This window comes from Halichoerus grypus, chromosome 4 (genome assembly GCF_964656455.1).
Source record: "Halichoerus grypus chromosome 4, mHalGry1.hap1.1, whole genome shotgun sequence".
Lineage (NCBI taxonomy): Eukaryota > Metazoa > Chordata > Mammalia > Carnivora > Phocidae > Halichoerus > Halichoerus grypus.
This window is the reverse complement of record NC_135715.1, coordinates 151766643-151910821: the sequence shown is the minus strand read 5'-3', so window position 1 is coordinate 151910821 and position 144179 is coordinate 151766643. Positions and strand designations below refer to the sequence as shown.

Below are 144179 nucleotides of genomic sequence, written 5' to 3'. Positions count from 1 at the left end.
CACCAAGGAAATAGAAACAATTATTAGAAATTATTATCAACAACTATATGCCAATAAACTGAGCAATCTGGATGAAATGGAGGCCTTCCTGGAAACCTATAAGCTGCCAAGACTGAAACAGAAAGAAATTGACAACCTGAATAGGCCAATAACCAGTAACAAGATTGAAGCAATGATCAAAAACCTCCCAAAAAACAAGAGTCCAGGGCCTGATGGATTCCCTGGGGAATTCTACCAAACATTCAAAGAAGAAATAATACCTATTCTACTGAAGCTGTTTCAAAAAATAGAAACAGAAGGAAAACTTCCAAACTCATTCTATGAGGCCAGCATTACCTTAATCCCCAAAACAGGCAAAGACCCCATCAAAAAGGAGAATTTCAGACCGATATCCCTGATGAATATGGATTTCAAAATCCTCAACAAAATCCTAGCTAATAGGATCCAACAATACATTAAAAGGATCATCCACCACAACCAAGTGGGATTTATCCCCGGGGTGCAAGGGTGGTTCAACATTCGCAAATCAATGAATGTGATCGAACACATTAATAAGAGGAGGGAGAAGAGCCATATGGTCCTCTCAGTTGATGCAGAAAAAGCATTTGACAAAATACAACAGCCTTTCCTGATTAAAACTCTTCAGAGTAGAGGGATAGAGGGAACATTCCTCAAGTTCATAAAATCTATTTATGAAAAACCCACAGTGAATATCATCCTCCATGGGGAAAAGCTGAGAGCCTTTCCCTTAAGATCAGGAACACGTCAAGGGTGCCCACTCTCGCCACTGTTGTACAACATAGTATTAGAAGTCCTAGCAACAGCAATCAGACAACAAAAAGAAATAAAAGGTATTCAAATTGGCAAAGAAGAAGTCAAACTCTCTCTTTTCACAGACGACATGATACTTAATGTGGAAAACCCAAAAGACTCCACCCCCAAATTACTAGAAATCATCCAGCAATTCAGTAATGTGGCAGGATACAAAATCAATGCACAGAAATCAGTTGCTTTCTTATACACTAACAACGCAACTGTAGAAAGAGAAATTGGAGAAATGATTCCATTTACAATAGCACCAAAAACCATAAGACACCTCGGAATAAACCTAACCAAAGAGGTAAAGGATCTATACTCTAGGAACTACAAAACACTCATGAAAGAAATTGAAGAAGACACAAAAAGATGGAAAAATATTCCATGCTCATGGATCGGAAGAATAAACATTGTTAAAATGTCTATGCTACCCACAGCAATCTATACCTTCAATGCCATCCCGATCAAAATTCCAATGACATTTTTCAAAGTGCTGGAACAAACAATCCTAAAATTTGTATGGAATCAGAAAAGACCCCAAATCGCCAAGGAAATGTTGAAAAAGATAAACAAAGCTGGGGGCATCACGTTGCCCAATTTCAAGCTATATTACAAAGCAGTGATCACCAAGACAGCATGGTACTGGCACAAAAACAGACATATAGACCAATGGAACAGAATAGAGAGCACAGATATGGACCCTCAACTCTATGGTCAAATAATCTTTGACAAAGCAGGAAAAAACATGCAATGGAAAAAAGACAGTCTCCTCAATAAATGGTGCTGGGAAAATTGGACAGCCACATGCAGAAGAATGAAACTTGACCATTCTCTAACGCCATTCACAAAGATAAACTCAAAGTGGATGAAAGACCTCAATGTGAGACAGGAATCCATCAAAATCCTAGAGGAGAACATAGGCAGTAACCTCTTTGACATCGCCCACAGCAACTACTTTCAAGATACATCTCCAAAAGCTAGTGAAACAAAAGCAAAAATGAACTTTTGGGACTTCATCAAGATAAAAAGCTTCTGTACAGCAAAGGAAACAGTCAACAAAACAAAGAGGCATCCCACAGAATGGGAGAAAATATTTGCAAATGACACTACAGATAAAGGGCTGGTATCCAAGATCTATAAAGCACTTCTCAAACTCAACACCCAAAAAACAAATAATCAAGTCAAAAAGTGGGCAGAAGATATGAAAAGACACTTCTCTGAAGAAGACATACAAATGGCTAACAGACACATGGAAAAATGTTCATCATCATTAGCCATCAGGGAAATCCAAATCAAAACCACATTGAGATACCACCTTACACCAGTTAGAATGGCAAAAATGGACAGGGAAAGAAACAACAAATGTTGGAGAGGTTGTGGAGAAAGGGGAACCCTCTTACACTCTTGGTGGGAATGCAAGTTGGTACAGCTACTTTGGAAAACAGTGTGGAGTTTCCTCAAAAATTTAAAAATAGAGCTACCCTATGACCCAACAATTGCACTCCTGGGTATTTACCCCAAAGACACAGATGTAGTGAAAAGAAGGGCCATATGCACCCCAATGTTCATAGCAGCAATGTCCGCAATAGCCAAACTGTGGAAAGAGCCGAGATGCCCTTCAACAGATGAATGGATAAAGAAGACGTGGTCCATATATACAATGGAATATTACTCAGCCATCAGAAAGGATGAATACCCAACTTTTACATCAACATGGATGGGACTGGAGGAGATTATGCTAAGTGAAATAAGTCAAGCAGAGAAAGTCAATTATCATATGGTTTCACTTATTTGTGGGACATAAGGAATAGCATGGAGGACATTAGGAGAAGGAAGGGAAAAATGGGGGGTGGGAATTGGAGGGAGAGATGAACCATGAGAGACTATGGACTCTGAAAAACAAACAGCGTTTTAGAGGGGAGGGGGGAGGGGGATTGGTTAGCCCGGTGATGGGTATTAAGGAGGGCACGTACTGCATGGAGCACTGGGTGTTATACGAAAACAGTGGATCGTGGATTACCACATCAAAAACCAATGATGTATTGTATGGTGACTAACATAACATAATAAAATTAAAAAAAAAAAAACACTGAAAATAAAGGCATAGAGTGGCTAAATGTATAAAAAACAAGACTATGTGCTGCCTACAAGAGACTTACTCATCTTTGAGGATACACATAAACTCAAAGTGAAAGGATGGAAAAGATATTTTATGCAAATAAAAATCAAAAGAGCAAGACTAGCTATACCTATATCACATAAAACAGACTTTCAATTAAAAACTTTAACAAGAGAAAAACAGTCATTATATAATGATAGAAAGGTTAATTTATAATGATTGGGAGTTAATTTATCAAAAATGTATAATAATAAATTGTATAAATATATATGCAACCAACATTGGATAACCTAAATATATTAAGCAAATACTAAAAGATCTTAAGGGAGTAATAGAAAACAATACAATAATAGTAGAGACTTCAATATCTCATGTTCAACAATGGATACATTATCTAGACAGAAAATCAATAAAAAAAATTAGACCTGAGCTATACTTTAAGCCAAATGGGCCTAACAGACATATATAGAACATTCTATCCAACAGCAGCAGAATACACATTCTTCTCAAATGCATACTGAACATTCTCCAGCATAGAGCAAATGTTAGGTCACAAACCAAGTCTTCACAAACTTAAAAAGACTGAAATCATACCAAGTACATTTTTTGACCATAATGGTATGAAACTAGAAATCAGTAACAAGAGGAAAACTGGAAATTTCACAAACGTGGAAATTACACAACACACTCCTGAAGAACCAATGAGTCAAAGAAGTAATCAAAAGGGAAATAAAAATATATCTTAAACAAAAATGGAAACACAACATACCAAAATTTATAGGATATAGCAAAAGCAGTTCTAGGTGGGAAGTTTATAGCAGTAAGTGCTTATATTTAAAAAAAGAAAGAAAGAAAGAAAGAAGAAAGAAAGAAAGAAAGAAAGAAAGAAAGAAAGAAAGAAAGAAAGAAAGAAAGAGAGAAAGAAAGAAAGAAAGAAAGAAAGAAAAAGAAAGAAAGAAAGAAAGAAAGAAAGAAAGAAAGAAAGAAAGAAAGAAAGATCTGAAATAAATGACCTAACTTTAAATCTCAAAGAACTAGAAAAAGAAGAGCAAGCTAAGCCCAAAATTATCAGAAGGAAGGAGATAATAAAGATCAGAGCAGAAATAAACAAAATACAGAATAAAAATAATAGAAAAAATCAACAAAACTAAGAGTTGGTTTTTTGAAAAGATAAATAAAATTGACAAACCTTTAGCTAGACTAACCAAGAAAAAAAGAGAGAGCACTCAAATAAAGTTATAAATGAAAGAAGAGACATTAAAACTGATAGCACTGATAGAAATACACTAAAACTGATAGAAATACAAATGATTGTGAGTGTACTATGAATAATTACATAACAAAAATTGGACAAACTAAGAGAAACAGATAAATTTCTAGAAACATACAACCTACTAAGACTGAATCATGAAGAAATAGAAAATCTGAACAGACCAATAAGGAGTAAGGAGATTGAATCAGAAATCAAAAATCTTCCAACAAAGAAAAGCCCAGGACCAGATGGCTTCACAGGTGAATTCTACCAAACATTTTAAAAAAAACTAATACCAATTCTTCTCAAAATTCTTCTCAAAAATTGAAGATAAGGAAACACTTTCAAAATCACTTTATAAGGCCAGCATTTCTCTGATATCGGTGCCAGATAAGGATACTACAAGAAAAATATAGGCCAATTTCCCTGATGAAAATAGATGCCAAAATTCTCAACAAAATATTAGCAAACCAAATTCAACAGCATATTAAAAAGTTCATACAACATAACCAAGTGGGATTCATCCCTGGGAGGCAAAGACGGTTCTACATACCCAAATTAATAAATGTGATGATGTATCACATTAATAGAATGAAAGATACAAATTATGATCATCTCAATAGATACAAAAAAGTATTTGACAAAATTCAACATCCTTTAATGATAAAAACTCCCAACAAAGTGATTATAAAAGGAACATACTTCACAATATAAAAGCCGTATATGACAAGCCCACAGCTGACATCATACTCAACAGTGAAAGTTTGAAAGTTTATCCTCTAAGATCAGGAACAAGACTATTATTCCCACTATCACCACTCCTATTCAACAGAGTGCGGGAAATCTTAGCCAGAGCAATTAGGAAAGAAAAAAATAAAAGGATCCAAAACTGTAATGAAAAAGTAAAATTGTCTCTGTCTGCTGGTGACATATCTTTGTATATAGAAAATCCTAAAGACTGCGCCTAAAAACTGTTAGAACTAATAAATTCAATAAAGTTTCAGGTTACAAAATCAACATACAAAAATCAGTTGTGTTTCTATACACTAATAATGAACTATCTGAAAGAGAAATAAAGAAAACAATCCCATTCACAATAGCATCAAAAAGAATAAAATACTTAGAAATAAATTTAACCAAGGAAGTGAAAGATCTATACATCAAAAACTATGACATTGAGGAAAAAAATTGAAAAAAACATAAATAAAATAGAAAGATATCCATATTCATGGATTGGAAGAGTCAATTTTGTTAAAATGTCTATGCTATCCAAAGCAATCTACAAATTCAAAGCAATCCTATTAGAATTCCAATTTTTTTTACAGAAATAGAAAAAATAATCTTTTGCACAGCAAAAGAAACAATCAACATAAGGGCGCCTGGGTGGCTCAGTTGGCTAAATGTCTGCCTTCAGGTCAGGTTATGATCCCAGGGTCATGGGATGGAGTCCAGCATCAAGCTCCCCACTCAGCGGGGAGCCTGCTTCTCCCTCTCCCCTTGCTCCTCCTCCCCCCCCCCACTCATGCTCTCTCTCTCTCAAATAACTAAAATCTTAAAGAAAAAAAAAAGAAACAATCAACATAATGAAAAGGCAACCTATGGAAGGGGAGAAAATATTTACAAAACATATATCTAATAAAGGGTTAATATGCAAAATATATATGAAACTCATACAATAGCAAAAAATAATAATAATAATAATAAATAATCCAATTTGGAAATTGGCAAAGGAATGAATAAACATTTTTTAAAAAATCCAAATGCCAGGCGCCTGGGTGGCTCAGTTGGTTAAGTGACTGCCTTCGGCTCAGGTCATGATCCTGGAGTCCCAGAATCGAGTCCCACATCGGGCTCCCTGCTCAATGGGGAGTCTGCTTCACCCTCTGACCGTCTCCCTTCTCATGCTCTTTCTCACCCTCTCTCTCTAAAATAAATAAATAAAATCTTTAAAAAAAAAAAAATCCAAAGCTAACAGATACACGAAAAGATGTTCAACATCGCTAATCACCAGAGAAATGCAAATCAAAACCACAGTGAGGTACCACCTCACACCTGTTAGAATGGCTATTATCAAAAACAAAATAAACAAACAAAAAGCAAGAGATAACGAATGTTGGTGAGGACTTAGTCAAAAGAGAACACTTGTGCACTACTGGTGGAAATGTAAATTGTATAGCCACTATGGAAAACAGTATGGAAGTCCTTCAGAAAATTAAAAGTAGATCTACCATATGATCCAGCAATCCCATTTCCAGATATATATCCAGAGGAAATGAAATCACTATCTCAAAGAGTTAACTTCATTCCCATGTCCATTATGGCATTATTTGCAATAGCCAAGACATGGAAACAAACAAAATGTCCATCAATGGAAGAATGGATAAAGAAAATGTGATATATACACGACAGAGTATTATTCAGCCATAAAAAAAAAGGAAATCCTACCATTTGCAACAATATGGATGAATCTTAAGAAAATAACGCTAAGTAAAATATGTCAGACAAAGACAAATACTATATGAGCTCATTTGTATGTGTAATCTTAAGAAGCTGAAATAGAGGGTACAACAGTAGTTTCCAGGGATGGGTGGGGGATGAGAGAAATGAAGAGATGTTGGTCAAAGGGTGCAAACTTCCAGTTATAAGAGGAATTCGTTCTGGAGCTCTAATGTACAGTGTGGTAACTATAGTTAACAATATATTTCAAGTATTGTATACTTGAAAATGGCGACAAGAGTAGATTTTAAATGTTCTCACAATAACAACAACAACAAAATGGTAGTTATATGAGATGAAGGATGTGTTAACTAACATTACTGAGGTAAACATTCCACAACATATATGTCTATCAATCATCACGTTAGACACCTTAAACTTACACAATGTTATATGTCAGTTATATCGCAGTAAAGCCGGGTGGTGGAAAGAATGAGAAATGCTAAAACAGACAGAGGTTTAGAAGAGTAGAGTGGTTGACATTGAAGCCATCAGCCTTGGCAGCATCAGAAGACGGCACTCTCAGTACATATTATGCATTCTCTCTCAGCCCTAGCTGCCCTGAGCCCAGATTTAGGGACAGACTCTCAGCTGCCTCACTACCACAGCTAGCAGTCTCTAGTACTGGGCAGTACTCGGTACTAAGGCAGTGGGGCCAGCAACAAGAAAGTACTAGGGCAGTGAAGTCATCAACTCGTAAAACTGACCATCATTGATGGGTATCAGTGGACATGACCAGAGGCATTGGTGTTTCACACTCCGGCAGCAACAGGAAATGTCATCACACCCAGGGTCTAGAGGGAACTGTCTCCCAAGACTCATCCTCAGAAGCTGAGATGGGCAAAACTGTGCCTGTATTTCTAATCATTATTATGCCAGCATCTAACACAGTACCTGATAGTAGATGTACATTGAATATTTATGGTATGAATGAGTGAATAATGGATGAATGAATGAATGCATGAATGAATGAACTAGAAAATATCTACATCACTGGATACATGTTTTCATATATAGGAATAAACTCCAAAGGTTGTCTTTAAAAATGTATGAAGGGAATGTTTGTGAACACTTAAAATTCCAATCAAGGCGACTGAGAACAGTCTTAAGGAGGCAGAATTGGCATTTGATTGTAAGTAGAATCCTAATCAAGTATATTGGACTCACGTTTGAAAGAAAAACCACATGAGATGATCAGCCACATAAGTAGGGGAAGAAGGAGGATCCCAGAGGACGAAAATGTTTACAAATAACTGTGCAAGTGTTATCTACAGAAAAAGAAATTCTGACTGAACACTAACATTTTGAATTTCTTGGCAACATTATCCCTAGAGTACCTCAATCTGTCCCAGCTGGGGGACACTTCTTGAATCAAATCACTCCTAATATTTGGATTCCTTGCTCACCAATCTTCTACCAATCCAGGCATTTTCATCTCTTGACAGTTATAATGCTCTCTAAAATTTGACAAATTTGTCCATAGGAGACAAGTCTTTGAGAGCCTGGTTAATGTTGGGCCCCCTGAAGAGGTGGTTTGATCTCAGTATGCTGGCAAAATAAGATTTCTGAGCCCCAGGGCTGAAGACTAGCCTGTCCTGATGGTGGTGGAACTCCCAGGGTGAATGCTAAGAGGGACTGGCCAGTCTCTTAGTCTTCTCTCCATTGCCCTGTGCCTTTGCCAACATAACCTGTCTCCCAGAGAGCCAGAAGAGGAGAAGACACCACTCGTTAACTAGTTTCTAATCAAACCAAGAAACATCCTGGAATCCTCCAGAAGTATGTAAGGAATTTTTAAATCTCTGAATTTTTCTACGGAGAAAATAGAAGCAGAACCAGAGAAAGTCCATTCTGTGTCTGTCACTATGACTCTGTACTTTGTTGGGCCAGTGTCCGCGGTAAACTTTGTTTACCATTTATCCCAAATCTAATAAAATTCAAAGTCACTTACTATTTGTTTCTGGGCATCTCATCAAATCACCAATTACCCCCTAAATTACCAAGTTCATAGTTCACTGATTATCTTGGTGTCTCTGAAACATTTGACATTGTACATCACCAGGTCTTCAGGTAAATTTCTTTCTCATCAGACACAGTGATACGAGAGCCTGCTGCCTCTCTCCCTTTCTCTTCAGAGGCTCCTTCACTATTTCTAATTTCTCTTCCTCGTGCTAACTGGAGTTTTGGTCTTCCGACCTCTACTCTCTGTCCTTTCTCCTAGGGAGTCCTGACCCATTTTGACTACTCCAAAAACACTCAACCACTATTTATTTATTGAGGACCTCCTGTGTGATATACTACCATCTGCTTACTTGTGGCTCAAGTCCAGCCCTGACTGGTGTCCTGAACTTTAGATCCATGCCCATAACAAGACTTGTGGACATTTATAGGTTGATGGCCTAATTTTACCTCCAACAAAGCACGAGAAAAACATTATTTATATATTGTATCACAAGTAAGAGGATACACAAATCAAAGTAGCCTAAACATACATGAAAATTATTGACTTAAGCCCAAGTATAAAATAAATTTCAGGATTCTGGCTTCTCTCTCTCTCTCTCTCTCAGGCTCTTGGCCTTCGTACCATCTTAGAAACCTCCTCACCATGACAGCCAAGTGGAGGAAAAAGCAAATGCACAGACTGGAGCACAAAAGAAGAAAGACGAGGTGGAGATCTAAATAAACCACTAGCTTTTTTCCCATAAAGTTCATGGAATCAAAAAATGGAAAGGTGGAGGCCAGAGACACTGGTACAAGTTGTTGACTGCATGCTACCCTCTAAAACTTGTTTCAGTGGATCTAGGACGTCCATCACTATCAAGTCACCACGATCACCACTAAAAAATCCACCTTGCTTATACCAAACAAGTCCCTTTTGATATTTTGCCCTGGATCTGTAACATTCTGGACTAGTTGTGCTCTCAGTTGTGGCCAAGTATAACACATATAAAATAAATCATCTCTTCTGCCTTAAAAAAAAAAAAATTCCTCAGATGAGCTTCTTCATGGTAACAAAATGGTTGCAGCAGTTCCAGGATTCAAACACACATCTCAGATTATGGAAAAAGAGAGCCTGCCTTCCATAGCCATTGTACAGAAGTTTAAGGGCTATATTCTGACTAATTAATTGGGGTCAGCACCTACCTCTGTATGGTCCCTGTGGCCAGAAAAATGCTTTGAGCCATTAATTTAAGCCACAGCTCCAGGCTTATTCCTGAATCAGTTACCGGGGCAAGGGGATGTGATCATCATGATTAGCTTAGGCTGTGCAGAGCCCTTCTCTGAAGCAAGAGGTGAGGCCAGTCCCACCAAGAACATGGCTGCTACATAATGGGACAGGATGGAATGGATGCCAGAAAGGCAACCAATAGTTTTAGCTATGTCTTGTCTAGGTATTTGGAACCCAGGGAAAAGGAAGAATTCTGTATAGTTAAGTTTGTAAATAGTTAAGGGTTCACTTCACTCCATATGTGTATTAACCAGTTTAAATGATATAGTTCAAAAGTGGATTCTTGATATCTCCAACTTTTAGCAGAAGTATACCAAACATAATTGAAGCATTTAAGGATGATTTGAGGTCATCGTGATGCAAATTTATTATGGTACCAATTACAATACAGTGACTGACCCCAGTAGTTACCGAGCTGTGCATGGCCGTGGCCCATTAAATGGCTCCAGAGTGCTATGCACTTTAACAAATTTTATCTACTTTTTATGACTTTTCTTTCTCGGCCCTTTCTCTAAATTGCTATTTCTAATCTACAGTGGAATTAGGAACCACATAATGAAGCTTTCAAAATTGAGTATAAATTAAAAGTAAAAATTAAAGGAGGAAATATGCCAAAATGCAAACTGGTTGCCTTTGAGGAGGGGCATTAACTTGTTTTTATTTATGTCTGGCTTCTCATTATTTTTTTTTTCTATAATGATTAAGAAACTTTTATGATCTCTCTTACACACACACCAACACACATGGAAAACTAACAAAGTAAATTGGATTTGGATGGTGACTTCACATTCCCCAAGTGGAAAACTACCCCAGTCATTACTTCTTACAGTCTCTGACAGTTCCTCTAGCAGATTCCTCTAGTCTTGTTGATTGCCTATGCCTGGTGTGTCCTGAGTCAGGAAGAATACACACTTGAGGAGAAGAGATCATGGAAAGACAGAAACTATCAGGGGGAAGGTCCACTGCCTACCTACCATGAGGCCTTGACCTGGTAGGTCACAACCAGAGACTGGCTTTCAGCCTTACAGATGAGGAAACCCAGTTTTGCCTGTGCCTTGGGGTTGGACAGATCATGAGGATGGTGACTCAACACTGTGGAAACTCGTAAGTGACATGTGTGCTTCTTACCCAGAATACCAATTTAATGACAGATAATGAAAAGAAATATGCTACTCACAAGGAATTTTTCTTCCAGCATAGAAGCCATATGGGGAGTCAAATTATAATTAGAAGATTGATTTGGTAAGCATAAAATTAGAATAAACTACAAAGTGGAAAGAAGTTAAAATAGCCTGGTCCCTCCACTCATCATCACACTGGGTCATACCTGCCAAGCACACCAGCCGTGTAGGAAGGCCCTAGGCCACTCCAAACACTATGTTTTGGGCACTTTCCAACCTTGTTTCCATGACTCACCATTTTGTTTAGTTCATTACCAACAACACCCTTACTAATGAGCCATCTTTTATTTAAATAACTTCATACATTCACAGGTTATGGATAAAGATTATTGCTCTTACAATTACTTTACATACTTCTCTTTATAAGTATAGCTCTGGGAGAGCCATTTTCAAGTTCTAGGGCCACCTCATGGTTAGCTCCCATTCTACATACTACATTCAACTTCTAAAAGAGACGAAATCCAAACAAAAAAGTGTTCAAATAAGTATAAAACCAAAATCTCTTCTCCTCCCTGCAGCTCTTCCACCAAGCCAACTAGTTCCCCAAATTAACATTTTTTTGAAAAATTAATAATATGCTCACCCTACACTTTTCTCCCTCTGCTGCCCCTTATTCTTGGGGTGACCAACTCTTGTTTGTTCCTCCTTCTCAATGCCTTTCTCATCCACTCTTTTCTTTCCACTCCCATTGCCCCACTTTTTTTTTATATCAACCTGATCCACTGCAATAGTCCAGTCATTTCTTCCCTTGTCTCCTGTCTCTTCCCTTCTACTCATCTGCATATTATTACCCTATTAATCTTCTAGAAACTTTCTCATTCAGGATATTTAAGGGCTCCTTATTACACAAAGAATGAAGGGCAAAGCCTTGGACCAATGCTCAGAGCCCTCCCTACTTTGGCTTTTCTGTTCTCTTTTGTCTTTACTTTCTGTGACTTCTCAACATGAGCCCTCGGTTTCAGGCTTCGTATACTGGCTGTGGATAAAGGAAAAAGTAAAATACAAACAATGCTTATGTTTTGTAATGCAAATCTATAGAGAAGTCTTAGAGATTAACACCAGCAGATACAGTTTGCAAATTTTCATTTTAACAGCTCGTTCAGCTTTTCTTTTCTAATTCCCTGTATTTACCTTCACAGACACATACATACACTCATAGAACCATGGCTACCTATAGGTAATCAAAAGGTATCCATGGTTTCAATCATGCTTTTGAAGGAGACCTAAACCTATTTAAAGTATGTCGTAAACCCATGACACAGACATTGCATAACTCATATTGACTTGTAATATACCATCATTCAGAAATACCCTGAAACAAAAATGTTCTTGACATTTAATGTGATGGAGATTCTACTTATTTCTTATGTAGGATATGACTTTGAGGAATATAATATGAACTGTCAATTTGGTCAGCTTTCAATAAGAGCCCAACAGAAAGTGATTTGAGCAATAAAGGGAATATATTGACTCGTGGAACTCCAAAGTCCAGACATGGCTACTGCAAGTGTTCAAACATGATCACTGGGACCCATCTCCATATCTCAACTCTGCATTTCTCCATGTGGCTTCTTTCTACATAGGAGAAAAGATAATCACCCAGAGCTTCAGGCTTGGTGAGCCCAGCAAAAAGATGGCATCATTTTCCTGATAATATCAATAAACATCCTAGAGTGGGTTCTTATTGGCCCAGCTCAAGTCATGTGCCCATTACTGAAACAATCACCGTGGCAGGGGAATAAGTTGTTGACTACCCAGGATTATCCCTGCTCCTCACTGAGGCCAGAGGATGCAGTCAACTCCGTTGAACTACATGAATGGAGAAAATGTGATTTTTCTAAAGGAAAATCAGGATGCTGTCATCAGAAGAAAGGAGAACAGCTAGGAAAAAACCCGGTGACTGCTAGGGCAGGTTCTTACACTTACGAACGTGCCTATTTTCACTTATTTCAATATGCTCAATAATGAGTCCCACAACTTTATAATCAAAATTTAAGATGAAGTTGGCAATTTGTGTCAATTTTTTTAAATATACATATCTTTAACCCAGCAATTCCATTTCTAGGAATAATAGCTATGCTAGTAAGTGCTTTCTTGTGTGGCCATCACTGGCCTAAGCACATTGCATGTAACCACACTCTAGGATGAAGTGGTATTGTATCCATTTTTGCCCTCTAGAAGTTGAGCTTAGAAAGGTTAAGTGATTTAAACAAGGTTGCACAGCTAATAAGAAGGAAAGCCAGAATTCAGCCTTCAAAGTCTTCAAAACTATTAGTTACTTCCCTCTTAAGTTTCTGTGGCATATAGTCTCATGAATTTATTCTAAGAAAAAATATGACAGGTGAGAAAAGATGTACGGCCCAGGATGGTATTTATATGTATTTGTCCACAGAACTCAAGTGTGAAATAAAGAATCAATAAATTATGTCAACCTGCATGTCCCTTCATTATCAGTAAATATATACTAAGTTCCTATTTATAAAATGATAAAAGATTAATGGTTTGTTTTGTTTTGTTTTGTTGGTAAGGCTGTGAAATTACAAGTTTGTTTAAACCAGCTGCCTGAGCTACGAAAGCATCCACAGTCAAGGTTAATCAAACACAATAAGGCCTTGTGCATTGTTTTATATCTATCACTATGTCAATTTATCATTTAGGAAAAAATTGAGTACTTAATCTGTACAACCACTCAGAATATATCTTTATATGTTGTAGCTGTCTGCTGTCTGGCCAAGGGGAGCTTTAGGCTAAATTATTTAACATTGATGATGCTCAACACTGGAACATTCCATCAGATGGGGAAGTGAGTGGCCTGGGAGCCCACAAGCTGCTGGGTTTAACCACTGAACCCCAGACTGAGAAGCTTCCTTTAACAGTTAGAAACCTTCACTCTGCCCCAGTCCCCAAATCAGGGCAAAAGATGGGGCAGGACAGCAATAACCCTGAAGCTATTAAAGAGTTTAGACTACTAGTGAGGAAGGCTGGAAAAGTAGATATGCTGGTCTAGGTTTCTGTCATGCTGCCCGGCTGGGTGGAAGCAGGGGGAGCTCAAAGGATGTATGTCACGAATGCACTCTTGCTATTTATTTATTTATTTATTTGAGAAAGAGAGAGAGTGGCGGGGGGGGGGGCGGGGGGTGGAGGGACAAGCTGTCACTGTGCTGAGCGTGGAGCACCACACAGGACTGGATCCCAGGACCCTGAGATCATGATCTGAGCTGCAACCACGAGTCTGATGCTTAACCGACTGAGCCACCCAAGTGCCCCTGTTGTTACTTTTATATTTTTTATTTATTTTGGTTTTTTTTAAAGATTTTATCTATTTTTATGAGAGAGAGAGAAAACACATGAGCAGAGGGAGAGGGAGAAGCAAACTCCCTGCTGAGCCCAGAGCCTTGCCCAAGGCTCCATCCCAGGACCCTGAGATCATGACTTGAGCTGAAGTCAGATGCTTAACCAACTGAGTCAAGGTTTACGGACCTCAGATTCTGCTATTTTTTTTTTTAACCTCTTGTAATACCTAGAGAGATCAATTAGTTTATAATCAGTCTCTTTTTCACCATGCCTCCGTTTCTCATTATTCCCAAGACTGTATCCTCAGCAAATATAACCCTAAAACACTCCTGAAAAGCACATGAAGGAGAAACTCATTTGCAGGAGAGTAATGATTTAGTCCTGTGAACTTTTAATTTGCATAATCCCCTTGCCTTTCCCCACTTTCTTAAAGTCTTTGATATTTTTTTTTCTCCAAATGACGCGGGTTGGGAGAAAGAATTAAGTAAGCATCAAAGTTCTAGCTCTTGTGTTCTCAGCTATTACATTAATCTTTAAGATTTTCTCTCCCATTTATTAAAAATCAGTGACTCACCCAACTTTACACAGAAATCCACATCAAAGTTAATTAGAATCTTGGGAGTCTAGTGTTTGTCTCTTCCTTTATTAATTCCTAGAAGCTTGAAGCAAGCCTCTGTGTGTGATTGCGGAATAAAGAAAAAGAGAAGCTAGTAGACATGACCGGCCAGTGGCAGGATTCAGAACTGGACTGAAGCTCGCTTAGCGCAAAGAAGGACCAGCCCTCTAGGCAGCCCACTTGCTGGTCTGGGTCAACCTCCTGTGGAACTGAGGCGAGCCCTGACCCCAGTCTGAAAGATGGAGGATGGAGGTAAGAATTAAGCAATGGAGAATAGAGCCCTGCTTGCTAATTTCTTTTTCTCTCCCTCCTCTATAATCAGGAAAAGCAGCCAATTATTCTTATGAATTAACTTTCTCTTCTTCCTTCCTGTAAAGTTTAAAAAAACAAAAATACTGTGCAGCTTTGCAAAACTTCTACTGGAAGCGGGGGTTGGGGGTGGGGCAGAGAGCAGGAGACAAGATAGGAGCAAGAGGGAAATGATCGCGCAGCAAGACATTTTTACATTTGGTTTCCTGAAGTGTACCTGGACACAAAATGCAGGGAAAGGACATGAGTAGAACAGGGGATTCGATCTCATACACTTATTAGTGAGTAACTCACAGCAACGGCTGCAGGACTTCACTGCATAATGATTTTGCTTTAGGAGGTTTGTGCGGAAATCACATAAAACAAACTGAGAAAACTAGTTTTCTTCCCAAACTGTTCTTGACAAGTGTAGAGGAACCTTTCAATGTATTTTCTTATTTTAAAAAACTCGTTGCATTAACATTCTAAAGTCTAAAGAAAATACAACAGGAAAGCCAAGAAACTCACGCTCAGGGCTTAGGCCCTACAAGAGACTTGAATCACCCACAAATGAGACCAGGTACAGTTTTAAAGCATAATTAATGTATTTCATATTAGGACTTTTTATAAAGTCATATACTTCCATGCTATATGTAAGAAGATAATTCGAAATTGACCAAAAAGTCAATATTGAGTGTAACCTACCCTGGAGGGCTTTTGCAGACACTCAGCTCCCTGAGAAGTGCTCCTGAGCAGGAGAGCCCTAGAAGCCCCCCACAACCCAGGGGCCACCACCTCTCTGCACGTGCACATACTCGCCCACTGTGCCCCGAAACCTGGCAGGGAACGCTCTGCCAGTTAGCAAGCCCCTGAATCGGTAGGTGAGTCCTGAGATGCAGGTAGGTTAAAAAAAAACCACCTCCCTGTGCTTTGGCCTGAGCAGTGTTTGACCCTAGAGGACTCGGGGCAACGTGCTGGTGCTTCAGAGCAGTCAGCTGTTTACTGCATCAGCACTTTCCCTTTATCCCCGGGATCCAGCCAGCCCCGCAGGACCAAGGACACATTCCCAGAACAGTTGTTGCTCTGTATTCCGGACTTCCTCCCACCCAGATGACTAAGGCTTTGTTCTGGGTCCAGTTCCGCACGCTCAGATCCTTTCCTCCCAGGACACTTCTCACCCTTTCCCACCACCTTCCTCTCCCCCTCAAAACACAAGCGTCAGGCGATCGCACCAGCTTGATGCTCCCCAGCCACCAGCCAGCTCTAGGTCATTTCCCAGGGGGCTCTTCTGCCTCCAGTCCATAAGAAATACAGTCGAGCAGAAACCCCAGAAGTATTGATACTTCCAAGGAAGAGACCAGGGAAAAAAACACACAGAGAAGGTAATGGGACTTTCAGTCCTACTGACGAGTGGCCACAGGATTGCTTTGGATCAATGTGTGCTTCAAGTCATTACACAGAATGGCTAAAATGTAGAGGCAGGAATGGGCACAAAAGGCTCAAACGTGATACACAATTTATAATATTCACATTTTCACCTAAGACCAGAAGAGACCAAACTAATGCTTCAAAACTTACTTAGCCAAGTTTGTGTTCTTATGGCAGCTTCATCACATCTCTACGCCTTACTGTCTAGTCCCTTTGAGATATGAAAAGGGTTGCTTTCCAGCATCCCTTTCCTTCCCCCGGATGCCACATTTAAACTTCACTTTTCAATGCTCAAACCACCCCTGCTTTTAAGGAGCTATTGTTGTTTTGTATGAAACAAAATGATAAACATTGAATTGTGATACACCCTCTGTGCAACACTGATCCAACACATTCAAATGAGACATTTGTTTGGGTTCAATATGTATAACAGAAATCATACAGAGGAGTCCTGTTTCATGCAGGGATAGGGTCTAAAGTCAGCATATAAAATAAAACCATATAGCGCCTAAGTTTACTGAAAATTCCCTTAAGCTAATTTAGAAAGCATAGTTTTGCAGGTACAGTCCCATGCAGTAATATACAGTTGACCCTTAACAACAGGGGGTTGGGTGCTGACTTGCCTGTGCAGTTGAAAATCCACATATAACTTGATTCCCCAAAACTTAACTACTAATATCCTGTGGTTGACCAGAAGCCTTGCCAACAACATAAGCAGTCAATTAACACATATTTTGTATGTTATATGTATTATATACTATATTCTTATAATAAAGTAAACAAGAGAAAAGGAAATAATAGGGAAAAGAAAATGCATTTACAGTATCATACTGTTTTTATTGAAAAAAATCCACATAAGTGGACCCAAAGTTCAAATCTGTATTGTTCAGGGGTCAACTGTGTATCACTTACAAATGATTCCACTTATTTTTAATTCCACAAGAAAAGAGAGTGAGAAGTTGGTATTCTTCACTGAGTTCTAGATGAGGTCGTGGGTTTGCTTTTAGAGTGTGTGTTCTATTAAAAAAAACAAACAAAAAACCAAAACTTGTGTCTTTAAGAGCTAGAATCCCACAAAGCAGCACTCTGAGAATCACACAAGAACTGAGACAAACCCAGGGGAGCACCAGTTGTTGGTGTCATGGTGGATGCACCCTTACAATGAATATTTGTGTCTTTCTCTCACTTCTATCTTGTTTTTATTGTTTTGTAGGCTGTGTGTTTGCTAAGCCAAGCACTTTTAGTTGAATTCTCATAAATTAAATGTGTATGAAATGCAACTCCACTATAGAAGGAAAAAATAGATATCAGGTTGATTACCCAGCAATGCTTGCTTATTTATCTATTTAACCTACATTTGAAGTCCGACTCCTTTTTGCCAGGGGATTGAATCCTCCTGTTGCCACTGCTGCACACAAACAGATGTGCATACACACATGCATACATGCCCGCTTGTGCCACACACACATGCACACACACAAACACACTGCTACCACCAAAGGGACGGTCAATAGTAGGAAGTGCTTACACATTAATACACACATATATGCATATGCATTTATATGTTTATCTCATATATAAACATATATATCTCATAAACCTCTCATGTATAAACACATAGCTCTCTCATATATCTCTATTTATATATATTTTTATATATATATAAACATATACATGACATATGTATATATGAATTAAACATATATAAAAATAGAAGAGTATAATGAACCCTTATATAACTAGTCCTATCTTCAACAGTTATCAACATGTGAATAATTTTGTTTCATCTAGACCCCCACCCACAGAATATTTTGAAGCAAATCACAGACATCCTATTATTTCACCCATAAATACTTCAGTATGTGTGCCAGTTATCAGTTTAATACTCTTCAGCTCCGAATCCACATTCTTTGCTCCAATGTGTGATACCGGAGCTGGACCCCATAAACATTTCTCTTTCGCCCACAGACAAGCTGTTAAGCCTGGTCTGTAGAGGGCACCAGAGGGACATTGGAAGAGAAGAGGCCCTCTCTTCCAGGTTCCACTGTCCCTGCTTGGCCCATCCTTGAAAGCAGCTGCAGCTCCTGGGAGGCACAGTGGACAGTGGCGCTCAGTGAGTTCTGCTGGCATTGTAGCCAGCTTCCCAGGGGGTCTCACGGTGTCCAGCTGGCATCTTCCCATGGAGTTGGGTGGCCATCCCTAGCCTGAGGCCCCCCAGTGAACTGTTCTGCTATCAGAAGTCCATGAACTCAACCTCTTCAAGGAGATCTGGATCTTATCATTGGAGGGGGTATGAGAGAGGGAGCCTGGTTCCTCCCTTAGATGTTCGGTCTCTTCTCTAGAAGTAGAGGCTGCTCCTTAGATCTCTTCTTGCTCTATTCTTTAGTGTTTTCTTTACCCCTTTGCAGTTCATCTCCTGTTACCAATATTTCTTTATATTAAACTCTCTCCATTCAAACTACTGTGTGGTTTCTATCTGACTACATCAACTAATACAGAATGTAACTCCAAAAAATAAGGACTCCTATAACACACCCACAAAACCATGTCACACTTAATCAATATCTAATTACTGTTCAGATTTCCCCAACTGTTTAATAAATACTTTTTATTTGGTTGTTTCTTTTCCAATCAGAATTCAAATAATTCATTTGATTGATATTTCTCTTAAGTGCCTTTTCCACAACCACCTGCCCTCCCACCTTGTTTTCCTTATAATTGGTTTGTTGAAGAATCAGGGCTGTTGGTCTTGGAATTTCCCATTGTTCAACTCCATCCTCTGTACCCTGTACATCCTATAAACTAGTAATTAGATCTAGAGACTTGAATAGATTCAGGGTCAGTTTTTTTAAAGAATACTGGTGATAGTACTTCTTATTGCTTCAAACGAGGACGTACATGATGTCTGGCTGTCTATTTCTTTGTGATTGATCAGGGAGGTCCTGAATTGTCAACTAGATGCATCAAGAAATTTCTCATCATATCAGGGGGCAGAGCAAGATGGTGGAGGAGTAGGAGACCTGGATTTCGTCTGGTCCCAGGAATTCAGCTGGATAGGGATCAAGCCATTCTGAACACCTACTAACTCAAAAGGAGATCGAAGAAAAGAATAGCAACAACTCTCTGAACAGAAAAGTGACCACTTTCTGGAAGGGCATGGTGTCGTTTTCTTTTGGGGAGAACTTTCCAAAAGATGAATAATGCACAGACAGCAGACTACAAGGACCTCAGGCTGAAGTCAATCTAAGGCAAATACATGGGGAGCCCTTATGAGAAGAGATTAAGACATGGATACACAAAATGAAAGTTGATGAAAACACCCAGTAAGAAGATGGGCACATACGAGCCAAAGAGAGAGGCCTCAGAAGAAATCAACCCTGCAGACAGCTTCATCTCAGATTTCTACCTTTCAGATTTGTGAGAAAATAAACACCTGTGGTTTAAAAATAACTAAATAAATAAGTAAATTTAAAAAAAAAGAAATTTCTCATCAATTATTCCAAAACTATTTTAGAAGATGTTGCTTGTTTTAAGGAAATGCCTTTGACTTCATAGCATTATTTCCCATTCAAATTTGTAATTATGTTTAGAATTTATAATTTCACTTAGCATCTTTGATTTTAAATATCTTTTCATGATTCCTGACACCATTAACAAAATTGTGTATTTTATTTATCTTGAATATATATACACATATATATAATAAATTTGAGTAACAATATCACTAAGAATATTTCTTCCTAATTCATTTTTAATTTAGGATATATCCACTAAGAATGCATAGACAAAGGACTGTCTTTTTACAATACTTGAGATAATTCTTCTCTGTTGTGGTTATATATAAATGAATAAATGTCATTGATTTCATTTTGCTTTTGCTTTAGATGTGCATTTTATTATGATTTTATATATATGGGTGTGTTTTATGCATCCATATGCAATCCATTTCCATGATTCTCAAGTTATATCTACAAAACAAGAAGTATTTAGTGAAGTTCAGTTTCCATCCATGTCCCCTTCCTCTTAATAATTTTTATTTGCCAGTTCTTTCATTTTTAAAATTTGAAGTAAAAATAGTCATTCCCTTTTTTTAAAAAAGGTAACACACTCTCTGCACTGTTTTATACCTGCTTTTTTCACTTAATGTATTCTAAAAATCACTTCATGAAAGTATGGAGAGAGATTTCTATTGCAGCTGCTTAGTATTCCACTGAGTGAATACACAGTAATGTATTCAGCCATTCCTGAATTGGTGGACATGAGACGTTTCCACTCTTTTGCTATTATAGGCAATGCTTCAATAAATATGTCTTTTTACATTTTTGTCAATGTGTCTTTAGTATGGTATCAGTTAGCTTTTGCTACATACAGCACACCACCTCAAAACTTAGTGGCATAGAGCAACATCATTATTAGTTCAAGATTCTGTAGGTCAGCAATTTTGGCAGGGTCAGCTATGTCCTTCCTTCTGCTGCTCTCACTCATGTGACTGAAGTCAGCAGTCAGCTCTGCCAGAGCTGGATAGTCCAAGATAGACACATTCACCTGTCGGAGGTTGGCAGGCAATCAGCCAAGTTGCCTCAGGTGGCCTCCCACCCTCCAGTAGGTGAGCTAGCATTCATTTATGTTCTCGTGGCATGCTCCGGGGTCCCAGCACATCAGGAGAGAGCAAGCCCCAAAGCTCATGTACTTTTCAATTTTCTCCTTGCATTAAGTTTGCTCCTGTCCTACAGCACCGGACAAGCCCATTGTCACTGGGAAGAGGAGACGACCCAAAGATGTGCAGACAGACAGGGGTATTCCAGCAGCCATTGCAAACAGTTGACCACAGGGATAGATGCCCCCAGAGGCAGGATGGTTGGGTCACAGGGCATAGTCAAAATGTAAAATTGCCAAATCCCACCCCAGACCCTAGAGATTAAACATATTTGCATTCCATCCAACTATAAATGAAAATGTCTGTTTCTCATAGTGTCACCAAGAGTAGGTTTTCAAACTCTTATATTTTTGCCAATAGAAAAAATAAAATGGCATTTTAATTTGCATCTCTCATTATGAGGTTGAACATTCCATTCCTTTCATATGCTTAGGAGCCATTTGAATGTTGTGTGTGTGTGAACTGCTTATATGTTTTGTCCATTTTTCCAGAGTGAGTGGTTGTCTCTACTTTCACAAGTTTTTTTATATATCAGGAATATTAGCCCTTTTTTCAGGATATAAATTACAAATATTTTTCGCAATTTGTCTTCATACTTTATTTTTTAACTATGCAAAGGTAGTCAAATTTACCAGTCTTTAGTGTTTCTGGATTTTGAGCCATTGTTAGAAAACTTTTTTCTATTACCAAATAATGGGGGAATTCACCCATGGTTTCCAGTATTTGTGGGTATCGGGGGCAGGTATCCAATTATCCCATTTTCCCCTGTAAAGATTGGGCCTATATCGTAGACTAAATTTCTTTAAGTGGGTCTGTATTCAGTTGACTTTTTTTTTTTAAGATTTTTATTTATTCATTTGACAGAAAGAGACACAGCGAGAGAGGGAACACAAGCAGGGGGAGTGGGAGAGGGAGAAGCAGGCTTCCTGCGGAGCAGGGAGCCCGATTCGGGGCTGGATCCCAGGACCCTGGGATCATGACCTGAGCTGAAGGCAGACGCTTAATGAGTGAGCCACCCAGGCGCCCCTCAGTTGACATTTAAAGTATGATTAAACCTAGGTAACAATGTGAATTAGTCAAATTCTGTATTTCTATTCTCCGTCTTCTCCTTTGCTATAGCATAGCTGAATCTATACTCCCTTCTAAAACCAAAGTAAACTCCATCTCCTGCCCAGCACTGTCCAGTGAGTCAGCAGCAGCCTCCAAGCTTCCACATCAATAAGTAGTTAAAAGTACAGGCTTTGGGGTGTGCGACTCTGTCATTTCCTGGTAGTGTGATACCAGGCAAATTACTCAATCCTTCTAAATCTTAGTCTCTATCTGTAACATGAAGATAGCAAAACCTCCCCCACAGGTTCACTTAATGAGAAAATCTAGGTAACTCACTAGCATAGTACTGAAACATAGTAACTACTCAATAAATTACAGGTAGCCAATGAAAGCAGAGGAGAGGATCCTTAAGCACCAAGTGATGAAAAAAGGAAAATATCTAAGATTGGAAAATATGGAACTTAATGCAGAAATAGCTTTGTTGGCAGTGATTAATCTATGTCATGTATGGGCACCCATGCATGAATACACAAATAAACTGGGGAAAAAAAACACAGTTGTATGTTTCATTCAGGGACGCTTTTCTGTAGACTGAGTAGTAGGTCTTTGCTTGGCAAGGAATTGGTGCACTCATGAGTATGCCAACTCTGAATCCCTAACTATGAAAAGGCAAACCCTAAGGAGCAGAAGGCACTTTCGGACAGCTCATACCTTAAGTAAACTAGAGGTTTTAGAATCAAAACCTGAATACCTGAGCACCTGACCTGAAAACACTGAAGTTCCAGTGTTTCCCTTCTACTCCTGGCACTCAGTGTACCTTCTACACCTGCTACTTCTTATCATGTCCGGCCAGAGGCTCCTCACCTCCACAAGAGCTGCTCAGGACGAAGTGCTGTGCCCCAGGTAGCCAACTCCTTCCAGCCCCAGTCCTAGCGCTGCAAGTCCTCCTGTTCAGCTGGTCTCGTTCCAGCAGTTTCTGCCTCAAGAGTCTAGGATGCTAAGTGTAAATCTTGAGGGGAAAAAAAATAGATATTAAGGGCAGAGCTAGAGCTAAATTGAAATGAGACAGGATAAAAAAAATACCAAGGTCTTAGGATTACATGTTTGAGATGTGTGAGGCTGGGTTTGGCAGTATTCTGGCATAGTTGGGAGTTACTTAACTAGAGCTGACCTTGGTGCGTATGAAACTTTCCCCTTTAGTTAAGAATGGTTTTTTAAATATCAGAAGAGTTTACCGCCCCTGGGCCCACGAGGAGGCGGGGTTGACTTGGGAAAGGGCGTGAGAAAAGTCTCTGCAGTGATGGCAATGTTCTGTATATCTCAAGAGCGGTTTGAGTTACATAGGCATGGGCATTCATTAAAACTCACAAATGTACACCTAAGATTTGTGCATTTCTTTGTATGTAATTTCTACACTAAAAACTGCAAAATACTGAACTCTAGTGAATAAGCATGCTGAAATAAATATTTATATGTCTATTTACTTGAAATGTATTAAAAACAGATGAATGAATGTGACAGATAGATGTAATGAAACTAGTCAGATGTTAATGATAAAAGCTAAGTGGTGAATGCACAAATGTTTACTCTAAAACTCATTCAACATCACTGTATGTCTGAAATTTTTCATAATAAAATGTTGGGAAGTTATCCAGTGCTATATCAGAAGCAAACACTGAGTGCACAGCAATTCTGAGGACTGTCACTGGGAGTGTGGAATTCCTTCCAGTGCACCCTCTGCCCTCCCCTTGGCCATTGACCTCCCCTCTGGCACAAACCCTGGCCCACATGTCCTCCCTCTTCCTCTGCGTTTTCATAACCATGCCCTCACCCTCTGGGCAAAGGTGAAAGGAGAAACAAAACAGGGTACTCAGCTAACAAGCAGATCTTCGTGAAGACTCAACCTTACAATGCTGTCATGGCAAACTGTCAGGATACGTACTTTTCTGCACCTTGAGCAAAAGCTTGACTGTTTAAACACACACACACCAAAAGAAACCCAACCTAATTGCAGTAACTAATATAAGTTGCTTAATATTTCAGATTTAAAATTATAGATCATCTTCTCAAGGCATGAAAAAAAATGATCAGTATTTGCCTCTTATTTCCATTGCTCATGGAGAAAGAGCTTAATATTGATTGAGCCCTCGGTATGGGTTTTGCATACATTGGCTCACAGAGTCCTCACAGCCCCATTATTCTCTATTTATAACAATGCTCATAGTCATGGAGCCAGTAAACAGTAGATCTAGGACTCAAACCAAGATGATCTCAGCTCAAAACTATTTTTCACCAAAGCACACTGTCATGGACATTTAAAATGGGCTATGTCCTGCAATGCTAACATCACTACAAGAACAGCAGTGGTCATTTGGCTAGGATTCTACAAATAAAGGCAGTTTCATGTTCTACTTCCAACTGTTTTTACCCAAACACCACCCACCAAAAGGTATTTTTAAGTTTACACCCCCCACCAGTGTTGTTGACAAAAGTAGTAAGAACACAAAATTTCGCAAACTTTTCCATAGCTTTGGGGGAAGTTCAGGGTTTTAATAAATCCGCTTAACGGAAGGGAATTTACTTTTGATGTCACAGTGTTGCTAGTTCATAAATTAGAATTAGATGGCTCAATTACTCCCTAATGATCTTCTACATCATGCTTAGACCATCGGACAAAAATTCTTACCCAACGGAATAATGGAACCTTTCCTCCACGTGTTAAGCCAGATTCCTAAACTACAGAAAACTGTATAGTCATCACCCAGTAGATGGCACTAGTTGTGCTACTGTTTTTATTCCTTTCCAGTCCTGGGACCTAGGTCAGAGGTCTTCATCTCCTACTAGGGTTATAAATATTTGAAACAGAAGACTAGTCCCCATAGCAATCAAATAATGCCTTGCATATTACTTGTGGGAAATATTTAGCTGGCTGTGTACGGAACGAGATTGAGATCTGTAAGTGGTGGGCTCTATTAGGCATTCCTAGGAAAGTTTATCATGCCTCCAACCCACTACTACTTTTCATTTGGGCCAGCCTCTCTCCACATAATAAAGTGGGGGACTGAGGAAAGCTCTGGGGGTAAGAGGAAGGTAGAAGATGCTATAAACATGTATTTGCTGAGATAAGCAATAATAAAATCTATTTTCAACAAAGTTTAATAGAAACCTAGGGTGAAAAAGCTTTTTACTTTGATACTGGCCCAAATGAAGTTAGGTCACTCCATTATAGATGATCTGATTTTAATACTGACATAATTTGAATAATTCTATTTGAACCTAATTCAAAACTCAACAGAGCTCACATCCAGAGGCCATACTCGAGATTACCCTGCTTTACTCAATTCTGCCCTTTGGAGGCATATGCTTCCAACTATTTTTCCATGTTTTGCAAACCAGAACTTTGGTATATTCAAGCCTCACAAAGATAAAAGAAACTATATATGCCTTCCCAAACAGTTATTTCTGTGTTGGGCAAGATATCAAGGGCAGGACACAAAAATCTTCAGGGCCATTATTTCAAGTGTAGCTCTACCAGACCTACACTTATAAATCCTCCTTCTGATAGAGCAGAGAAGCAACTCATACTTCTAACAAGTTCCTGGGGGACATCTCCTATCAGTGGCTTATAAATATACCACTGTGTCAGTTTCACTCAACATACATTCAATATCTGGGTAAGAAACTGAACTAACTCTTCATTCAAAATATTCTGATGGAGAAAAATAGAAAATTTGACTTCTGGTTGGAAATACTAAAAAAAAAAAAAGAAAAAAAAGACTTATTTCTGAAAACATGCCAAGTGCTTCAGTGGAGGTTGTAAGAACATGCCATGGTGAGGACTGTGGTGTGAAAGTGGCCTCTCAAGACTCCTGGGGTCTATTGCAGCCTTGGATTGGCATGGTCCTAAAACCTGGGGAGCCACACTAGTTGTGGGTTACCTACCAAGGCCTTTCAAAAGGCTTAAATATCTACTAGTCAAACTTGTTAAAATGTTCATTCGGCTGCATCACACTAATTATCTCATAGTGGTAAAGAGCCCTTAGGAACATCTTTGGGTCTAATGTTCTTAATGAGAAAAGTGCTAAGTAGATGGCTTATTAGGGACAGCCTGTAGACTTGATTTCCTCTAGTCTGTTTCTTAGTTTGTGATCTGTGCTTTGAGAAACATTAGACCCTTTTAGCCCAGAAACCTGGAGTAATGTGGTTAGAGTATTTGGACACAAAGTCTGGTATATCCCTAATAAAGCAAAGGAATTGGGAGAAAAGTTGAATATGCCTGGAAAGTAAAATGTTTTCCTAAGCTTCTTCCTCAGGAGGTCAACATACCATTCACAACAGCGCTATTTTCCAAAGGTCACAATTGGATTTCCTCAGAAGCATACCTTAACTGTTAATCATTACAACGACTTCATGAAATGTGGGAGTGTTGCATTACCCTAACATTTAATCATTGGCTGAAGCCTGGTTTTCCCCACAGCGAAGAACATCTGCCTTTACCCCTCATATAACCCCCTTTCCTACCAGAAATGTGAAGACTCTCATCAGATGGGAAATTAAACAAAGAAAAGGCAAAACAGATTTTTATAAAAGCCATCATAGGGCAAGTAATCCCCAGGGGCAGCCTAGAGGCAAAACAGACTTGACGCTGGGCAAGCACTCCATCTTGATACTGCTTTCCCATGGTTTCCAAGGTTTGTTGTCTGGAGAACGTTTCCAAATACATGAAAGAAAATGATCTTAAGAGTCACGGGAGCCTAAAGTTGCTTGGAGCAAACAGTAATTACTTTCATAACAGAAAAGGGAAGTCATTTCAGTAACTGGAATGCCAGATCTATGTAAACTTAAAATTGCCATTGTTGTCTTCAGACTGATGTAGAACACGGCCAGTGTGGACCTCTGAAAACACTTTGTAGGACCAGGTAACCAGCTTCCTCCTTTAAACATTCTCATAATTACAACTTTTTTTTTTTTTTACTAACCTCACATCTACTTGTTCTCAGCATCATCCCTTTGGCATTATTACTCAACCCAGCAAATGAAACATTCTTTTAAAATGTGAAATAATAAAAAATACAAGTGACAAGGATTCAGTACTACAAATATTCAGGGCATCAAGTTAAACTGTCTTCAAAGTTAAAGCAGATTACTAAAAAAAAAAAAAAAAAAAATACAGGAACAAAGCAAAAAAGAGGTGGTATATATAGGAAAACCTGTGTAAATGCCTTTGGGAAAGCACAGTGCAACCCTTCACTATTACACATCATCCTCTGGCCTTATGAGGTTCATCTTCCCATCTCTGTCTTGTAGCCACTACCCAAAAACCCAGCTGCTGAGACTTCAAACCACTTCAGAACTGTTTTGGAGAAATGAAATGGGACCCAATTCTAGTAGGCATGTATTTCTATACTAAATGGTTTTTGTTTTTGGTAGGTGTTTAGACATTTAAAAATTCACAGGTGAAAGCACCAGGAAAGAGGAAGGTAGAAAACTTTCTTCCTCTTCTTGATGAGTACCGTCCAAGCAGACTGGTAGGGCAAATATTCATTATGGACTGTAATTCACTTTGCTTTGGTTTTGGAGGCTTCCCTTAAGAAAAAAGAGATTTGTTAATAAATGATAACACAGAACAACAAGATTAAATTATTGAGGCAAATGTCAATTACAAAAGTAATAGCTTAGATCATTCTCTATTTAATCTCAGCATGTTAAAGGGTAACAGTATTTCCACACCTAACGCTGCATTTTTTTCTGTTCTTGAGGTATGATTAGACGACAAACATTGACTGCCTATTATGTGCCAGAAATCATCCTAATCACTTACATGGAAAATCTTCAGTAACTCTCTAAAGGGATAATATTACTTACTTGTTTTTATAGTTGTGGAACTTAAGGCTTATAGAGGTTTTATGCGTAATAATTTGTCCAACATCATAGGTGAGGAGACAATGGGCCAGGACTGGAAGCTCGGCTATCCCTACCTGATAGTTTACTTTTCTGAAACTCCAAAATCCTTTCTTTTAAAATCATCTTTAACACCATATTCTCCCACAAATAACTAACAGTACTATTGCTCCTACCTCTACTTAGATTTAAATAAAAATTTATATGCTAATTTTTAGTAATTTTTTTACTCCAAACATCTGTAATTTTGTATCTTAAAAAAATAGTCACAAAGCCAAATCCACTATAATCATGAGTTAAGAATAAAAGAAAAACGTCTTTCTAGAATATATAAACCCCAGTTACCAAAGTACTATGAACCATGAATAAGCTCCTTGAGATTACTCATCACCTACCCCTTAACTCTCCACAATGTCTAATATACAGAGTGTCATGGAAATTTGTTAGATACACTGAATTGGAGCAAACAAATATTCTGGCACCAACCTTCATATTCAAAGGCTTTGGAGTTTTTAGAAAACAGAGTCTACTTAAATTATTTTGTGATTTAAGGTAGGGACAAAAAGCGACAAATACAGAGCTAAGCAGTCGCCGGGCTGAAGTAATCATTACAACTATAGTAAAATTTACTGGCTCTCCATTGTAAAGCATTGAAAGAGCAAAAATAAGGGAGGTCCGTTAATATTAATGCAAGTTTTATTTGAGATAATATTGAAGAACTGAATTCTAACAAAGGAAAAATTTACCAGTTATCCACTCTATAGTAAAAAGTGGAACTGGGGACCATTTATAACACATAAATAAATTCTACCTTTACATTTCTGAATAAAGCTGTATTCACTTCTTAGAGAGAGCCATTTAACTTTTGCTGATAAGGCTTTGTGAATTGTGTTCAGAAACTTTGACAATACTCACATATACACACTCTTCAAATAAGGTTAAGTACCTAGGATTTTCACTCCAGGATGAGTTTCTGCAAGTACCTAGGACACTCTAAAAGACTGCATATTTCTACATGAATTCAATTTGAATTGCCTTCATCTTTATGTACCACAATTTTTTAAAATAATTAGATCAATGTTTATTATGACTTTTTAACTCCCTCAAATTATACTTTAATATTTGACATGGTAGTTTCAAAAAATAAATATTCAAGGCCTCAGTTTTAAATTTCCCTTCAGTGTAAATGCACAAAGTTGACAACAAATATTAATATGACTACCCTAAAATAAATGCAGCTTTCTTATAAAAATTACTCGTTATAATACAGTTCCCATTCTATTCCATAATTCTGATGAAGAATATGTTTTTTTGGTAATAAAACAAGAGTTTAGAATGATTCAGTCCTTGGAAAATCTTAATGGCAGTCACTCAATGAAGAAGTCAATCATTCCTGGAGTCACAAACACTCAAAACCTGCTGTTAGCATTGACTGAGTTTTTGTGGGGGTTTTTTGGTGGTTATTGCTTTAGTTGGCAATACCTGAATTTAAGACAAAAGAATATCTCCCACTAAGCCTTATTTTAAATATTACAAAATGTATACGGAAGATAGACTCATAGAGGCTATAATGCTGATGTCTTAAGTAACTCACCCATGAAATGGGTGCGTGTTTTTTAGAGGATAACCATAGATCTTTTTGCTCTAAAAATAAATGCCCCTACTTTTCAGAGTGTTCCCATTCTTCAAATTCTTCAACAGGAGACTTGAGCAGCTTAACAGTTTTGCTATAAAAACAAACCACTCTTGTTAACAAACCCAAAACATAAAAGGAAACCGATAAAGGACATAGTTTTCACAGTTAATGATAAATAAAAGTGCAGTAAGTGTTCAAGTAGGGCGCGTAGTTTAAAAACTACATGTGAGTATTTGGCATAGGTCATCTTTTAAAGGCTCTCCGAGGGTCCCTGCCATTACTTATTGTGGTCATGACTGTTTGATTATTAGCTGTTCCTTGTAGCTGTGGATTTGTAGGTCCCCGGCCATTGCTTCTACCAGCATATGAAAACTGGCATCCCCTTGATTCTGGGCCAGTTTGAACCCCATTTCCTAAAAAAAGAATATAAAAATTCATCACCATTTTCAGACCCTGATCTGTAGGAATACACCTATTTGGAGTTCTAACACATGCTTAAAAGTAGTATTAGAGGAAACAAATGCCTTTATTTTTAAACTACTGGAAAAAACTCAATGTGGGTTCTGCGTTTTTCCAAATGTTATGATTACTGTAAATATATTAACTTGATGCTGTATTAATATGGAAAGAGATATAGAACAGTTTGGGCAACAGAATGAGAAATTAGTAAAGAAAAACATAGATAATGCATTGCCTACATTGTAAGGGAGAAAGAAAAAAAGAAAGGGTAAAATCGTGTATGAACACTGGCATTAGGTTCAAATATGGTTAATAATTCAAAAAGGAGAATGTAATTCTAATTTTTCAAAGAAAAGACAGCAGTTTCCCATAATGTGATCATCACCAGCTGGCCAAAACATGCAGCCACCAGGTCAAATAAAACTTCAGCCACCCTACTAAACTCCAATCTCAAAGCTTTTCCTCCATTATTTAAGAATAAAAACTTCAAAAGACACAGCTGATAGAACCATTAACATGACGTTTGAGAGTATTTGAGGGGTAAAGGCCAATCTTTTAAAGAGGCAGCTATCAGCATGTGAAAATTTAAGGTGAGCTACTAGTCTAAAGATAAAAGGCTTTTGGTGTGCCAAAATAACCAGTTAATTCTGCATCTTTTATAAATAATCACTAGATAACAGAAATTTTGTTAAAAAAAAAAAAAATCAATGGAAAACCTACTCCACATCACTAAAACAGATTTCTTATTATTAGCCACTGTTTAAATATAGAATGTGCTCCGGGAGGTGGGTGGGGGAATGGGTGAAATAGGTGATGGGGATTAAGAGTACACTTATCTTGGTGAGCATGGACTAATACATGGAACTATACTGTATATGTGACACTAATAAAACACTATGTTAACTACACTGGAATTTAAATTAAACAGATAAATACATGTGTATAAAAATGAAAAGAATGTGCTTGATAAGTTAGCTTAAGAGAGTATCTGCTATTTAGAAAATCAGTTACTTGGGAATTCCGTGTTTACTAAGAGCTCCCTTTTAGTGCTAATGTATGCCTAAAGACAGTTTTCTTCTAAATCTTTCATAAGATATATTCACTTAATTCTTAACACCTGATCACAAATATGAAAAAAAAAAAAATCTTACCCACTGGTCCAAATGTACCTGTACCCATATTATTATTCATGGAATTATTCTTCTGTTCATTGTGTGCCTAAAAAATATGTTTTTAATTTAACCAATTGAAGATTTATTTAAAAAAAAAACATTATTATAACATGTTATATCCATTCTTTGTTTTTTTTTAACAAATTTTTAACAGATTTATCCAAGTCCATTCAATGTTACTATTCAGAAATGTTTCCCAAACCTTTCATAGCTTCTGTTATATCTTACTACTGTGTTTTCTTGATATTACTCCCTACTCCTCAAAGTGCTCAATGGCACATATATTTAATATATAACACTAAAGATATATAATAGACTCACAAAATATACAGGATGTAAATGACTTTATATTCTTTTTAAAACTGTCCTCATTAGCCTCTGGGTATGAAAGGGTTGGATACCTAGCCAAAGAATTATAGTGCCCACTCAAAATTAGCCTAATCATAAAAATAGACTATACATTTGGATTAATTACCCCTCTGCTCTGTTGTCCTCGATAATCTGGGTTGGGTTCACTGAAATTTGGCACTTCTGAATAAACCATACAAAATCTGAAAGAAAATAAAGCACAAGTTAAATGACTCCTAAAATAATCAGCCTTTTTTTATATAACATGAGTAACTTATAGGAATGAAGAATTTAGGTGTCAAATGAATTAACTAAAAAGCAACATGCTATTTATACAACAAAAACTTCCTAAATGCTATGATCCATAAAAACAGAATTCTAAGATATTCAAGAGCCTACAATCTATAAAACATTCTATTTTTTATTTTAGTTCTTCTGTATTGCAAAAATAAATCATGTCAAAGATCAAGGACACAGAAACACATCTCTGTGCTGTTTTTCCAAATAGGCTGATGCCACTGGACCATGTTTAGGGTTCCAGAGTGGTTTTTCCAGCAGTGGTGATGGATTTGCACTGATCCATTCACACACTCCCATCCAGGCCCTCTTTTGACCAATCACTGTGAATCTGCAAAGATAATCATTCAAGGTTAAGAGTGGATTCCGCAAGTATGTATAAAGACATGTGGCTGTTAAGACAACAGTTTATCCCAATGCTTCTTGTAAGTTGACTATGGCATATATTAACATTACACATAAGCATTTACTTAGCTCCTCACCCCATAAATAAATTAAAATCAGTTTTGGTATATCCTAGACTGACCCTGACAAAGCCAAGTCACTATGAATTGAGGGACCTCCAGTGGTTCTTCACATAACTGACCTCTTTTTCTGTATACATGCAGGTCAGGAAAAAATCCTAAATCTTTTGATGATATTGATGCTAAGAGCTTTCGTAACAGGTTGCTCTACTACTCTAAAAACAAACATAAGTAAATGATTTTCTTCCTAGCAAAAGCAAAGTGTTACCAGTTTCTGATCTTTAAAAGCTAGCAAGATTATCTTTTCCAAAAGAGAATTTTATCCCTGCAGGGTAGAAGAACGTTCCCTCCCCCCTTTTTTTTGTGGTGCCATATGTGGCTTCTCCCTCTTCAAATATCCTCCAATTTGATGGGCATTAAGTAGATGTCTAAACATTAACCAAACAGAATGGACTAACGATTTGGCTCATTGCCAACACAATACTTTATGAAGACATCCCAAATGTGTAGGCTACTATGGAGGCTGAATTACCTTTACACCCCTAGAGAGGATGGTTCCTCCAAGTCAGGGTGGAGATTACCAGGGTAGTAGTGTATGGAAGCTCGCATTGTGGCTGCCTGTACGGCACCTAGACTGTGGATAAATACAGGACTTCAATGGTCATCGCTGCAAGTCCTTTTACCACGAGTACATATTCACCCATCAACGAAAAAAGAAAATTTAAACTGTTGGCCTGAAACCTGGCTTCTTACCTAGCTTCTTTGGCAATTCACTAGAAGACAGAACCTATTTAAAATGGCACTATGACACCTGAAAGATGCATGTTCCCAAAGCCTACAGAAATGGCCCCACTGGGCTCATCTCAAGTGCAACTTCATGCTCTTCAGCAGGGAAAACTGACATTCTCAACCACAGGAATCAGTATAGATGGCTGTTAAACTGGCATATATGTGTAAAGTTGTTTTTACAGCGAAGCTTTTGAAGGCATTCAGTTTACCAGTCCAGAAAAGCCAAGAAGTTTATAGTGTATACATACCAGTTATTCTGTAGATATTACATGTAATTTATTCAATTACAGGAAATGCACTTTAATACTTACTCCCCAATTTTTTGAAGTTCTCCACCCCTTCCAGTATACAGTGTCAAACACCCTTTCCACATGGATGCATACCTAGAAAGAAAAGAAACATCCGTTCTGTAGAAATACATGTATTTCCTACTTAAGTAAAACTTTATACTGTATTTTTTGTATTGGGATATAGGTGGAGATCAAACTCTGTGAATACGGTAGTAAATCAAATACAATTAATCTAATTTTGATTAACTTGTTACTTACAAAGGAACAGTACAAAGAAAACTCTACTGCCAAATTTTGACATGATTATCTAAACTATAACTAACCCTAGAAAATAAAGTCTTTTTGCAAAGCAAGCATTGTTATACTCCAAAAATCACATCTTTAGTCAATTAACAAAAGAACTTTCAATTGAAGAGATTCAGGCAGAAAGTATTTTTCAATCATAGAATATATAGAATCAACACCAAGTGTTTACTTTTATACTCATTGACTTAGTCTACTCAGATTATCAATATAAGTTTTCCCTTTGCCTTCATAAAACACATAGGATTCACAAGCTACTGAAAATTTGATAAAATTTAATCAAGGGCCTAAAAAAACAATCACAAATCTCACCTATCTGCCTTTAAACCTGCAATTTTTAGCATCAACTTGGCTGAACAGATTATTTACTCTGACCAACTCTGAATGTAGACAGCATCATTAAATATTCCTACACAAAAATCTAATAAAAATGTAAATTAAACACTGTAAAATCAGTCCAAGGTTTGGTTTTCAGTGGTTCTCTATACAACTACTACGGTAACTTTAGATTTAGAATGATAAATTACAGGGACGGCTGGGTGGCTCAGTCGGTTAAGCGGCTGCCTTCGGCTCAGGTCATGATCCCAGGGTCCTGGGATCGAGTCCCGAGAGTCCCCCATTGGGCTCCTTGCTCAGTGGGGAGCCTGCTTCTCCCTCTGCCAGCCACTCCCCCTGCTCGTGAGCTCTCTCTGACAAATAAAGAAAATCTTAAAAAAAAAACAAAAACGAGGGGTGTCTGGGTGGCTCAGTCGTTGAGCGTCTGCCTTCGGCTCGGGTCATGATCCCAGGATCCTGGGAGCCCCGCATCAGGCTCCCCGCTCCACGGGAAGCCTGCTTCTCCCTCTCCCACTCCCCCTGCTTGTGTTCCTGCTCTCGCTGTCTCTCTGTCAAATAAATAAATATTTTTTAAAAAATGATAAATCATAACTAAATATTGTTAACTAAGTACAGTTATAGTTCATTTTTTAACATAGGTTAATAAATACTAGTTAGTTCCACATTATACAGTCCTCTTTAGTAAGGGTAATTCATTAAAGACTCCAGCACTCTTACGCTATATGCTAAGCTGAAGAAAAATGGTGCACTAATATTTCACCTTAGTAACGTAAAAGTTAATGCATGTTGGAGAAAAAATTTGAAGTTACAACAAGTAAACATTTAACTTGCACTTGTTTTGGGAATGAGATCAACAATGGCAGGGTTTTCTGATAAACGTATCAATATTCAAATTACCATTATTTAGATGTACACCTTTCTTCAAAAACTTTTCTTAGATACAACCAGAATTGAAGGGCCTTACATTAGGCCAGACTCCGCTAGATATGTTATTTTAGTAAGTAAGGTATAATTATTCCCATCTTACAGAAGAGGAAGTTACAGAAGTATAAAAACCTCAAGGTCACACTGAAGTTACAAAACAGTGGAGTTTCTTTAGTTTTGAATTTTCCTTTAAATTATATTCCTTGAAATTCTATAAATCCTATATGGATCTTGATTTTAGTTTTTCCACAAATTTTTTGATGGACATACCTATGTATTTTCCATTGACTACAAAATATGAAATATTTGAAATGAGATGCTGTTTACACTGTATAAAATACTTTTAATCACTGGATGAGAAATACTTTGGCAGCCAAAAAAACTTTAATTATGCTAATCCTCACCACACCCTCATACGCAGGAATTTTCTTTTGTGTAAGCTACAGATGTGGAAGTTTGAAAGACACAATTAGTGTCATAATGAGTCACTGCATGAGAATAAAATGTCTATGTTCTGACTCTCACTTCCTTCTTTGATGATACTCTCTGCCTCACTTCCTGAAGATATTGTAAGGCCTGGAAGGTAGTATCAAAGGGCTCTAACTAACCTCCTCCATTCAGGGTGATCCAATACTTCTCTGAGATTCTATTTACTATGCCAACATCAACATCCACCCACTTTTCCTATAGTTGTGACCAATAAATTATTACAATTCTATTGACCACAGAACTTCCAAAATCCATCTCAGGACCCTTTTCTGGCCTTTTATCTTCCTAATTTAAACATTTGGTAAAATTTTAAAGGCAGTTGAATTACCAACCAAAAAAAAAAGGTGGTGCTAAATTATTTTTAAAAGCCAATCTGCCAACTGACTCTTTTGGATGGAGGTATCTTAGACATCTTCCTGCCAAACATTTTCTGCGTATCATTCTGGTTTTTGTACTACACTGACCTTATAGCAGTAGGCCCAAGAAATCATTTTCCAGAATGTGCCTTCCAGATATTCTAAACTTCCCTTCTTAACTTTCACATTCGAGTACAAATTTGACATACCACAGAAACTGCTAAATTGTCCAACTACAATCTTATGTCCTGTCTAAATAAAATACTGGCAGGATTTCAAAAGGGGGAAAGGTTGGAAAAGAACTGACAACTCTATTAAATAATTTATGAAAAAAATAAATAGTATGGACTATGCTAATTTTATCAATCTACAAAAAACACTCAGTAATCCCAGAACAGTACAATCTACCTAACCTGTAAACTGACGGGGAGTGGGTTAGATTCCCCGGGGAAACTGACCGCTTTTTCTGGCAAGGGTGTTCTATCCCAAAGCTGTCCACTGTCCAATATTAACACCCAAGGGGCTCAAAACTCCCTGGAGGCCCACAAAAAAGATACGGAACTCCAGAACTTGCCAAGGTTCCCCAGCCAATGATTTGCAGACTGTTACTTAGGAAGCCTTCTCCCTCCTCCCCCTTTGGTGCACACCTACCCTCTGGTCAACCGAATAATATCCCCTGGCTGTATAAGACCTCCGATTTCATCCCACACGGAAATAGTGATGCTGCCCGTTTTATCTGCTACTTTGCATGATCTCACTTCATGGCCGTCTTTGGTTTTGGTCACGCGTCCTGTGAAGATTTAAAAATCACAAGGGGGGGAAGGGGTGTATTAGATAATGAGGACTTCCAGAAAGGCTCTAACTCCTCCTCCGGGATCATAACGCAGTGGAAAGGTGGAAAGAGGTCGAGGCCCGGGTTTTCGCCGCAGGTTGTATCCGAGCCCCGGCGGGGGCCACCGGGGCCACGTGGAACGGGGGGAGGGGAGGGGGAAACGAAGAGGAGGAGGAGGGGAGCCCCAGGCTAGCAGCGGCGGCGCCCTTCCCTCCTGCCCCAGAACGCAAGGGGGCAGAGGGGTGGGCTGCAGACCCCACTTACCTATCTCCAGGACAATAAAGACGACATTTAAGTTTTTCAGTCCGGGCTTAATATCTTTTATAAAAAGAGGTGGGTCGTTGACCCCATTCATATTGAGGCAGGTGCGGCTACAGCTGCGAAGACGCGGGTGGGCAGGGAGTGGGACAAAGCCTCCCACCCTCCCGGGCAAGGGCGAGGGCGCAGGGGAGACTCTGGGCGGGGGTGGCGAAGAGAACGGGCAGAAAGCGGTTAGTCAGGGATCAAGGAAACCAGCCCAGACGGCACTGAGTCCAAAAAAAGAAGAAGGAAAAAAAAAAAAAGGCTCACAAGTTTAAAAGGAAAAAAAGACGAACCAGTCCGCACAAAACCCCGCTCCCAATGGGGCGACAGTAAGGCAAGCGTGCGAACTGAACTGCCCCCCTCTTTTGGATAAAAGGAAGGGGAAAAAAAAGGCAGCGAGGGGACGTCTCTGCCCTGAGTCCCCCTCACACTCACAACACACACACACACACACACACACACACACGCGGGCGCGCGCCCAGTCTGTCCCAGGCTTCGGGAAGGGACAGACTGTGACAGCAAACCCGGTGCGGAGACCTAGCAACCACGCAGTCTACGTCCCAAACAGCGACTGCTGAACGCGCCCGCGCGCCGGCTGGACCCCACACCCCGGCCGCCCCGCCCCTTATGACGTCACATGGCGTCGGCACGCCCGTCGCCGGGCTCGCCCGGGTTGTAGGGAGGGAAGCGAGGGGTCCGGAACCGGCCGGCGGCGCCCGCGCAGCCTCCCTCCCTCCTCGCCGGCTGTCAGCTCGAGCTCCGCCCCCTTAGCCTTCCAATGGGCTCTCGGCCCCGCCCCGCCCGTCCCCCGCTTCCGCCGTCGCTGCGCCGCGTCCCCTTTGCCCTGTAATTTTCCTATTGCAGGCTTCTAGTGCTCACTGTGGTGCTTTAGGTTTTTCTTGCTCTTTTCTCGCTCAGAGTTCAGCCCTCCACCCAAGCCCTTTAATCCCTTTGTCCCCGCGGTTCCAAGGAACAGTGGCTGTGTTTGGCACCCAGTGGGTACGTTAAAAAAAAAAGCGTGATGTTGAATACAGGTTTAGGCCAGGGTGGCTGGTGGGGATGGAAGGAAAAAAAAACAGTCGGGGATGGGTCCTCATTCCTAAAGCTGGAATTTTAGCCCAAGAAGAGAACTGTAGATCAACTTAACCACTTCTTTTTAAGCATTTAAATTGAGGTCCGGAAGGGTGGGGTAGTTTGCTGAAGGTCAACCAGGAACTTGGAAGCAAGCAGGACTTGAGCACAAATCATCTGACCTGCTCTTGCACTTTTCACTCTAATACTAGGCAGGTAGATAGTAGTTAAATTCCTTTACAAATTTATTTTTCCTTACCCTTTCCTTCTCACATTATATCCCTTTCCCAATTTTCTCTATGCTTTTTTTTTAATGGGCAAATTTTTAGAGCAGTTTTAGATTCATAGCAAAACTTAAGGAGTACAGAGATTTCCGTATATCCCCACTCCCACACATTCCTAGCCTCTGCCATTATCAGTATCCCCCCCCCCGCCCAGAGTGGTACATTTGTTATAGCTGATGAACCTACATTAACACATCATTATGGCACACAGTGTATAGTTTACCTTAGGGCCCACTCTTGGTGGTGTATGTTTTATGGGTTTGGACAAATGTGTGATGACTTGTATCTACCATTATAGTGTCATACAGAGTAGTTTCACTGCCCTAAAGATCTGTGTGCCACCTATTCATCCTTCCCTCTGTCCTAACCCTTCGCAACCACGGATCTTTTCACTGTCTGCATGGTTTTGACTTTTCCAGAATGTGTATAGTTGGCAACAAATACTATGTACCCTTTCAGATTGGCTTCTTGCACTTAGTAATGTGCATTTTAAGTTTCCTCTGTGCCTTTTTATGTGCTGTCAATTTGTTTTTATACATCCAAAAAAATCATGTAACAGTAGTGGGAAACCCTGAAACATTATAATCTGAAAAAAAAAAAAAAAAGAATAAAAAGTTTCCTTTATCTCTTTACCTCGTGTAGTGAGAAGAGGCATGTCCTCTAGAAACAAACCTGGGCTCGGACACCTTACGGTGTGATCTTTAGGACACTTAAACTTTGTAGTCATAATTTAATAATCTGAAAAATAAAAGAATGCTTGCCTCAGAGAATTACATAGGATCAGAGGTAATTGTCTGACTAGTGCCTAGGAAATAGTAAATATTCAATACATATTTCCCTTATTTTTTATTATTAAGGAAGAGAAAAACAATAGTAGCTTAAACTGTGATTACTTAATCCTTTCATCAATCCTATGTGGTGACTGCTAATTTTTATCCCCATTTCACAGATGATGAAACTCACCAGAGACCACATTGCTAGAGAATGGCTAAACTTGGTTTTGAATCTAGGCAATCTCGACAACCACCCCCACCCCCCCAACCAGAGCCCTCCAGCTTAAAGGTAATTTTTTTAGACTTAAATTGCAGTGGTAGAATTAAGCGTTTTAGCAGTAAAATATATCTGTAGGGCTTTAAAGAATCATCTAATTAACTTCATGATGGTAACAGAAATGTTGAGAAGAGTCAGAGAATTTGCATGGCAGAAGCCTTGATTTTTTCTTGATTCTTAACTGAGTATTTTTAGATCAACCACCACTTCCCAAACATCTGCAAAGAAGTAGCATAGATATAATACAGCCTGAGAAGAGTTTCAGAGATAATCACATTAGCAGGAGAGAGAGACATTCTTAAGGAAGCCGAAGCTTGCATCTCATGGACAAATAAGGCCCAGAGAGCCAAAAACACTGATGTAATGCTGGGAAGTAGTGTAAAATAATATTATAAGTATGATTTCAACATCAAATAAAACAAATGATGAAGCATGGCAGTTAATGGCAGAACCACATCCAACCTCAGGGCTCCCAAAGACTCCCACTTAAGATCAGAAGCTCTGATTCTACCAAGTTTATCTAGAAGCACTTGTTGCTTCGTTTAGATTTTCCTCAAAGCTATATTCTTCAACACAGGCAAAAACATTCTCACAGAAGCAATATTTAACCAGCTGAGCCACCTGGGCATCCCTCACAAAAGAAATATTTAAATCAGACCTTTTTTTATTATTATTATTTAAAGGTTTGACGAGATCTTAAAAAGATTAGCAAAGATAGGAGACCAGTTAAGAATGTTGAGCACAATCGTGGCCAAGAGTTTTGACAAAGCAAGTTGGCCACTCCTTGCACCCTCAATCATTTGTTCCCAGAAAGGAGATTAGAGAGGGCTGCTCAGACTTATTTTACTGACACTTATAAAGAGGAACCAGGAAACCAAGACCCACAAAAGCAGAAGCTGATGCTCAGCAGCCCAGCCCTGCCCTAACCCCATAGAAGAGAACTCAGCCAAACATCTACTTCCTCCCCTACTAACTCAGCTGTTCTCAGAAAGGAAATGGCAACCAAGTGCTTTCTCATTCACCAAAACTAAAGACAACCTTGAAAAACAAAATGGTGTGGACAGTGCAGGAACTCTTCAATCCAGACCAGTTGGTTTCAACTAACCCCAATCACCCCTCAAGGGTGGTGGTCAATAAAAAGAGAAAGGGGATGTCTAGAAAAGCAACTATTGCCACTCAATCATTCCTAATATACAATTCAGCAAAATAAACAAAGAGATCCCTGCTCACTAGGCCCCGCCAGTTAGGTCATGATGATTATACTGCTGATTCTTTACTACATTCACAAGATTACTTCATGGTCTTCTTCCTTCTAAGACTGTTGTTCTTCAAGCCTTCCTCATTTTTGGAGACCAAACATAAACCTATGAGGTCATGAGAAGATTATGGCCAGAACCTCAACATCACTATCCTGTGTGAAAAAAAAAAAAGTTTAGCGAAATCCAGTACAATAAGAAGGGTATCCATTAGAATCCTAGACAGAAGGGTCTGGTTGTCTGCATCCTCACTGGTGAAGGTTTTCCTGTAAATTTTGCCACCACCCAATACCCATGCTCACTGCCACGTTCTGGTTTCTGGGATCACAAAAATCATTTTCACTTTTGTGGCACTATCCATCTATTCAAAACTATTACAACATCAGTAAAATAGCCGACCAAGTTCTTTTTGAAACTAGACATCTTGTGTGGTGAAACTAACAATAAAAAATTAACAAGAACTACAGTGTTCTCACATTACAGAGGTAATCTACTTCGTAACATAATTGGCGAAGTCAAAAAGAAATGGCCTTTTCTTAATCTTCTTAAAAAGATTTAACCAAAAGACTCATAAGTGATGTTTAGTAGTATTTGCAACATAGCCACACAAATCATCCCTATAATGATAAATGCTAATACACATTGAGCCTTTGCTATGTGCCAGGCATTTTATACTTATAAACACCTGATACTTATTAATATATTATTTAATAATTAATATTTTGGAAGTGAATTTTCTCATTTTATAATAAGTTACAGACCTGGGATTTAAAACCAAGTGTTACATGAAATAACTTTTTCTATAAAACAGGCTATTTGCTCTTACAAGTGCACTTCTTTGGTTATCTAAGTGGGTAATTGGATTTTTTTGACGGCTTTGTAGTTCACAGTGGTAAGTGCAACACCAGGTTATTTAATCCCTAATGTCTAATTGTGGTGGGGGCAGTGAAGTCCGCTGGTGAGGAATAACTTTGTAGTTTCTCTTGGGAAGAAATGCATCCCTAAGTAGGTTAATTCAGCTCAGCTATTATCTTTTTAATGATAGTGTGAACAGCTTTGGTTTCTGTGTTCTAAAAACTTTCTTTCAAGTGCACCATACATCTAACTAGCTGCCTGAATTTATTGTTTATTCAGCTGAGAAAACAAATTATTAGTGGCACCTGAACTAACTCAGAATGAATAAAACAAAATTATTTCTTTATTGGCAGATTTATCTCATTGGAGTATGTATCCTAATCATCATACTTAAAGAGATATTGTAGAGAAGGCTATAAATCACACGTCCAGAGAGCTGACCCAAGTTCTGTAGGGTCAGAAGTCCTTTCCATACTGTGTGTCTAGACGATGAAAAAGAGCTACTTGCACTGTTTGCTGATGTTTCTCATTGTCCTACGTTGCTAGAGAGGGAGTGTTCATGTGCCACCCCAAATTCCTGTGTTGTAATCTAATCCCCAATGTAAAGTGGAGTTTGGAGATAGGGCCTTTGAAAAGTGATTAGATAAGAAGGTGGAGCCCTCATGTAGGGGATTGGTGCCCTTAGGAAAGAGACCCCAGGAGCTCCCTCACGCCTTCTGCCAAGGGAGGACACAAAGGAAAGACAGACATCAGGGAACCAGGAAGCAGGCGCTCATCAGACACCGAATCTGCCAGTGCCTTGATCTTGGACCTCCCAGTCTCCAAAGAAGTGAGAAATAAATTTCTGTTGTTGATAAGCCACCCAATCAATGTATTCTGTTAGAACAGCCCAAGTAGGCTAAGACATATGTAAAAATAAATAAATCAGTGATAATTTTAAAAACCAATTCTCCTGCTCTCAGAATCCTGTTCCTTAATGTGCTCTATAGCTGGCCGACAAGGGGCATGTAACAGGTTCCACTAGGGTCACGCCTGCCGTGCGTGGCGGTGGAGGGCTTGGTGACTCTTTGCGGAAGTTCTACTTATTCTCTTGGCTTCTCTGTAGTAAAAATAAATATCTTTTCTTATTTTATAGCACTATACAGCTGACATGCTTTCTCTCCTTTCACACACATGCAAGCACACACATATACCAATAAACCACCTGGAAGAAAGTCACTGCTTCCATACAAACCCCTAATTAAGAGCATTTTCCATGTGAACATGGAGTGTCCCAGTTGGAAGAATGTTTACAGATAATGGACTCTAACCCCTTCTTTGTGTGTGTGTGTGTGTGTGTGTGTGTGTGTGTGTGTGTGTGTGTATATGCCCAGAAATGTGAACAAGAGTACCGCTACAGCCCCTAATGAATTAAGGCTCTCAATAATAATCATTATAGGCTGCTAATATCATGACAAAGGGGACAACAGTCAAAACAATGAAATCAGAATCTCTAAAGGTGGAACTCGGGCATCAGTATATGCTAAAACCCCTCAGTGTACCACCAAATCAGAGCCACAGCAGGTTAGAAGACACTTTTTTTTCTGCATACCTATTCTGGAACAGTATCTCCCTTATTCTAGCTTGGGAAATCCTGTACTGAGATAGGCTTCTAGAAGTGAAATCACTGAATGTATAGTTCAGAACTCTGACAGGTATTGTCAATTGACATTTTGGGAATTTTGAGAGACTTATACTCCCTCTTGCTCTTTGTATGTTCATTAAACATAGCTTATTAGTTTATTCAACAAACCTTTATTGAACAACTACAATGTGCCAGCACTGAGACTGCATCAGTAAAAAAAATAATAATAATACAAACAAAAATCCCTAACTTCATGGAGCTTGCATCCTAATGGGAGTAGACAGAAACAATAGACAAAATACATAAAATTATATAGTATATTAGAGGGTGATGAATAGTATGTTGAAAAATGAAGCCAGGGATGGGATAGGGATTTAACAGGAACGACGACAGTGGGCAGGGAAAGTGATATTTGAGTAAAGATAAAAAGGAGAGGAGGGACCTATTGAAAAGGCTCAGGCAGCCTGCCTTTTTCCAGGCACAGTAAGCAGGCTGCTGTGACTGAAGCAGAGTGAGCAAGGAGAAGGTGTAAAGGATGAGGATGGGGAGGGGGCATATCATACAGGAGGACACTGAGTTGGACTCTGAGACAGGACTCTGTTGGAACGTTTTGAGCAAAGACCCAACAAGCTAATCAGACTTAAAAGGATCACTCTGACTGCGGGGTGAAGAACAAAAGGAGCAAGGGTGGAAGCAGGAAGAACAGTGAAAAGATTATTTTATTAATCCACTTGAGATACGTTGTGGCTTGCACAAGAATGGGAGCAGTGACGTTGGTAAGATGTGATAAATACCCACATCCATTTTGAAGAGAGAGCCAACAGGTTTACTGTCTGGTTATAAGCAGAGTATGGGAAAATGAGATGAATCAAATATGACTACTAGATTTTTGGTCTGAGCAACTGGAAAGAAGGTTATCATTCACTGAAATGGTGAACTCCCAAGTGGAACAGCTGGGGGAATGTGGAAGGATCAGGAGGGCCATGTTAGACATGGAAAGCTGTGAGGCAGGAAGAACACAGGAAGGAGACTGGTGTCCTGGATGCCAGGTGAACTGAATGTTTCTGGGAAGAAGGGGTGATTGTTGTGTCAAATGCTGCGGATAGATCAGGCAAGATAAAACCCAGGGTTGATCATTAGGCTTAGCAAAAATGAAAGTCATGGCTGACTTTGACAAGAGCAGTTGCACTGGAGTTGGTGGGGGTGAAAGCCTGAATGGATTGAGTCAAGAGATAATGCAAGTCGAGGAATTGGAAATGGTAAAACAAGTATACACAACTCCTTCGAGGGGGATCACTGCAGAGCAGAGCAGAGCAAAAGGACAATAACTTAAGAGGAAAGTGGGACAAAAGAGTGTTGTTGTTTTTTTTTAAGATTTTGTTTATTTATGTGACAGAGAGAGAGAGAGCACAAGCAGGGGGATTGGCAGGCAGCGGGAGAAGCAGGCTCCCCGCTGAGCAGGGAGCCCATTGTGGGACTGGATCCCAGGACCCTGGGATCATGACCTGAGCCGAAGGCAGACGCTTAACCGACTGAGCCACCCAGGCATCCCAAAAGAGACTTTTTTTAAGATGTGAAAAATAATGTCATGACTGTGGGCTGAAGAGAATGGTTCAGTAAATAGAGGGAATTTCTGGAGACACATCCTTGTCCTTGAGTAGGTGAGGGGGGGTGGGAGTGAGAGACCCTGTGAAAGTGTTGATGGGAGCATAGAAGATTCTTCTGGAACAGGAGGGGAGATGCTAGTGGGTGGGGTGACATGGTGGTGTGGGTATGTGGAAATCCTCTTCTGGTTGCCTGCTTGCTTGCTTGCTTGCTTGCTTGCTTGCTTTCATTTATTTAAATTCAGTTAGCCAACATATAGTGCATCATTAGTTTTTGATGTAGTGTCCAATGATTCATTAGTAGTGTATAACTCCCAGTGGTCATCACATCATGTGCTCCCCTTAATGCTACTACTTTCTGAGTGAAATAAGCAAGATCATCCATTTAGAGTAAAGATGGGGAGAAGATGCTGGAAGCTTGAAGTGTGGAAGGGGGTAAGAAATAATTGTCAGGGAACATGAGAGAGTGAGTGAACTAGGGAAATGTATTACAGTTTTACAACAGCACTAACTGCTCACTTGAAGGCAATGAAAAGTAAATTTAGAGTTAGACCACTGCACATAGTTTTGTTTTTTAAATCAGACACATTCATCTGTGAAGGTTTGGGCACAGACTAGGCTGAGATTTGGATTTAACCAGTACTGGAGTTTTGCCAAGTGATAGCAACCCTGTTTTTTGCAGTGTGTGTTGTATATATCTTTCCTGGTTTGTGATTTGCCTTCTCCTTTTGTCTCTCTATATTTCTTTGAACTACAGTAACTTTTATATGGTCAAATCTATTATCTTTTTCCTATGGCTTTTTGTATTGTTTTTTTTTGCTTGAGGGAGCCTTTCCTCAGGAAGGGAAGATATAATCTTTCTTTTATACCTTCTCCAATTTTTTATGGTTGAATTTTTAACTCTTTAATCTATCTGATGTATGCTGTGATGCAAAGTTCTAACAAAATAGTCATCAAAATTTCCTTCTTCTCCACATTATTAAAGAAACAATTCCTTATCCTTAAGTTTGTAATTTCTTTAAAATATGTTACCTTATTATCTTTCTATATTTTATAAGTTCTCGTTCCAGGTTATTACTTCTGAGTCACCAATTTATCTGGCTATTCTCAGTACTTACAATGCTAAGTACAATGGTATCTTTATAATTCTTCAGCATATGATAAGGCAAATGCCAACCTCCAGCCTCTTTTTTATAAGTATTCTTTAACCATTCTTACTTATTTTTCTAGAAATTTTTGTCATGATTCAAAAACAGCCTCCTCTTAGGGTTTGTTTGGAATCAAAAGAAGCCCTAAATCTTAATTTGGGAAATATCAATTTCTTTATAATATTTAAGTTCTCTATTCAGGAACCATGCTCTGATCGTCTATTCTGATCTTTTAAATTGTATTGGGTTGATTACTCATTCGTGTTTTTATACACTTCAAATCTCCCTGAAATATAGTTTTACTTTGATTTTGATTTTGCTACAGTGATTCCTCAAGTAAATTCCCTGGAAAGAAAAGCAGAAGGTAACTTTCTGATACTTTACATAACCAATTTTTTTTTTCTCATAATCATATGGTATTTGGGGCAGATACAGAATCTTCAGATTGTTATTCTTTCCTCTTAATATTTATCGCTGGGTCCAATGGATAGAATGTTCCTTGAAACACTACTACTGAAGGGGAAAAAAAAATGGAAAACAACCTAAATGTCAAAGGAGAAGAGAGTTATTAAATAAGTTAGTGACTAATTAGTAGGGAAGTCTATCAGCTATTTTTAAAATGAGGTAAATATATGCACATGATAAAAAAGATTATGTGGGGAAAATGAGCAGCTGCGTAACAATATGTATACTATGATCAGATTTTTGAAAAATAAAACCCTACGTGGATATATATTGGTGTATCTATTTTCATATCTATTTATCTGGAAGAACACGCATCAAATATTAACAAATCACAGTGGGTATTAAAATTAATGTGTGTGGGGGGCGCCTGGGTGGCTCAGTTGTTAAGCGTCTGCCTTCGGCTCAGGTCATTGATCCCAGGGCCTGGGATCGAGCCCCGCATCGGGCTCCCTGCTCAGCGGGAGGCCTGCTTCTCCCTCTCCCACTCCCCCTGCTTGTGTTCCTGCTCTCGCTATCTCTCTGTCAAATAAATAAATAAAATCTTAAAAAAAAAAAAATTAATGTGTGTGGGAAGAACTTTCACTTTTTATTTTATATACTCGAAGTTATTTGAAGTTTTAAAATTATGTATTATTCTTAACCAACAGGTGTACGGTTTTATCCAGCCAATGTACACCCTTACTTCACCTTTTTCGATACCTGAACTGTTGACCACACTCCCTCCTACAAACGCTGGGTTAGATGCCTCTTCTAAGTGTTCCCATGACACACTACACTTATTTGAATTATAAAACTTTTCATTTTAATTTATAATTGCCAATTTATTTATCTCTTCTTGCCAAGTAGACTGAAAAGCCAGGTACTTTCCCTATATCATCATTTTCGGTTGTACCTTATGAAGTCATTGTTCAATAACTATTGGTTGAAAGTGTCTATGATTTGAAAGAGAATGTGTATGATCTAGTTCTCTGGCAAGTAAAAGAGGCAGTGTTCAGAAGATAGAAAGGGGAAGTGATAGAGGCAGGGTGAGGAGTCCTGAGGGAGAGCAGCCAATCCACCATGGGAATGATTCCCTTAACTGTCATCTAAGTAGGTCGAAGGGAACGAGGTGGAGACTTACGGGAAAAACTATGCAAGAGTACTAAGAGAGCAACTGGCCTTCTTCACTGGGGGAATTCCACACCAAATAGGAGAATATGATGTCAGTGTCTTTCTCTGGTGACCTAATAGTTCACATTTCCCATGTGGGCAGGATACATAGAAGTAGCAGGAAACTTCTGAAGGGAAAGTTGAAAGCAAATATGGTAAAAGCAAGAGAAAGCAACACTTCCTTATTAGGGCAAAGACTAAGCTGTCCCAAAAATGAAACCAAAAAGTATGCATCTACATGCAGAGGCTTAAATAACCTGGACGTTCATATCCTTCTCATGTTACGAGAAGTTGAGCAATCCAGCTTGGCAGGAAAAAGTCACTCCAGGATCCACCTTCCTTCCATTTATTATTGCTTCACTATTCCCTGAGGTGATCTCTTCATCCTCATGGTCAAAGTTAGGTTGTGGGCACATTCAGTCTTCCAACCTATGAAAAAGGAAAAGAGAGGAACTCTGAGGCAAGGGACTTATCTTTTAAGATAGAGATGACCCAGAAATAACACAGTACTTCAGCTTATATCCCATCAGCTGAAACTTAGCCACATAATCATATCTAGTTGTGAAAAGAGGATAAAGATGTATTCTTTAGCCAAGTAGCCATGTATCTAGTGTCATCTGTTTCTATGGAAGATGGAAAATATAGACTTCAGAGAAAACCCAGGAGCTTTTGCCATATAAAGAAATCAAATATGGTGCTCATACCTGGCCTGATAAAAGTAGCATTGAAACTCTAGTGCCCATCAAATGCTGGCTAAGACTACTAATGTATGTGCAGTGCAAAAACTAAGGTCTATGCAGGTAATTTAAAGCTAAAGGGGTTGTTTTTTATTATGAGATAATGTCCTTTCTATTTTTTAGGTTAAAATATCCTTAACGATACAGTAAGGATGGTAGATAGCATTTTAAATATCTTTTTTTTTTTTAGTAAAATAGAGTATTGACTACATCAGTATTCCCATTCTCCAGTTTGTGTATGTGTGTTCATTGAGATTTTACCGACTCTTGACATTTTTATGTGGGACCGATGCTCCATATGACCACCAAGTACAGAGACTCAGCAGAGAGGCCAGTAATTAGGATTGTTATTATCCCCTAGTCTTCCTTCAACATGAAGATGGCATCTCGCCCACAGGTGAGGTTTTCTAAACTCTTTCGGCTGGAGCCACCATTGTCTCCCTCTCCACGGCCAGTGGGGTTCCCCTCCTCTGGACTCCCAGAGTATTCTTTACGTGGTTCCACCAGAGCATTTATCATACTGCATTGTATTAAAGGTTAATGTTGCTCCTACTTGAACACAAGCACCTCAAGAATAGGGACCCTTTATCCATTGAAGTTACTAATTCTTTTTCAATAGGAAAGAGACATCTGTATTAGTTTGTTAGGGCTGCCCCAACAAAATACTACAGTCTAGGTGGTTTAAACAACAGAAATTTTCCTTGTCACAATCTATAAATCTAAGATGGAGGTGTCAGCAGGAATGGTTTCTTCAGAGGCCTCTCTCCTTGGCCTGCAGATGGCCGCCTTTTCACTGTGTCCTCACATAGTCTTTCTTCTGTGCACATGGATCCCCAGTGTCTCATTATGCACCCAAATTTCCTCTCCTGATAAAGATACCAGTCAGATTGGATTAGGACTCACCCTAAGAGCCTCGTTTTAACTTAATCACCTCTTCAAAGGCCCTATCTTTAAAAACAGGCACATTTTGAAGTACTAGGAATTAGGACTTCAGCATATCAGTTTGGATACAGACATAGTTTAGCCCATAACAACATCTTTACAATCTTTGCTGATTATAAACTAATGCATGTTTTTATTTTTTAATCAAATTATACAGAAATGTAGAAGTAGAAAGTCAAAATCTCCTTTCATCCCACTCTTCATGATAGTAGCTCCCAATAGTTAGGGGTGATCAATGATTCTGGAATGAATGAGTGAGCAATGAGGTGGTCCCCATATTACATCTGAGGAAAATGAGACAGACCAAAAGGCTAGGCAACTTTTTTTTTTTTTTTAAGATTTTATTTATTTATTTAGAGAGAGAGTGAGAGTGCATGCAGGGGCTGGGGCAGAGGAGGAAGAAAAGAGAGCATCTCAAGCAGACTTGGTGCTGAGCGCAGAGCCCGACACAGGGCTTGATCTCACCATCCTGAGATCATTACCTGAGCCAAAATCAAAAGTAAGATGCTTAACTGACTGAGCCACCCACGTGCCCCAACGCAACTATCTTAAGGTCATAAAACCAATTAATGATAGGAGGACCATAACCCAGTTTTACCAATTGCTCATCTAATATTCCTTCTACTATCCTTTACTACTTCTTTTTTACATTTATTGTAATTATTGAATAAAGACTTGTGTTCCTAATTTTTAATGTCAAAGTGGGTCAGCTAAAGATTTTATATTTCTCTAGAAGTTACCAAACTCAGTTACTTTAAATTCTTTTAACTTACATTTAGCCTTGTCTTAGGATCTTTTTGTAGCAAAAAACAGATATGCACTCAGATTAATTTTCAGGTATCTGTTGCTGCATAACAAATCTTGTCAAAATTTAGTGGCTTAGGAGCACCTGGGTGGCTCAGTTGGTTAAGCATCTGACTCTTCATTTCAGCTCAGGTCATGATCTCAGGGTCCTAGGATCAAGCCCCATGTCGGGCTCCCCACTCAATGGAGAGTCTGCTTGTCTCCCTCTCTGCCCCTCCCCTTGTGCTCTCTCTTTGTCTCTGTGTCTATCTCTGTCTCTCTCAAATAAATAAATAAATCTTTTTAAAAAACAGTGGCTTAAAACAGCAACTACTTTATTTGTACAATTCTGTAGGCTGGCCATCTGAGAGGGATTTCTGATGACCTCGCCTGCAACCACTCAAGGTCTCTCACGGCTTAGACTCTGGAACTCACACAGTGTTGCTTTTGTCACATTCTATTGGTCAAGGTCAGTCACAAGGCCAACCCAGATGCAAGGGGGTGGAGAGATAGCCTCTGCCTCTTAATGGAAGGAGTGGCAACATGATATTGCAAAGATGCATGTGGATACAGGAAAGTGTGACTTATTGAGGGCCTTATTATAATGCTTTTCCATAGCTGACATTTCCCACAGGATAACATTCTTCTTGCCAGCCTTTCCGTTATGCCCACGGCTTCCTTTAAACAAACTAAATAGTTCATATGGTTTCATGCTTTGTACTGTGTAACTCTGCCACCTGGCTTTAAGAAGTCAGACTGGAAATTAGTGTTATATTAGTTAAGATTAGGACCAACTTCAAGTGAGACAAAATCCCACATGGCTGGGTTTAAACAAAATAGGAGTTTATTTCTGACTCTTGTCAAAGTCCAGAAGTAGGTTCTTCAGGACTGGTATTGGCCTTAAATTATCTGGCCTCTTCAATCTTGTTGCTCCATCGAACAACAGTACCTTCCATTCCCAAGGTTGCCTCATGATCCAAAGCTGCCAAAGCTCCGGTTATCACAACCAATTCCACCCAACAGGAAGGGAAAAGGGGAGGAAACTTAGAACCCACTCTAATTAAGGATACTTCCTGGAAGTTGCACACCCATCTTGCTCTTATATCTCATTGTCCTGCACTTAGTCATAGAGCCAGACCTGTCAACACAGGGGATTGGGAAAGTGCGCTCTTTCTGGTGCCCTGCCAGAAATCAGGGTTCTCTTACTACAAAATAAGGAAAGAGTAGATACTGATAGATGATCAGCAGTCTCTGCCACAGGGCTTGACCTAAAGGCAGACATCTATACACTGTCCAAGGGCATATAATGTAGCCTGGTAAGAGATACATTATTTATTAACTCATTCCTTCTGCAAACATAATATACATTGTGTCCTTTCTATGTGCTAAGCACTGTCCTAGCTACTAAAAATAGAGCAGTAAACAAAGCAAAACCCCTGCCTTCATTTAGTTATACTCTAGTTGAGGAAGATAGGCAATAAACAAATACACAATATAATGTGAAATATTGATAAGTGCTATGAGTAATTCATCTAGATAAAGGGATAGATAGTTAAGGCATGTGGGTAGGAAGGGACAGTTATTTTAGATAGGGAACAGATGAGGTAAGGAACAGCCCTGCAGATCTGGGAGGGGGGAGGCACAGGCTGAGGGAACAGTAAGTTCAAAGGCCCGAAGCCTGAGCATGCTTGGAATGTTTGGAACAGCAAGGAATCTGGTGTGACTAGAACAGGGGGTTCTTCTTCTTATTATAAATCTGACCTCTGGCTGTGTCCTGGACATGAGGATAGAGACAGCCAGAGGTCAGATTTATAATAAGTACTATGGAGAGGACTATGAATAAGATATTCCTTCTTTAGGAGTCTGAAAGCAAAGTTGTGTCAGAGGTTTTCAAGATCACACCCTCAACATCTCAAGATCAATAATTTGCTAGGAGGACTCACAGAACTCAGGATACAGTCATACTTATGGCTAAAATAGCAACAGGATACAGAGCAAAATCCACAAAGGGAAAAAGTGCATAAGGCAAAGTCTGGAGGAAACAAGGTACAAGCTTCCAAGAGTCTTCTCCCAGCGGAGTCACACAAGAAGAGCTGCTTTCTTCCAGAAACCAGCTGTGACAACAGCTATGACATGCTGTCTACCAGGGAGGCTTATGACAGACTCGGTGCCCAGGGTTTTTTTTGAGAGTTGGTCACATGGGTGTCTTCTTCCTTCCTGACTGCCAGAAGGAAACCATGTACTTAGCATAAGCCATATTGTTTGTACAAACATTTTAGGCAGAGCGAGCTCCTCTTACCATTTAGCAAATAGTCAGAACCCCCCTGAAACCTAAGCTCTCAGATGTTAGAGGGCCAACCTTGCAAGCAGGTCTTTCTAAGAATACCAGTCTTGGGCCTGTTATTAACTCTATTCGGCACAAGAGCACACAGAGATATGCTCCAAGCAAACCAGAATAGGAGCCAGGAAACTAAGCAGAGACCAAGCAGACTCCATGAGCTAATAGAGGCAATGAGTAAATAAAATTCATGAGATAAATAAACTGAGAAGTAGCCAGAGGGCAGTAATAACAGCAGGAGGAAGAAGCACGGAAGAGAGAAACTGAATCACGTGAATGGAAGGGGATCTTGTGCAGAAATAATGAATGCCCTTCTATGTGACAACAACCCCGTATTGCTTTGGGGACTTGGGAAGTGCTCTGTGATCCTGGAGAGCAATGAACGATGCTCTGCTTCTTCCTGAGGCCCAATTGTTCCGTTAAAATGGCTTCCCATTGTTGCCTCCTAATTTCCTTTTGGATCTTTGTAATAAATTCCAATCACCCAGGATCAGAGACATGGCTTGTGCTGTGCTCCTTGAACCCTGAAAGCGCCTCACTAATACACCTGGGTTTTCAGCCACTGGAAATATAGACCTAGAGAGGAAAACTCATATGGTGGCCAAGGGATTACTGGCCAAGTGGATGAAGGACCAAGATTCACAGCATAGCGTGAAACTTCCCACCCTCCACCATGAAGCCATGTTCAGTCCTAACAAACTAGACACAACTATACTCAGATGCAAAGTGGACTTTTATGCTTTTTTAATTTTCATCATGTTTTTCACTCTGTTTAGAATTTCAGGGCTTTTCATCCTCAAAAAATACCGAGCCGCAAATGCTGTTTGCATTATTTCTGTGGCCTCCCTGACTACCTCTCTCCCCACACTCTTCTCCAGCCATGCTGGAGTGACTCCTTCCCTCTACACTGCTCTCTTAGCGATTGGTACATATTCTGTAGGAGCAATTGTAAAGCGTATTATAATCAGCTATTTAGACATTTGTCTCTGAAATAAGTTACGTTCCTAGCATAGTACTTCACAAATGGTAATTTTTTAGTAAATGTGTATTTGGTGAATGAATGAACCAAGAAACAAATGCAGTGAGTCACATTTTGAAGCATTCTGATCCCAGAATTTAAGGCCAGAGCTCCTTGACAAGACACCCGGTTCTTAATTTTCATGCTTGGAACAATAATCTCTCTCATTTACTGGGGTACCTATTATTTTCTAAAATTGTATTGCTTTTATGTTATTTCTTTGAAGATATTATTATTTTACAGATGTTAAATAGCCATCTTAGCATTGATTCTAATGATTTTCCTAGTGAAAATAAAATTCTTTTTTATTTTCTAATTATGGGAAGACTTAAATATACCCCATCCAAAAAAGTATATGCTAAATATACTCAATTTTGTAGTCTCTGAGTATGTTTATACAGTAAGTAAACACACAGAATTGCTCTCCTGATATGACAGTACTTCCTATCACTAGTGCCTCAGGTATATATGCATATTTTTAATTAATTTTTCAAAGGGGAATAATTTCAAGTAGTATTGTTTTCACAATCCACTACTTACAGCACTGAAAGTGAATTGCCTAAGAGATTTTACATAAAACCAATTCTAAAAAGCATAGTCAGGATCATTGCAAACATTAAATTGAATCTAAGTTTGTTACTCTTTCCGCAAGATCTCTTTTGATTAATGACCTTTTGAAATCTGATAGTATATTTTATGGCTTTCCTTTACTTCCTTGAGAGTTATTAGAAGCAAGCCCTTTTTTAAATGCTTTGATGACATACCATAGGGGCTGTTGCTGACACGCAAGAGGTTTCAAGAACTACACAAAATATATTACCAGAAATTGCGGACAGATTTTTTTTTTCAGTAGCATCATCTGAAGTTGAAGCTAATTAGAATTAATTTTGAATTTCCAAGATGAGCCATTGAAAAAAGGGTTTACAAATACATGTGGATGAAGTTGGGGTGTTGTCCAATTCTTGTGTGTATATGCGGAGAGGAAGATGTGGCTGTGGGCCTGGAGAAGGGAAATTATGTTTGGGGAGCATTTTCTTTGATTCAGGCACTTAACACACACTTTCATTTTATCATTGCAACACTTCTCTGAAGTAGAACTCTTCTCCACATTCCACGGATGGGACAATGAAGATAGGAGAGAGGCTCCAGGCTACACAACCTCTATTCGGTGGCAGAGACAGAAACTTTGGAGTCAGAGAAACTTGGTTGTTTGTGTCTCTACCACCCAATACACAGGCCAGGTTATCACGTCACAAGATACAAAAAGCTCCATATCAATGTAACCTATTCTGGATATCATCCCTAAAATGGGGTGACCCACTTAGGGATTGAAGTAAAAAAAAAAAAGAATTGAAGAAGGGTCAGCCAATTATGGCCCCAAACCTGTTTTTGTAGATAAAAACTTACTGGAAAGGTGCCAAGCGCATGTTTGTCATGTTGCTCATGGCTGCTTGTGGCCACAAGGACAGAATTGAGTAGTTGTGACAGAAATCACATGGTCCACAGAGCCCAAAATATTTACTATCTGACCTGTTACAGAAAAACTGTGCCGACCTCTGGAAAAGAATCAATATCCAGTGCTATCCCAGGAAGATGGGTTCAATGTGAGGGGAACCATGGAGAACTGTACTCTTACAGATGTGCTGGGGGATCTGCCAGCTCTGCCTTGGCCTTGAGGAAGTATTTTATAAAATGAGTCAATTCCTCTTGCCCTAACCTATTGCCATCAAGGAATCTCATTACAAATACTATTCTCTAAGTTCCGCGATAACTGAAAACATGGATGAAGAAAACCACAGATAATATAGTTGCTATGCAAACAGAAATGAACCATAAATTAGAACAGAAATAGAAAGCTATTAGATATGCAAAACTTTTCTAGATTGGTACAGGCTGTCCATCCCTGAACCAAGTAAACCCTGGTAAGGGAGATGGGATTCATTGATCGGCTTAAATTAATCTCGCCAGCCACTCGCAACTCAACGATGTGACGGCTAATTTTTTTTTTTTTAAAGATTTTATTTTTATTTTTTTTTAACAGCGAGAGAGGGAACACAAGCAGGGAGAGTGGGAGAGGGAGAAGCAGACTTCCCACGAAGCAGGGAGCCCGATGTGGGACTCAATCCCAGGACCCTGGGATCATGACCTGAGCCGAAGGCAGATGCTTAACACTGAGCCACCCAGGCGCCCGTGACGGCTAATATTAAAGATGGAGTTGAATGGGTGTTGACAGGTCGGCCACTATATTCAGAACAGTGAATGTGATTTTCTGATGAAGACACCGCATGAAAAAATACAGTCTTAATTAAACAATACAGCTTGTCCTTATTATTTTCCCATTTGACACTCACAGATTCAACTGATCATAAATGGCCAGATATGTTTGTCACAAATAATTGTTTAAAATTTCTAACGGGTAATTCTGGAAACTTTTGAAAGTTCCAAAATTGACAAAAACAAAAAATTTATATAGTTTCTTGGCTTTCTTCTCATGCCATTGACAGACATGTCATTTCCTATGCATAAACTCACACCCTACAAAGTACTGACTTTTCTTTATTTCCCTCTTAAATAAAAAATTAATCCAATTTATTTTTGAGATGATAACACATTGACATAATTAATCATTCTGAAGGTACTAAAGTGTGTCTCAGGAGTCATCCCTTTCTTATCTCCATTCCCTAGTCACCCCATTCTCCTGTCCCGGAAGTTACTGTTTTCTTGTGGACCATCTCATAGATAATCTGTGCCTTTATAAGCAAATATGTAAATATAGTCTTTCCCTCCACCTCTTTTTACAGCATCTTTGCCTTGCTTTTCTACCTTTATAATACATCTTCATGATCTTTCCGTAGTGGTACACAACTCACTCCTTCTTTTATAGGTCTTCATGATATTCCACTGATGGGTGTACTATAATTTATTTGATTAATCCACTGTTGATGGACATTTGAGTGGTTTCCAACCTTTTGATATTTAAAACAATGCTGTAATATGTAAGCTGAGACATATGTTATTTCACACAGTTTGGAGCATATCTGTAGAAACAATTACTGCCTTTTCATCTTTCACCAAAAGTTCATTTTCACTAGGACAATATTTGTTCTGGATGGGAATACTCACTAAAACACTTTTTTTTTTTTTTAAGATTTATTTATTTAATTTAGAGAAAGAGGTGGGTGCGCAGGCACTGGGGGAGGGGCAGAAGGAGAGGGAGAGAGAGAATCTCAAGCAGACTCCCTGCTGAGCAAGGAGCCCTACGAGGGGCTCGATCTCACAACCCTGAGATCATGACCTGAGCTGAAATCAAGAGTTGGATGCTTAACCGACTGGGCCACCCAGGCGCCCCACACTGAAACACTTTAATCTTTTGTTTGTTTGATAGAAAAGACTCATTCATGTCATAGACTGAAACTATCTCCAAATTACATGGTCCACACACTAATTTACACTAAGACTCGGTTGCCTGGTTAAGAACAATCACTTTCTTAGATATTCACCTGTATTGCCAGAACCAGCAGTTAGGAGATTCATGAGAAATGACACCACTGACAGCCCAGGAAACAAGCTGAGAACAAAACCAGGAAGACAAGAGACGCACAAGCCACGTACCGCTCTGGCCTTGCTCGCTAGCATATGTAGCAACTTACGCACTGGCCTCAGAAGCCTTTCAATTCAAATTGACATCTCAGCAAAGTCTCTAGGTTCGCGGCCCTTCTGGGGAAGCTTGTACGTGTCCAAAACTTTGTAAACATTTCCTGTTAGAGTTCTCAAAGTTGTAATCCCCAGGATATTTCACAGGTCCCCATTAGCAAGGGTCATGAGAGCCAAATGCTTTGTTTTCTAGTTACCAGTCCAGGGCAGAAGCCAATAGATTCTGAGCAAGTTCCAAACACTTCATTTAATGTGGATGATACCACCCCTTGGGCCTTATCAATGAATGTTCAGACGTTGCCCTCAGAGCTAAGTGATGGAATCCATACCACTTAGCTACCTTACCCTCCTCCAAAGTAAACCCTGATTCCAGACTCTTCCTCTGTCCTAAGAGCTGCTGAAATGAAAACAGCCCTGCAAGAGGGAACACTATAAACTCGACCAGTCTTTACACATCGTTTTGATGGATTTTATCATATTGTTTACAGGATGACATTTTAATGGGGGGAAGGGGAGAAAGAGCTCTGTGCATGCAGCAGGGTGGGACAGAGTGCTACTGAGAAGGGGACACAGACAGGCCAGACAGATACACAGCAAAAGCTCAGTCTGCCTCCGGGTAGTCCCTGAAATAGAATCGCCAACACTGCCCCTCTCCCAGTGTTAAATCTCCCTTCTGAATGTTTGGGAAAACAAATGTCAGGATGGATTATTTGACTCTGCCGTGTTATAACAATTAACTTTATTTAATGGCTCCCTTATTATCGGCATGCTCAAGGACCGGTAACTTCTAATTGCCGCATTAGACAGTCTTCCCAAGTTGCTTATGGGTGCTTCTGAAGGGGGTTTACGATGTTCTTTTAAATACAATCAGCTCTTAGAAGAGTTTCGTAGGGATTTTGTTTTTCAAAAGAATTTTCTCAAGAGTTGATCCTGGGCATTTAAGCATAGACTAAAGGTTCTCTCTCACAGAGGCATAATTTACCAAGGCCTAAAATCACTCAGACTGCAGAAGACCTCTGACTAATCGCTGCGAGGGGTCAGCCAGTGGAGTGGAATGCCTGAAAACATGGACCACACAGTTAATTACACACAGCGTAGCCAAGAGCTGAGCAAAAGGCAATCTCCCTCTATCTCTTTGATTTGTATCCAGTTTGAAACTCTGTCACTGGCAGGAACTTGGTTTTTGTGTCTTCGGAGCCCTGGCAGGGGACTGAGTGAGGCTATATCATTTACGGCCTTTCCTGGCGGCGAGGTGCAGTTTGCTGAGTGAATGTCTGGAACAGAAGGAGAAGAAAATCCTGTGGATATCCCACTGGATATAAGCCCTAACTGGGAGCTTCCACCTGGGCTGCAACAACCATGCCCTCTCCATTATTTCCAGAGAATTCCCCGGGAACATTACTGAAAGTGAGCTGTCTTGGCCAGTCAGCTCCCATTCTCTCGGGGAGGTTAAAACCCTGTGAATTTCACAACATTTGCAGCTTCTTGGGAAATGCATTATGAGTTTCCAAATCTCTTGCTCCACCTTCATAAGATTCCCAAGTGATTGCAAAAGTGAAAATAAAACCCAAAGCTATTTTGTGCCTCAGTATTTACGAAAAAGATACAGGGAGTGAAAATTGCATGCAAGTAACTTGGACTTCATAATCATATGGACTTTGGGGTCTTAGTGGAATCCACAGTCCCGATGTGGAAGAAATAAATATTGTTAATGACACAGGCTTACTCTTGTCATGCTTCTAAGTCATTCACGCACTGTTAGGGCTGGTAGGAATTCAAAGACCATCTACTCCACATCTTTATATCGTAAATTTGTGATCAGAGAGATTGTCACTTACTGACAGGCACTTAGTTCATATGGTAGAAAGAACACTGAGCTCAGAATGAAAAAAACTGAACTTGGATCTTAACTTGTCCCTTTCTGGTTTGGCTTTCAGACAAACCAGTGAACCTCAATTTCTATATTGGCAAATTGGAGTAATTTATGCTCCAAAGAGGCTGTGAATGTTGCTTTGTTGGGCAGGGACAGTGAGGTGCCACTAGGAACTTGGAAATACATTGGCTTTTACAGAGTCAAACTATTAAAGTCACATATAATAGATGAAAAAGTTACCTTTAGGAATAAATTATGAAATTGTACATTTATGACAGAAGAGTTATTTTTAAAATAAGTCTATTTTCTGATTTTATAGAGTACTGTATATCCACTGTACTAAAAAAAAAAAAGGCAATAAAAAGAAGGTGAGGATTACTCATAATTCCTGGTATATATATATTTCCAAATAAGTTCTGGAAGAATTCCTCACACACATGTGAATGGGATCATGCTATATATGTCTTTTTGACACTTAATAAAGTATCATTGATATAGTCTTTCAATGTATTAGAGAGCACTCAGAATTCTAAGCCTAATGAATTGGGCCTAATATCTGGGAAGCTGATCTGATCTGAAATGTGATGGTAATTTGAGAACCCTGGGAAAGACTGGGTGACGAAAATAAGAAGGTTGGCAAGAAACAAAGCAAAAGGAAGCCCCCAAATGCCAGGATGTGGGCCAAGCATGGTGCTAAGGCTTTATGGGTTTTATGTACTTCATATACTCCTCTCAACTACCCTACAAAATAGGTACCTTTACTATTCCCATTTTTCACATGAAGAAACTGATGCTCAAAGAAATTAAATAACTTAGCCAACCTCACGCAGTTGGTGAACATTAGGAATTGGATCTGTACTCAAGCAGTACATGTTCAGAGCCTGATTTTTTTTAATTGATGTTTTTACTGAAGTTATAGATACATAAAATTTTAAAAAATCAAATAGTTCTTCAAAGTTTGCTTTGAAAACAACAGTCCCTAACCCCTAACTGTCTACCCCATTTCTTACACCCTAGAGGCAACCACTTTCATTCCCACCTCCCCTCCAACAGCTGATCTGTAAGGTATTTACCTCTCTATTGTTAATATGCTTTGATTGTCACTTTGTGGGTTTTCATCGTAGGCATTCTTTATTGTCGTCTCTACCAGGTGAGGATTTAGCTCTGTCTCCCTTGTTCCCCACTCCCACAGGAGCTCTCGCCCCCACTGCCTGTTCTCTCAATATAGTCTGCTATGGTCTGAATGACTGTGCCCCCCCCTCCCCAAATATCTTATAGGAAACCTAATCCCCAAGGCGACAATATTGGAAGATGGGATCTTTAGGAGATGAATGGGATTAATGTGCTTAGACTCCAGAGAGGTCCCTGTTGAGGTCACAGCAGGAAGGCACCGTCTATGAATCAGGAAGCTGGCTTTCACCAGACACCGAATCTGCCAGTGCCTTGATCCAGGACTTCCAGCCTCTAGAACGTGAGAAATAGATCTCTATTGTTTATAAGCCACCCAGTCTATAATAGTTTGTTATAACAGCCCAAATAGACTAAGACAGTCATACTGTGACATTCATTACAGCTAGTATTCCATATCCACGGTATTATGAACAGGCAAATGCTATTTGACCTGTTCATGCTGCAGACCACCATGACTACTTTTCCTTTAATACACAACCTCCTATTTGCCCTGGAATTATTGTCATGATTGTTTTACTGTTGCTTATTTAGTGTTCTTTGTACTTACTACGAATTCAAACTCCCCCTCAATGGTATAAATCTCCTTTTAAGACATTCAAATACACTGGAAACTCTAACCGTTTCTTCTTCTGGAAGAAATTAGACTTGCTTGTGCCAATCTGGGTCAGATGCTCTCTAACATTAGTTCCAGTTAGGAGACTGATTCCCATTTATCCTCATTCTGGAGATTCTTTTCACCTCTTTCTAGTCTTAGATCGAATTTCCTGCTTTCTATGTCTTTCACTTTCTTGGTTTGTTTCCTTCTTTTAATGAAAGAGCACAAAGAAGTAACATTTTGAGACCTTACATATCTGAAAATATCTTCATTCTACATTTAATACTTTTTCAGGACATAGAAATTTATTCTTCCTCTGAATTTTGAGAGCATTTTCTCCATTTTCTTCCTAGATTTAGGTGTTGCTATTGAGAAGACAGATGGCGTTCTGATCCTTGATTTGTTATATTAAAACTTTTTTCCCCCTGAAAATTGGAGGTCCTATTTCTTTGTCCTTCTTGTTCTGGATATTTTGTTTATTCTTCGGTACAAATTTATTGAGTGCCTACTATGTGCCAGGCACTATTATAAGTGCTACAAATACATCAGTGGAAGTTTTATTATGATAGTCTCAGCTAGGCATCTATTTTTAGTTCTTGTTATGGTTAGCTGGTGGGCCCTTCGATCTGGAAACTGAGATTGTAGGATACATTCATTAATTTTTTTCTTTGATGATTTCCTATTCTCTGTTCCCTTCTTTTCATAATCCTATTATTAGATGTTGGGCATCCTGGACTGGTCCTCTAATATTCAAATCTTTTCTCTCCTCTATCTGTATATTATAGTTTTTTTAAAAACTCTACTTCTTGGGAGATTGCCTTAATTTTATCTGGTAGCACTTATATTGAATTTCTCATTTCTAATGTCATATTTTTAATATTTAAGTTCCTTTTGAACTTGCTGAGTATTCCTTTTATATAGAAAATGTTGTTGTTTCATACCTTCTCTTATCTCTCTGAGGACAAGATTTTTTTTTCTAAGTTTTCTATTGGCAAAGTTTGTTTCCTTCAAGTTGCTTCCTTCTGTTTATTTTGATCCCTATCTTTCATTAATAGGCTTTCCTCAAATATCTGGTGATTGCTGGCTGTCTAGTTTTATTTTAAGAATGGAACATTGAAGATAGGATGCTCTGTGCATACAGAGACTCTTCATTGAGTCCACTACATAGGTCAACTTGCTGGGCCCATGTTAGTATATTTTCTCTTAGGCTGATAAGGTAACCCAGAGAATTGTTCCAGCCCTCTGCCAAGAAAACATAAGCTGTCTGGCTAACAAGAGCTACATGGACGAAGAAGATCGAGGAAGTTTCAACACACAGTTTATGGATCTACATATAATACCCAGTCTTCAGTAGCTCTTATCCTTTCCCAAACACTCCAATCCAGAGTCTCTCTGTTCTTGTCAGGAGAAGAGGCCTTCAGTTTCATTCTGAATGAGGGAGAGGCAGTCTTCTACTTACAGGAAATAGGGGTGGGGAATTGGGGCTCTATCAGCCTCTTACAAAGACTTCCCATGAATCCCCCATGTCATCCCCACCCTCATTCCCACTTCCTAAAGTACCTCTTGCTCTAATATTTAAGGACTCTCTGTTGTAAATTGGGTTGGTTATCAAGTGTAAGATTTAGCTTTTGTTTTGTTTACTTATTTTTTATTTTAATCCCAGTATAATTAACATACAATGTCATATTAGTTTCAGATGTACAATATAATGATTCAACAATTCTATACATTGCTCAGTGATGATCACAATAAGTGTACTCTTAATCCCCTTCACCTATTTCACACATCCCCCTACCCACTTGCCCTCTGGTAACCATTGGTTTGTTCTCTAGAGCTAAGAGTCCACTTCTTTGTTTGTCTCTTTTTCTCTTTGAGAAACACACTTTATTTGAATCTCTTTTATGTTCCAGACACACAGAAATTTTTTTCATCTTAACAATGCCTCTCTAAGAGAGGACTTACTACTTTCTTGAGTGTCCAAATTTGGTTACTACTTCTCTATTTTGCTTTCTAGTTTCTAAAATTTCATTGCTGTTGTCTTCCATCCCATCCCCTTTGTCCTTGCACATTTATGTTTGGTTAATGATAATTTTATTGTTCTCTTAGCTGGGTGAAGGAGGGAAGGCAATTGAATGCTTATGTTCAATCTGACGTCTTTAACTGGACTGTCTCAGATCCTAAGCTATTATCAGTATGTTATAGAAAAGTTTGCCAAGTTTGTTCTAACTGTTCTAAAAAGACAAACACTAAATCTAGCAAAGAAACAGTCACTAAAGAAACATGATAACCATAGTTGAACAAAATGTCCATCAGGACTCTCTATCTTTTTTGGTTTTGATTCCATGCTCACCAGAAATATTATAACTATGTGAAACTCAACATGTCCAAGGTAAAATTCACATTCTAACACCCACGCCAAGTTCTCTTATAACGTTCCATGTCTTACTAAGTGGTACCTCATCTTTCATTTACTCATGTTAGAAACTTAGGAGTCATTCTAACACCTTCTCCTTCCTCAGCCCCCACATCTATCCATTACCAAATCCTGCCTATAAAATGTTTGGCATAAGTCCATTTCTTTCCATCTCTACTGTGAAGACCCCAGTTCAAGTTACCAACACATCTCACTTATACTTCTATAGTTGTGTTCTCACTGACCTCTCTGCAACCATTCCCGCCCCTCACCTGTCCATTTCCCACACCGCAGTCATGGTCACCTTTGCAAAACGAAAGTCTGATCTCATTCGACACAATCTGTGTAAAATCTTCAATGACTTCCCACTACTCCTGAGCTAAGGAGGACAATCCCTAGGAGGCCTGTGAGGATCTGCAGGGACTGACCTGGTTCCTCCTCCAGCCTTATCTAGTGGTGCCCATCCCCTCATTGTCAGCTCCCAGCCTTGCTGCCTTTCTTTCTGATCCTTTTTTCCTGGTGCTCTTCCCTCTGTCCCCCACCCCCATCCCTTTGAAGCAGAACCACTCCCTCCCACAGCTGCTCCCAATAGGCCAGCTGCCCCCTTCACTCAGCCCCACATTATTACCTGCTCATTCCTTAGGTCTCTGGTTCTAGCATCACTTCCTCAGGGAAATCTGGTGAGGTCAGGCTTCTTTATAATATACTCACACAGATGCAAGCTTCATTTCCTTATAGCACTTATCTCACTTGCTAACTAGGCCCCTGCTTTTTATGACTATTTTATTGATATCTGCCTCCCTCACCAGATTGTAAGCACCATGAGAGCAAAGAGCATGTCTACTACTTTTCACTACTCTATTCTCAGGACCCAGCTAATTTCTGATTGTCTCTTTAAGGACTAATTGGAAAGAAAAAGTAAAAATATTACTTTGTCTTGGCTAACATCTTCCTCAAATTCAGAAGAATTTCAGTGTAATGGATATCATGCAATCTTTCCTTTAAAGATTCAAGGTCATCGTTATAAAAAACATGGTGTAATATAGTAAGCTTCTAGTCTTTGAGTCTATAGGGATATCAACCAGTATGTTAAAAAGCCTCAGACTAATTATCCAGAAAAAAAGACAATTTTGAAGTTTTCAAAAGGGAATTTGAATTTTTCTAATGCTCAGTAGAAGACTAAGAGATTGGTTCAATTACCACCTCTCAAGATAGGAAGCATTAAAAATAACAATATTACTATTATTATTATTATCATTATTGAATACTTATCATGTACCAGCAGTAAGCAAGAATTTTAAATACATTATCACACTTAATCCTCACAGCTACCCTCTGAGAGAGCTACCTGGTAGAATCGCCATGTTACCAATCAGGAAACTCAGGCAGGTTAAGAAAGATGTTAAGAGACTGTGGCTCCAGGTGGTTGAGTTAGTGTTCATGCCCTAGACAATTGGCTCTAGAGCCTGTGTGTTTTAATGCTTTTAATGAGAAAGATGATGAGTAATTCTTTCCAGAAAGCCAGAAATTTAGCCATGGAAAACTGATCTTAAATTTGTAAGAACCTTCATTTGGTCGCAAGGAAAAACCATTTAGAAGCAACCAAACACTGGAATAAGCTGGCTGGGTTTTTTGGTTTTTTTTTTTTTTAAGTTTTTACTTAAATTCCAGTTAGTTAACATACAGTGTAATATTAGTTTCAGGTGTACAATATAGTGATTGAACACTTCCATATGGAATAAGCTATTTTAAAAAAGGTAAGTTGCATATCTATTCTGATTAACTTTGAAAACCAGAATGGACAGTCTTATAGCCCAGAAGGGTCAGTTAATGATGTGTTTAAGAGCAGGGCTTGGACCCACTGACCTCTTGAGGTCCTCTCCATTTCTTCAACTCCGAAAGGTTGCTTAGTGCCGAGTTATCGTTTGCCTTCAACCTTCTCCCTGGTTGAAAATTTGCCTAATGTAGTCAACTTTCTATTATCCCAGGGTAGCTTATCCAGGGCATATCTTGCTTTATTGAGTTTAGTAGTCACTTTGCTTAATGACTTGCTGTGTTAACAACTTGGCATAGGCTTCATCCACAGTCAGCACCTACTCAGTTTAATTATTTGCTTTGTTGACACGATACTGTCTTCAAGGAAACACTTTGAAATCCAAAACTTAACCAACTCCTATAGTACAACTACCCACCCCGCCAAAAGATTATGAGATCACAAATGGTATTATGGAGGAAGAAAAAGGAGAAGAATTTTAAGAAATTGATGTGACTCTCGTGAGGATTTTGATGAACTCAAAGAGCATAAAAAAAAAAAAAAAAAAGATGAAAGAAAACAATGTGATTCCATAAATCAGAATGGCAGGATTCTATAAGAATAGTGTTAGAAAACTAAATCATTTTTTAGAATTATCTTGAGGCTTACTGAAAATATGCTGATACTTTAAAGAAACAGATTATATTTTTAAACACAAAGAGAGACCAATCTTATAGGGCAAATGGCATATGTGTTGACAGCTGCTGTATAAATGAAAGCATGCTGGGATTGGGGGCCCCAGATCTCTTCCCTGGACTCTCCATGGAGCTGCCCTGTTCCAAGGAGGCCGTTACTCTCCAATCCCATGCAAAGGTGAGTCCCATTGTCCTCACCATGTGCTGGGCTATAGGACTCAGACAAATCGCTCACACTTGCTTTGGGGGAATACTTATCTAAAGGCCTTAAAACCTTAAAATCTGTATGCTCATCTTCACCAAATACCGTATGTCTACCTATCTTACCTAAAACAAAAAAACAAAGAAAGAAACAAAAAACTTTCCCCAGTCCTCTACTGCATCATTAAAAGAATATGGAAATAGGGCACCTGGGTGGCTCAGTCATTAAGCGTCTGCCTTCGGCTCAGGTCATGATCCCAGGGTCCTGGGATCGAGCCCCGCATCGGGCTCCCTGCTCAGCGGGAAGCCTGCTTCTCCTTCTCCCACTCCCCCTGCTTGTGTTCCCTCTCTCACTGTGTCTCTCTGTCAAATAAATAAATAAAATCTTTAAAAAAATAAAATAAAATAAATAAAAGAATATGGAAATAAAAGCTGACTTGTATATCTGTTTGGACTCTAGGCAGATTCTCGGCAAGATTATCTTTTGCTTAGATAATTATGAAAAGTCCCACACTACAGAGTTTAATCTAGTTGGTGGAATTTGAGATCCAAAGGTCAGGTGCATCTCTGTGCAACAACCTACCCATTTGCTTATGTAATGTTTTAATAAAAGAGAACACTTGTTATATATAACCAGTTAGCAGTTTTGACTATCTTTAGAATAAGACAGTGCCGGTAGCCTAAAATGACCAGAGACTCTCCTGTATGTGAAAATGATTGACATTATCATTCCCCAGATACACTAAAGCTCCAGTTTTATAAGGTTTGTCACATTTGGAATTATTACTTCAGTATCTGTCTCATCCCCAAGGTCATCGCAGGCTTTGTCTGCCCAATAACGTTGAATGGTGCCCTAGAAACTATGGACGCAACACCCTGATCCCTTCCCTGGATCATACCCTTTTATGAGACCATGGGGATTATGACTGTCTTGTCTGTGCTGTAGTCTCAGTATTTAGCAGAATCCTTGTCACAAAATAAATGTTCAAGAAATAAGTGGGTAGATGAATGAAAATATTAATGGTTTGTGTATATTTTCTTTCTTTCCTCAGGACCCTGGGAAGATCACTTAATCCCTTTGTTTCCAAATCCAGCTGTACTTCCTGATCACCTTTGGAGTTTTTTAAAAAACACGCATTGGCCCCCCCTTCCAGGCACTCCATATAATGGTTTACAAAACTGCCACAAGTGGTCATGAGGTGCTGGGAAGATTGAGAAGCAAAGATTCAACCCATCTGGACTCGCTGTCCTCATCTGGAAAACAGCTGGCCCCGCTGCCCCACTGGATGTCATTAAGATCCAATATGATCAAGTGCAAAGTAGCCCAGCAGAGAAAGGACTGCCTATGACCGTGCAGGGTCGGATAAGACTTGAAGGTGACCAAATGGACCTGCCAGAGAGAACAAACACAATTTTACAACCCAGGTGCTTCTCTTTGGTACATACATGACTCATCAGATTCTAAGATTTGAAGAGGATCTGAATGTCTTCTGAACAAATGAATTCTTCCCTGCTTTGCCCATAATCTCCTACGTCTTCCTTCTGCTAAACTTGACTACAAGGCACCTATTTTATGTAAAAGTATAGGAAGGTTATGAGAAAAACAGAGTAGTTTGGGGAACGACCGTTCATTCATTTCTGGCTTTATTTCTTTACTTGCTCAACTGGTCACAGTTGGTCATTTCAATCTCAGGCAAAATGATACCTCTGGCTCCTAACCCCTCCAACCTGTCATCAACACAATTGCTGCAGACACCATCAGGGCTCCACCTCGTCCCTTTATTGTTTCTGCATGCCCATCCCCCAACTTCTGCACACTTTGTCCTAACATAACTCACTGGCAACCTTCTTCAGAGAACTAGTCCTGGGCTATGGGGCCACGGTGGTGTGGGAGGGTGATGTAGCCACCCCGACTGGTAGAGGAGTACCAAAGCCCAGCTCACTTCCTAGAGGCAGAACAAACTATGCAGCGTCATTGACACTCCAGAACCCCTATGGGACCAGGCTGAGAATGAGACCTTACCTGAAACGACATCTTCGCTGGCCTTTTCCCCTTCCTTATCCTACTTGCCTCACTCCCTTACTGGTATCCCACATAAGACCTTCCTTGGTAATCATTTGCCCACCTCAGAGTCTTCCTCCAAACAGCCTCATCTGGCTCAGCTATGGGTTTTATAATTTAAAAATAACTTTTCATTTGCGCATGTACGATTACTGAGATGGAATATGCATCTTGTGTCCATAAGAGTTAAGTCAGTCCATCTCTTCTTTTGTGACCTCAAGTCCTTTGTTCATCTTATTAATTCATATTAGATCTTTTTTTTTGAGGTATAATTCACATACAGGAAAGTAAACCAATCTTAAGTGCTTAGCTCAACAAATTTTTACATATGTACACCTGCCGTAATCACCACCCAGTCAAGATGTAGAACATGTCCAGCACCCAGAGGCTCCCCCACATCCCCTCCCAGTCAGCAGTAAACACCTCCAAGTAGCCACTATTTTAACTTCCATCATCATAGATAAGGTTAACCTGTTTTGTACTTCTTATCAATGGAAACATTCTGTGTGTACTATTTGGTGTCAGGCTTCTTCGTTCAACATGATGTTTGGGAGACTCGTCCACATTGCATGTACCGTTCACTCATTTTCATTGCTGTGTTGTTTTCCATTGTATGGAAATACCACAATTTATTTACTCATTCTCTTGTTCATGGAAATTTGGGTTGTTTGCAATTTGGAGCTATTATGAATAAGGCTGCCATGAGCATTCTCTACATGCATTTGGCAGGTATAAGCACTTATTTCTACGTGTATACCCAGAACTGGAATTGGGGTCATAGGTTATGTGATGAACTAGCTCTGGTTGGTGCTATAGCAAACATATTACCTCTTTGCCATATTTGGGCACATTTCCCCCTAGTTGATTGCTTGCCTTTTTATATATTCTTTTTTTTCCTCCAAGTTTTATTGTAGTATAATTTTCACACATAAAATTCATTGCTTTTACTTATTTATTTATTTATTTACTTACTTAATTGTTTATTATTTTTAAAAAATTTATCTCTCTTAAGTGTGAAGTTTAAAAAATTTTGGCTAGGATTATAGTCGTGTAACCACCACCACAATCAAGATAGAGAACATTTCCATCACTCTCGTTATCTTCTATCTTAACATAAAAATGTTTATATTTCTGCTGCAATCATATATGACTTATCTCCCATTTTTTCTCTACTTCTAAAATAATGAACTCTAGACTGACTCTACAAAGTATGGGAACAAGTGTCATTGCCTTCTTATCTAGAAACATAAACACATAATGAATTTAGAGTCTTAGCCGTTGAGTTGGGCAGGGCAGCGTAGGAATCCCATTCACTTACTTGCTGGATGAGGTTAGGCAAGCCACCAGCCTCTGTGCTATCATTTTCTTCTTCTGTAACATGATTCTAATAATGGTGCCTATGGTGCTATGTGCCAGGCACTGTTCTCAGCACTTTATTTGTAGCGCCTTATTAAATCTTACAACAATTCTGTGAGGCACAGATTGGTCCTCTCCCGATTTTATAACTGAAGCCCAGAGAAGTTAAGTAAACTGAGGCAGGCTCGAGAGCCATGTGCTGGCTACGACAGGGCTTCTCTGCTTCATAGATAAGGAGGTGACCCAGGGAAAGAGAAAGCACAGCGCCTACACAGAAATGCTAACTTTTATTATTATTATTCATCTTCTTTATATTCTTAATAAATTTATATAATTGTCTTCATATAGGTCATGCATATTTCTTGTTAAGGCTACTCGTAAATATTTTATGCCCTTTCATATTTTGTGCAGGGGATATCTCTTTTTCCTGTATGTTTTCTCATTGGTTATTCTGCAATGTAGTGGAAGCTACTGACTCCTTTCTACTGTGGAGCTAAAAGAACCCTAGCAGCACATCAGCACAATTTAAAATGTACCTCCAAAAAGTAATTTTAATAATGTTTAGTGCCCTTTTAATATCAAATGAAGTTAGTAGATAGGTAATGAAAAAAATTAGAGATTAGAAATAACATTTCAGATGCTTTTTCCTTTGGTTAAAGAGAAAAAACGAGGGGGAAATGTAGAGAAAAATAATACACTCAGGTGAGAATAGTACATAAGAAGCATAGCACATTACCGCCACCCCTCCAAAAAACCCACTTTGTTCTCAAGCTCCTTTTTAATGTAATACTTCAAAACAATATTTATAGTTTAAATTGACTAAATTTTTGTTCAGTTTTATTGAGATACAATTGACATATAGCACTGTGTAAGTTTAAGGTATACAGCAAAATGATAGTAAATTGTTTAATGTCTTTTCACCATTCGGAGGATTCTGAGAAGAGCAAACACTTCCTCCTTCCTACATGTTGGCATTTTATGGTTCTTGTTAATCTAATCAGAAGGGGGGCGGCTATTTCTTCTGAAAAATTGATTTCTCTTGAATATATAGCCAAGCATTGTACTTGTTGGGGGAGGTGTGTGCAAACATTTCCTCTTGGGCAAAACATTCAAAAGTTTTGACTTTTGTATAGTAAATATATTTAAAAATGACTATGTCAGCTCTTTTGAGAACATTTTAGTGCCAGTGAAGATATTCCTGTGTCAATGTAACATGACTGATTAACTACCAGTCAGGAAGCCAAAGGGTAAAGACACTACAAAGAAGAACAAAAAGAACATTAACCAAAGGACTTTTTGCAAAAGGTGTGAGCAGGTAGAGGAACTTAATAAAGGAAGATAATTTATGGGGCGCCTGGGTGGCTCAGACATAAGCGTCTGCCTTCGGCTCAGGGCATGATCCCAGGGTCCTGGGATCGAGCCCCGCATCGGGCTCCCTGCTCTGCAGGAAGCTTGCTTCTCCCTCTCCCACTCCCCCTGCTTGTGTTCCCTCTCTTGCTGTGTCTCTCTCTGTCAAATAAATAAATAAAATCTTGAAAAAAAAAAAATTAATTTGTTTGATCACTATTGAGAAATTCAGGTGTGCAGATGGCTTCATATGCAGCTGGATCCAGGGACTCAAACAATGGCAAATCTCTCTGGATGTGCAAACATGAGAAGAACACTTAAATCCATCTCCTCATTTATTTTTCCCAATGGCAGAAGCGATCTGGGTCTTCAGGCCCAAGGGGATAAGTGGAAATTAAAATCTAGCCAAAACTCATGTCACCAAACCATGAGCCATGGCCTGGGGAATTAGGAAAAGGATCTGGCATGTGGGCATGATTCAGCTCTTCCGGTGCCCTTCATTTTGTCTGATCAGATTATCTGTCTTCCAGTCTGTTCTCCTACCTTGTGCTAAGCAGTGTGCAGTGACGAGCAAAGTCTAAAGATTCCAGCCATGCCAGTGACTGGTTGTAAATCAAATTAACTAAGGAGTAGAGTGTTTGGAAGTTCTTTTGGGCAGCAATCCAAAGGCATGGGCTCAGTCAGCTTCTCAGTAAATGAACCCATTTCATCTCTATTTACCTGACCTCTATATCTATATCTCAATTGATTCTGAATTTAGGCAAAGAGGGATATTATATTTTGGACCCCTAAAATTTCCATCAGCAGCATTATCAGGCTACTCTCTCTTTCCATCTCTCAACTGCACTTTCCTCTGTATGCTTCATTCTCAGGCAGATTTTCTTCATTTTGGAGCAGAGATGGCAAAGTTCAAGGTTTACAGTGATCTTGGAGGTCACAAATTCTGTGAAAGGAAAATAACTCTTTCATGATCTCTAGCAAATGTTATGGGGAAATTTTTTATCGGTTCAGCTTGGTTCATGTGTTTATCTCTAGCTAGGAATGGAGCCCCCTGATTGGCCACACCAGTTGCTGGGGCATCGGCCAGCCTCATCTAAACCATACAAGGCAAGAGTGGGGAACGAGATTACCCTAGTGTGCAGACTGAACGGACAGTAACTGATTTATTCTCAGTAAATTGCTAAGGACTTTGAAATGCTTTAAAAAATCATTTTTTTCAGGGCACCTGGGTGGCTCAGTTGGTTAAGCAACTGCCTTTGGCTCAGGTCATGTTCCTGAGTGCTGGGATCAAATCCTGTATCAGGCTCCCTGCTCGGCAGGGACTCTGCTTCTCCCTCTGACCCTACTCCATCTTGTGCGCTCTTACTCTCTCTCTCTCGCAAATAAATAAATAAAACCTTTAAAAAATAATAATTAAAAAAAATCATTTTTTCTTATTATTACTGGTTGTCAACTTTGGCTATACATTGGAACCACCTGGGGAACACACAATCCCAAGCCAATTAAATCAAAGTTTCTTGGGGTTAGGACCCTGACATCAGCATTTTTATAGCCCCCAAGGTCCTGCTGATGAGCAGCCAAGGCTGACAAACATATCGTATGCAGAGCATTGTTTCTCCGTCGGGGCTAAATAAGAGTGGCATTGATCTGTAGGTAGCTTTACCTTGTTACTCAAAATGGGAAGCCTGCAAGTGGACGGAGGTTCTGGAAAGATGCAAGCAACAGTGACATAGTTTTTTAATCTTTCTGTATTTCTACATAGAAACAGACAGAACAACTAAATAGAAAAACCAAAAGCCCATGAATGATGTATGCAAGCAAACTGCATACAAGGTATTCCCACAGACCACAAAGTAAAAAAAGGTGAAGGCAAACCACAGACAGTGTCTGCCTGAAAAGATACAGAGAAGAAGCGACTGGGGATCTGAAAGAGTAAGACAAGGAGATCCACAAAACAGTGGGATAGGGCCCCACCCAGAGAAGTTCCTGGAAGGGGAATTAAACTGAGCAGAACAGGGTCGATAAAAAATGAAGGAAAGATGGGCACCTGGGTGGCTCAGTCGGTTAAGCGTCTGCTTTCGGCTCAGGTCATGATCCCAGGGTCCTGGAATTAAGCCCCGCATAGGGCTCCTTGCTCAGTGGGGAGTCTGCCTCTCCTACTCCTCCCTGCTGCTCATGATCTCTCTCTCTCATTCTCTCTCTCAAATAAGTAAATAAATAAATAATTAAAATTTTTTTAAAAATGAAGGAAAGAGAAGGTCCCCCCCCAGCGTGGGGGAGACAGAGTCAAGAACTCTTCCAAACAAAATAGTCAACTCCAAAACAGGGAAGGCAAAACACTAAACTTTAAAAAAAAATTATATTCGGTGGTAAAACTTCTGAAATTTTGCACTTCAGCTTCCTATGCTTCTAGTTTTTTTTTTTTTTAAAGATTTATTTATTTTTATTTGAGACAGAGAGAAAGTGGGTTGGGGAGGGTGAGGGGGAGAGAGAGTCTTAAGTAGATTCCCCGCTGAGCACGGAGCCCAGTGTTGGCTTGATCTCAAGACTGAGATCATGACCTGAGCCGAAACCAAGAGTTTCGGCGCCCCTCTGCTTCTTTTTATTTAATACTTTTTTCCCCTGAGCACGTACTGCTGGAATAGCAAGCATGTATTTTGTAATGTATATATGTTACCCAGCCATATGTATATATATTTAAATTAATATGGAGAAACAGTACTCTAAAATATAAGCACCTGAACTAGCTTATATATCCCAAAGGCAGTGCAGGTGGGACCCACCTGGAGATCACAAATGAAACCTGGTATCTGGTTCACCTTGTGAACCCAAACTGGGTAATCAAGAATGAAAGCAGGACACTCCAAGATGGACTGTATGAAGACCAGCCTCTGGTGTCATAACTTTCCACAGCAGCTGTGGTATTGTTTAGACATTATGAAAGCAATAAATGCTAACCAAATGAATGACTTTAAAACAAGAATGAATGTAGATGTAAGAAAAGCTTTAAATCAGTTTTTTTTTAATGGACTTTAAAAATCAAGTAAGCATTTAAGGAAAATTATTTAATTTATTGAAAATTATTTAGAATGTTGAATTGGAGAACACTACCATTGGACTCAATTACATTTTGATGACCCTAAAATCACGTCTCAGTCTTTTCTCTGCTGTGACAAACATATGAGACATTTCATGAGCATACATAATTTCTCACCATTGTCTGCATATTAACCATGATTCTAGCCTCCTCTCACCTTTAAAGCAACATATTAGAATGCAAGTGAGAGATTCTTTTTTTTTTTTTAGATTTTATTTATTTATTTGAGAGAGAGAGAATGAGAGACAGAGAGCACGAGAGGGAAGAGGGTCAGAGAAGCAGACCCCCCGCTGAGCAGGGAGCCCGATGTGGGACTCGATCCCGGGACTCCAGGATCACGACCTGAGCCGAAGGCAGTCGCTTAACCAACTGAGCCACCCAGGCGCCCCCAAGTGAGAGATTCTTAAGTCCCCTTTATTTAAAAAAAAAACTAGGGAAAATTTTGGAAAAATTCAGTACAACTATCGTCAATAACTCCCTAGTGGCTAGGGCTTTGGCACTGGAACAGACTTATATTTGACTGGTGTTCCAACCACTGCCTCAGGCTGTGTCTCCAGGTAAATGACCTTACAGCTCTAAGCCTCATTTTCTCCACCTGTAAATAGGGTTGAATAATTGTATGCTTGCTGTTGATAATAAAATGAAACCACAAATGTAAAGCATTTAGCACAATCCCAAAATGTTGGCTAATAATAATAATGATAATGATGATCATTTCCAGTAACAATCTCAGTATGAATGGCAATGCAGCAGGAGGAGGGGAAAAAATGCCTCTGGAAACCAATTAATCTAAATAGTCTGTTTTGTTCTTAGTAAAATTCTTTCATTCTTTATGTATTTCTCTCACATAGTACTCAGGCTGATAAATCACTTATTATTAATTTTTAAAAATTACGAGTACCGACTCTGTATAAGCTGCATGGGTATTTGATGGTAATTAGAAAATGTAGTATTAGGTTTTCTCGACCTTATTTAGCTTATATTTGCATATTATTTAAGTTTCAGGGTACTCCTCAAACAAAGGATAATTTTAAAAACCAAGTAACATCCTGAGGGGCAGAGGCTCGTAGAGACGGCACCTCTGCTCCGGAGCAGGACAGGGGCAGGCAAAGGGGGAGCCAGGCTAAGCCCACAGCTCCGCAGCACGGGGCTCCTCTCCCAGTCCGAGAGGTGGGGGGGTGTGGGGCCACGGATTCGCCAGATGGTTGCCGAGAGGCCCTGGGCTCATCTTAACACTTGTGTTCTGAGTTGTCCAGGCCCCAGGCAACTGGGGAAACAAGCCACCCTCAATTTTAGACCCTGGAGTCAGAGGAGTATGGCAACCAGCTGGTTTCCCATACACACGGTTGCAAACGACTTATTTTGAGTTATTTCTCACCGAGACAACTAAATCAACTGGTGGGCTTAGCATTTGGGCAGACAAAGACTTAGAACCTGTTTGGCGTGGTGTAATATTAGTGCTTGTGATCTTTCCAGTCATTTTTGTCTACAAGCTGTTGGCCCGGAGAATTATTTACATTTTAATTACAAGTGCTCAACCCCCTCTAGGAGGAGAGTCAAGCAGCTTATTTACTTCCTACTGGCAGGCTTCTGAGGAAACAGCTTAGCCAGGCTCGCTGAGCCATTGAACCAAAATGAAGTTAACTTGCAGAAGAGCAGCACCAGGTCCTTACGGACAAGCTTTGCTTCTCCTCTGCGGGGCTTCTCATGGGGACCCAATGAGCTGTTCTTTGCAGCAATAAAAATCCTGCCCCATTTTTCACCCTCCCTTTTCTCTGGACAAAGCAAACTTCTAACAGATTCTATTTGCATATATGTATAGCACTCATCAGTTGAGCACAGCAAGGGAATGAGTTTGTTCTGGGTGTGCCTTTTCAGATAAGCTTATCCCTTTAATCATTTAACCTTTTCCTTGTTTATGAAGAAATATTTAGGAATATTAATCAGCCTCATCCCCCATCTAAAACAGAATACGCTGAACAGAAAGCAAACTTCCCTTGATGACACGTGGTCATCGTTACCGATTAGTCACTGAGATGTACTCTGACTTCCACCTGAGCTGGGAGGTGGGAGGGCTTGTTTGCCCCAACATTAAATAATCCCACTGCTCCATCTGAGCTTCCGGTTTCTGCCTTTCTGTGTCTTCCTTCCCTGTCTGGCTGCCTGCTTCTAACAGCCCCTTTCTCCACTTCTAACATGCTATTTCTAATCTGCCATGAACTGGGCAATCAGATGAGCCTGTTTCCTAGAACTGGGAAATCAGATAAGCCTATTTCCTAGAACTAAATGCCCGACATAATGTCCTGTGAACAGAGTGCATAAACTTCAGTGCATACTTGCCTGTAGTTAGGAGGCTTTTGGTTGCAAATAATTGAAAATCCCGAGTCATCGTGGCTAAAGCAGTAAGGCAATATACTGCGTCACAGAACAAAGAGGTTCCAAGGAGGATAGCGTCCAGGCACAACACTTCAGGCCCCGTTTTACTCCTGGGTAATTCTACCTGATCTGCTTTCTTCCGCACTTGGCTTCATCCTCCAGCTGGTGGCAATGTGATTGTAGTGGTCCCGGAGGCACATCCCAGACACAGCAATGTTCCAAGAAAGAGGAGAGAACATCTCCTTCTGTGTCTCTTTTAGGGAAAGGAAACCTTTTCCAGACCTACCCCACCCCCCACTTCAGCCAACTTCCCCCTCGGGGCCCAGAATTGCCTTGCCCAAACCAACCTCTGACTAGGGGGCTAGAACTCACGGGATTGACGGGCTAACTAGCATCCACCCTTGACCAAATTGGAATTCTCTTAGGAGAAAGAAGAGGAAAAAGTAGACATTGGGAAGGGAACAGACAATGTATGCTAGAAATTGAAATGATTTGTCTGCTTATGATTTTTAAACTTTTTTTTGTAAATTTGCGCCTGGGTCTATAATTACTTCAGATTTGGAGCAGATCACTTCTCGAAAAGTGAGGTATTGTTTAAGTTAAAGTCAAATGGTAACCAGAGATATCTAGTGAACAACTAACTTTCGGGCTACATGTACCCAGAAATGAAGACAAAGTTTGGTGATTGCTTCTCTGTGAATATTATAACACTTGAGTGACTCCACCTAGAGAAAAAAGACTACACAGCTTATTACAAGGAAATGTTCAGAGGAAGGAGCTGTTGGGTGAAGGAAGGAGAGCTGCTGTAGAGGTGACTGGCATGGCATGAAGACCAGATACCCCTAAAATGACTGCAGGTAAATAAGTGATAGGAAGATCCTGGGAGCCAACATTTTCTTGGTGAAGCACATTAAGAAGGAAGTCTTCAGATCTAGACCATTCTTTAGGGTGTAAGCAGTCATGGATAAATTAGGCAAATTTATTTATATCTTCTGTTTCTTTTGTTGCAGCTCTAGAAAGCTTCTCCCTATATGAGGAGCTCAAATGAGTAGCTCTTCAATTAACATTAAGAATACCTAGAACTGTTCTTATAGATCGACTAATGGACCCCTCTCATTTTATAGAGTTCAAGCTTCCAGAAGACATCAGCTCTTCCAAGTGGTCCCCGACCCTCCTCCCCACCTCCAAGTGGGATCTGGTGTTACTTGCCTTTGCTATCTTAGCACTCTCTGCACACTTCCAATGCCATACTTACCACACTGCATTATAACCTTTAATTTTTGTCTTTTTCCCTAAATTCCAAGGATCTTGATAAAGGAACCAGGTTCTACTTATTTTTGTCTCCACAGGGTCCTGGTGCTTAATGATCATCTCTCAGAAGGATGGATGACTAGATGGATAGAGAAAACTAAGGAGCAAAGCAATCAAGGACTTGTCCCATCCTACTCAGGAATTTTGCTGCATAGTTAGGATAGGACCCTAGATTCCAGGGCTATTTTCCAATCCACAGATCTGCTAGGTCTACACGGATGGGTTTTGTTTTGTTGTTGTTGTTGTTGATGATTTTGTTTTTAAATAGCTCTAAAACTATGCCGGGGCAGGTAGAGTGTTTCGATACTAGAGGCAAAAGGACCTCGAAATCCCAGCATCAGGATGTGCAGGGTTTTAAGAATAGCACTGTGGCTCAAAAAGACTTTTTATGAACAACAAAAAGACTCTAATTATCTTCTCCAAGTCACCTTTGCATACCAGCCATTTAGGAAACCAAACTCTAAGCCTATCCCTTAACCTCCTTCTCAAAGGGCAAGCTGCTGTGAACATGAGCATTACATCCACTAGAAGTCTCCATCATTCATTTAGCTTTGTGACAACTTCCCCGGAAACTCAACATCTTGAAGGATGAAGTTTTTTTTATTGCAAAGTTTTAGTGTCACTTCAGACTTTAATGAGATCATAGCACACTCTTTTCTTGCATTAGAACCAGGTAAAAAGTCTTAAGTCAGTTATAGCCAGAGCAGCCTCAAGGCTCATTATGGGCTAAATGGTCACCTTAAGTGATGGAAAAGGGGAATCGTTTCTAGTTTCTATTTGCCCAACATTCCATCAGAGCCACATACCTGTTGGAGAATGTATACTCCTCACTGCAGAATGTAACTCTTGCTTGTCTCTGAAATATTGGAACAAGCCATTATATTGAGTGGTGGGCATATTCCAGAAGGTAGACTGAACTGGCTTTCAGAACGGACGAAAGCATCCTCTTTGCTTCAGAGTCCAGTGCTTTTGTGAATTATCAGCATATCAAGCCCTGACTGGAAATGCTAAGACGTTTCAATTTTCACAAACTGCAGCAGATAATTTGACCAAAAACAATTTGGCTAAATGAAATTTCACCAAATACAAATTGACCAAATATAAAATGTGCTTAGGCATTTAGTTTCAAAGTAATGTGATCAGTAGGCAAATTGGTAAAATAATATTTATATGAAAATGAGTAAGCCACAATGACTGTTTCCTTTAGGGTTGGGGATGTTGGTGTGTATACCACGAGGTGACTTTGTAGCTCTCTGTGCATCCTAAGCATTTTTATCTGGTTGTTGTAAGTGGTTCCTTTTTTAAAAAAAGCTAATTACTTATGTTCTTTACTTCTTACAATACTGAAAAGTTGGGGGGAAAAGACTGTTTGAGAACAATGGAATGATGTAAATGGCCAACAAAAGTAGATTAGGTTAAAACAACGAAATTTCTGTTAATAGGAAAATTCACTGAGACAGAATTTTCACACATTTTCTTCCATGCTTTAGTTTATTATTTAAGTTCTTTTGTTAATTTTCTCTCAGTATAAAAGCAATGTTATATTACTCAACACCCACAAAAATTACAAAATACAGACATGCAAAAAGAGACATTATGAACACTCAAATTCACCTGGTCAGTTGAAACTTTGAAACCTGGAGTTATTTCCTTCCGGGACACACACACACACACACACACACACAGATAGGTAGTGATGAGACCGATCTGAAAATTGGTCCACAAGAGATATGTTGCAGGGTTTGACACAATTACTCTACTTGAGCTGTGCCAAAGTGAAAAAGAAATGTGATTGTTATAAGAATCACATTATCATCTATAAAAATGTACTAGTTAAAAAGAAGTAAAAAGATTCCTGTGCTTAGGTCTAAGGGAAATTCTACTGCAGGTTTTTTCAAAGTGGGGATCAAGTGATGTAGGGGTTAACATTCTCAACAACACCATGACTCTAAATAAAACAGTGTCCTGTAGAAGCAGGACTAGGATGTGGATTGGTAGGGAGGACAAAGCAGTAAGATTTCTTTAACAGTCATTTGAGATATTAGATATAGACTTTAAAGAATTTTTTCTTTAATAGAAAAGAAGCCTAATTGTGGGGATGGGTAAAGAAGGTTTCAGAAAATATTAGCATACCTGCCTTGCCAGGAAGGTTTAAAAATAAATTAAATCTGAGACAAGACTAACAGGCGTGATGGACAGGTCAAGATTGCACAACTATTAGCCAAGGCTGACTAGTTTGAAGAAGAAATGGAGCAGCACAGTGTTCTCTTAACATACACCCCAGGCTGCCAAATGCCGTGGGCACTGCCTTTTTGTTGCCTTTTTATTTTAGTCTGTTAAAAAGAGGAGGAAAGGCCCAGCCCTTCCTGAGCAAAATCAGAAAGTAGCATAAGTTGTGTCTCCCATTTGCTTCCTTCTTGTAACTCTCTCCTCCTCCAACTTAAAAGAATGTTGCAACTAGACTGAAAGAAAGAAGTGGAAGCATTTAGCCCTGCATTCCTGATGCCCAGCCTTGCTAGAGGGAGTCAGGACATAATCCTGAAGCCTGGAGACCCTGGGAAATGAGCCCAGGAGCAGAGCCAAACCCTCCAGGTGGCAGAATCCCATGGAGCAGAGGTGGGCTTACAGGAGCTCCAACTGGCAAAGAGAAAGAAGGTCCCATGTGCTTACTTTATTCACAGGATCTTTCTCTGGCAAGCAAAGGGTAGAGAGGGGTCTGTTTGCACTTTAGATTCACAGTGTTCTCATGCCCTTTCACCCCAAGAGATCTAATCCTTGCTTGGTATTTACTTACCCTATAATATAAAGGAGGTTTTAAACCAGAATTGGCCCTTAATGAGGCTGCTAGGAGTCTATCCTGGCATTTATGGATTTGGGGAGGGAGGGTGTTATTGTCTAAGGACCCAAGCCTCCTAGTGACAACTCTAAGACTTGGAGCCCCACCAACCTGAGCACAGCTCTCCCAGCCCAGCTGTTTTCCTCTGTCCTCACCCCCTTGTCTACTCTCTCCCTCTGCCCCAAGATGCTGAGCCTATAGGACCCATTCTCCCTGTGACTTCTCCTGCCTGTGCCCGTGTCTCCTCACCTCCTGGCCCCTCTCTGCAGGCCCAAGCCAGGCATGGTGTCATAGTCTTCCTGTCAGGGCTGGTTGTCACTCAGCCTCCAGACATTTGATCCTGGTTCTTTTAAAAGTGGTTGGGCACAATTGTAAATGGGATCGACTCCTTAATTTCTCTTTCTTCTGTCTTGTTGTTGGTGTATAGGAATGCCACTGATTTCTGTGCATTGATCCTAAAATTTGTATGGAACCAGAAAAAACCCCGAATAGCCAGAGGAATGTTGAAAAAGAAAAGCAAAGCTGGTGGCATCACAATTCCGGACTTCAAACTCTATTACAAAGCTGTCATCATCAACACAGAATGGTACTGGCACAAAAACAGACACATAGATCAATGGAACAGAATAGAGAGCCCAGAAATGGACCCTCAACTATATGGTCAACTAATCTTTGACAAAGCAGGAAAGAATGTCCAATGGAAAACAGACAGTCTCTTCAACAAATCGTGTTGGGAAAATTGGACAGCCACATGCAGAAGAATGAAACTGGACCATTTCCTTACACCACACACAAAAATAGACTCAAAATGGTTGAAAGACCTAAATGTGAGACAGGAGTCCATCAAAATCCTAAAGGAGAACACAGGCAGCAATGCTTCGACCTCAGCCGCAGCAACTTCTTCCTAGAAACACCGCCAAAGGCAAGGGAAGCAAGGGCAAAAATGAACTCTTGGGATTTCATCAAGATAAAAACTTTTGCACAGCAAAGGAAACAGTCAACAAAACCAAAATACAACCGACAGAATGGGAGAAGATATTTGCAAATGACATATCAGATAAAGGGCTAGTATCCAAAATCTATAAAGAACTTATCAAACTCAACACCCAAAGAACAAATGATCCAATCAAGAAATGGGCAGAACACATGAACAGACATTTTTCCAAAGAAGACATCCAAATGGCCAACAGACACATAAAAAAGTTCTCAACATCGCTCGGCATCAGGGAAATCCAAATCAAAACCTCAATGAGATACCACCTCACACCAGTCAGAATGGCTAAAATTAACAAGTCAGGAAACGACAGATGTTGGCGAGGATGTGGAGAAAGGGGAACCCTCCTACACTGTTGGTGGGAATGCAAGCTGGTGCAGCCACTCTGGAAAACAGTATGGAGGTTCCTCAAAAAGTTGAAAATAGAGCTGCCCTATGACCCAGCAATTGCACTACTGGGTATTTACCCCAAAGATACAAATGTAGTGATCTGAAGGGGTACGTGCACCCCGATGTTTATAGCAGCAATGTCCACAATAGCCAAACTATGGAAAGAGCCAAGATGTCCATCGACAGATGAATGGATAAAGAAGATGTGGTGTATATATATACAATGGAATATTATGCAGCCATCAGAAGGAATGAAATCTTGCCGTTTGCAACGACATGGATGGAACTGGAGGGTATTATGCTGAGCGAAATAAGTCAATCAGAGAAAGACATGTATCATATGATCTCACTGATATGAGGAATTCTTAATCTCGGGAAACAAACTGAGGGTTGCTGGAGTGGTGGGGGGTGGGAGGGATGGGGTGGCTGGGGGATGGACATTGGGGAGGGTATGTGCTATGGTGAGCACTGTGAATTGTGTAAGACTGCTGAATCACAGATCTGTACCTCTGAAACAAATACATTAATTGTTAAAAAAAAAAAAAAGAAGATAGTAGGAAGGGAGAAATGAAGGGGGGGAAATCGATGGGGGAGACGAACCATGAGAGACTATGGACTCTGAGAAACAAACTGAGGGTTCTAGAGGGGAGGGGGGTTGGGGGATAGGTTAGCCTGGTGATGGGTATTAAAGAGGGCACATACTGAATGGAGCACTGGGTGTTATACACAAACAATGAATCATGGAACACTGCATCAAAAACTAATGATGTAATGTATGGTGATTAACATAACATAACAAAATAATAAAAAAAAAAGTGGTTGGGCACAGCGGCGTGGAGGGAAAAGAAGGAGCGAACCAAAGAGCCTCAGCCATGGGCCTTGCAAATGAGGAAGGAACAGGAAATCCTAGGACCTGCTGACGGCAAATCATGATGTCCACTTCCCTCATAATTCAGATTCAGATAAGGAGGCTGATATCTCAAATGACTGTTCCAGATTACACATTTGTTTATTGCCAAAGTCAGGATTAGAATCCAGCTTACACAAATGTCCCCCACTTGATGTGGCTGCCTCCCTCATGCCACGTAGAGACAGAAGGAAATCCATGATCTTTCCAGAAATGCTCACACTGATAGGAGTCTGGGCGAATATTGAGAAAACTTTACACTGAAACTATTTACAGATACTATGAAACTAACAAAAGTCCAGATGGACACTGGGGAGGGCATGTGCCGTGGTGAGTGCTGTGAATTGTGTAAGATCGATGAATCACAGACCTGTACCTCTGAAACAAATAATACATTATATGTTGGGTTTTTTTTAAAGATTTTATTTATTTCTTTGAGAGAGAGAGCATGAGAGGGGGGAGGGTCAGAGGGAGAAGCAAACTCCCTGCTGAGTTGGAAGCCCGATGCGGGATTTGATCCTGGGACTCCAGGATCATGACCTGAGCTGAAGGCAGTCGCTTAACCAACTGAGCCACCCAGGCGCCCTAATACATTATATGTTAATAAAATAATAATAATAATAAAAAAAGAAAGTCCAGATTGATTTTTTAAGCTTGCCTTGTTCATATAAAATATTAATTGGGGGTATATCCATACAGGGCAAAATAGTTTATCATTCACTAGTGTGAAATATTGATTCTATATTTTTATAGTAACAATCAAAGAGATGGAACTTCATCCTAGTTCTCACTGCCTTCCTTCCTGAAATTAGGCATTGTTTTGATAAACCTGCTCAACTGAAAATATTCCTTCTATATCTGTCTATATATCTAAGTTGATAAGGGTTTTTTTTTTTTGGGAAAAAATCTTGCTTTTCTGTTTTAAAATTGAACCACAGCAAGTATGCATAGACACCAGTTTCTAGAAATGGAGCTATTTTTAAATAGTACATGGGGTTCATAAGCCACTTTACTGGCGTTCTTCCTTGCCTAAAAAAGTAATCTGATACTAATCAAATGATTTCAGTAGTCAGGCCAATTGAACAAATGTTTTTAGTACTGAAGTGTCAGTTTTTATGTGGGACACTGGGATGCTGCTGTCTCGGAGCTTGCCACAGAGAAGGCCGGATTAGGTAGGAGCAGGGAGCTGTCTAAGGAGACGAAGGTGGAATGGAGTAGGGTGACTGGCAAGAAGAGTGCAAAGTGCTAGGAGGATTCAAAGCAAGGAGGGAATACAAATATTGGTTGAAAAAAAAAAAATTGTGCTACAATGAGTGAGAGATTTGGGGAAGGCAACCATGGAGGTAGATGCTTGAGATGAGCCTTGAAGGATGGGTGGGATTGGAAAAACAAAACAAAACAAAACAAAACATTCCTGGGCTTTGCTGGGGAGCACAAACATTCAGAAAAGGCGAATATTTAAGATAATGGTTTTTAGAAGATTGTGCAAAATATTTTCATTTAGCTTCTTTTAAAAACAATTTTTTTTTTTTTCCCATTGTGGTGAACTTCTCTAAGTCCCCAGGTCCCAGCCATTTTTGGCAGCCTTCTAATATGAAACCAGAGGGAATCCCACCAGCCGGGGGACCTTGTGCCTTTGTATCATAGACACTAACTCCCCACTCTCCCCCTTCCTCCTCCACAGCTCACACTGAATCTTCATTTGTGTGTGTCCTGAAGATGTGTTACTTACAACTCAATCCACCGATTCGACAAATATTTATTGAACATCTGCTGTGTTCTAGGCATTGCCAGGCACTAGTAATAGAAGAGCAAATACAAATGATCAGGGAAATGCAAATTAAAACCACAGTGAGATATCACCTCACACCTATTAAGATGGCCATATCAAGAAAACGGAAGATAACAACTGTTGGCAAGGATATAGGGAAGAGAGAACCCTTGTTCATTGCTCGTGGGAATGTAAAATGGTACAGCTGCTGTGGAAAACAGTGTGGAGCTTCCTCAAAAAAATTACAAATAGAATTACCATATGACCCAGCAATCCCACTTGTGGGTATTTGTCCAAAATAAATGAAATTAGGGTCTCAAAGAGATATCTGCCCTCCCATGCTCATTGCAGCATTATTCATAACATCCAAAGATATGGAAACAACCTAAATGTCAATGACAGATGAATGAAGAAAATGTGGCATAAACATATTATGGAATATTATTTCCTCTTTTTTTTTTTTTTTTAAGATTTTATTTATTTATTTGACAGAGAAAGACACAGCAAGAGAGGGAACCCAAGCAGGGGGAGTGGGAGAGGGAGAAGCAGGCTTCCCGCTGAGCAGGGAGCCCAATGCGCATCTCGATCCCAGGACCCTGGAATCATGACCCGAGCGGAAGGCAGACGCTTAAGACTGAGCCACCTAGGTGCCCCTCTATTTCATCTTTAAAAACAAGGAAATTCTGCTTCATGTGACAACATGGATAAACTTGGGGGACATCATGCTAAGTGAAATAAGCCAGACACAGATGGACAAATACTGCATGATTCTATTTCTGTGAGGTGTCTAAAATAGTCAAATTTGTAGAAACAGAGAATAGAAAGGTGGTTGCCAGGGTCTGGTGGGGGGTGGGGGAGTTGTTGTTCAACTGATACTAAGTTTCAGTTACGTAAGCCGAAAAAATTCTAGAGATCTGCTGTAAAACAACATGCCTATAGTTACAATACTGAATTGTAAATTTAAAAACTTACCAGAAGGGTAGATCTCATGTTAAGTGTTCTTATCACAAAAAAAAAAAAAATTAAAGTGTTCTTATTGTTTTTATTTTATTTATTTATTTATTTATTTATTTAAGATTTTATTTATTTATTTGACAGAGAGAGACACAGCGAGAGAGGGAACACAAGCAGGGGGAGTGGGGGAGGGAGAAGCAGGCTTCCCGCGGAGCAGGGAGCCCGATGCGGCTCGATCCCAGGACCCTGGGACCATGACCTGAGCCGAAGGCAGACGCTCAACAACTGAGCCACCCAGGCGCCCCTTTATTTTATTTATTTATTTTTAAAGATTTTATTTATTCATTTGACAAAGAGATACAGAGCACAAGCAAGGGGAGCACTTGGAGGCAGAGGGACAAGCAGACCTCCCACTGAGCCGGGAGCCTGATGCGGGGCTTGATCCCAGGACCCTGGGATCATGACCTGAGCCGAAGGCAGACGCTTAACCGACTGAGCCACCCAGGAGCCCCTGGTGTTATTTTTAAAGGGCAAATACACCTTTAAAAAATCAGGTACACACAAGAGAATCAAAGGACATGAAAATGAAAAAGTAGCTGGGGCCATGGGGCAGGGGAATGAGCCCACCAGGGCAAAACTTTCCCCTTAGGGGTATGGCTGGAAGCAAAGTAAGCCACCCAGACTATACTCTCAGGCCCATTATTTTCTAAGTACTCCAAACTAGAACACTGTGTACTTCCTCATTTTCTAGTTTGCCACTTTGAAAGGCAAAAAATAGTTTATTTTTTTCCCCTGGGGCTGGAACAATATCACAGACTCCTTGCCTAAGTTCCTGCTCTCCCAACTCCTGGCTGGTCTCCTTATGGGATTTGCCACCTTATATTGGGCTGTTCTGGAGCAAGCTCCAGGATATTTCTTCAAAGGCAACATCAAAAGCCCAAGTTAAAACCAGAAGATTCCCAATGGGCTTTCTGCTCTGTGATGGCCTGAAGACAGGACATTTGATAAGAAAGAGATTAGTGGTCAGAGAAACTATCTCATTCTTTAGGTAGACTAGCTCCATTTAACAAGGAGTGTTTCTGTTTCCTGGAATCAAGATAGTGCAGTACTCTACCTTCTATAGTTCCCCCAGCACGCAGATGACAACAGAGGCACATACTCTTCCATAGACACGTCACGTCCTCCCAGGGCCAACTACATGAAAGGAAGGGTGGTAACTCAATGAACAAGCATGTCCTTCCCTGCAGACTATGTAACTAGCATGCCTGCCGCCGAAAAAAAGATCTGTCGATGCATCTATGGGTTTGTTGGGCCTGATCCGGCCCCTGCCTCCTCCAGCAGCATATTTATCCACTCTCCTCATCTACTAATAACAAGAAGTGACTGGGTGACACGTAGCTGCATTGGGATCTGTAAACAGGCAGGGGAAACCAAAAAGCTACATAGAATTAGCAGAGACTTTTATTTGTTGTGTTGCTTACATGCCATAAAATTCACCCATTTTAAAGCATACAACTTCATGATTTTTAGAAATTTACAGTTGTACAAAATGTGAAACTTTCTATCACTCCAAAAGGAACCCTTGTGTCAATTTGTAGTCACTCCCGGTTTCCATCCCCTGCCCCCAAACAACCACTGTTCTGCTTTCTGTCTCTCATAAATTGGCCTTTCCCAGAAAATTCACATAAATGTTGCGTCTGGCTTCTTCCGCTCAGCACATCACTGGGGCCTTCAGCCTTGTAGCATGTGTCACACCCCTTTACTACTTATCGCTGCAGAGTATTTCAGTGTATGGACATACCACATTCTGTGTCTACAGTCACCAGCTGATAGACATTTAGATTTTTTCCAGTTCGGGACTATTATGAATAAACCTGCTGTGAACATTCTCATACATGTTTTTATATGGACGTATCTTTTCCTTTCTCTTGGGTAGGTACCTAAGAGTAGGATTGCGAGGTCATAGGGCAAGTTTATGTTTAACGTTTTAGAAACTGCCCAACTATTTTCCAAAGTGTCTGTACAATTTCACATTCCCATCTACAACTCATGAGGCATCCGGTTTCCCTACATCCTCACTAGTAGTTGTTACTGTCTTTTTTATTATAGTTTCTTTTTTTTTTTTTTTTTAAGATTTTATTTATTTATTTGACAGGGAGAGCAAGAGAGCACAAGCAGGGGGAGCAGTAGAAGGAGAGCGAGAAGCAGGCTCCCCGCTGAGCAGGGAGCCTGATGTGGGGCTCGATCCCACTCGATCCCAGGACTCTGGGATCATGACCTGAGGCAAAGGCAGACACTTAACTGACTGAGCCACCCAGGCACCTGGTTTATTTGTTTTTAAGATTCAGGTTTTTCTCACTCCTTAAGTCCCAGAAACCAGCACAGCTAAGCATAAGATCTGGGCCATAACTGGCGAAGGCTTCAGAATTGCAGCAATTTAGGGAAGAGTTTGATTGTAGGGGATGAACAACCACATGCTCGTGATTATAACAAAGAAGGGCTAGAGTGAGGCCAGACACCTCCTTTGTCCAACCTATATTGTCTAAGCAGGAAAACTAGTTCTTCTCAAGACAAAACCTTTCCTCTATATTAGAAATGCTCTCAACTTGTTTGTTCAAGAATTAATGAACATTTTTATGAGCACCTGTGGTAGGAAAAAATGTATTCCTCACATAGTACATGGAATGAGAGTTAAATATTTTTTGACTATCTGTTGAGAACAGAACATCGTATTGGGAGATAGAAGAGTAGCCCCAAATTCCTGATTAAGTTCAAGATCTATTCCCTCCGGGATATGGAAGAGCGAGAAAGGAGGTATGATGGGGAGGGGATAGCACCATTGCCTCTCATTGATGAAAACTGCGGAGTCATGGACACCTTAGCACGTGTCTAATAAGTGTGTGTGCGCAAGGGGGTAGGGACTTGAGCAAATGCTTGAAAAAAAATATTTTGGAGAGTTAATGACTGTAATCCCAAAGTCAGCCTGTGTGTACACATCACTAATTCTGAGAATTTTGAACTGCCTTCATATTAGTGACCCTTAAAACTTCTGAGTAGATCCATTTTATGACTCACTGCTTGTGACTTTAAAGCTATTTCAGGGTTTGTCAAGATCTTGTGCAATTAGTGAGGAAGGGCTGAGAGGAGGCAAAGCTGGAGGTGAGACAGTCTAGTGAATATGTGCCACAGACTTGCCTTGTGCAGGTGGAGAAGCCACTTAGCGGGCTTTTCCATTCTTTACAAAATAGCGTAACCTTGAGCTGTGAGCCAGACGGGTGCTGGAACCTTCTGAAGTCTGACTGGCTAGTAAGAGCCAACTGTGTGCATCTCCCAACTCTACGTTCAGGGAGGTCTAGAACCCGCAAACACGAAGGGTCAGGCATCTCCCCTCACCAATATTGAACACAAGCAGTTGTTCACTATTTGCCAGCACGCCATGGCAGTGAGCTGTACAAACTCTCTAGCAAAGCATCCTGGGTGATCTTCCTTTGATCATAAGGAAGTCCTGAGGGTTACCATGGAAGGTGTGTGCAACAAACACTACAGAGGTCCCAAGTGGTTTAACAAGTAGAAGACAAAGACTAGGTACATTTACTGTGGGAGAGATGGCTGCTGGGAATTAAGCCCACAATCCTGTAAGACAGATGAAACAGCTTCATTAAGAACTATGATAGGAGGTAGAACGTGGCCAGAGACCTAAGGTACGAACCGGAGGAGATGATTCAGAGAGGGGTGAGGATGAGCACAGAGCACATTCTGGTGCAGGGCCTTTCAGAGCTCAGAAATACCTGGTCCCTCCCACTTTTGAGGCTTCTGGTATACCAAAACATGAAGAAATGCCAAAGCAGGGTTATAAAAACTATAGTACAGTTTTAATGTTTCCACTAAATGTATCACTATGTTTAACATACGTATACAACAAAATCCAATGCCATGTAATTGCACTATTTATAAAAGCATTATAGAAGTTATTAAAATATTAATCCACTGCACACTTCAGGGGGTATGGCTTAAGTTAAAGTTGTCAGATGAACATCTTCTTTGAAACCTGTTAGTGAATCTCGGTGACTGTTAAGCCTCACTGGGAGGTTAAGTCTCAACCCGAGGACCACTGGGATAGGAAAGCCCCCAGAGCTTTTTTTCACACGCTCATGTTCAGGATTATAGCAAAATCTTCATGAATTCCAAGCAGGACCTTGTCTGCCATCTATAGAAAGAAGCATTTACCCAGTAGAACTGGGAAATTTTCATTTCGCATAGGTGAATTACTCTAACAACCGAAGTTCGTCTCCTTCCAATGCCTGATTTTTACTATATTTAGTGGGAAAATTTCCATGGGCTTCTACTCTAGGTCTTTGAGAGTCATGTTACCTATCCCTGACAATTCAGAGGCATTGCTATTATCTGCTCTCGGTGCACCACGTGGCAAGTGACAATACAGTTTTGCCCTTTTAAGGTTCTGCTGCTGCTTCGTCGGGGCTCGAGCCACTTCCTGCTGCGGTTGGCACATCTGCCCCTCGCAGCCTGGCTTTCTTTCTGGTTGGTGGTTACTCTGCTGGTCTGCTGGTGCTTGGGGAATCAGATAAGCAGCTTGTTTACGTTTGTTATGGAGAGTCTGTAAAGTCAGAGAGGGGCCTGAAGCTTCTGGCCCTCCTGGCGCTCCACAGGCGGACTTTTGCAGACTTGGAGGGTTTGGGGCTATGTTTTGGAGGTCGTTGTTGTTGCCGGGAATCTGGCCTCTACCTGAGGGGTTGATAATATACTGTTAGGGGCTGAATTGTATCCCTGCCCCCAAATTTATATACTGAAACCCTAATCTCCAGTATCTCAGAGCTTGATTATATTTGGAGATAGGGTCTTTAGAGAGATCATTAAATTAACATGACTTACTAGAGTGGGCCCTCATGCAACGACTGGTGTCTTTATAAAAAGAGGTCAGAGCACAGATGAACATAGAGGAGATGGTGTGAAGACACGGGGAGAGGAGAGCCATCTACAAGCTACAGAAAGAGGCCTCGAAAGAAACCAACCCTGGGGCGCCTGGGTGACTCAGTCGGTTAAGCGTCTGCCTTCAGCTCAGGTCATGATCCCAGGGTCCTGGGATCAAGTCCCCCATCGGGCTCCCTGCTCGGTGGGAAGCCTGCTTCCCCCTCTGCCTGCCACTCCCCCTGCCTGTGCTCTCTCTCTCTCTGACAAATAAATAAAGGAAATCTTTAAAAAGAAAGAAAGAAAGAAACCAACCCTGGTGACACCTTGATCTTGGACTTCTAGGCTCCAGAATTGTTAGGAAATAAATTTCTTTTGTTTAAGCCACCCAGTCAATGGTACCTTGTATGTCAGCCCTAGCAAACTGAGACACTAACCCAGCAGCTTTTGTCCCCACAGTGTAGCATCCCGGTGTTAACACCTGGACTGGATAACATTAGAAGCTACCCTTGCCAAGCACATGTCTTAGGACAACGCTTTTATTTAAACTGTTGGTAAATTATTCATAACAATGGTTTTCCAGGCAGTACAGTGTCAACTCATGGAAGAGGTGATTGGACTCTGCGAGCAGAAAGCGGAACGAGCTCCCCGTATACAAGAGTAATTAAGAATTTCAGGGGAAAAATGTTTCACCTACAGGAAGATAACTTCAGTTAAAATCTAAGAAGAGCACCAGGAGTCATTGTCACCTGTTTCCTAAATCAATGTATTAGACCAAAAAAAAAAAAAAAAAAGCCATAAACTGGGAATTTTTATACACAAAACATTTTTTAAAAAGCATAAAGGTAAATTGTTAGGGTACCCTCAGACAAAAACCGCTTAATCTCAGGAAATGAACTGAGGGTTGCTGGAGTGGTGGGGGGTGGGAGGGATGGGGTGGCTGGGTGATGGACACTGGGGAGGGTATGTGTTGTGGTGAGTGCTGTGAATTTTGTAAGACTGATGAAGCACAGGCCTGCACCTCTGAAACAAATAATACATTATATGTTAATAAAAAAAAAGAATATATCGAAACTCATCAAATTAAAAAAAAAAACACAATGAAAGATGAATGTGTGTGTGAAATTCTGATTTCAATAATCTAAGGAAGGCATCAATGAAAGAGAGAAGGCCCAGGGAAAGACAATGAAAATGTAAAGGGAAAAAAAGGGACTAAGAAATGAGGAGATATGAGACCAGGCAAAGGGGAGTGAGAAGGAGTAGAACTATAGTTTTTGAAACTACACACATGTAGTCTGGGTGGAAGGGGCTGGTTCTCCACACCCCAGAGTTTCAGACCTAATGAAGGCCATTGGATTTTGAAAAGGGTTGTTTTAGGATAAATAAAAGGCAATCACTCTTTGTCTAATAAGACAATATTGTCCCTTCTCCTGATTGTTGGGACAAAATAAATCACATAGATTTGGGGCAGATTTGCATCAACATACGTGTGGATAGATAATATTAATGGAAACTGTGGGTGTTTGGGAAATTAGGTCATCATTAATCCCAGAGCCCCCAGCCTGAGGAAGAACTGCCTCGTCCTCAGGGGGCACAAAGGCACACCAGAAGTCTGAGTGGGGTAGGGAACACACAGGGCAGGGAAGTTCCAAGTCTTCACGTATCTTCAAGGAGACTTTATTTCTTTTTCCCTTACCAGCCCTAAGATTTGCGGGTCCTCTTAAAAGTGGTGGTTTCTAAGAATACATAAATAGCAAAAATACATTTTTTAACTGTTTCTAGATATTAAAGTAGAAAAAAATTAAACCAACATGGAGCCATTTGCAGTCAATTATCTCCTACTGAAAAGTACTGTCTTTGTTTGCACATCATGCCTGCTGAGTGCTCACATAGAGCCTACCTGGCTCCAGGACTGTTATCCATGGGCTCAGAGATGTCCCTTACAGACTCACTCCAAAAAAAAAAAAGCAAACAGGTCCAGACTTGGCGTGGTTGAGCCCTGGGGCAATGAGCTGACATCAACACATTAGCTCCAAACCTGAGTACCTGCAAGCCAGGGAGCAGGGCCTGGCAGAGCTGCTAACAAGTCAGATTCCAAAAAACCTGACAGACTGGAAAAGCCATTACAGATGAGGATGACTAGGTGTCCGCAGATCGACCACAGAGCCTCACCTAATTTTATTTCTCTGGTGACCAGAATGGCAGGAACTTTAGCCATGTAACTCTGAGCTCTAATTAAGGTTTGCTAAGAGCTTTATGACCTGCCCACACAGTTAGCCTGGGAATGCAAAAGCACCTCGGTCACAGTGCCTCTGTTACTATTTTCTTGTTGTTAGTATTATTCCTGCTTTATAATAATGATTCAGAGCATAATTGATTCTGAGGGTTCTGTGTTTGTTTGTGTTCGTTCGAGGGGGGAGTGATGAGTTTATTTGTAATGTGTCCTCCTTCCTTTCTGACAATGATGCAGACAATGGACGCGGCAGGTAAGACGGCCATGCACTAAAACACCCATCTCCTCTCCTCCATCCTCCTCTTCTCAGCAGAACTGGATATGAGGTGACTCGTTGGGGTGGAGGGTCGAGGTGCTATCTCTGGGCCACTCCTGACATGTTCACCACATACACACATTGGCTAGTATGGGAATCAAACCCAGGCATCAATTCAGAAACCTCTTTATTTCAGATTCTATGGCTTGAGATTTAGGTGCTAGAACAAAACAACTGGCTAGAGGTTGAAGCTAGACATCTAACTTTCAGATGCATTTAATTCAGAACTGAAAAGAAACATACCCACAGGGTGCCTGGGTGGCTCCGACTCAGCGTCAGACTTGATTTTTGGCTCAGGTCATGATCTCAGGGTTGTGAGATGGGGCTCCGCACTGGGCATGGAGCCTGCTTAAGGTTCTCTCTCTCCCTCTCACTCTGTCCCCCCAACCCTCTATCCCTCTCAAAAAATGAAACAAAACAAAGAAAAACTGTTAAGAAACATACCCCCACCCATACCCATCCACTCCGTCCAAACATGACACCATTGTTCGGCTGTCAGACAATTCATTCTATAAACAGCAAGGGGGTGAAGGCTACAAAAAGTCAAACTCTGACCTATTCACTTCTCAAACTTAAGAGCCAAATAAACACAAAATCTTTGCATTGGGGGAATCTTTGAGGTATATCAAGTCCAGATTTCAACACAACAGACTGAACTCCCTCAATAACATTACCAATCAGTGGTTATGCACCCTTTGAATACCTCAAGGCAGGAGGTAGATTTATTTACCTTGAAATTAATGAAGTGTCAAGTCAGGGCCTCTCAATTGCAAGGACCTCTTCCAAGCCTTGTACTTAACTCTGTATCCAACATTTGTATTATTTGTCTTAAAGAGGCCCCCCCAAAAGTATAAGCTTCAAGCTCCACAAAATCTAAGGTGGGGACAATAATACTGCAAAGGGCAATCCAAAGTATGTTTATGGCAAAATAAAATCTGTTTCCCTACAGATATCCCCAAAATATCAGAAATGTGTTTTTGGTCACATAGTGATATTTCTGAGATTGAGTGTATTCATTGAGTAAGTAGAGCATTTAAGAGGGTCATCTGGAAGTCCTGCATTTAGATTTAACACCAATTGCTCTTTTTTGCCCCGGTACCTTTGACAAGGCTGTTCCCTCTTTCTGGAAGCTCTCACCCCTTTAGTCAGATTATCTCCTACTTGGCTCTTGGATCTCAACTCATACTCCCTCAAGACTGTCCTCTCTAACTTCCCTGATCAGGTCAATGCTCGTCTATACAGTGTCATCGCATCACACTTCTTTGAGGCACACAGCACACTGTAATTTCGCCCATATTTGCGCAGTTGCTTATTACATTCCCACTTCTGCCATCAAACTAAAAGATGCATGAGACCAAGATATTACCTTCTTTTTCTCACCCCTGCAAGCCCAAGCTCAGCACAGAGCTTAGCATAAGACATATCTGTAGATTGAATCAAAAATGCACAATGAGGGCTAAAAGGAGTTGATAAGAAAAGGTCCTCTGGATACAGGTTAAACACAAATTCAGTAAAAACTAAAAGTCATTGTTACAAAGAATTACATTTTAGCTCATTATAACATACATTGTCTGACAATTACTTGCTGTCCAACAATGAAATAGGCTATCTTAAAGAGTGGAATGTGTCCTTCAGAAGGATATGTTTACTACAAGGATGTTGAAGAAGGAAATTCCATAGAGGTCTAGAGTTGGACCCAGATCAGCTAGATCATTTAAGATTTGTCCCAACTAAAAACCTGGTAGGTCTAGGGTCACTGACATACAGCTTTTATTGATGGCTTTATGATGATCTGCATGTGTGTGGATATAGTTCCGTGTTTAACAATAAAGACATTAACAGAACTAAATAGTGAGAAATTTATGTTCAATATAGGTAGAAACCAACCCATAGGAGTAAGTATATGTACGCAAATAAAAACACAAGCACTGATAATAACTTAATTCAAGAATGAATAAAGATTCTTCCCAAGATGGAGTAGCAAAGGCTGAATTTAACCTCCATCTGAATCAGCTAGAAAAGAAAACAATGAAACAATTTCAAGAAATTGAAAAATAAGAAGCACAGCCCGTGATCCCTGAGAGGAGAGGAATAAAGGAGGTGACCCCTGAGACTGAGCCAGCTTATTTCTAGAGGCCATATCCAGGCTGCGACATGGGGAAAGGGAAACCCAGACAGAGCCCAAGGTCTTACTGAGTGGGAAAGAGAGAGAGCAGAGGTCAGAGAGGTCATGGTGCCAGGGGTGGGGAAAGAACCAGGAGAATGAGTAAGCAGAAAAGTTTTTGGAACTCATACAGGGCTGGAAATAATTCATGTTCTAGAGTGGAATGCAAAGGCCATTAGATGAGGCAGGGTTGGCAAACTACAGCCCACAGTCCAAATCCAGCCCACAGATGGTTTTTGAAAACTTGCAAACTAAGAATTATTATTATGTTTTTTAAAAAGTTGCAAAACACACACAAAGAAAAATAGGCAACAGAGATTATATATGGCAAATAAACCCTAAAATATTACACATGGCCCCTTACCAAAAGCGTTTGCCAATCTCTGAAATAGTGTGAGAAAGTTATCGGTTTAGTAGCGGGGATAAATTAGCCCTAAGCTAAAGGCTGCTCAGCACTCGCCCTAACAAACTTAAAAACAATCCTCAAAAAGATTCTACAAACTCATAGTAACTTAGCTAACAATGAACTAAATCTAACACTATGTAATGAAATACAACAAAATCCAGTGCCCGAAACATAAAATTCACATTGGGCATACAATAGAAAATGGCCAGATTTGTCAGGCTCCCTGCTCAATGGGAAGTCTGCTTTTCCCTCTCCCGCTGCCCCTCCCCCTGCTTGTGCCCTGGCTCTCTCTCAAATAAATAAATAAAATCCTTTTTTAAAAATGTCAGATTTGCAAATAAATAAGAAAATATTACCCTGTATTGTTTACCTATTGCTGCATAATGCACTACCTCCAAAACTTGGTGGCTTCAAACAATAATCACTTATTACTTCTTATCCTTCTTGTGAATCAGGAATTCTGCCAGATCACAGTGGGGAATGCTTGTTTCTGCTTCACAATTTTGGGGGCCTAAGTTAGAAGATTTGAAGTCTAGGGGCTGGAATGTTCTGAAGGCTCATTCGTCTATGTATTTGGCAGTTGATGCTAACTGGCAGCCACCTCTAGTGAGGAAAGGGTTAATAACACAGATCTGGTTGTTTATTCCTTGCCTATCTCCAGAAGAATCTGGAACCATGGATGACCATGGGCCAACCACTAGGAATAGGGCCCTTAGATGTCAGATGATGATTTTGTTTGTGTACACCTGGAACAATGGGCTGGGCTGGACTAGCTTGTCAAGTTGCTTTGCACAAATATCCAAATTAATGATGTGCACCTAGTTTCATTGTTGAGGTCCTGAGTTTCAGTTGCCATGGCTGGTAGCAGAGCAAGATATGCTCATGTGACCAGCGCGCCAAAAAAGCCTTGGACCCTAAGACTCCAGCAGGATTCCCTGTGTAGACACATTCCATACATGTTCTTATCAGTTGCTGTTGGAGAGAAAGCATGTCATGTGTGGCCTCTGTTGAAAGGCTCTGAAGCCTAAACTGAATATGTCTGAACTCTGCCCAGTGAAAATATCTTCCTTGCTGCTTGACTCAGGTATCTCTTACCATAGTCAATGTTAGCTGTGAATATAACCTTCTCTTGAGTCTTGTGAGTCCTTTTGGCCAATCATCAAACTTGGGGTGGTTATTGGGACCCTCAAAAACACCATGGAAATACAAATCAAAGGAAAGCTAAGTGTATAAGTTATCGATTGCTGCATGACAAATTGCCCCAAATATACCTGTTTCAAACAACAAACATTTATTATCTCGTAGTTTTGTGTATTAGGAATCTGAGGGTGGCTTAGCTGGGTGTTCTTGTTCATGGTCTCTCCCAGTCTAGGTGTCAGGCTTGGCTGGGTCTGGAGAATCTGCCTCCAAACCCACTTACCCAGTGGTTTGTCAGAAGGCTTCAGCTCCTTGCTGCTTGGATTCTCCATAGGGCTGCTCATGACATGATTTCCCTCAGAGGAAGTGTTCTGAGAGAGAAAGAGAAGTCACAGACTTTTATCATCTAATCCCAGAAGGGAAATAACTTTACTTTTATCATATTTTATTAGCCACACAGACCCATTTTGGTACAATGGGAGAGAGGACTACACAAGAGGGTCTATACCAGGGGGTGGGGATCATAGGGGACCATCTTGGAGGCTACTAGAACAGCTATTTAACAAGAGACAAGGTAGATTCCACAAGAAGGAATATTATCAGGGATAAAAAGGGACATTTCATCAGAGTAAAGGGGTCAAATCCTCAAGCAAATGAAAAATCCTATACTGAGCTTCATGCCTAATTCTAAGACCCAAATAGAGGTTTTCTCCATGTGTGTTTGTTGTTATAAACATCTTCCACAGGGGATATTTAGCACATTTCTAACTCCATCTGCATTCCATCATCACCTTCATTGTAGTTGTCCTCGTTGACATCAAGGGAATCCAAAATCCAATATTTTCTCCTTTAGTAAAATAATTACGGAGATGCTATAAAAAAAATAAAAATAAAAGCTCATTTGTAAATAGTTCTGCTTTGAATAAAAAAAAGCTCAGTGGGGAAAAACGTCCCCTAGGTGTTAAGAAAGGGTGTGCAGATTTCAAGAAGCCACAGTTCAGCAGAGCAAGCAGGAAATCATAACCACAAACAAGAAACAAGGCCAAGACATCAGAGGCGATGGATATTTTTAATGATTGATAGGCCAGCCAAATCTTACACGGATGTCTGGGAAGTGGAGAGATGGTACTGGAAATTCATTACCAGGCCATGACCATGTGAGGGTCAGACTGTCTTGTTCATTACTGACATCTTGGTGCCTAGCACATGAGTACATTAATGTAAAATGTTTATCTCTTTATGGAAAAAAGAAACAGTCTGTAATGGGAGGGCCTGCCAAAATGCACCAACAGTTTTAAAGACATCGTTTGAATAAATCCTCCAGAATATAGACTCTTATGTTTTAAGACTAGTGTATCCGGTCTCTTCCTAAATTCTAATAGCTTGTGATAAGAAGAAAAGAAGAATCTGGAAGTAAATTACATACAAGGTTTCAAATTTCCCCTGGCATTCAAGACTTCCCATGATCTGGTTTCCATTTATTTTTCCAGATTTTTCTATCAGTTTTACCTTCTAGAAATCTGCCATTCCAGTCAAATTAACCAAATACTATATTTTCTTGATTTAATTTGTACATTTATCCCACTTTTTAGTATCTCTGAAATGAAGAAGTGTTCTACGATCATTGCATCTGGATTACGGCCCTCTTTTACATATATCCTGTATTTTCTTCTCTCAGAGGTTAGGTGAAAGGTATTTTTTCTGCCTCGTTTACATCAGTTGAAATCCAACCAATCTTTACAGATGCAATTTGAATCCAAAATCTCCTAAAAACCCTTCCTGACCAGCCCTTCCAAAAGTTAATTTACTTTCTTCTGACCTACCGGGTAACCAAAATCTAAATTTACAAATTCTGTACTACTTAATATGTAGTTACATGTGTCCCCATCTTATTTCTCCTCTCAGATTATAAGCAGCCAGGGGACCAAAACTGTGTCTCTCAAAACTTGCATTTCACACAGCAGGCACACATATTTTCCTCATTTCCATGATCAGTAAATACTACTTCAGTGAACGAAGGAATGTGTTAATAACAATACACAATTATATTTAAAAGAATGAACTTATTACAAATAATGGGAACAGTAACAATAGGAGAGGATGCCCATGGTTAGACAGGAAAAAAAGCAAGCTTAGAGCAGTACGTACAGAAGGTCATTTTTGCCAAATCAACAGCAAATTCCTCCCTGGCATAGAGGATATGAATGTTGTATTGTATACACAGAACGTTGTTTAGAAGAACACAATCCTAATGGTTAGCATCAATTATCCCTGGAAAGTAGGATGGAGTCCTTGAAATTAGGGAAGTTCACAAGAGATTTTCCCCCTTTAGTTGTTTACTTCACACACGCACACACACAACAAAAGTCAACAAAGTATACGAATTGGTTTTGCAGTGAAAATTCGAGGGAAAAAAGAGGAAAGGCCGGCTCTCTCGCAGGTATGTAGCTTTGCGGGGAAGGGGAAAGAGAAAGCCCAAAATTCAATACATAGAAAGTTGTGAGTTATGAGATATGACAACCAAGAAATAAGATTAATTCAGAAAACTATAGAAGAAAAATAAATGGTTTTCTGAACTCAGTTGTAACAGAATTCTGGGGCCTAATACGCTGGTTGCTTTAAAACCACGATCACACAAAAGAAAGTGGAAAGGTCAGGGCAGTGGGTCAGAGTAGGGAAGTCAGTTCCTTTAACAACAAAAACCCCCTCTTGCTTATGTTAAAGTATAACTGAAGCAAGATTCCTATTCAAGAAACATCTCTCAAATGTGTTTTTCTCATCAGAGTGGCCCCATCAGAGGTGTATTGCAGGTAGAAAACACTGTGTATTTACATGGAATCCCATGACACAGTTGATGTTAATTAGACACGCTGGATGAGTGAGATATTTATATCTTTACCTTTAGTAACAAACAGTTAACTTTTTAATTTAATTTTATTTTATTTTTTATTGCTAACCATGCACCGGGCACTGTGCTAAGTATTTTACAGGTTTTCTTTGATTGGTGACTCCTAACAACTCTATGACATTATTCTTCCCATTTCACAGATGGGGACAGTAAGACATGGGTTAAGCAAGTAATAGTATCAAGTTTGAACTCAGGACGTCTGTTCATTGATGCAGAATTCCTTATTCTTTGCCTCTCCACAAATATGCCTGTCACATAACCATACCTATTATTGCTACACATCCCACTGTTCCCGATTTCACTTTCTTACCACACGATTGCCCTCCTTTGTGCCAACATAACACAAGATTCACCATCACACAGCTAAGTTCTTCCAACCTCTCAGCTTCCTGTTTTTATTAGAAACATAAAGAACAGTTCTGCTGGAAAGCAGATGTTCCTAAATATCACTATTTCCCTTTGCTAACTTGTAGCTCTACCACTCCTTAATTCACCTATTGTCTCTTCCGGACAGTACATGCTTTCTGCTTTACTCCGTGTAGAGACAGAGAAGTATGCTAGTCACTGCGTAAAGCATACAGAGTAACAATCTCTTCCACACCAATTTTGAAGTCCAAAGAGGTTTGATAAATGAAAGACTTTTTATAACTCATTTGATATCAAATCCTGGCCAGACCTAACCTCATTTAGCAACAAAACCTGCCCTGAACTGACTCGAGGCTATTTTTGATCTTTATTGATCACAGTCAGTGTGAATTTTCATACATTTCACTGCTGAAATATCAATTTGCTTTATCACAGGGTGCTGTCCAGATCTCACTCAGGGTTTTATGTATGATATGGTATATTTACCTTTTTTACCCACCCAAGAGCCAAAAAATCCTAAATTACAAAATACTTCTGGACCCTGAAGGTTTCAGATACGTGATTTCAGACGTGTATTTCCTTTCTCTTAACACCCCACCTTTTTTTAAAGAGGTAAGCTAAGTGTTTTCCCAAGTCTAACAGTTAGATTTGGTGAATATATATAGATTTGTCTATGCCATGTTATACAAATACTTTGTAACTTTAGAAAACTTAGCTGTTACAGAGGAAAACTTTGTTTTCCCCTTCAGACCGTGTCTCATTGTGCGAGACTGCTTTGTTAGACCACTGGTTGGTTGTTTTACTAACTCTTTTGGAATACATAAATCAGTTTATAATTCCATGTGGCATCAGATTAACCATAAAGTGATTAAAATTAAGGTAATCCAGGGGCGCCTGGGTGGCTCAGTCAGTTAAGCGTCCGACTCTTGATTTCAGCTCAGGTCATGATCTCAGGGTCAGAGATAGAGCCCCACAGTGGGCTCCACACTGAGGTGGAGCCTGCTTAAGATTTTCTCTCTCTCTCTCTCTCCCTCTCTGCCCCTCCCGCCTTTGTCCCCCCGCCATGTGTGCCTTCTCCCTCTCTCCTTCTCTCTCTCTCTCTCAAAATAAATTAAATTAAATTAAGGAATCCAGATAAGGCTTAAATTTCTGACTGATCTGGGTTCTTTTTTAAATCTGAATTTTCTGGATACATTTACACAGACTCACAGGGTTTGTTTTCCCATCCCTCTGTCATGATTTTCTGGTATTCTGGTTGGCGTGCTCTCCCAACCTTTAGCGCTAAACCATAGCATCTGAAGATCCATTAAATCTGGCCCTTCAGAAATTTTAAAAACTGCCACAGAATTATCATTCATTAGCTGAAATTTTCCATGATAGATATCTGAGTCACAAAATTTAATTCTAAGAGCCAAGGAAAGATTCCCAAACTAAGGAGACGGAAACGCACTTCTGACTTAAGGCACTTTCTTGCTTTTCTGTGGTAAATCAGTTGCTATGACAGTAGACTCACTCAGAGAACATGCAACTAACTGCTTAAAATAGCCAAGGAGCACTTTTCCCTAAGGAAGCAGATTCTGCAAGAAATTACTAAGTCTTACAGTATTTATATGAGCACTGTTTCAGCCGTCAATAACTAGAGTTACAGAGTAGGCTTGAAAACATCTGTTGTTTAGGGTTTTTAAATTTCAGCAGAGAAAAAAGGGAAATTCCTTAGTATTTAACACAGATAGATATATGCCTGTTGTTGGAAATGCCTTCCATTTGGTTCAAGTTGAAATCATTTTGATTTCAAGCCCACACTTTAAAAGCATTAATTAATCCTTATAACATCTGGGTGGCATAAAGAAATGCCATTGAGCCCGTTTTACAGGGCACTGATTAAAGATGCCAAGTATATTTCCACCTTAAAGTAAACTTTTCATTCAGAAATACAACTGAAGACCTCAGACTCTGCTCCCTGAGTAATTGCTATGGGATAGGACTGCTTTTCTCCATGTACTAAGTTATTCTTGGTGATGCTAAAGGTCTGCCCTTTCTCTTCACAGAATATTTGTTGAGCAAGCAATGGGATTGAGGACCTAAGGGATGCAGGAGGAGAGCAATGGGCTCCCCTCCATTTTCTGGGGGAGGGAGCATGCCAGAAGTGTTCCCGTGGCTTAGCAATAGCTCTCTCGGTTGCCATCCTCCTTAGCAAGCATCCAGAGTTCCTGATCCCTTACCTCCTCTTTCACAACGAGGCCAGACTGCTCTTCTCCAAATTCTTCTGTGGAGTTTCCCTCATTGGCCATTCTTGCACACAGACCTCACTCTGCTGCCAAAAGCAATAAACGGCCTGTCAGACTTGATGTGCGTGGGGCTATTACCAAATGGAAACTGAAAGGCAGAGAATTTCATCTCCATGTGGTACCAGGGCTATTTCAGAAAGCAGAAGTGCCAGATTCATCCTTTAGTGATGGTATTCACAGGGTAATTGGAGAGTACAGAGAAAAACCCTCAAGAAAATCTGAAGTAATATATTGTAGTTGGGGAATTCTGAAAAGAGAAAACATGCTACAGACTTTTCTACTTCTTCTCTCTTTTTAAACAGCTACCTACCTTGTTTATGTGCTAAGCACATAGTTCCCTAAATGGGGAACTCACTCAGATTCTCTCATCCTATAATATTTATTTTCTTTATTCTGCTTCCACTTAAAATTTTTCTCTTTCCCTCTTTTTTTTTTTTTTTTTTTGGTAAATACACTTCTAAGGATACAGGAAATCCATTAGCACTTATTATCTGTTGAGCGAGCATGGTGCTTACCCAGCATGAGAAGCCAGTGAACGCAAATGCTCCAGGCTTGGCCTGCCCTCGGGGAGCTTACCTCCTGGGGACCTAAAAGAGCCTGAGGAGCAAAGCTGTCATAAACAAGTCACATGTGTGGTGCTGCTTTGAGGGTTTGGCATGTGTTGGAAACGAAGAGGATACGTCCATCTACATCTGATATTCAGGATCAAGTGTCAAAATGAAATCCTGTAGCAGTCTTTGGCATAACACCAAATTTGAATTCCAGGGGATATTCTGGGCATTACACTGGAGTTTGGGTAAGCACCATGCATGACCTAAAATAATACTAAAACCACTGGTTGAAAATTAAAACATTTTAAAGTTTATAATAAAAAGATACATTGGTATATCTCTGTATTCTTTGAATGGAATTTAGCCAAAGACAGGTGTTAAAAATTAGTCATTACAGTCAAGTGATTGTACCAGTTGCTCATTTATGCAGTGAATACGTGAGGGTTGCAAGTAGGGATTGCATTTGTCTGTCTTCTGGGGCCTCATTTTTTATTGGTAGTCCTCATGTCCCCCGCCCCCTTCCTGGAAGCTACAGATCTCACTTCTAGGTCCATCTACATTCCCACCGTGTCTGAGGAGATGCTGTAGCCTCTCCCGGTTAGCCTCTGCTTGACTAACTTCACCCTTAGGAGATGCTGTCCTACTAGGTTTGCTTCGAATATGTAGGTTTTTTTTACTCTCTCCTCAGAAGTTACTACTATACACCCTTCAGGCTCCATGACAAAAAACCCCTTTGTCTAGAGCCAGCCCACACTCTGCCAAAGAAGGATTCCCTCATTTGGGAAATCAGACCCACTCAACAAACTGGCTCTGCTTTTAATGCTCTTGTGAGTCCAGGTTAAATGCTTTTGCTAATATAGTTGTCAAGAAATTGTGTTTGGGACCTGGGCTGAGAAACAGATGTCAAGATCTCCAGCTGCAGCCCCGTACCTGCAGACCAAGGTTAGCAGGGCCAAAGAACAGGACGTCCAATCAAGAGTTTGCCAGTCTTCCAGTTCCTAAATGAGGCTGAGAAAGAGAAAGAGATTTGGAAAAGTGCCTGGACACTACTCTTGAATAACCACATCAGGCCCCTTTTAATTATTTATAGCAAATAGACATAAATCTAAATGAATCTCAAGCTAGCAAGGGACATTATCTAAGTTCACTGGAAAGTGCTCAAGCCGTGGAGTTACTGAGGGATGCTAGGCCAGAGATGGACAGCCATGGGAAGCCAGTGAGCAGGCCAGGCCAGCAGAGCCGTATGACCCCAGCAGGGCAGTAGACAGACTCTAAGGGGACAGTAAAGAGTTGCCCTCTTTCAGCATATCCTCTTCCAAGGATAATGGCCAAACACATTTGCCTGAGCAGTTCAGTGGAGGATCTCAGTACAAAAAGCAGATCCACAGGGCGCCTGGGTGGCTCAGTTGGTTAAGCGTCTGCCTTTGGCTCAGGTCATGATCCCGGGGTCCTGGGATCGAGCCCCACATCGGGCTCCCTGCTCAGTGGGGAGTCTGCTTCTCCCTCTGCCTCTCCCCACTGCTCGCGTGTGCTCTCTTTCTCGCGCGCGCACGCTCTGCTCTTTCTTTTTCTCAAATAAAGAAATAAATAAAATCTTTAAATTTAAAAAAAAGCAGATCACGTAGAGGATCTCTGTACAAAATCTTGTAATCTTTATGAATATACCTCTGTAGCATTTCCTTTTGGACTTGGTATTACTAATATGTTTGCATGTCTCCCTGCTAGCTTCCACCTAGAAGTTATCTTCTGAGTTTTAACCAGTTATTCCAAATATTATCTCAAATCATAATTATTTATTCTAGCAAAAACCTCAAGATACTTATTCCATTTTTTTTTAACCTAGCCCAATAAATAACACCAGATTTGCATACATGGATGTCTACAACAACGACACGCAGCAGGCAGAGCCCAACCCCGGCATAATTCTGGGAGTTTGATCACCTTATGGTCCAGGAGGCACAGAGGCCTTAACAAAAGCATCCACTGGTATGATGTTTTGTATATGTCCTTCCCATGTTCCTCCATGTACATATATTTATATATGCATGGCACCGTTACCTATAAAGTAAAAAACTGGAAGCAACCTAAATGTCCAAAACTGGGGAAATTTTTATCGACATTGTATTATATCTAGAACATTCTGCAGCTATTTCAGTGATCTTTATAATATTATGTAGGAATATGGGAAAAGAATTTACGGGCCTGTTTAAGTGAAAAGGTCAGGATACAAAATTATTTGGCTGGCTTGACATAACCTGTATAAAAATAAATGCGCACAGCAGGATGGGGGAGTACTGGAAGGATACGTGCCAACGCGGGTAATAGTTGACATTTTGGGGTGTATGATTATATGCCATTTCCTTCTCATTTTTCAAAATTTTCACAATGTTACTACATTGTTTTTACACAAAATTGAGCATATTATACATACATACATACATACATGCATGCCTTGTCCAAGACAGTTTAAGACTGTGTTAGGCCGTGGATTTTAATATTATTAGTTATAAATAGAATAAAAGGTTTTATTCAAACTGGTTTAACCTAGGGTATTTATTGGAATTTATCATTAAAAAGTTCAGAAGATGGGGCACCTGGGTGGCTCAGTCGGTTAAGTGTCTGCCTTCGGCTCAGGTCATGATCCTGGAGTCCTGGGATCGAGCCCCATGTCGGGCTCCCTGCTCAGCAGGAGGCCTGCTTCTCCCTCACCCTCTGCTTGCCTCTCTGCCTACTTGTGCTCTCCCTCTCTCTCTCTTTGTAAAAAAAAAAAAAAAAGTTCAGAAGATGGTCCACCCCCAGGGTGAACTATTCCAGAAATGCATAGAATCCTCGGTGCTGGGGCCCCGTTACTCTTGACTCTGCCTTCCTGCATGTATCAGCCTTTTTGTCATACTTCCTCCCTTGTGGCAGAAAAATGGCTGCAGCAGCTCCATTTTAGAGAAAGAGGAAGGTCAAATTTTCCCCCAGTTATCCAACAACAATCTTTGCTTCACTCTGATTGGACCAGTATGGACCAGTTGCTGAGCCCAGGTGACTGCTACACCAGCTTAAGGTTAAATTATGCCAGCCACACACCCGTCTGTGGTAGGCTGATCACTTCACAGATATTTGCTGTCTCTCCGTGTGGGAGGATTATACTTCCCCACCTCACTGACATCGGGTTGAACCATAACTGCACTGGCTATTGAAATGCAAAATGCCAATATTCAATACCAAGACGTGACATAGCTGTTGAACTCCACAGTTGGCTTCACTGAAGCCATTTTGTTCCTTCTGTCAGGTAGAAGCGTTTCAGAGTCAGGGTGTGGCTTGCCATACTCCCTTTCCCCTCTGCTGCCATCTCTGGCAATATTCCAAACAGAGGCTTCAATGTCAGCTTAGGTTCAAGAATAAAGATGAAACTGAATCGAGCCACAGACAACCCAGACTGCGCATGTAGCATGAGCACTACCTTTGTTATCATCCGCTGCTGAGATTTGGGGGTTGCTTGTTACTAAACATAACCTAGCCTACCTTGACTTGGCTTGAGTCTTAGCTTAGCCATTTCCCAGCTACATGAAGTTGGATAAGTCATTTCACTTCTCTGCACTTATTCTCTTTATTTGCAAAATAGAGATGATATGTAAAACTCCTCATACATGCAGTAGTCCCCCCTTAACCACGGGGGATGCATTCCAAGGCCCCCGGTGGATACCTGAAATGAAGGATAATACCAAACCCTATAGATACTAGGTTTTTTCCTATACATACTTACTTATACATACATACTTATGATAAAGTTCAATTTCTAAATGGTACACAGTAAGATATTAACAATAATAACTAATAAAGTAGGACAATTATAACAATATACTGCAATAAAAGTTCTGTGTATGTGGTCTCTCTCTTAAAATATCTTCTTGTACTGTACTCACCCTTCTTGAGATGATGTGAGATGATAAAATGCCTACGTGATGAGATGAAGCGAGGGGAACAACGTAGGTGCTGTGACGCTGAGTCAGGCTACCACTGACCTCATGACATGTCAGAAAGAGGACCGTCTGCTTCTGGACTGAGGTTGACTGTGGGGAGCTGAAACCACAGAAAACCTGTGGAGAAGGAGAGACTGCTATACTCAAAAATGACAACTATTATTATTTGTTGATAATAAGAATGATAGTTCTTACTTCCATGGGGGATTTTCTTGGAATTTATCTGAGTGATTTTTAGGGAGGAAGAAAGACCATCTGAAAGAGGAGGTATATTGTATTCCTTTTTACCAAGACAAAGTTACCTAAAGTTTCAGTATATATACTAATTATCTGTAGATAAAATAAGAAATTCTTCCTCAAGATATAAATGTTAGTTCCTTGGAATGTTCTTTCTTTTTTAAGAAATAAAAAAAGATTAACCCAAAATTTCATATGGGAAAAATGCTTTCTCACGTTCAATACCAAAATGTGATAAAGCCATTCAATAGTACAGTTGGCTTCACTGAAGGAATTTTGTTCCTTCTCTGAGTTACCTATTATTGAAGATAGCCGAGCAATGGATATTGAAATAGATGATTTTTCTATTCCATTGTGAAAACTCTTGTGTTCCCCAAACCCCTTCCCATAAAGTGATGTTTTCTTGTGTGTGTGTGTCTGTGTGTGTGTGTGTGAGAGAGAGAGAGAGAGAGAGAGATTATAGTCAGAGGAATGCACCTTAAAAGTAAAATTTCCACTTTATTCCTTGAGAATGTAATTATATCTAGACATGAATCTAAGTTGACTTGATTTTGTAATCAATAATTATTTTACATTATGGAACACATTTTCTACCTTAGACATTTATGTCTGACATCTGATATCTAGCATGTTTTTTCAGATTATGGGTTTTATCTTGCTTAGGTTTCTGGTATCCAGTAATTATGGTATAAGGCAATTATTTATTCCTTTAGATAAAAAAATATGCTTTGAAAAATAGTATAAACTAAATCATGGTTTAAATGCAATAGGGCAGTAGCCCTTACACACTGCTATGCAACAAAATTACCTGAAAGCTTACATACACACACACACACACACACAAACTTGTGACTTACAGTCTCCAAAAGTAGGGCTCAAATTTTTTTTTATTTAAAAAGCTTCTCAGGGAGTGACATCACCAAGATGGCAATGTAGGTTGTTCCTGAATTCTCTCCCCCTCACAAGAACAACTAACTAACTAATATCTGTTCAAGTATTAAGACACCACTGAGAGAATCCTAGAATATGAGGGTGAGGCCAAAGCACCCCCTTGCACCTCAGAGACCAAGACAGACTACATTAGAAAGGAGTTTGTTTCTGAGAGTACTGAGCTAGGAACATCCTTGCACACGTCTCATGGAGCACATTGGAAATAATTTCCCTTGAGTAGATACCTTTCAGTTATATTGCTAGCAAGAAGAATACGAGTAAGTTCACAATTATGAGACCATGTCAAAGTGTTGCATCAAGCTTTTTCAAAGTAGATACATCATTTTCATTCCCACTAGGATTGATCCCTGTAGATCTATATCCTCTTCAACAGTTGTTATGGTCAGATTTATTTTTCATTATAATTCTTATTTTTTTGCCAATAAAATGGACACACAATATTTAGAAAAATTTCTCAAATACCCAGATTTTGATTTCTAAATATCATTCCCCACTAAGAGGAACCAAGGATCCTTGGTGAAAGGACTGATCCCAGGGCTGGGGTGGGGAAAATGTAAGATGAACTCAGAACATTTTCTTGTGCCAGAAAGTAGAAAATTGCCCAAAGAATGATTGAGGTCATGTCAAAGAACGCAGAACTCTGCTTGACAGGTCTCTTGCTGGCCACATCTGGGAAAATTTGAATATGAAAATAAAATAATAATAATCGATTATAATCCATTGAATAAAATAAGTTTATATTGATATATTCAGAGGAGAGAGTAAGGAAGGAGGAAGGAGGAAGGAAAAGCTCTTATAAAAGAATGTCAACTAATAAATGTGGAAGGGATAATGAAATTAGAAAATCAGTAATGAAATTAGAATAATCAATAGATGCTAAACCAATAGGTAAGAGTTTGATGAGGAATAGAAAGAATAGTTACATCATCTCAAAGTATCCCCCCATAAATTACATCCTAATGATAAAGGGAAAAAGTAAATTTACAGTGAAAAGCCTGGCAGGCACCCCCTGTACTGGCCTGAGTGGTGGCCCCTGAAAGATATGTTTATGTCCCAACCCCCAGGATCTGTGAATGTGACCTTATTTGGAAAAAGGGTCTTTGCAGATATCAAGTTAAAGATTTAATGAAATCATCCTGAATTACTTGGGCCTTAATCCAATGACAAGTGTCCTTACAAGAGACAGAAGAGAAGAAGGCAATGGACAGAAAGAAGGAGGAGAAGGCCATGTGAAGCCAGAGGCAGAGAAGCTACGAGAAATGCCAACAGCTACCAGAAGCCAGAAGATACAAGGAAGGATTATACCTTAGACTTTCCAGAGGGAGTACAGCCCTGACAAACATCTTGATTTTGGACTCTGGCCTCCTCACTGTGAGAGAAAACTTTTTGTTTTGAGCCACACAATTTGTAGGATTTGTTATGGTAGCCCTAGGAAAAAATATACCACCTTAACCAAATGATCAGTGTTAATATCACCAGTAAAAGATTTAACCCACATCATGTGGTTCTTTTTTTTTTTTTTTTAAGATTTTATTTTTTTATTTATTTGACAGAGAGAGAGTTAGCGAGAGCAGGAACACAAGGAGGGGGAGTGGGAGAGGGAGAAGCAGGCTTCCCGCCGAGCAGGGAGCCCGATGTGGGGCTCGATCCCAGGACCCTGGGATCATGACCCGAGCCGAAGGCAGACGCTTAACGGCTGAGCCACCCAGGCGCCCCCATCATGTGGTTCTTGATGAGATGCACTGAGAAGCTCACAGCATCACTCACATAATATTCCTGCCAAAACTGCACAACCTGAATCCAACCATAAGGAAATAGTGGTCACATCCAAATTGAGAGCCATTCTCCAAAAAAAGTCATCTGTACTCTTGAAAAATGTTGGGGTTATAAAAAACCAATGGAAGGCTGAGGAACTGCTCTAGATTAAAGGAGACTAAAGAAATACGACAATAAAATACAATAAGTGTCCTTCACTGGAAACTGGTCTGTGAAAAAATAGTCATTTGGGGGGATAACTGGCAAAGCTTGAATATTAGACTGTGGATTGGCTAATAATATTGCATTAATCTTAAAGTTCCTATTTTTGTTACTCAAACCATGATTATGTGAAAGAATATCCTTGTTTCTAGGAAATAAACACTGAATATTAAGGGGTACGGGGTCATACTGTCTGCAACTTATTCCCAAATGATCCAGAAAAAAAGTACCTATGCATACATGTAGAAAAAGAATGAAAATGTACATCTGGAAAATATTATATTATATTATACTCCATATATAATATTTATATATTATAAATAAATGGTACAAAAGAGTTCTTGGTACTATTATTGAATTTTTCAGTAAATTTTAAAATTATTTCAAAATAAGATATTTTTTAAAAGCTTACTAGATTATTCTAATGTGTAACCAGGTATGAAAACCATTAAAATTCACTTGTTAAGGCAGTGGTTCTCATCTGGATGATTTTGCCTCCCAGAAAACATACAGAAGTGTCAGAAGAGATTTTTGATTGTCAGTGACTGCAGATGGTGGCGGGCAGGGACTCAGGGATCTGGAGTGTTACTCTTGGCTAAGGCCAGGGAGGCCGCCAAAATGGGAAAATACACAGGACAGCGCCCACAAGTAATCATCTGGCCCAAAACGTCAAAAGTGCCATTGTTAAGAACCTTGCTTTAAGGAAATGATACACCTTCACTAATAGAACCAGATTCTAAGTACTTATGGAAAATGGAACCAAGTGTACAATAGGTGTAGAATACTTACCACAGCAACATTTTACATCAACAAAAGATTCCCATTTTATAGGTAAAAATATATTTGCATTTCAAGACTTGGAAATCACATACAGAAATGCATACAATCACATGTGACACCATACATCAGACAAGAATAGTAAAGGAAGGGAGAGCATAGAAGTCTGGCTCATTCATTCTAATATCAACCAAGTAGCTTTCACAATATTAGAAATAAGTCCACTGCAAATGTGATTTCAAGGCATTCGAACAGCTCAGTGAGAAAGATAAATAGACTCCTCTCAAACTTATGACTATACTCATAAAGCAGTATAAATATATTATATTTACTGGTTACCTAGGGTAATCCATAGCACTTCTTTCTACATCTAATGAGATTTCCCGTTTCTATATTTTTAGCATAGGAGAGCTACACAAACATCACCATAACTAATGAGTAACGAATCAGACAGTATTAGTCAGATTTTCACTTCACAAACAATCCACAAACCTCAATGACTCTCAGCAGCAAACATTCATTTCTTATTCATTGGTCTGTGCACTGGCTGAGTTGACGGCTTCAAGTTCAGGTCTGCTCTTCATGTCCCTCACTCTGGGACCAGTAATCACCTGGACAGATGGCCGCTACCTCATGGCACATGACAGACGCTCCAGAAGCCAGGCCAAACTCTGCAAGCACATTTAAAACCTTACTCACATCACATCTGCTAATATCCTGAACATCTTTCCAGGTCAATATAGTTTTATCTCATTTTAACTGTTGCATAGTATTCTGTAGTGTAAGAATGCCATTATTTATTAAGTCTCTTATTAATGTGCCTTTGGATTATTTCCAATTTTCTCCTATTATATGTGATGCTATGACAAACATCCTTGTAGCTAAATTTTTATCTGAATTAACCATTCATTGTTAAGGAAAAAAAAAAAAACACCCAAAAGTCGAACTTCTGGGTCGAAGCACAGGAACAATTATTTTCAGAAGGTTTTTCTTCTCAGTGTTATCTGGCATTAAAAATCAAAGCGTCAGGGTTAGGCGGTTGGTTGGTGATATGAGGATTTGAGATACTCACCACATATACGTGGGTGGGTAGCCATGAGAGGACACCGGAAGAGAAGAGGGGGAAAGAGAAGAAGGGAGAGAAATTGAATGTGAGAACTATCCAAATCCAATATAGAATGATACCAAACACTATATAAGAATTACTGGTTGTAGTAGGAAACCCCTCTGAACAGCCAGTTGTACCCTTGTTGATTTGTAAATGAAATAAAAAACCAAACCACTCAAATCAGAACATATGTAAAGGTTGCAAAAATTTAGTGATTTTTATAAAACATACAAATATACAGCTAGTAAATTATTGGATCTAAGAATTTTTAACTACAATCTACTACCTTGATCTCCTTTTCCCAATAAATCATTAAGAGCAGTGGTTCTCAACAGGGGTAGGTGGGTGTTATAGTTATCTATTGCTATGTAACAAATCACCCCAAAACGTAGTGGCTTAAAACAACAATTTGTTATCATCACTGATGGTTCTGTGGGTCAGCTGGGCTCAGGTGAGCAGCTCTCTCATGGTGCCTCTCTTGTAGGCACCAAGTAACTTTCACAATATTAGACAATAAGTCCACTGCAAATGTGATTTCAAGGCAGTCAAACAGCTCAGTGAGAAAGATAGACTCAGATATTAGCTGAGGCTGAATCATCTGAGAGTTCAACTGGGTTGAGTGTCCAAGATGGCTCCCTCACAGGTGTAGTTGTTGGTTATGAGCCCAGCTGAATGTGTCAAACTGAGTGGCCAAATGTGGTTTGTGACCCCCACAGCATGGTGGCTACATTCACAGATGGAGTGTCCTGAGAGGGTGTGTCCCAAGAGGGAGTGTTCCAAAGTCCCAGGTGGTAGCTACAAGGCTCTTATGATCTAATCTCAGAAGTTCCAGAATATTTCTTCTGCATTCTTTTGTTTCAGCAAATCACTCAGGCCTTCCCAGAAGCAAGGGGAGAAGAATTAGATGCTGACCTCTTGATTAGGGAGCAGCAAGTCACACTGCAGAGAAGCACGTGGGATGGAAACTATTATCATGGCCATCTCTGGAAGATGAAATCTGCCTCTGTGGGGGAGTCAGGGAGAATCCTCGGAAATTGTTGACTAGTTTTTCATATGTTTATGTCTTTCTCTGAAGAGAATCCTAAATATTAAGAAGCTTCTCAAAGGAATCTACGAACAAAATAAATAAATAAATAAATAAATAATGGAAACCATCCCTAATCTAGGTGGATTATGGTGTGTTACATAATTAAGTTTATTTTATACCCTAATATTCCTTTTTAAAGATATTTAGTCTCTGCCACTAACTTAGAATTGTTCAGCATCTAGCTATGATTCACTAAGAAATTCGCCCAATTAAAATTGTTAAAAAGATGTCAGATAATTCTGTCAGTGTGAGTGACTACAAGTTAAATAAAACCAGATACACATAAACACACACACACACTCATGGACATGTACATAAGTACGTTCTGAATTTTAAACAGAGGAGCCTGATTACATGGGGTTTGTATTTTAGACCACTGTTGCCATGAGAGCTACCTATATTTGATACTTAAGAGAGCTCTAACAGACTATTAATATTCTACACACAGTTCAGGGAACATGTCTTTTTAGCTGCCTGCAGCACAGTCCTGCACAATGCACAATGATTTCTACCATGCAGCCTGAGATTTGGCTACTTTTATCTCAGCATATGTAACTATAGCTGTTATTATTGGTCACAAAATGACCTGGTTTTTATTACAGCATTGGACTCTGCGACCCCCCAGAATCTTTGACTGCCTCAGATACGCTCCATTTTTAGTAAGAACTCTTTCTGTCTGTTTATGCCCCTCTACTTGCTATTAGTTTCATGAACTTATGTCGTCTGGATTTCAGTGGTGGAGGGAAGAGGAGGGCAGAGAATTTGGGAAGGGATGCAGGAATCCCCAGCCAGCAACATCCTCCACAAGAGGTTGGAAGAAGCCCTCCATCAGTCAACAGGCCAACCACAGTCCTGGGCCAAAATACATGTGAAAATTCAAGATATACAATGAACTAACGGGGGAATTTTGTTGCTGCTGCTGTTGAGATTGATATGTCTCTTATGACTCTTTTTATCTGCATGTTCATCTCTGCTCTCACCCTCTTCTCAAGCATTGCCTTCTTAGGAGACTGGGTCACTTATTCCATAACATTCTGGACTCTGCTGATTTTTTCAACATGGTTCCCATCTCCAGTGTTTCCGTAACCCAGAAGTTAGATATACAGGCTTGATTAGATTCCGGGCTAACGTTTTTGCCACGGATGTCTCGCAGGTACTCCTCTGTACTTCTTATGACATCACACCAGGAAATACATGGTATCTATTTGCCCTGCCTTTAATGATGCTGATTGATCAGTAGATCGAGATGATGACTGCCTGATTCCTAGTCGTAAAGTTGTGGAGTGACCTTTTGGCTCCCGTGGAATAATATCCAGTTCCTCATTAATATTTTGCTTCTTAGTTTTAGCTTCCATGAATGTTTAGTACTTGAATCGGTTATTTCATTAGATGTAAAATGGTGAATTTTTCTAATTTTATCATTTCTTCTACATTTACTAGCTAGAATACTTGTGTAAGAACACTTTCCCTCACTAACTAGGGCTATATTTTAACATTTTTAAAATAGAGTTTTCACATGAAAAGCAGATCAAGACTTATTTTTCCCATTAATTACTAATTTTCAGAGGATGAGTTAATAGACTACCTCCAATAGTGATAAATGAATTATGTTTGTTACTTCGTCTTTCTCTTTTGAGTATCATTATAAATTCAGGCATATTTATTTAGTTATAGTGTTTCAATAAATTGCCATCACTTTTCTTGTTGATAGTAAAATTGTCCACCTTTAGCCAGCATAACAAAATGATCTCGTTCAGTTGGTCATTTGCCACTCCAAGCCTGGAACCAGATCTCTCCAAGAATCCCTGCTTCCTTTAGTGGGGAATGGTAGTCAGAGACCACTGTTTTGGTGCTGACATTCTCATTATTACTGGGTTGTCATTGCTACTGGGGTTCTTCTGTGGTCAGAACTGAGGTATTTTAACATTTTAAATTTTAACAAATTCATATTCACAGTTCAAATATATTTGAATATTAGATATATCAAATTCAAATTTCAAATATTCAAATAGTTTAAACCTAATCAAAATAACCTACTGGTAATTGTCGAATCATTATATCATACACCTAAAACTAATACAACACTGTGTTGATTGTACTTGAATTTAAAAAATAAATAAATAAAATTTTTGGAAATTTTGTGGGTTTTTTTAAGTTTTATATTTATAGCTTCCTTCTCTTAGTGAAAATGATGGTTCTTACCAACATTATTAACATCATTACAGTGTTAACATACTTATTGTATGTTACTATATTATACTATAGTATACTATACTATACTTAGTAATATATACTTATAATATAGTATACTATAATAACTTTAAGATATCAATATAATATAGTATAATGAAATATAGTAATATTATTACTAACAATCAGGCACTGAATGAAGGTGACGATTTCCTTGTCTTTTTGTGAGACGATATTCCAGTTAACGATAGGGAATATACCTTATGTTCCAAAATACCCAACGGACCTAAGTATAGGCCAAAGCTTCTCATTTGAGGAAGAGGAAAGGTCTAGCTAGGTTAATGGTCAGACCGGCTTCAGTTACCCTGTCTCCCCTCCACCCCTGCCCTGAGAAGAGAGGAGAAAAGGCCCAAGAAGAGTAGAGAGTGGGGATGCATTGGCCTGTTGATAGAGCGGAGCCAGCGACCTTCGTTCTGAGCCCCGCCCTCCGGGACTGCCGGGTGACGTCCGCCGGGGAGATATGCCCCCAGGCGCTCGGAGCCAAGACTGGTGAAATGCGAGGCTCCTGTTTACCCGTGCTCAGGGTCTCGACAGCAACTGCAAGCCTGAGACGGCCGGACACTTCACTGCAGCATTGGGAGGGTTTCGCAGCCGTTTGGCACTTGAAAAAAATAAATCGTATAAATGAAAAGTATATTCTCCCTCCCAGCCCCCAGATCATTCAGAACATTCCGTTGGACAGCATGTGGCACCAGCCTGACATTTTTGAGTGCATCACAGGGCTTGTTGCTATTATTTATCTTGTTCTTATCACGTTGGTATTTAAGCACCTTATCGCTAGTCAGGAGAGAAAAGGTCCTCTTTCTTCCGTCTGTGTTTTTCAACCAGTGGTTCGGGAGTCCTGATACGCTTGCTCTTCTTTGAGCTATACTCATTTCTGCTGGGAGGCAACCACAAGGAAAACACAGGTGAGGCGTGCAGCCCTCGGGGAGGCAGCAGGTGGGAGGAGAATGATCCGGAAAAACCAAAGAAAGGGCTTTGGTTCTTTAGGTAAACTGAAATCTGTTTTCTCTCCCTTTGAGACACCACAAACTAACAGTCTCGCTTTCTTCCCTTCTCCTTTTCCTCTTATGTTTTGCCCAAATCCGTCCTTTCCGGCTCAGAAAAGGAGAGGTAAGCTGCTCCAGTCCAGTTCTCTAGCTCCTGTCTAATTAATTAGGCCTGGCCCCCAGGACTCCTGCTCCTGTCGCCTCACCTGTCTGCAGTCTGTGGTATTCTTGGAAACCTGCTCAGTTCAATCCATCAACATGAATTACTGGGAACAATTTGGCCACTCTGTTTCATATTCTTCTAGCCCTTTCCTTAACCCCTTATATTCACAGGATATTTGCTTAAAGCAATAATGTCAATCACTAATGTAATCAGCATCCCAGAGCTTGCTAGAAATACTAGGTCCTCTACCCTGTATTTAAATTCAGATCTAATACGGTCAAATGATAGTGGGGCCCTAGTGATACTGATGAAGGAAGTCCAAGGCTTGCACTTCAAGAAGAAATGGCTTCAACATGAGAGGAGTGGAGGAAATAAAGGCTAATCCTCAGATCCTGTCCATGATGCCCATGCCCCATACAATGAGTGTCAGGGGCGAATCTCAAAAGCACTGACAGTGCTTGAGTGAAAGAAGCCAGACACCAAAAGAGTGAAGAGACAGAAATCAGATCAGTGATTATTTGTGGGAGGGAGAGGGATTGATTGGGAAGGCATTTGGGGGGAACTTCTTGGCGATGAAAACATCTGTAACTTGCTCATCAAGGGTGCACACAGGAACGTATGCCTCTGTCAAAATCTATCCAATTGTACATTTATGATCTGTGCTTTTCATTGTATGCAAATTATATCTTAAAATTTCTAACTCGAATATGCCTACTTTGGGTGATGATAAAAAATATTTTTACCAATTTTTTTTGCCAAATTGTATTTTTTAAAGGTATGCAAAAGGCAAAAAAAAAACAAAAAAACCCTTTCAAGATAGAAAATGAGGGGCGCCTGGGTGGCTCAGTCGTTAAGCATCTGCCTTCGGCTCAGGTCATGATCCCAGGGTCCTGGGATCAAGCTCCACATCGGGCTCCCTGCTCAGCGGGAAAGCCTGCTTCTCCCTCTCCCACTCCTCCTGCTTGTGTTCCTGCTCTCACTGTGTCTTTCTCTGTCAAATAATAAAAAAAAAAAAAAAAGATAGAAAATGATTTAACAGAGTGCTGAAAATATGGCACGCACTCAATAAAAATGTATTGACACCTAACAGCCATGCAAGGGTACTTCATTGTGTAAGTTGGTTTACAAGATGCCTCCTTTCAGCCCAACATTATGGTCAAATCCAGCAGTATCTACAAGATTAAAATTTCCCAGCCCTATAAAAATATTTTTAGTAATCCTCCATTCCATCAATCCAGTTATACCGCCTTTTCATGAGAGTACAATAAATAAAATCAATACCTTTTATTACTTCACCACCAGAAACTTAACTACGCCCAGATTCAAAGGCATAAGCCTGCCTGCAAGGCTGCTGCATGCTTCGAGGAGTATTTTATGAGGAAAGCATACTGTTATAATTTGGTATGAATAAGGAAAGCTACCTTTAAATCATAAGAAGTATTTCTTAGGTTGAAGAGGTAGATATAAGGGCTATCAATCCCCTATGTCTGATTTCTAGCTGGATAAATACAGAGGGAAAAGTCAGCTTTCTTCTGAAGAAATAAAATTTCCTGAAAAACATATACTGGATGAATTTTATGTTTCTATAATGAAAAGTATACACTGTGAGGTCTCAGTGTATACTTGCAGATTGGGCAAATGGCTCGGTAAGACTTATCTTTCTTAATTGTCTTGTGCTTCTAGTGGGAACTGGTCTCATAATGTGTATGTGACTGTTTTCCTTTATGTTTTCACCCCCTTTGAGGACTATGACAAAAAAAAAAAAAAAATCAAAGAACCAACCAAGCAAAAATGCAAATCAAACTAAAGTTTCAGGCTAAAAGATAATTTACGGTTAGATTATGTATCCACAATGCTGAAGATACCAATTTAAAAACATTCTTTACCAATAGGAACTCCCCTAAATATTTTCAGTTGTTTTGTCACTAGAGAATTCACATATAGAGAAGAAATAAACAATAAAACATTATGGGACAGCTATTACTGGAGAAATATGATTTTCTTTTTCAATTTCTAGAGGATAAAAATTTTAAAGGGAAAAAATAGAAATAATGAAGAAAGTAAGGACAATTCAAAAACTGGGAAGAGCTTTAAATCCTTGAACCACATATAAAAATTTTCATTTTGTTATAAAAGAATTAGAACTTTAACAATTCAAACTCTATATATTCCAGTGATCTCCAAGTGTGATTCCCCCAACCAGATGCACCAGCTTCATCTGGGGTCTTGTTTTAAATGCACATTCTGAGGCCCAACCCAAGCCTACTGAGTCAGAAGCTCTGGGGGCAGAGCTCAGCCATCAGTGTTTTAACAAGCCCTCCAGGTGATTGTGACACAGGGTAGATAGAGTCTGAGAACCACTGATTTATTCCAAAAACATTTATGGGGTACCCATTGTGTGCCGGGCTCTGAGAGAGCCATCGGGGACACAAAATAAGGAATTAACACGATCCATCATTTAATCAGTCACAAAGAAAAAGAATATTAGCGAGGAAAATCATTTTTTTAATATAGGAAAATAGGAGATATGCCAGCTAGAGCCGGATCAAGTAGAACTGCCAAGAACACTGAGGAATTCTTCTGAGGTTGGGCAATCATGCTCAGTCAGAATTACCTAGAAGGCCTTCTCCAGACCTCTGAGATCACAAGCTCCTGGAATGGGGCTCAGGAAAACTGTATTTTTCACATTTCCTCCCAGTAATTCTGCTGTTTACTGGAGTTTCTAATGATGCTGCTGTCGGGGCGGTCTCAGACTCTGAGCTCTTACCACCTCCCCCCTGGCCGTCTCTCCAGGTGTGGTCTGTGGATCACCTGCCCCCAATACCTCTGGGAAGGGGAGATATGAGCGCGCTGACATGTAGAATGCAGATCCCCAAACTAAACCACTGAGTCAGAATCTTTGGGGACAGGACTCGGGAATATGCACTTTTTACAGATTTTCAAGTGATTTTTAAGCACACAACAAACTGCCCCCAAGGAGCTACTTTTCAACTCTCCACCAGTCTAGTCTCCAAAGGTCTCCTATCAGAAAATGCTCCCCTCCTTCTTCTGTCTCTTGATATGTATGGTGGATAAATAATGGCCCCTCCAAAACATCCACATGCTAATCCCCAGAATCTGTGAATCTTGCATGGCAAGAAGGACTTTACAGATACAAAGAAGATGCTTGAGATGGGTGATTCTCCTGGATTATCTGGATGAGTTCAGGGTAATCACAGAGCTCCTCTCAAGAGGGAGGCTCAGGGATTGGAAAAGAGATGTGACAGAAGAAAGAAAGGATCCGAATCCGAGAGAGCTTCAAAGGTGCTACACTGCTGGCCTTGAAGATGGAGGAGGGAGCCACAAGCCAAGAGAGGCTGTTGGTCGTTAGGAGCTAAAAAAGGCAAGGACACAGATTCTCCCCCAGGGTTTCTGACTCAGGAGGTCTGGGGTGGAGCTTCCCACTCTGCTGCCTGTCAGGATCATACTTTGAAAATGGGTTGCAATATCGCCTACACATTAACATCACATGGGGACTTCGAGTCCCCGTGCCCCACCTCAGGCCTTTTATATCTGACACGCTGGTGATGAGGCCAGCTAACAAAATTTTCAACCTCTGCAGGTGATTCCAATGTGCCGCCAAAGTTTTGAACCTCTGCCCTCAAGGCCAAAATAACAGTGAAGAAGCAGTGTGAGTAAATGCTGGGGAGAAGGGGCAGTAATGGTGATCTGGAGATGTCCAACCCTTTGGCTGCCCCTGGACTCTAGGATCCCCTCGTAAGAAAATGTGTCTCCTGTCTAAAAGGTGAAGCTCAAAAATGGCATCTGATCTAGAGAAATAAGAATATGATGTCACAACATACTGTCCAGTCCAAAGAGAGGACATTCCCATTCGATGTTTGTGCTAGGGGCAAATGGTAACCTGTTGGAAATGATGATACAATTCTAAATACTGTCTGTCTGTTTAAAAATGCATGATAGTTTCATAGTAAATTGCAAGACAAGCCCTTAATCTTCCTTTTTACAGAAAGATTCGAAGGAATGGTAGTTTCTTATATTAAGTAAAACAAAAGGTTCAGTACCTTACCTCTCAATTAGCCCCAGTGTTTTCTGTTTTCAGGCACTTAATGTTCCGTGCTTCATATCCAAATATTTCTCTGTTCCTCACATCTACATACCCTATTTTTATTGTCAGGAATATTCATTGTTTCCACACAATGTCTAATTACTCATCTGTCAGACACTACTCAATTCAGGTTTTATTATTTTAAACCACAGTTTTCTGTTGAGACCTACATGACCAGGAACTTAGATTACCTACTGATATACTATTTTTGTTCCTTTTTGAAATAAACTGCAAAGCACTACTACTTTCTAACACACAGCCTTAGCCCTACTGCTTAATGTCAGAGGAGCTCTGAAAATAATTGCCTTGTAAGAGGATGATTTTTTTTTCTGTTATATGCCCCCGGTAGTGACTTTAATCTGTTCAGAAAACTCTGATACACGACCTGATATATTTACTCATTTTCATGCTAGATTTGATTGATATATGTACAGAAAGATATTTTACTTTGGATCGTAGCACCTATCAACAAATATCCTAATCTCTTAAGCAAATGTTTTTGTAACATACTGTAAGAAAAACTATTCGAGTCACATTTACTTCTTCCAGGCTATTTGATGTAAAAATTCCTTAAATATTTACTTCTGCATATAAAGGAAATTTACAAGTTCTTTCTGCCTTTAACCTGCTGGTAGGAATCTAACCTCTAAACACTTTCTTTTCAGTTTGTTTTCAGGTAATTGTGAAGGGTAAGACCTGAAAGAGTGACCCCTACTCCAAACCACATCTGACTATTTTAGCTTATTTCGTTAAAAGACCCTAAGAACTCATATATTGTAACACAGTGTCAAATCTCCTCCAGAACACACACCAGATTTTATTTATGGTATTACTTATTAATTAAAATCAGTCCACAGAAAAAATTAAATGAAGGTGAATTATAAGATTTACTTCATCAGTGTCGAAGAAATTAAAATATAAAAATGTATGTCAAATGGGTTACTTAAAAGCAAATGAGTTACATACATGAACATAAATTTAACTATTTTCCAACTGGAGGGGGGATATCTCTGAATTTAATCAAATTAAGGCCACTCATACAAACATATCAAAGACATGAAATTTTAATCTGATTTTTATTTCAACTTAATATGACAGATTATTTCCAAAATGTACATGTCTTTGTTGCTATTGTCTTGATAATATATGGTGGCTGAAAAAAATTCACATATTTTAGGAAAAGTGAAAGTTGGTATATTCCACCCTTATACTCCCATGTTTTTGTAAACATAAATGGGCCCATATTTTACCCATAAACACCATACTTTAACTTCATGTTTGTTGTTGTTGGATAGTTTTCCACATAAATACATTAAGATTTCCATGGTAAGATCACACTTGTAGGCCATTTCAATGTTTGGATATAGTCTAATGTATTTAACCAATCCCCTATTGATAGACATTTAAATTATTTCAATCATTCAATATTGTAAGCAACTTTGCAAGAAACAACCTTGTAGCATGTATTCAATTATTTCGTTAGAGTAAATTCCTAGGAGTAGAATTGCCGGGTAAGAGAATACAAACACTTGAAACTTTTATATCTGTTGCTAGATGTCTCCAAAAAGGTTAAGCAGAATTTCACTCTAAGGTACGAAAGTGCTTGTTTTCCTCTGTGTTCACCAGCAGGTTTAAAAACAAACAAGCAAAAAAACTTATTGAAATATATTTACATATCATAAAATTTACTTGTTTTAAGTATGCAATTCTGTTAATTTTTTACTAAATTAACAGAGTTGTATAACCTTCTACCACAATCCAGCTTTAGAATATTTCCAGCACTCCCCAAAGGCCCCTCATGCCCATTTGTAACCATTCCTCACTCCCAACCCAGTACCAGGCAACCACTAATCTACTTTTTGCCTCAATAGATATGTCTTTTTTCCATTTGTCATATAAATGGAATTATACAATATGTGGTCTTTTGTCTCTGGCTTCTTTCACTTAGCATAATGTGTTTATAGTTCATCCATCTTGTCTCATGTATCCATTCTTCATTCCTTTTTGTTGCCAAACAGCATTTTTTATAATTACCCCCACACACCAAAAAACAAAACCAAAAACCAAAAAAAAAACCCCGACTTCTATTCAAAAAAGGGAAGATGCTGGACGAATGAGTCATTAGTCTATAGCAGTTGTGCTAGGCAAGAATTCTGAAAACTCCTACCTTTAGGGTGGAGAAGTGCTTTGCCTTGACCTTGATTCTGCTTTCTGTAAGAAGCCTGCATCCATGGTTGTTGGTTTTGCCCTCTGGGAGGTTTTTCCTGGTCCATCTCCATCTTGGTCATATTTACAGTGGGAATGGAGACTTTCTCCAGGGGAACCAAACCGTTTTTTTAGCTCATTGGTTGCTCGTGCAGGCTTGGAGGTCCAAGCTGATTTTAAGGCTTAAGCATTCGAAGACATTTTTAGTCCAGAATATGATTTCTTTGGCAATATGTTTTTACTTAGTAGGCTTCTAATCCATTTGCTTCCACTCCGTTCCACATGCCAGGAATCCCACCCAAAATTCTTTCCTAATTATAGTTATCAATCCTGATTCCTCTCCTTGCTTCCTCACCTTCATGCCTTTCTCGAATACTTACACAACTAAAGGCCAGCATCCTTGAGATCATATGGGAGTCTGGACAAAGAAGACTATGCCCTTAATCTGGTCTTGGGCCATCACTTAAAGGCCTTTTCAATCATAGTTCCTATTATTTGGGATCTGGAAACAGTTAGCTTTCCAACTTTTTGATGCCCCAAATTTCTTCTCTCCAAATTTCTTTTTATTTCTACCTGAAAATCATCTAGCTATTGACAGACTGATTTTTTCTTCTAACATCCTCCTAGCAGAAACCAGTAAAAACCAACACACTACAAAATTCTGTTTTCCAGTCTCTTCCCCTAGAGCTACAGGTGCAGTGAGTGCTTGATCTACCCTCGAGCTATTGCCAGCAACAGACTTAATACATATTTTATCGCTATATTACGTGGGTCTGTACCATCCCATCTTCTGATACGGGTACCTCACCCCCCAACGCCAATTCCACATATTTTAGGGTTTTTTTAGAGAGTTGTATCTTGTACCTCCAATGCCAACATTCCCATCAGTTAAGATTATGCTAACACTAAAATGAATATACCCCCCAAATATTGGTCACTTAACATAATAGAATTTTATTCTCACATACAGTATCAATTAGAGGCAGTGGAAATCAAGGGTATTCTGTTCCCCAATCCTTCAGAAAGAGTCTGACAGATGCTCTGCTCTCTCAACTGCCTTTCGGACTCACCTTGCATTGACATACAGCCGGGAGATGAGGGGAGAGAGGCTTGAGCATTGTGTGAGAGGTGATCACAGACCACACCGGGAATGTACATCATTCCATCATTTCTGCCCATATTCCCGTGGAAAGAATTTCTTCTTGAGTTCGCATCTAACTGCAAGCGAGGCTGAGAAATGTATTCTCTCTTTGTGCCCAGGAGGAAAATCAAACAAGTCTGGCAAACAGAGAGCCAATGTTTGCCCTAGCATCACATAAAACATTTAGCTTTAGACTTAGGAATTCCAGTGTTAAAGATCTTTGTTAAGAAAATATCCCAAAATACAAGATGTTTATTCTGAAGTCACTTCATGTCCCCAAATAAATATATAAATAAATAGAACATGAAAGGTACAGCCCATTTATGGAATGGAATATTACACAGCAACTAAAAATGTTTTTATTAAAAAATTTAATCATATAGGAACACTTTTCTGATATGATATTAAGAAAAATAGAACATAAATTTTACACATGATATGTGTGTATATATATATATATATGTTATTTTTTTAGAGAGACAGGCATAATTACTGGAAGTAAATGTGTAAAAATCATAACACCCATAATCTGTATGATAGGATTATAGATTCATCAACTTTTTCCTTTATGATTCTTCTTATCCAAATTGCCCATTATAATCAGAAATAAAATACACATTTTTCTATAATGTAATAAATTCATAACCATACTTAGGTCTTCTAGTACTCCAAACACCTCAAATGTCACTATCTTTAATAATGAATTCAGGAAAGTAGTATTTTAATAACATATCCTTTTCCTTTATAAAGTGTAAGAAATTAATATTATCATTATTTAATTACATATTCTTGAAAAATACCTTGATATGAATAAGGTGAATAAGGTTAAATAATTTCTTCAGAGATCACCTACTATAGGAATGCAATTTTTAACTTATACCTCCTTACCTACAGTGCCTTCTGTTTTTTGTTTTTTAAATTTCTTTTGCAAAATGTCCACATCCATTTCCAAAAAGAATATCTTCCCTCTCTCTCTCTCTGTCTCCATTCCTGCAAAATATACCCATAAAACCACATTCAACTGAGCATTGGCAGATGGTGTCTTATCACTCGTCAAGGTTTTCAGTTATTTTCGGCTTATTTTGTGTATGTCCACCTGCTTCTGTGTTGGAGGTAGACAGACAAAAAGGCACCTGAATTGGGCGCCTGGGTGGCTCAGTTGGTTGAGCGACTGCCTTCGGCTCAGGTCATGATCCTGGAGTCCCTGGATCGAGTCCCGCATCGGGCTCCCTGCTCGGCGGGGAGTCTGCTTCTCCCTCTGACCCTCCCCCCTCTCATGTGCTTTCTCTCTCATTCTCTCTCTCTCAAATAAAGAAATAAAAAAAAAAAAATCTTTAAAAAAACATAAAAAAAAAAGGCACCTGAATCACTAGGTTTATCATCACACTGTTGGTTTCTTAGAGTATAGAATGGATGGTGGCCACATTTCATGAACAGTTTCTATCAACACCTGGCCCTTTTCAGATTCTTCATGATCAGATCCCAAATCTCAGATAGTCGCCTGAAATGAAGCTCTAATTCTCACCTATATGTCCTATATGTAGTACTGCATCTATCGATTATCGTCAAGTTAAGGGCTGTTGATTTTTCGGTTCACATTAAGGGTTATTTTTGTTAGAATGAATAATGCCCATCTTTCTCAGCCATTGTGGAGCTGAGACTACTAGTCTGAATTTTTGGTTAATTAACCTACATGACTCGCTATCTGTCTTCCCATCCAAATGTGCTCCCATGGGAATTTGTCAACATATGCACAAGATATTGTGAAAAGAAATCAAGAGGTAGTATAAAACATGGTGTTTTCATGCTTTCTTAATAGAAAAATACTCTGCACTTATTTTTTTTTAACTTAGAACTGAATTCATAGCATTCTGTCTCCTCACTCCCACTCTGGTGTTTCTATGGATTATTTTCTATTTTAACTTGTAATTTATTTTTTTACTATTTCAGAAAGAGGAAGATAAAACTTTAAAATCCAGATATCTTATTAATACCTTTATGATTATTCCCATCTATGAATATATTTTATCTGTTTTCTGACAATGCTTAATGTACAGTGGGTAACTGTGATTGGTAAAAGTCTTATAGAGGTACTAACACAATTCTGGAATCTAATCTTTAATATTTTTGCCAGGGATTATGCAGAAACTTATAATTATGTTTTACTTTGGATTTACTTCATCTTTACTTTATCTCATATTAAAGTGTAATCAAAATCAGCCTGTTTCCATTTGGTCGCAAATCCCCTTCTTAAAGCACCTATTCAAAAATCTCCCCAATTTTCATTTTCTCTGTCTTTTCTTATTATATTAAATCCTGATATCTGAAAATTGAACCATATAGTAACATTACCATGTTCTTTTAAAAATACAGATCATATCTATTCTTCCTGCATTTTTACATTATAACTGTGTTTTTTTAAATCCTTGGCAGGTTGCAATTAGATTTCTAGTACGCCATTGTATTAGAGTAAATACCATTATTACGGTAGAAATAATTTACCTTGCGTAGTGTACTGTTCAGATAGTCTGCTGAGATGCTGCTGATAGCAAATGTCATTCCCATTCTTTAATTATAATTTTTTATCTTTCCTGGTTTACCATTCTTTCAGTAGATTAATTATTTTTATTCTAAAATTCAGAAATCGTCTGGGTTTAATAATGTTTATTAACAAGAATTATAATATCCCATTGCGCTTTTTTTTTTTTTTCCCTCCCTGTAGAACAGTAGGAGTAATTTTATTTTTCTCAAACTCGCTGACCCATACCATGGAAGACATCTCTGTGGAGCAACAACTCATGTTTATCATTAGTAGTCGGACACATTCGTGAGATTAGTTGTTACTTGGATTCCATCTAGTTAGTGGTCACCACATTAAGAGTCACACGGTTTAATACAGGGAGACTCCTTTGTCTAGAGCTTGTTTATACACACACTGTGGAATGAGGCCATAATCCTTACACCACAAACAAAACTTGAAGCATGTGTTTAACAAACAAATCTATATTAAGATAAGGGTGTGGACCCTGTGAGGGCAGGGGCAGCGCTGATCATGCTTCTCATTAAATCCCCACAATGCACTGGTACATAGCAGATGCTCATTAAACATACACTGAATGAGTGAATGTGCACATGAATGACCCTTCCTGGGTCAAGGGTTCAGTTTTTGTCCCTCTGCTGTGCATGGATACAGCTTTAGTTAAGGTTTAATTCAATTTAAGCAAGTCGGTAAGAGTGAGCCATGAAAGGTGGGAGAGGAGGATGGACTCTAATCCCCTTCTGTTCCTCCTCTGTGATTTGGGCCAAGTTGTTTTATCTCTTTTGGCCGTGATCGTTTTATCTATACAATGGGAAAAATAAGGCCTAGCTCCAGATTTGTTATGAAAATCAAATGAAGCAATATTTGTAAAGTGCCTACTACCCAATCCAATTTGGACATTCATGATTATTAGGTTTGGGGAGTAAATATGGGTAGCCTCATACCCCAGTCAGCAACTGCCACGTAATAGCCACAGTATCTCAGTGGCACTCAACAATAAACACCTACGTCTCTCTGTGGGTCCACTACCATGGCCCTGCTGTTGGCTGGCCGAGTCTGTGTGGCGGGTTGGGTCCAGGTCTGGTCCCTCTTTCTCAGATTCCTCATCCCAGAGCATCACCTAAGCCATGTTCTTCTCGTGGTCTTGGCCAAGATGAGCGAGGGCAAGCCTCCTGCCCAGGCATATTTTAAGCCCCTGCTTTCGTCATGAACATTAATATCACATTGTTACAGGATGTTTTTCTCTGCCGGTGCCCATGGTTCTTGGTCACACCGCTTCAGTAAGTGAAGAGGTAGACCAGACAGAGTAGTGGGCAGCAAAGCAAGGTTTATTGAGTGATAGCAAAGTGATAACACAAAGCTCCCAAGGAGGAAGGGGACCCGAGAGGGGTGCTACTGGAGTTTCCAAGTCTAGGGGTTTTTATGGGTTTGTGGGCAGGCTGTTTGAATCTGATTAACCCTCCCTGCACCTGTCATCCAATCAGGCTTTCGTCACCTACCTATCATGTGTGAAAGGGTGGAAGGCTCGTTCCAGGGAGATGTAAAATCCTTTTAAGGGTGGTTTCCTCTTAGGGCGGGGGCCCCTTGTCCCTGCCTGCCTGCCTTCCAACTATCCTTCATCAACATTAGCTAAAGCATGTCCTATGGCCATCCCAAGGTCAAAGCATGGGGAAGTATACTTCTTACATGAGGGTAGGGGAGGTAGGGGGCAGAGGAGAGAGTGAATGTTTTTGAACAAAATTCCAATCTCACATCTTCAATAACTAGAGCTAGGTGAGGGCCATCTTTTCTCCTACATCCTTCCTACCAGGTAGGATGATAACAACGTAAGTCTCAGATGGAATTCTGCCACACATGCAGGCAAATGGGCACAAAAGCAGTCAAAGAAACTGTTCTGTAAGCTTGACAAAGTCCCAGATCTCTATCCTTTTAGGTACTCTGAGGGCTTCTTGAATGAAAGGTTTATTTATAGTGGCAGGATTTATCTAACTTTTTAATAGGAGTCAACTGACCAAAATCTTCCAAATCTGAGCCCACTGAGTCAGTCAGAAGTCAGGAGTGCCTTTCTGAAGGCTACAGTTATGGGGATTGCAAGATTCTTCTACCCCAGGGAATGCGAGACCAGGAATGCCTGCACAGCATTTTCAGCAAATCCACATTTCTTTATCATTGCTAGTTTTATCGATACATAAATCATTTCTAATAAGCATAAACATATTTCTAGTATTATCACTATGAAAAAGTCTTTGGTGTTGATTAAAAATTAAGAAGAAAACTAGCTAAGGGCTTAAGTAGCTCATCTGAGAGTGTAGATCTCTGACCCGCATCTCCCCGGGGTTGGATGACTCTTGCCGTAGTGTATTCCTAAACAGTAACTAGCCATCTCTTGCATGTACTCTGAAACTGCTCCTGTACACTGAAACGAATCATTGTCTATGCGAAAGTGTATTAAAGTACATTACAGACAGCACAGCACTACCAGGTGTCCAAAAGAATGTTGATTAGGTGATTTCTCTATCCTCCAGTTTGCATTCAAATTGCAAGTCCCTGTTAGGCTGTGGCTCTGAGATTTAAAAAAAAAAAAAAAGCACATATAAAATAATCATTTGTCGTTTGGTCTAAGCATTGCCAAAACATCATGTTGATCTTTTTTTTTTTTTTTTTTTTTGCACTGAATTCATTCTTTCTGCATCATAAAACCAAGGACAATAACATTGGGCTAATAATAAATGAAAATAGCAATTTAAAAATCATATCTCAATTCATGACTCCCAGACTTTATTCAGCTTTCACTTAAGAATAAAACATTCAAAATAGCATTAGAATTCTTTTTCTTAAGTCTTGTGACCAAGCAAACTGGAGATGAGGACAAATAAATCCATCGTAGGGACTCTTCTATAGGTTGTCACATCGCTTCCCCTATAACATCTCCCCAGAATGTCCCTGCCATCCCAAACCTCAGACATGTATAACTGTCCTTGATGATCCATTTATTTTAAGACAAGGCAGGGAGATGGCAGCTGTCTTTCTTTGAGTCTTTGAAGGATTGTCAGGCCAAAGAGGGAGAAGAGTTATTTCCTGTATTCTGGAGGACAGAACCAGAACCCATCAAACCTAAAAAGAGGTAGGGAGTTGGACTCAACATGAGAGAAAGCAGTGTAGCAAAGAGAGCAGTGTGAACTGTAAATACTGCCTTACATGGAGGGGGGCCAGGGTGACCACTGTCTGCCATATGATCAAGGGGACAGAATTAGGTGACCTCTAAGGGAGCTCTGCTGCTAAGATCCTATGAGTCCATGATTACAAGAAAAGAATCAAGGTTTCTTACTAGGTCAATATCCTACCTTTCCCTTGTTTCCTTTTCTTTATCTGCCTTCCCTTCCTCTTCTCATCAGAGTAAGATTTCTGGCCAACAGCCTCTCACATTGTTCAGTTTCGGACCTAAGACTTGGGTAGCTATGTGACACTCAATGGCTCTACTTTAAGAGGCGTCTCAATTCCAAATGATTACTCAGGTTTTTGCATATGTTTCTTTAGAAAATAATTCCAATAAAAAGCCTCAGCATGTTTCCTGTTCCTTCCTAGTCTTTAATTCCTTCACCAAAAATAGTGAGAAAATAAAATACCGCTCAAAGTTATAAGTAAGTAGCTAGTATTTCACATTCTTCACTTGCATTCTTCCCTAAAACTGACACGAAGCCATTTTCTTTTTCATATGCAAAATTTACTCTCAGAAACATAAAATGTTTTAGAGATTTTTACCCTTAATATACATTTATAATACTTCCATGCTCTCTCTTCAACAAATTCCTTCTGTTGGTTGCCACTTACGGACACTCCTTCAGGAGTATAAACCCGGTGGTGAATTTCTGATATACAGAAACAACAGTATTGTTAAATTACTAGAACTGTTCCTTTTTGTAATTTCTAAATTGTTAACTCCTTCAAATCACATGGGTTTATTGAAATTTTGAAAGCTATTATTTTTCTAGTAATAACTATTACTTGAATCATCAAGAACATTATCCATTTATAGAGGCAAATATCTCATAGCAATCATTCATTTGTCCTCCAGTTTTGAAGCATTAGTTATAAACCACTAGGTTTATAACTATTCGGGTGTGTGTGTGGGGGGGGGGGTATGTGTGTGTAGTAGGTATACATATGGAAGATCTTGCTAAAGCCAAAGAATCCCTGAAATGGGTGCACCACTCTACTGTGAATGCAAGTAGATTAATGCATATATATGTGTATGTATGTATACCTATTCATAAAAGTAGAACATATACAAAAATATTACATATGTATATTATGCATTACATATGTATATATTATATATTACATGTGTATATATTACATATGTGTATATATACACTATACACACACACACACCCCAACACTGAGCCTGCTGTATGCATAGTACACCACTATTAGTACATTTTTAATTCTGTGAACTCTCATAGGATCCAAACTCTCCAGTCAGAGAAATCACTGAGTTCCATGTTTTATGCAGTGACTATATAACACCTATTTTCAGAGAGACCACTGTCATCAGATTATGAATGAAGAAATCACTATCCCAGCTTTTTATCCAAGTCTGTAGGTACCCTTTCTGTTTTTGGACACCTGGAGAGTGTATTGTCAATAGTCCTTGCAGGGCTTTGGGCTCAAAGGCCTAGGGATTCTGTTGCAAAGTTATCCAAGCTAATGTGTTCATTCAACAAATGCTTGAGACTTTTGGTAAATAGAACTTTTAGTCTATAGCCTCTGGGGATTAGAACTAGATGAGTCTACCTCAACTTCCCCATATCCTCCTTAACAAGTGGTGGGCTAGGATGAAAGTTAGTCTTAAGCTAAATTCTGCCAAATTCTCCAACATTTATTAGCAAGTAGACACAAAAATAGTCAACTTCAACTGATAAGTTTGGGGAAGTTCTACTCTTTGTCTTCAGATACACCCACAGGCACTTTGCATGAAAGGTTTACTCCAAGGTCAATGCCATGATGTTCTAATGGTAAGAATGGCAATGTTCACCTCTCACATAATACTGATTAGGCAACAGTGCTCTGTGAAGTGGGGGACCCAGGACTAAGTGAGCTCAACACTTGAGGGCTTCTCCAAAGGTATTGGGTAGCTGGGCTTGCCAGATTCCCATAACTTTTCATGCAAGAGTGGTTGGACTCGAGGGTCAAATATATGTTGAATATTACCCATTTCAGCAGTGAAAAATTATTTCTCATGTTTCTTATGCTAATTGGCAAATCCTCATGTGCAGATCTCCACTGCAATAATTGAAGAGCTTGGTAGTCATGACTGGAGAATGGATTGCTGATCAGGAGACTTCAAATGCTAACTAACTACTGCTAGGATATAAATGAAAAATTAATTTCACTCATATGTCATACTACTTATCCTGAAGTATTTTTAAAGTAAAGTTTCACAAGGATGATATAATAATCTAATGCCCAATTCTGGAATGCTATAGTCTTTTATCTACTCTCACGATGGCTGATTGAATAACATTGAAATCTCAAGACTGCGCCAATATAAGGCAAAATGGTGAGGTTAAGTGTCCACTTTCTCCATCTCCTACTTTAAACTCAGTGTCCAAAACTAAATGACAAAAAGAGCATCTGTTCTGATGTTTTCTCCCTAGGTATTTGCCACCACAATCTTCCCATCTGTCCAGACCAGGTACTTGGAATTCATCCTCACTGGCACCTTCTCAATCAAACTAACGTATTCAGGTGGTCACTGTGGTGTGTTGAAAGGTGACCTCCAAAAAGATATGTCCATGTCCTAATCCCCAAACATGTGAATGTGGCCTTATTTGACAAAAGGGTCTTTGCAGATATAATTAAGTTAAAGAACTTGAGATGAGTTCATCCTGGATTATCTGTGTGGTCCCTAAATTCAATGACAAGTGACCTTATAAGAGAGAGGCAGAAAGAGATGTGACAAGGAAGATTGGGAAAGAGGAGGAGGCCAGAGATTGGAGTGACAAAGCCACAAGTCAAGGAATGCCTAGTCACCAGAAGCTGAGAGGCCAGGAAGGATTCTTGCCTAAAACCTTTGGAGGGAATGCAGTCTTGCCAACAACTTGATTTCAGACTTCTGGTCTCCAGATCTATGAGAGAATAAATTTCTCTAGTCTTAAGCCACCAAACTCATGGCAGCAGCCCAGGAAACCAATACAGTCACCAAATCCTCTTGAGACTACTTTTTTAATATCCTTGAATCTATCTTTTTACCTCTATCACATGTCACTGATATAATTCAAACTGTCAGTAATTTCCACAAAAATTCTGATTGGTAGGAAAAGAGATTGATAGGTAGTAGCAAAGACAACCTTCTAGTCTGAGTTTAATGGGGCCTCGTCTTACAAACCCTATGCTGTGTACCCACTATCTGCCCAAACTGAGCACTTCTGGATACCTGAATGCCATCATCAACAAACTTCCTTAACACACCTGGCAGTCAGTTAAGCTGTGCAACAGAAACATACCTAGTCTGACTTTACCTGAGTTTGAGAAACAACACAGATTTCTCATCTATCCGCTGAAGAAGGAAAACAATTTGCTTCCTTTTTTTCACATATGTCTGATATTGCTTCAGTATACTGGAAAACACACCTCTCGTGAATCTAAACATTTCCCCTTTCACCTTGGATGGAGGAAAAGCTACAGCAGGAAAGGGACTCCAGTGCTCAGCGGTATTAACCGGATTAGAGCGTGAGCTGACTGATTGGAAGGAGACTTCAGCAAAAGCTTCGGGGCAGGGAGAGCAATGAGTCCAACTGTAATATTGATAAATGGTTGTTGGGCACCTGGAGGGCTGTTTTCTGAATTCTTCAGAGCTCTAAAGCCTGCAAAAAAAAAAAAAAAAATGATCTCTCCACTAAGGTGGATGCCCATGGGCATATGTTCTAGCAACTGTACTGCTCTACTAAGTCTAGAAAACCCAGTCTCCTGAGGCTAATTAGGTTATTGATTTCCAAGAACCATTTGGCTTCAGGCAAGCTACCTACTCCGGAGACAGAAATCTGTTCTAGGTTGAATATTGCAGTATGTTTTCCCACTGGTTTAATGCAATTTCCATAGTCTTTATCTATAATGTAGGTATTTAACTAATACCATTTCAATAGGTTACTAATTTCTGATTATAGGCAATAGCACCAAGAACGAATTCTTGAAACCTTCCCCATGCTTTAGGACACTTCTTCAGGATTTCTCCTGTTGACAGCTGTTTACTCATTTTTAGATTCCAGCACTTCATCTCTTCTTTCTCAACATCTCCACCCAGACACTGTAATAAATAAGACCAAAAACATCACAGCATATCAAATTTGGAGGGAGGCGGTGAGAAAATCTGGGGGAAATTTCCACTGCAAGCCTCTTCTGTTAATGTCTATCACAGCTTCTCATTACCCGAGAACAGAAATCACAGTGAATTCTTCTGTCATAACACATGTAAGAAATAACTAACTGGATTGTAAAGAGACAGTTTTTATTGTATTTATTTTGGGTTGGATATAGAAATAAGCCATCGAGGAGCATGCATATGTGCATAAACACAGATATACATTTTGGCAAAATAAAATTGTACCATCAGAAAAGTGTGACCATAAAGTAACGAGATTTATTTCTTTGTCAGACCCGTGGAAATCACTTGTCATCCTGTATATACATGTATTCATAATCGTGTTTCAAATACAGCAACACTGAAATAGCTAAGCTCACAAGTGTGCTGGAGTCCCTTCTCCATTCAACACTCCCCCAGTCAGCTTTACGACTCTCACAACTTCTCTAAAGACTCAAGCTCCATGATTACAACGACCATGTAGACAGATTAGGCGGATATACAGGGGGAGTAGTACACAGGGCCACCCTGAGTAAGTGACTGTCGCTCTCCATTCTGGTAATCCAGTTTCAGTTGTTCTTAAAAGGTCGACTTGTCAAGAGAAAAAGAAAAGTCCAAAAGTTCTCATGCCCTGCATGGCTGACACTTGTATGTCTGATATCCCTTTAATTACCATTTATGGACCAGGCATTATATATATTATCTCTAATCCCTACAGCCACTCACAAATGGGCAGATTATGATCATCATTACCATTTTACAGATAAGGAAACAGGCTTATAAAGGTTAAATGACCTGCCTAGAGGCTTGCAAGTGATAAATAGATGAGCACATATTAGAACTTCTGTCTAATTACCAATCTTCTATCTCATTACCAAGCCTTGCGGCTCAAAGACAGAGCCCTTTATGCCCACAAATAATATTAAAAAGTAAATATAGATAGCACAGATACTGAAGATGGGGTATAGCTCACACTAAGGATCAATAAGGAAAACAATGGAATACCTGTACCTGGCAAAGATGGGGCAAGAAAAGATTCTAGAAGAGGAGCAAGGGCCTCTGGGGGGCCTAGGAACACTGTGTGCCTTCTCACAATTCTGCCCCAGGAAGCTTCTGAGTTCTCAAAGCCCTTTCTTATTTCATCTCATTGACTCAGGATAAAGCCCGCTCTCACTCAAGGGCTTCAAAAGTAGCAAGCACATTTGAATTACCCAATTCATCATGAAAGTATTGTTAGGAAAATGCCAACGCTATCAAAAGTGAATTAAATTTTTCTGACAGATTGAGTACGACTTGTGCTCCCCTTTTCTTTCAGCTGGTATATTATTGCTTGGCTTTTCACAATCTTGATACCTTTGCTTCGCCAGCTTTGTGCTATAGAAGCAACATTTCCAGCCACCAGAGATCAAGTCAGGGTTCAGGCTTTTCGGTCTGAGTTCAAATTTTCAGAGTTTGGAGGAAGGCCGCTCAAAAGTCACTGAAATTAGAATAACCCAAGTGAAAAATACACCAAGGGAGACTTTATGGCTTATTTCCTAACATGACCAAGAGAAAGAGGTAGGTAATAAGATTGCTTCCATGACATTTTTTGTTGTGGTGGTTGTTTCTAAGGTCAAAGTTTCTTCAGCTCTGGTTAAATTTTCAGCATCTTTGACCCTGCAGGTGCTACTCAGCCCCATGTATTGCTATGGCTTGGGGACTGTCACTCAGAAAAAGTGCTGAGTCAGAAAACGAGACACCAGAAGCAAATAAGTAAAAACACCTATGGGCAAAGTTGTATTCAAACGTAATGAAGTCCAGAAATTTCTCTAGGGGCCTTGTCTTTTTATTGAAGTAAAATAATTTTCCATACCACAGTTGTCCCTCTTCACTGCTTCTTATATTTGCATATTTGATGACAAGAAAAAAAAAAGGAAGAAAGGAAGGAGGAGGGAGAGAGACAGAGTCAGAAAGAAAAAGAAAGAAAAAGAGAAAGAAAGAAAGAAAGAAAGAGAAAGAAAGAAAAGAAAAGAAAAAAGAAAAGAAAGAAAGAAAAGAAAGAAAGAGGGAGGGAGGAATAATAGAAAGGATTTGTTATCCATGCCCTCTTCTGGAAATAGATGAGACTAGCTCAGAATCCCAGGGCTGTGGCATTCTCTTTCATTAGAAAGCAAAATGATTCATGCTAACAGTGTCAGGCTTCTGAGTGTCAGATGTTATTTGGTGTTGGCATGGTATAGTGGGAAGAGGCTGGAACTTAAAAAACTAAAAACTGTGAATTTAAATCTAGGCTTTGGTCCTAACCTTCTATGACCTTGAACAAATTATTTAAATCATTTGGTTCAGTGTCTTAAGTATAGTAGACCACACATTTGGATTAGAATCACCAGAGGATACTGTTAAAATAAGTATAGAATCTTGGGTCCAACCCACCACTGGAATTGAATGGCAGGAAGAGGCATGAATCTGAATTTTAAATGATCTCCAAGAAAATCCTTAAGTAGTGTTCTGGCTTCAATGATCTAATCTGTATGATGATTTTCTTAGATTAAGTGAACTGTAAAGCCCTTCACAGCTCTAACACTTTACGATTTTATAAAACAAAAGGGATGATTGCCCAATAGATTAACAAGTTGTGATATGCCCATACAATGGATTACTACTCAGCAATAAAAAGAAAGGAATTATTGACACATGCAACAACATGGAAGAATCTCAAAAAAATTATGAAAAGAAATAAACTAGACAAAAAATAATAATAATAATAATTCCACATACCTAAAATCCAAAAATGCAAAGTAGTCTATAGTCATAGTGATTGTCTAGAAATGGGGACAAAAAAGGGATTACCAAGGAGTACTATGAAACCTTTAGGGCAAAGTATATGTTCATTATCTTGATTAAGGTGACAGCATCCCAGGTAAATACACATGTAAACATTTATGAAATTGTATACTTTAAATTTGACATCTGTGCCTCAATAGGTTGTTTGAAAGAAAGAAAGAAAGAAAGAAAGAAAGAAAGAAAGAAAGAGAAAGAAAGAAAGAAAGAAAGAAAGAAAGAAAGAAAGAGAAAGAAAGAAAGAGAAAGAAAGAAAGAAAGAAAGAAAGAAAGAAAGAAAGAAAGAAAGAAAGAAAGAAAGAAAGAAAGAAAGAAAGAAAAAGAAAGGAAGGAAGGAAGGAAGGAAAGGAACAGTCCAGCGGCTTGGGGAAGCTTTAATATCCCCGAAGATTTCCTGTCCAGGTGTAGAAGATGACTGTCAGAGGGCAGGAAGAGGGAGTGTCCCTGGACAGAGAGCAAGGGGCATTCATTAAACACAGAGGGATTCACAGGCCTCCTAAATTAATCCACTTCAAAGGCCAGCAGAGTCATCTGGAAGCTATAAAAGCCGATGCTGTGGGTTGCACAGGTTGGGTACCAGAAGACTGCCTGCTGCCGATGATCTGCCTGCCATGGACCCCAGCTGCCGAGGCCACTATGGATACTCCCCACGTGCCTCCTGGTCCTGCCGCAGGGTGGGTAGTGCCTGGCCCTGTCCACAGGATCAGGGCTTCTGAGACTCTTATCACTGGGGAAGGGAGCGTGCATTTAGAATGACCTCGCTAGCACAAAGGAGGCTCAAACTAGAGTCATGTTGAGCACTTGCTCCAGGCTCTTCCAAAAGAAGGTTCCCGGCTCCCACTGTCACTAGACTGACAGCAGCATCACAGTCTGTGTCTACACATTCCCTTCTCTTACCTTCCCAACTAACTGCCCCCACCCCTCCCACAAGGGGGATTCTAAAAACAAATGGCCTCACTCGGAGAAGGACGAACACTGGCATAGGGAATGCAAGGGGACTGCCTACGCCCTGAGCTCTGAGCTCTGAGCTCCGCTTTCTGCAGGCTTGAAAGAACTTTACTGGAAGCTCTGGCAGAAAGTTAAATTGAATAAAGATCAAAGTTGATAAAATTCTTGGTAAACCCACAGATGGTCCGCTTTAAAGGCAACAGTCCTATTCACTTCTGATTAAAATGGAAATTGTCTGTAAGGCACCTCCTTGGAACAAAGTTGAATGATGGGACTAGATTAAGAGAGAAGTTCATTACCCTTAAGTGAAAAATGCACAAGGCCATCATTCAGAGGCAGTAATGGAGTAGTGATGGCAAAGAGATAATTAAAAGGACAACTTAAACTTAGCTGAACAATTTTGGAGATCCTCAGGGCACCGAAAATAGAACAAAGTCCCCCCAAATACATACGATCCTGGCTACGGAGATGATCAGATTGGTGCCACATCTATGTCGGTCCAATTACCTTTGAGTATTACAGCACAAATATTAGAAACGAGTTCCACCCCTGGCCTCTAGTCTGTTTTTTCTGGGTTGCCGGAGGGCATTTACTTCATTTCCTCCATTTCCTCAGCACCTGTATTTACCCCAAGGAGTCCGTGCCTGTTGTACCTGACCAATCATGGGGAGGCACACATTTGCGTAATCGCTCTTCTTCCCCACCCCCATTACCACCACAACCCATGTCCCAGCTCCAGGAGCAATCAACGTGGTAGAATCTTATCACCTTTACTAAAAAATAGGAATTTGCTGCCAATTACACAGAAATCAGTGGCAACACTAGACTCTAGATCAGCACGGTCCCTCCCCTCCCCTTCCCTCCCCCTTCCATTTCGATAGTGTACGGAGCCTCATTTACGGCAGACTCTTAGGAAAAGTAGAAACGATAACATTCTAAATTCTAAATGTTAGCCGCAGATTGTTCTACAAATCTTGGCGGGTCCTGTTGTTTAGCAAAGAGCATGAGAATCTCAAAGAATGATTGGAAGTTTGTGGACAAATTATGGGTCCAGCTCTCCTGTACTCTCTGCATTTTCGAGATAAGAAGTACTAACTGTGGGGTGGAGTATTTCCTATATTTATACGGACACACACTGTATGTACACAGAGAATTTCCCACTCATGGAGGCCAGGGCCAGTTGAACCTATATGATGTCAGGTGACAGGTTTAGATTTAGATGTCATGGTCAAAGTTCATTTTAACTAAGCAACCAGGCCACTCAAACCTCCAAATGCAAATCCCAACTGCTGGTGACTCAGAATGACCTGGAGATGAGTTACCTAACTATTTTCTTCTAACACTCACCACCAAATTCCTCTAGGGCTACTGAAAATTATTAACAAGAAACACTTTGGCTTCCCCAGATGAAAAGGAATCCAGATGAAAACAAAGTATTCTGATCCTTAATCATTGAGATTTCTCATGGCTGGCAGGTGTAATGCAATAGTCATCAGCAAACAAACTGGAGGGTGGGAATTGAGTGCAATGCATCATATTGGACACAGTTAACCAGAAGGTTCACCTGAGGAATGAAACTAGTAGACACTCAAGCTTTAAAGTGCCTCCTAAGAATCAGGCAGTAATTACAAAATAGGATTCATGAAGAGCACTATTAAATCACAGGGAAGAACCCATTTCTGAAACCACTGGTTAAGTTATTGCTTCTGACTATCGCCAAAGCTACGATTCCTTTTACGGAGCCAAAAGAGAAACTAATTTTAGCTACAGCTTCTTTAACCTCTTACCTTTCCTAGGAAAGAATTTTCTTCAGAGAATCCAAAAGTTGAATCTTCTCGTAATAAACGCTTTAGAAGATAGAAAGAAAAATCTCAGTTGAGAAACTTTTCACAAACTAACTCCAGAGGCGTTATTAAAAACAAGTGCAAAATAATGCCATGCCGGCCACAGCTGTGGCTGCCTGCTCTGAAAAGGAGGAATGTGGCAGAAAGAGATTATTTTTTGTGCAAAAGTTAGTATTACTGTCGACGCCAGACAAGCTGGTGCTATGCCTGAGTCTGAGAGAAATCCCCCGCCTGTCTTTAACAGCCTAAAACCCTAGGGAGCATTGATGTGGCTCTCCTGAGGGCTCATCTTACACACATCTGGGGACCCACTAACAAAGTCATTGCCCATCTGGATTCATGATGTTGCTGTTGCTGTGGGGGAAGCATCTTCATTATTCAGGAATACCGTGAGTGATTTAAACTTAACTTCAGTGCTTGGGAACAAGCAACTTACAATTAACCCCGCACAGATGATTTTTTTTTTTTTTAATCCTACCCAAAGCCACGTACAGACTCAATGCAACCTCTATCAAAATTTCAGTGGCGGGGCGCCTGGGTGGCTCAGTCGGTTAAGCGGCTGCCTTCTGCTCAGGTCACAATCCCAGGGTCCTGGGATGGAGCCCCGCATCGGGCTCCCTGGTCAGCGGAGAGCCTGCTTCTCCCTTTCCCTCTGCCTGCCGCTCTGCCTACTTGTGCTCTCTCTCTCTCTGTGTCAAATAAATAAAGAAATAATATCTTTAAAAAAAATTTTTTTTCAGTGGCATTTTTCACAGAACTAGAACGAATAATTCTAAAATTTGTATGGAACCACCAAAGATCCCAAACAGCTGAAGCAACCTGGAGAAGAAGGACAAAGCTGGAGGTACTGCACGCCCAGATTTCAAACCAGACTACAAAGCTATAGTGATTGAAGCAATAAAATAGACACACAGATCAAAGGAACAGAATTAAGGCCCAGAAATAAACCTACACATATTTGGACAATTAATTTATGTCCAAGGAGTCAAGAACATACAATGGAGAAAGTCTCTTCAATAAACTGTGCTGGAAATACTGGAGAGCCAAATGCAAAAGAAGGAAACTAGACCCTTGTCTTACACCACACACAAAAAGTTACTCCAGATGGATTAAAGACCTGAATGTAAGACCTGAAACCATAAAATTCCTAAAAGAAAACATAGGCAGTGAGTTCCATGACATTGGTCTTAGCATCATGTTTGTGGACCTGATTCCAAAGGCAAGGAAAACAAAAGCAAAAATAAACAAATGGGACTACATCAAACTTAAAAGCTTCTGCATGCCAAAGGAAACCATCATCTAAACAAAGGCAACTTACTGAATCGGAGAGGATATTTGCAAATCATATATCCAATAAGGGGTTAATATCCAAAATATATGAATAATTCATACAACTCAACAATAAAAAAACTAATGACCCAATTTTTTAAATGAGCAGAGGATCTGAGTAGATTGGTGGGAATGTAAATTGGTATAGCTGCTATGGAAAATATGGAGATTCCTCAAAAAACTAATAATAAATCTACGAAAAATAAATAAATAAATAAATAAATAAATAAAATTATTTGCCTCATCAAAAAAAAGAATAAACCTACCATATGATCCAGCTATTCCACTTCTGGGTATTTAGCCAAAGAATACGAAAACACTAATTTGAAAAGATACATACACCCCTATGTTTATAGCAGCATTATTCACAATGGGCAAGATATGGAAACAACCTAAGTATCCATCAATAGATGAATGGTTAAAGAGGATGTGGTATGTGTGTGTGTGCATATGTATATTATGTATGCATATTACTTATTATATAATTATACATACTATATAATTATAATATGCATATTTATATATTATATTATATTAATAATTATATAATATATATAATATATAAACACACATACATACACATAATGGAATACTACTCAGCCATAAAGAAGAATGAAATCTGAAACCTTGCCATTTGCAACAAGGTCCTACGCTAAGTGGAAAAGTCAGACAAAGAAAAATATCACATGATTTCACTTGTATGTGGCATCCACAAAAATAAATGAATAAAACAAATGAACAAACAAAACAATAGAAAAACAAACTCATAGTTACAGAGAACAGGTTGATGGGGCCAGGTGGGAAGGGGATCAGGAGGTGGGCAAAATGGATGAAGAGGGTCAATTTTATGGTGATGGACGGTAACTGGACTTTCGGTGGGTCATTTTGTAGTGCAGACAGATGTCTAATAACAACATTGCATACCTGTACATATATATATATACAATGTATATACCATTACATAATGGTATATACAAATTTTACTTCAATACAAAATAATAGGTATATATTACTCATGTAATTTTTTCATTTTTATTTAAAAGACAAAAAATAAGGCCCTCTACTGTTGGTCTGGGGGGATCTAGAAAAGGTGGTGAAGGAGAACTGGCTTCTTGCATCTGAGCCTCAGAAACTCAACTTGGGAAGCAATGGGCTCAGTAGTTCAGTCTAGACAAACCCTCAGGGTGAGAAACCTGGCTAGAACATCCGGAGGCTGTAGAAGTGACTGTGCTGCCCCCACGTGGACAAAATGGTTCTCTTTGTGGCTCTGCTCTGTAGACTCTGATGGTCACAGAGTCCAGAATCAGTGGCCGTGGTGTATATTCTGGGATTGCTTTAATGCGCACACCAACACAGGACTGGCTTTGCCATACATGCCTGGACCTGGGGGCGTTCTGCAGGCTTGTTTCATTCCTCCCTTCACGGACCATAAGTTTGTTGAATGCTTGCCCCAGGACCATGAGAAGCTATTGGGATGGTAAAATGCCTGAGAGGCAGTCCTTATTGTGTAAGCAAGCAGATAAGTTAACTCTTAAACATCTATGAATGCAACCTGATAAGGCTACAATAAGCAGGAGGAACAAAGTTCTGTGAGCACTGGAGAAAACAGAGGGTGTTTTATTCTTCCTGAGAAGGGCCAAAGAGAGCCTCAGAAAGAGGGAGACTTTGAGCCAAGTCTTGAAACCCAGGAGGACATTGCCCTGTGGAGGAATAGGAGAAAAGCATCTTCAGGAGAAGGAACAACATAAACCAAGACCAAGAGACCTCACTCCCCTCAGGGAACATCCCGTAGCACATGTGGCTGAAATGAGAGTGATGGGGTATGGGAGGAGGCAGGATAAGACTGTAGAACAAGGCTGTGGACAAAATAAGAAGGGCCTCACAAGGAACAATTTCAAGACGGATGGAAACGTCAGATGCCTTGGAGCTTGGGGAAGAGGAGAATTTGGTAGTCTCGGGTCATTTTCACTTTTGACGGAGATGAATGTGAAAGCTAGTTTGGAAATGACTGAAGGGAGAATGAGTAGCAATGGAAGAGGAACATTCAGACCTCACTTCTAGTGAATTCAGACTCGTAGATAGGAAGTGAGAAGGGTGGGAGTTTGAGGGAGGGTTTTCTGGGTGGGGTGGATGGTTGGTTTTTAAAGGCTGAAGTAGACTAGAGTGTGTTTCTGGGCAGAGGAAAAGGCTCTGGTGGACAGAAAGAGGCCAGAGATAGAAGTCGGTGGATTACGTGAGGATGAGCTAAGAAGAAGTGGTAGAGTGACTTTGTGAAGTAATACATCTAATTCTCTGAAACAGGAGACAAGAAAAAAGCATAAGCAAGGAAGCTCTCCTTAAAAATCAGCCTCTAGGCATGCCTGGGTGGCTCAGTCGGTTAAGTGTCTGATTTCAGCTCAGGTCATGATCCCGGGGTCCTGCGATCAAGCCCCACGTCAGGCTCCCTGCTCAGCGGGGAGTCTGCGTCTCCCTCTGCCCCTCCCCCCACTTGTTCTCTCAATCTCTCTCTCTGGCTCTCTCTCTCAGATAAATAAATAAAATCTTTTAAAAAAATCAGGCTCTAAGTTTAGGATTATTGCTTGATTTCATGTCATGAATTTCTCCAGAAGTGCCTAATTAGAAAAATCTTCCATAGCACTTGCTCTCGTTGACACTGAGAAGCCGAAGTCTGGGTTTTCAATTCTACTGAGCATAGGCCAAACCAAGGTTTTACTTGTTGCTCTTATTTTCAGGTTTTTATTTTGGTCTATTTCAACCTTGATTTAACAACTGAAAATATCAGACAAAGAGGGACTTAAAAAGAGAAGGCATTTCATTTCACCATTAACTCAGCCTTCCAGGAAATCCTACCAGTCAACAGCTGCAATCAGCTGCGCCATAGCCCCAACCCGAAACTCCTCGCTTCCTGGTTAGGCTGGACCAATTAGGGGCCATTGACGTTTCCCACAACAATGGGACTCTAACTGTACAACGGACATCACAGACACTAAAAAATAAATTGCTGTCTATTCCTCATTTCACACTACAGTTCTCTTCCTGAATGAGATTCCTTCCATAAAACAAGAATTCTGGTCTTTGGTCTCTCACAGCTTCCGTTTTATGATACAGTCTGATCGATGAGGGTTTACTTCAGCCACGATTTTAAGTGGCAAAGCTTAGGATTTTAATTGCCTTTAAATGTATTTCTCTAATTTTATAATAATTATCTGCCTTCTTTCTTCTCCACGTACTATCCTTCTGCATAAATGAAGCTTGGGTTTGGATATTATCTAGATGAGCAAGAAATGAAAAGGATCTATTTTTCCTAAGCCACCTTCCCTCTTAACACTATGAAGGTTTGATGAGAGCTGTACATATCCCCCCCGCGCCCCCCCAAATGTACCTCACAAAGTTCTGCAAGTGGCAAGTGGTGAGTGGCACAAACACATGTGCCTTTCACTGAAAGAGCTAAGTCCAATTCTTAAACAAATCATGTGCCTTAGTCTCTGATGTTCTCCACAGATATGTTCAAGGACGTAATGGCTACTGGGCACTAAGCCGTGCCACGTCCTGCACCGGGAGTCCTCTGTGGGTCATCAACCCAACCACAGCCCACTCTGCGCTCTGTTTATGTCCTGCGTCCATGTCTTCCTGGATTCAGCTTCATTTCTTGTTCAACTTC

General features: G+C 39.7%; 2 protein-coding genes and 1 long non-coding RNA gene across 7 annotated transcripts; 1 reads left to right on the top strand and 2 right to left on the bottom strand.

The window, feature by feature from the left end:
* Positions 1–26986: 26986 nt before the first annotated feature.
* On the bottom strand, positions 26987–37918 carry NABP1 (nucleic acid binding protein 1). 4 transcript variants are annotated; one of them, XM_078071128.1, is made up of 8 exons: positions 37284–37918; positions 36839–36977; positions 33801–33872; positions 32067–32142; positions 31571–31637; positions 30242–30373; positions 29989–30051; positions 26987–28009 (listed from the first exon to the last, which is right to left on the bottom strand). In XM_078071128.1, the coding sequence occupies exons 1-8, from the start codon at positions 37372–37374 to the stop codon at positions 27858–27860; spliced, it is 792 nt and encodes a 263-aa protein (XP_077927254.1). In that variant the 5' UTR covers positions 37375–37918; the 3' UTR covers positions 26987–27857. The 4 variants fall into 4 exon arrangements, 2 of the variants coding, with proteins under 2 accessions (XP_077927254.1, XP_035921331.1); XR_013447302.1 differs by having other exon boundaries at positions 27838–28009; positions 29919–30051; XR_004908688.2 differs by having other exon boundaries at positions 27838–28009; positions 29989–30373; positions 37284–37915.
* Positions 37919–38177: 259 nt separating this feature from the next.
* LOC118518566 (uncharacterized) lies at positions 38178–69778 on the top strand. Of its 2 annotated transcripts, none has more exons than XR_004908706.2 (3): positions 38178–38321; positions 39627–39739; positions 67074–69778. It is a non-coding gene; the product is annotated as an uncharacterized LOC118518566 (long non-coding RNA). The 2 variants fall into 2 exon arrangements; XR_013447301.1 differs by lacking the exon at positions 67074–69778 and adding an exon at positions 55688–55961.
* LOC144381645 (uncharacterized) lies at positions 47174–102235 on the bottom strand. The gene is made up of 4 exons (XM_078071127.1): positions 102101–102235; positions 97396–97476; positions 96888–96975; positions 47174–48257 (listed from the first exon to the last, which is right to left on the bottom strand). The coding sequence occupies exons 1-4, from the start codon at positions 102167–102169 to the stop codon at positions 48178–48180; spliced, it is 318 nt and encodes a 105-aa protein (XP_077927253.1). The 5' UTR covers positions 102170–102235; the 3' UTR covers positions 47174–48177.
* Between the last annotated feature and the right edge of the window lie 41944 nt (positions 102236–144179).

What these genes read in the sequence shown, in the direction of transcription:
- NABP1 (XM_078071128.1), bottom strand. Translation starts at nt 37,374, where the DNA reads ATGAATGGGGTCAACGACCCACCTCTTTTTATAAAAGATATTAAGCCC. An exon ending in AGGTACATTTGGACCAGTGG is followed by an intron (nt 30,374 to 31,570) that starts GTAAGATTTTTT and finishes TTCTTTTTTTAG; the next exon opens with GAAATGGGGTTCAAACTGGC. An exon ending in GAATGGGAACACTCTGAAAA is followed by an intron (nt 28,010 to 29,988) that starts GTAGGGGCATTT and finishes TTTTTTCTTAAG; the next exon opens with GGAAGCCTCCAAAACCAAAG.
- LOC144381645 (XM_078071127.1), bottom strand. Translation starts at nt 102,169, where the DNA reads ATGGCCAATGAGGGAAACTCCACAGAAGAATTTGGAGAAGAGCAGTCT. An exon ending in GCCTCGTTGTGAAAGAGGAG is followed by an intron (nt 97,477 to 102,100) that starts GTAAGGGATCAG and finishes TTTTTTTTATAG; the next exon opens with CATCTCCGTAATTATTTTAC. An exon ending in CGAGGACAACTACAATGAAG is followed by an intron (nt 96,976 to 97,395) that starts GTGATGATGGAA and finishes TTTCTCTCTCAG; the next exon opens with AACACTTCCTCTGAGGGAAA.